At 38.2% G+C, this 144129-nt stretch overlaps 2 protein-coding genes across 2 annotated transcripts in view; both read right to left on the bottom strand.

Moving 5' to 3' along the window:
* Positions 1–4844, bottom strand: part of LOC132425544 (rho guanine nucleotide exchange factor 38) — a 35162-nt gene extending 30318 nt beyond the window's left edge. The window contains exons 1-2 of the mRNA XM_069540715.1: positions 4667–4844; positions 1685–1818 (exon numbers count right to left, since the gene is read on the bottom strand). Coding sequence (XP_069396816.1) covers positions 1685–1818; positions 4667–4844 — 312 coding nt within the window. The remainder of the gene's footprint in view (positions 1–1684; positions 1819–4666) is intronic.
* A 17672-nt stretch (positions 4845–22516) lies between these two features.
* On the bottom strand, positions 22517–122837 carry LOC138414076 (rho guanine nucleotide exchange factor 38-like). The gene is made up of 4 exons (XM_069540661.1): positions 122642–122837; positions 83156–83337; positions 44560–44683; positions 22517–22668 (listed from the first exon to the last, which is right to left on the bottom strand). Exons 1-4 carry the CDS (start codon positions 122835–122837, stop codon positions 22517–22519), a joined length of 654 nt encoding a protein of 217 aa, XP_069396762.1.
* Between the last annotated feature and the right edge of the window lie 21292 nt (positions 122838–144129).

The raw sequence follows: 144129 nt of genomic DNA, 5'->3' as shown, positions 1-144129 counted from the left end.
TGGTTTGCAAATGAAAGAAGTGATTCCAGCTGAGTCCTTTGCCCTCTATAAGAGTGGGCTAGCCCACTCAAAGAAAGCGGCGTCTTTCTTTGGCCAGCAAGCTTTTTTAAGATGTCAAAACATCATAAAATACAGAAAGTAGAAGATACGATTAACACACCATGCATAAAGAAGTTTTTATCCATGTGGGAAGTAAGAAGTCCGCACATTAAAAGGTAAATAACAATATTTTATATACAATATAAAATAATGATGATGATGATAGCCAGTATACTGAATGCTTACACTGTGTTAAGTCCTTTCTTTATAAGCATCATTTCATTGAATCCTCACAACCACTTCATGTGTTAGGTCCTACTATATATCCCAATTTACAGATGATTACATTGAATTTAAGTTATGTGCCCAAAGACAAATATTTGTTAAGTGGCAGAAGTGAGATTCAAACCCAGATCTGAATGAATTCAGAAACTTTGCTCTTAATTTCTGTGATGACTCCTGCAAATATTAACAGTGCCAAGACTGAGATACACTAAGTGTGTTAGGCATTCAGAGGAGGAAGAGGCCACTTCCTCTTCCACTAGATTAGTGGTCCGAAAGCAGCAAAGACTTAATGAAAAGCAAAAAGACCACAGCAGCCAAAGGGTAAGGTAGATAGGAAGAGCTATCTAAAAGCAGAGCTGAACCAGTTGCCTCTAGTTCAAAGTAAAAACCTTTGTTAGAGATGCTAACATAACAAAGGATGAAATCACACACGAGAAGGGGGGCAAAAGTACTATAAGGTATCTTAAGAATTGTTCTGCTTACTTTTGGTTAGAAGCCCACTGTATTACCACCTCTGGGCCATGAATTACTGATTAATTAATTACTAATTACTCAATTAATTTGAGAATTACTATCTTGTGATTCTCAAAGTGTGTTCCATTGATCACTTATTTCCAGATCAATTAGCTTAAAAATACCTGTAGTCTTTGTAAAAATACAGACGTCTAGGTTGCACCTTTGAACCAGGTAGAACCCTGGAATCTGTCATTTAGCAAGCTCCTCAGGTGATTCTTATACACATTAAAGTTGGAGAGCCTTTGTTAATCCATTCACTGTTTATTAGGGGTGAGATGAAAATGGTTCAAGCTAGACTAAACAGCTGACACCAAAGAGTTACCCAGTAATATAATGTGCACCTGGGGGTAGGGGAAGAGGAAAGTGGTAACAGGTAGGAAAAGTCATGCTAAGGTATGCACCTAAACATTATTTTCATAGGTGAAATAAATATAAGATGACCATCAAGGGAACTAAAAGAAATGAGGTTTTTTACAAAGCAGAAATAAGACAGGGATGAAAGGAGGGCATTGCCTTGGGCGAGAGTATGTGCTAATTGATGGTGTCAGAACTCCTGGGGCATCCCTTGTTGATCCCTGTCCTTATGTCTTTACCTCTCCTTTGTCCTCTTCCTGAATGGAAGCACCACAGCTAAGACAGTGTCAGAACAACCCCCACTCAATATCCTGCAAAACGGAGGGGGAGAGAGAGAGGAGAGAGGGAGAAAGGAACAGCATCGAGGGCAATTACTTCGATTCTCAGTGTGTTCTAGAAACAGCTCTGATAACGATAAAACAAAATCTCACAAAAATGTCAGCATTCGTGTTCCCCAGGAAAATGTATGTGGCCCAAGAAGAAAAATTACCTGTGATTCTCCTCTGGTCAGAATCTTTAGATGATTTGTCACTCTTTTTGATTTCTTGCTAATTGAATGAATATTTAGTTTAGACAATTTATCTTTAAGTGATTCATCCTCATCGTTCTTCTTGTATTTTAGAACTGAAACGGAAGAGTGCAATAACATATCTGAACATGTGAGGCACAGAAAGTGTGTGTTCCATCCAAAGTATTCAAGATTAATATTAATATTTAAGATAACACTCTGTATGATTTTCGGACCTCTGGTACCGATGCAATGTGCTCCAGCCCCTCTGCCCAGTCACAGTTCCAGACGCCCACCCCACTGTTCTGACCTTCAGAAACTGTTCTAGGACTTGAGCTCCTCAAAGCCCAAGGTTCATTTACCTCGCACATTAAAGAAATTCCTGATACTGGAAAAAACTCTCTCTTCTCAGACAATACACTTGTTACCTGGGGTCTCTAGAATGAAGCATCGAGACCTAACTAATGGAAAGACAACTGCAGCCAACATAAGAAGACCTCAGATCCATCCCAGGGTGGTCTCTCCACTAGCTGAGAGATTTGGGGTAAGCTGAGTGACCTCTCTGAGGTGTACTTTTTTATCTTTAACATGATTTTCACCTCTCATATTGTTCAAAATGTTAAATATTCTGAACATTCTGTTTTGGTAATGGTGTGGAGACAGGAGCATTCTTATACGCTGTGGACATGGATTAAATCAATATAGTTTTTGTAGAGAACAATTTGGCAGAGTCTTGTAAAAGTGAAAATATTTATAGTCTATGACCAGGAAGTCTGTGTAGAAAATCTGCTTTCCATAATGAGGCATACAAACTTTTGTTTGCTATAGCATTTTTTTCTAAGAACAGAATGTTGGAAACAATCTAAAAGTTTACTCATAGAGGTATGGTTTAATCAATTATGATATACTCATGAATGGGATACTGTGGAACCATGAAAAAGAAGACCATATTAACCTGAAGAATGTTCATGATATAAAATTAAGTTTTTAAAAAGCCCCAGCAAACTGTAGTACCATTTGCAAAAGGAAGGAAAGAAGGAAAAAGAAGAAAAAAATAGAAAAAAAAACATAGAAATTCTGAAGAGAACTTACTAAAATGTTAGCTATGCAAACTGGAATCATGAGAGTAGAAAAATTTTCCTCTTTAAAACTTTGAGTTTAAGCAAACAGAAAAGTTAAAACATTATTACAGCTATTGTCCATCTCCCAGCTTTGTCAAATCTTAACATTTTGCCTTGTTTCCAATCTTTTTATTTAAAAAAATCATATAACAATTGAAACTTCTCTGAGCCCCATCTTTGATCCCTAAAGGGATCTGTGATCCAAAGTTATGGGGTTTATTATATCCGTATCTATCTTCACGCCTTTACTTTGTAGGTATGTAGTCATACGGTGTATAGTATTATTTTCAATCCTTATTAAAATGGTACCATATTGCATTCATTCTTCTGTCACTTGCTAATTTACTTTTTAAAAAACTCAACATTGTGTTTTTGAGATCTGTCTAATTGATACATGTACTTTAATTAATTTTATGTTTTCTTGGTATCATAGTATATAAAACACAGTGTATCCATTATCTGGATTAATATGCAAACCACTGTCTATTTCTTTGTTTCTTTTCTTGTTTTCCTTTTTTATCTTTTGCTATTACGAACAATGCTAGTTACTAGTATACCTCTCCACGAGCATATGAGCCAGTTTCTCAAATATCTAGAATCTGATTTTCTGTATCTTGGGTACGTGTACCTTCAATTTAATAGGTATTTTCAAATTGTTCTCCGAAGTGGTGATTCTAATTTACATTCTCACCTGCAAACTGAGATTCAGCACTTAACATTATCCACTAAAAATCTTATTGCCAATCTAGTAGGCTGGGAACACTCTGTCATTGTGATTTTAATTTGCATTTCCCTGATTATTAGTGAATCTTAGCATTTAAAAACTTACTGGTCTTTCTGTGAATCGCACATTTTTATTATTAAGTTTTTTGTATTAGAATGTTTTTACTGATTTAATATCAATAATTATATATTCTAGATAGTAATCCTTTGTCTACGGGCTATCTTTTCATTTTGTTTACGGTGTCTTTCACTCTACAACTTTCACTTTTCTTTATAGTTACACTTTATTAATGCAAATATATACAATTTTTAAAATAAAACATTAGAAAATACAAACAATAAAAATAAATGAAGTGGTTGGTTCAATTAGCTCCACAGTCCTACCATTGCTTTTACTGTTTAATTGAGATTTAATGTTAGAAGTACAAAGCCAATCAAGAACTTATGGACACAAATCACACTGAGAGAGGACCCATGGTCTATCCCAATGCACTACTACATCTGAGATGATAGGAACCATGTAATTGTGCCTCCTATTTTGAAACCTACATTCTACTTTAGAGGTGAACTTTACACCTTAGTTAACAAAAAGTTAACAATAATTTGTTAATTTGCGAAAGAAATATACTTTCTCCCTTCAGTGGAGCAATTAATTGCCAAAAAATACCCATTCTTTGTGTTCCAGAACCAAATAAGCCTGATGTGTTAGCTGGGCCATCTTACCTGTATCTGCCCTTCTCACCACCCCTTTTCAGCTCTAGCTTTTCACTGCTCCCAGCTACCAGGCCATGCCTCCTTCCTACCATGCATAACGCCAAGAACAGAAGGATCATATGCTATGGGTGTCTTCAGCCCACAGTATGTCATCGGGCATGCAGTGGTCAAAAGAGGTTGAGTATAGGGCTGTTCAATAAAAAGTTGTCAATCTTTTGCCTCATGATCTTATCCTGAAGCTAGCTGGCAAAGCAAAACCATCCTCTCCTCCCTAGCCTCTAACTTTAAATATCAAATGATCATTATCACTGCAACTGCTGTAACTACTGAGACATTCTGATTCTCCAAAACATGAACAGAATATTCCAACACTGGAAAACCCCCAATTGATCATATCTCCTCTTACCTAAATCCTTCCGTCTTTTAAGTTCATTGATGTTTACATTAATATCTTTCACTGCAGCAAAGGCATCCTCCAGTGCTCTAAAGTCTGGGTGAGAGGGAGGGGTGGAATTCCGGAGTTCACAGAGTAATAGGGGGTACTTCATCACTCTCTGAATTGGTTTGATCATCAAAGAGCCCATATCCAGTAAGTTTGGTTTGCCTCTGCAATAGAGATAAATTAATACCTGTTTCACAAACATTTGTCTTATTATCTCCTTTTTATTTTTGTGATTTTAATTTTTTTTTATTATTAATCCTGAAACTGTTTTTCACCCTTTTCCCCTTCCATTTGGCTATGTTCAGTTTCTAAATGAAAGCAAGGACAATGGATGGCAAAAAGAAGCAAGGCTGAAAAATCCTACTACTAAACAAAATTTAAAAGAAAATAAGTATATTTGTTCACCTGAAAGAACTCAAAGCATGATTTCCAACCATGTTCCACTTACAGTTTTTTTAATAACAGGTTTTATAATAATAGTGGGAAACAATTCTAGACTGCATTTCCCATGACAACGAATTAAAAATGCATTTTCCTGATGGTATTTTTGTGATTATTAAGTGAGGAGAATAAGTTCATCGTTTAAAAATCTAAACATAATTTGTCCTCTTTCTTCTACCAAATTAAGAAGTTGAAGTTATAGTGTTTCAGAGGTTCTATCACACTCCCCCAAAGAGATTTATAATAAATGCAACATTCTCTAGATATTGTTAATATCATCACTATCACTAATCATTGCTATTACGCAATGACTTTCCATGACTTTCCATGTGGAATTCTTCTTAGCCCACTGATCTTCAAATGGCTACACAAAAGTGAGCAGTCACCCCTGACTCTTCCTTTCGGAGCTTCTGAGATGAGACTAGAGCCATTCCAACTGGCCAAGTAGTTCACAGGAAATGAAAAAGCTACCAGCTTGGTCATGCTGTTGTCCAACCCACTGTATTCAATTCATTCAGCCAGAAAGCAGTGATGTCTAATAGCCTCTTTATGCAAGAGGCAAATAAAGAGATACTGTAAATGGAACATGGATGAAAATTGTGTTTTGAGTCCCTTCTGATACACGGATACACTCATTTGTTTTCCTTTAGGTTTTTATCTAGAAGAGAGAGAATATAGACACTGTTTTCAAATCCTGATGGGTGGATTTTTCATTCTTCAATTACTAAGTTTCAAGTACTGTATGGGCGGACAACAGACCACATAATTGAAATGGTGAAACGGATCTAAAAAGCATTGAACAACATTAGAAAAGTTGCCTCATTAGAAAAGATCTGAAGGCACCCTAGAGAGAATCTGTTTGAACTTTTCATTTGATAAGTGAGAAACTAAGGAACTTTGATTATCACATGTAAGTGCACACATGCAGACACACACACACACACCCCAGTCACTCTGTCACATGTCCCCATTTTATTTTCATTATAGCACTTAATCACTATCTGGAATCATCCTTTTCCTTTATTTACCAGTTTATGTTCAATTTCTCTGTCACCACTGTATCTCCAGCATGACAAATAGTATTCCCTTAATGAATATTTGTAAACTGAAGTGACAGATTTCTCATATTTTCTGTAATTTTACATTCCACATTTTTTTTTAAAATTGCACAATGGGCTTCCCTGTTGGCGCAGTGGTTGAGAGTCCGCCTGCCAATGCAGGGGACACAGGTTCGTGCCCCGGTCCGGGAAGATCCCACATGCCGCGGAGCGGCTGGGCCCGTGAGCCATGGCCGCTGAGCCTGCGCATCTGGAGCCTGTGATCCGCAACGGGAGAGGCCACAACGGTGAGAGGCCCACGCATACAGCAAAAAAAAAAAAATTGCACAATAGTCCTGAATTTTATTCATATGTTGAGAAAATGATTATACTGTAATAGAGACAAAGACTGAATCAAACCAAAAGGCAACATTTTTCAAAGGAAAATCAAAATAAATGATAAAGGCTTGTGAGGGAGTAAAGAGTTACTTTTTTTTTTTTAAGTTAAAAAAATTTATTGAAGAATAGTTGATTTACAGTGTTGTGCTAATTTCTGCTGTACAGCAAAGTGACTCAGTTATACATATTCTTTTCCATTATGGTTTATCACAGGACATTGAATATAGTTCCCTGTGCTAAACAGTAGGACCTTGTTATTTATCCATCCTATATGTAATAGTTTGCCTCTGCTAATCTCAAACTCCCAATCCTTCCCTTTCCCTACTCTCCTCCCCCTTGATAACCACAAGTCTGTTCTCTATGTCTGTGAGTCTGTTTCTCTTTCATAGATATGTTCATTTGTGCCGTATTTTAGATTCCACATATAAGTGATATCATATGGTAATTGTCTTTGAATTTCTGACTTACTTCACTTAGTATGATAATCTGTAATTGCATCCATGTTGCTGCAAATGGCATTATTTCATTCTTTTTTATGGCTGAGTAATATTCCATTATATTCCATATATACCATTTATACCATATATATTCCATGTATACCATATCTTCTTTATTCGTATATTGATGGACATTTATGTCCATTTTGAGTTTATTTTTGTGTATGGCATGAGGGTGTGTCCTAACTTCATTGATTTACATGCAGCTGTCCAACTTTCCCAACACCACTTGCTGAAGAGACTCTCTTTTCTCCATTGTATATTCTTGCCTCCTTTGTCAAAAAAGAGTTGCTTTGATAGACTTTATCTTGTACTTCCTACCCATTTGCACCAAATCTACTAAGGAGACAGGGTGACAAAGAGGAAATGAGGGAGAGAGAGAGACAGATATTACTGGTTTCCAAGAAGACTGGGTGAAGTGATTGGGAAAAAATGTAAATCTATTATGAATACTGAAAAAATAATGACTAAAAACAGATTTTCTCACCAATGGTATATCAGTAGCCAAACCTTTGAATACGACAGACAACATCTTTCTATATCTTAAACATAAATTCTTCAACAATTTAGACACTTAAGTAGAAATAATTCCTTAAATAAGAACAAGTCAGGAATATGGAAGGTATTAACTTGATTAGAAGAAATCATTATCCTTATGAATAAGATCAGATTCCTTCTGAGTTTTCCTTTTTACTATCACCAAATATCAGTTTATTTAGTCTTATAAAAATCACTGAAAATACCATCAAAATATAAATGTAATCACACAATTCAATCAAACAAAACTCAATTTTAATAAGATAGCTTATCCGTGTGGCCTATTGTTACATACATATTGAAAAACTTCTAATTACAAAAAAAAATGCCCAGATATATTAAAGAATATACTTGTATCTTTGAGCTGCTCTCCTTTCTTGCTTATCAGGATCCGTCAAAAAACCAACCTAGAAAACATAGGCAGAACACTCTATGACGTAAATCACAGCAAGATCCTTTTTGACCCACCTCCTAGAGAAATGGAAATAAAAACAAAAATAAACAAATGGGACCTAATGAAACTTAAAAGCTTTTGCACAACAAAGGAAACCATAAACAAGACCAAAAGACAACCCTCAGAATGGGAGAAAATATTTGCAAATGAAGCAACTGACAAAGGATTAATCTTCAAAATATACAAGTAGCTCATGCAGCTCAATATCAAAAAAACAACCCAATCCAAAAATGGGCAGAAGACCTAAACAGACATTTCTTCAAAGAAGATATACAGATTGCCAACAAACACATGAAAGGATACTCAACATCACTCATTATTAGAGAAATGCAAATCAAAACTACAATGAGGTATCAGCTCACACCGGTCAGAATGGCCATCATCAAAAAATCTACAAAAAAAAAAAAAAATCTACAAACAATAAATGCTAGAGAGGGTGTGGAGAAAAGGGAACCCTCTTGCACTGTTGGTTGGAATGTAAATTGATACAACCACTATGGAGAACAATATGGAGGTTCCTTAAAAAACTAAAAATAGAACTACCATACGACCCAGCAATCCCACTACTGGGCATATACCTTGAGAAAACCATAATTCAAAAGAGTCAGGTACCACAATGTTCATTGCATCACAATTTACAATAGCCAGGACAGGGAAGCAACCTAAGTGTCCATCGACAGATGAATGGATAAAGAAGATGTGGCATGTATATACAATGGAATAGTACTCAGCCATAAAAAGAAATGAAATTGAGTTATTTGTAGTGAGGTGGATGGACCTAGAGTCTGTCATACAGAGTGAAGTAAGTCTGAAACAGAAAAACAAATACCGTATGCTAACACATATAAATGGAATCTAAAAAAAAAGAAAGTTCTGATGAACCTAGGGACAGGACAGGAATAAAGACACAGACGTAGAGAATGGACTTGAGGATACGGGGAGGGGGAAGGGTAAGCTGGGACAAAGTGAGAGAGTGACATGGACATATATACACTACCAAATGTGAAATAGATAGCTAGTGGGAAGCACCTGCATGGTACAGGGAGATCAGCTCGGTGCTTTGCGACCACCTAGAGGGGTGGGATAGGGAGGGTGGGAGGGAGATGCAAGAGGCAGGGGATATGGGGCTATACATATGTATATAGCTGATTCACTTTGTCATACAGCAGAAACTATCACAACACTGTAAAGCAATTATACTCCAATAAAGATATTAAAAAAAACAACAACAACAACCTAGGCCTTTTAGTTCTGTCCAGATCTTATAATTACTTCTTTTTCTATCACTCTTTGACATCAAAGTTCTATTCTCTCCCTTTTATGTTTCAAATGACAATAATAACAATAATAAATGATGACTGTTTCTCTTAAAAGCATCACAGATGCGAATATTAAAAAAGCTTTTCTCAAAAATGAGAAATCTCCCAGATACCTTTGTCTTCAGATAAGCACGGTGGACAGTTGCCCAAGTGATGAGCAATGATGTTCTGACATCTACATCACACAGACAAGCAATATGGTAGAAAAGATAGAGGATGTGTTCCTAGATAATGACACTCCAGGCATTCAGTGCCACAACGCTCACCCCATCCAATCCCTCCCAGTAAGAATGAGTTCTGACCACTGTGCCAGGCAGATGAATCTTATGTGATATAACCCAGTCCATCCAAGCAGCCAACTATCACATGCCTCCCCCGCAAAAAGTAACCAAATGCATAACAATTCCTCATACATATTGTGCTGAAAACTAAGGTAGTTATTAATTTGTAATTCTGTTTCATATTCCTCTATCTTATCATGAATACTTTGGCAAATATTTAGTACCGAAAGTAGCTACACTAATCTCATTACAAATTATTATTGGAACATTACAAAGTTAAGTAAACACAGCTGGCTTTGTTTTAGCAGGATCCAGTTTTGCTATAAAGAGCTTTGCATCGAGTACAAGAAAACAGTTGCACAATGAAAATTAAAATGGTATTTAAGCAATGTAAAAACTGATGAAAACAAAAAAAATCAGATATACTTCAACATTGAGGTATATCTATATTTCTTAATTTGAGGGAGAAAATGAAGGAAAACTAATCATGTAACTATTGATCATATTACTTTGAATTTCCTCTATTTTATGGCCACAATATCTTAAATTTAATATTTAGTTTATAGAAGCCACAAACCATCTATACTGGTATTGATTTTTTTTTCAATTTACTCTCCTTTTAAAACATCACAAGTCAACTTTAGAGGAAACTGCATATTGCTATGCAAATAATAAGCAAATAACACTTGTCATAATTTTAAAATTGCTTTGAAAACAAATATAGAACTACTAACAAATTTTAGAAACTGTAAAGGAGATGAGCAAATGGTAATTGATATAGCAGACCGGAAAGAACCAGTAATATGGAGAAGCAATTATTTAATCACTCCTCCAAAGGTTCATTAACTAGAGTCCTTGAGACCTATGGAAGTGAAGGGAGAGGGGCATGGGAATTAGAATAAGAAGGACTAGTTAAAAACCTGGTTAAGAAACAGCATAATTCTTAAGGTGCTACACAAATGGCACCTTGAGATCATTTGGAAGACTAAGGAAGAGCTCTTGGAAATTAAAAGGATAATAGCAGAAATAAAAACTCACAAGTATTAGAGAAAATGTTCAGGAACTTTCCAGAGAGAAGAGCAAAAATACAAAAATGAAAGAAAGTATAAGAAAATTAGAAGACCAGTCTAGGAGTTCCAATATCAAAATAATAAGAGTCCCAGAAAGAGAGAACAGAACACATGGGAAGGAAATCATCTATGAAATAATTCAAGGAACATGAGTTAGCAGGTTGAAAGAACTCACTGAGTACACAGCACAATGGATGAAACGGACTCACCTTGGAATCCATAAAATTGCAAATTATCGGGGACAGAGTAAAGCCTACAATCCTTCAGGGAAACATACAAACTAAACAGTTAAAAACAAACAATTAGGAATCATTTTCATTTCTTGTAGCAATACTGAAAGAAACAATGGCGAATTACCTTTATAGTCTGAAGATGAATGATTTTCAATTTAGGATTCTATACGAAATCAAACTATATAAATCAAGTGTGAGGGTAAAATAAAGACATTTTTGATATAAAAGTTCTTAAAATTTTCCTTCCCATGCATTCTTTGATGAATAGGGGAAACTATTGCAGGATGTCCTCTACTAAAAACAGGAAAGAGGCAAAGAGAAAGTCTAGATGATGGGACGGGAGTTCCTAAAAGACAGTAATGCCCAGTGTCATCAGTCCAAACTCAAAAAGTCAGAAGGCTCTGGGAGAGGCTTTTACAGGGAGATGAAATTGATAGCATACAAAATTCACCTGGCTGTCTTCAAGATGACTGGCTGTGAGTTCAGCATTAATGATTAGTACAAAGAAAATTAAGGGGGGAAAAAAGGCAATAATTAACTCCCAGAAAAACAAGTAATCCATTTATTCCAAGGTTTAGCTCTGAAATTTATTCACGTATAATAATTCAAGCACTGATTATTGTTCTAATTCAAATTACAATGTAACTCCATAGGGAGAATGGTTAGATGGGATGTGTGTGTGTGTGTGTGTGTGTGTGTGTGTGTGTGTGTGTGTGTGTGTGTGTAGTAGAGATCAGGTAGGGAAGAGAGAGAGATTCTTGTCTTCCATAGCGGGAAGTCAATACACAATACCTAAAAAGGAAAAGCCAAATTTTTTCGGAGTCATGAAGATAAATACCAAAATAGTCAACTAAAATGTGTGAAAATATTGTGTTCGGTGAGGAGCATTTAGGGGCAGGTAGAAGAGGAGACTACTATTTTTCTTTTCTTTCTAATTAAAAGAAAATTTTTATTGGAGTATAGTTGATTTACAGTGTTGTGTTAATTTCTGCTGTACAGCCAAGTGACTCAGTTATACACATGTATACATTCTTTGTTATATTATTTTCCATTATGCTTTATCCCAGAATATTGAATATAGTTCCCTGTGCTATACAGTAGACTACTGTTTTTCTTAAATCCTGTGGAACTATTTGGCTTTTTAAACAATGGGTAGATATAATTTTAACAAAAGAGAAAGTTTTTAAAGAAGGAAACATTCAAGAATATTCAAGAAAATTCTGAAAAGGAATAATACTGAGCTGAGATTAGTTATACCTGATATTAAAATATAAAGCTGCAAAAATGAAAGCAGTTTGATATGGGTACATATATGGGCAAATGGAAATCAAGCACAAAATAGAAAATAAGGAAATAAATACAAATATGTATGGAAATTATGTGGTAAATATGACATTCCTACTCAGTGGAAAAAAGGAACCATTCAATATCAGGTATTGTGATAATTAGCTTGTCATATAAAAAATAATAAAAATGGATTCTTTACACCAAAATAATTTCTAGATAGATCAAAGATTTAAATGTTAAAAATGAAATTATACAAGATCTTGGTGAAAACATGGGATTACGGTTTAAAAACAAACTCAGGGTTTCTAAGTGAGATACAAAATCCAAAAGCTACAATAGAAAAAAGTGATAAATCTATTTTAAAATTTAGCTCTGTAAAACTGAATGGATAAAAATGAAAACAGAAGCAACTATACACTATGTTAAAAGTCAAATGATAATCTGGAAAAATTATTCATAGTACATAAGATAGAAAAAAGATAATACACTTGCTAATTAAAGAGCCATCATCAATCTTTTAGAAAAAGATAAACATCTTGGTAAAAGTGAACAATCAATAAAAAAGATAATTCATTAGAGGTGAAATACAAATGGTTAAACACAAGATTATTTTTAGTGATAATGAAAACAATACAACGCTACTTTTGGCCTATTACATTGCCATAAGTTGTAAGGATGCAAACATTAATTTTATCTAGTGCTAGCAAGTAGTAGATAAATGGACAACTCATATATGGTAGTGGGACTATAAATTAGTTCAACTTTTCTTAAATTATCTGGCAATAAGTATCAAAAGCCCTTTGATCTAGCAATTCCACTTTTAGAAATCCATCCAAAGAAAATAATTAAACTATTATTCAAAGATCATGTATAAGAATGAACACGTAAAGTCAATCTTTGCAAGACAGACACACTTCAAGTATCTGTAAGGGTTTGGTAAACTAAATTATGGTATATACATCAGATAGAATAGTATGCAGTCATAAAGCAATGTGGATTTATGTTTACTGACATAGAGAGATATTCATGATGTATTGATAAAGAGGTAGCAAGTTGACATACAGGAAATATATAGCCGTCCTATTTTAGTCAACATGTGTCTGTGTAGAGAAAACAATTGCAGGGAAGTAAGGGACTCATGTGATGTTAAAATACTTCACTCTGGAATGTGACTACCAATTGTCTTCTGTGTCCTCATTTTGATTTTCTATGTTTTCAGTGTTTCTTCAATAATTTTAAAAATACAAAACTTAAGAAAAAATAACATAACATTTTGAGATTGATTGAAACCCTGAGATCCAAAGGTGGAAATGAAACCCTGAGATCCAAAGGTGGAAATAACTGGTCAGGCAGAGAAGCATATAGAGAAGTATAAATACTGAAGATAAAACAGTGTATTTCTGGAGGTACATTTAGAATAGGTATATTTTTCTTGCTTTAGAACATGGGACTTGTATCCCATGCTTTGGGGGAGACCCTTTGGTGGAAGATTCTATGACTCTTGTCACTTAGATACTGTTTTGATGTTTTCATAAGATTATAATTCAAAGTAAACATTTTAGAAATTTTAAATGTCTTTGCCTTTCTCTGTACTTTTTAAAATGCAGATTGTGAAAAAAAGACAGTTTTCAGCTTCCATAAGTAAGACATTTTTTTGAAGCCATTTTAAAACCCACATCTCATAAATGCACTACTCTGGTTGCGACATTCTTGGCCTTAGCTACTGAAGAGCCCAACAATTACATAACATTTGACATTGCCTTTTGCTCTTTTAGGTAGCAGCGTCTGTGCCTCCTTTCCTGAATGAGAGAAACAGGAAGGAAAATAACTCATGGCAAACGTGGCTTTGATGTTCATGCAGCCACACGCCATGACTCTTCTTCCTATTTTTGAGTTCTTGATGTATAGAATGGGTTAGGGGGGGCATAAGCAGCCTGCTAACACCCACACAACAGGACTGCCGCAGAAGCCAGTGCAATTTTTTAAGCAAGCATTTCAATACAAGGTGCTGTTTGTTTCAAGTATTCTGTATGTAGGACCCTGTGCATGCTAATGTATTAAAATTTGCTCACTTTCCTTCTCTGAATCTCTCTTTCTGTCTGTCTCTGTCTCTCAATCTTTGGTTATAAAGACCTAAGCTCTAGGAAAAGAAATCTAAGTATTGGGTTGGCCACAACGTTGGTTTGGGTTTCTCCGTAGCATCGTTATGTGTAGCATACATCATATGTGTAGCATACATCGTATGTGTAGAATAGACGTGTAGCATATGAAGTTCTTCTCTCATCCCCCAGCTCTGTGAATCTCCAGTCCTAGGCACAATGCCAGGGCCACAGGTTTTATAATGAGACAGCAATCCCCCACCCCTCCAATACCATCAACTGTCATTGAAGAGAAGCCAGGAAAGCTCTGGTGTGTGAAAGGACCAAAAGGCCCTATTCTATTATACTCCTCTTCAAATTCAAATGGTCTTGAACAAATCTAATCATATCTGTTTATACTATAGGATATTTTTTTCCTTTTGAAAGAAAAGGCTTATAAAGTGAGAGAACTGGGTGCTTGTTTGGTATGCCAAAAACTAACTTCTCAGCTTGGCTGGGGTATAAAACCTTAGTCTACAGGTCTCCTGTATGATGCCTGATTCTTCTACCTCACCCTGGAATTCTGTCTTTCCTCAAGGTTGCTCTGCACCAAAGCATGAATGGCAGATATGTACAGCTTAAATTACTATAATTTTTATTTTGTAAATTTTGTATTTCTTGTAAAGTTTCAGGAGTTTAGAAGGTGCACACACACACACACGCACACACACACACACACACACACACACACACACGCACAAGCAGACTAGGAACTCAGGACTTTAGATAGCTCCTGACCATGCTAAGGCAAACACGTGCTTTTTTAAGTCCTGGTAGATTTGACTTCATATTCAAATCAATATCATCTTTTCAATATTAGTCAGACCAGACATGCTGTTCTTCTATAAAAATGGACATCTTGCAAAGTATGTGTATGTGTGTGTTGCTTTTATAAGATAATTTCTATATTGTCCTAGTAACCAATTATTTCATCTTAATAGTTCATTTTCATGCTATGTATGTGTGTGTATGATTTTTTTCTCTGTAAATCAGAGTCCAAATCAGAAGAAACAGAATATTTTACTGTAATGCATAAGGAAGCTTTTCTTTTACACATTAATCTATGTAACCTTCAAAAACATTATGGTATCAATCTGAGAATTTTTAGACTAATGTCCTTAGGAAGAAATATTTTTGGACACATTAAAGTGATTCCTAAACATATGTGTGATAAGCAGTTCCCAAAGAGTTCCTGGCACCAACAAACTTGTGACTTAAGTAAATTATATCCCAAGATTCTTCTAAAAAGTTTAATAAGGTACACATAATAATAATTTAATATGTAAGATCATCTCAGACAAATTGGAAATAAATGCACCAATAATATCTAGGGTAAATGTCTTTGCAATCTTGACTTATTAAAAGCGATGAATATCATTGTAAAAACTAAAAATTCTGATTTGCACAGAAATATCCATCAGCTTTTCCCCATGATTTTAACATTTGATATCTATTGTTTAAACAAAAGTACTTACTCTTGCATGTATATTTTCCTGTAAGAAAAGGAAAAAAAAAAGTAAATTCATGTAAATCGAGATATTTGAGGTAATAAGCAAACATTATATAAGTTTTAAAATTTTATTATGTAAAATAATGTAATAAGTCATTTTCATGAAGGTTTTATAGAATTAGTTTTATAATATCCCTAAAACTTTATTTTAGTATGTATCCACCATATTTGTTTCACACTTTGTATAAGGTTTAAAAACTGTTGATTCAGATTATAGTTAGTAAATTTTAGTCATTTGAAAATGGATTTAAATGTTAATCTTTATATTATGAAATAAAAATCTATTAAACATAGTAATTAGGAGAAATTGAGATAAGATTACAAAGGAAAGTGTTACTGACTTGCAGAAAACTACTATCAGGTGCTTTATAATATCTGTCTATAGTGTTTTTTATATATATAGATAGCTAGATAGATTATAAACAATTCACCTATTCAATTAGATAATTCCCGTAAAAACTTTCACTTGGCATTGCTAGCTTTTGTGGCTTCCATTTTGCTTAAGCAAAACTAAAGTCCTTCCAAGGCAACGCGATCTGCCTCTACTTCCATATCTTCTCTACCTCATTTCCCATAGTTCAGCTACTCTCCCCATCTGTGGCAACTACGCGCCTCCTTGCTCTTTTCAAAGCGCAGGCTCCTGCCTTGAGGTCCTTGCACTTGCCTGACTGCCCTTCCTCCAGATATCTATATGGCTCCTTCCTTATCTCCCTCAGGTCTTTTTTCAAATGCCCCTGCCCAGTGATGCTTTCCCTGACCAGCCTCTTAAACATTGTACCTGCCTCCCACTGTACTCTTGATTCTCATTCCCTGCTTTATTTCTCCCCATAACGCTTTGTCACTTTCTAACATACTATATGTTTACTTGGTTTCTTGTCTATCTCTCCGCTCCCCGATGCCAAGGAGGGCAAGGATTTATCCTTGCTTTGTTCTCCGTTGTAGCCCCAGTACCTGAAAAACGGCCTGGCACACAGTAGCACAAAATGTATTTGTCAAATTAATTAATTTAACAATAAAAAAGTGGGAATCTTTCAAGTTAAATTTCAAGAATAAAGGAGATAGGAACTTCTCTCTGAAAGCCTCATGTGGCTATAGAGAAATAAAGTAATAACCTGTATTAATAAACTGATCACCTTGACCTCTGGTTTCCAGTTTTCTGGAACACAATGAATGTTTTCAATACAAAAAAAAATGTCGTGATCCCATCACATCATAGTAGATGGTCTTTTCATATTCAATGATTGAGAAAAAATTCAATAACTACCTATGCTGAATTTCATAAATTTTCATGGGCTTAATTAAAAAAAATTAATCCCAGTACTTTATATATGTGGAAAACAATGGTATACATATATGTATAGCAAGTATCCCTTCGCTCTCCAGACAGTGTATGAATGGATCCCTAGACATCTTGAAATAACTAGGTTTTGCTGAATCCAAGACCTCCCAGTTGGAAATCCAACGGAGGATTATAAATTTTTAAAAATCAGCAGGTGCTTCAATTTCAAACAATTATTAACTGTTGTTTGAAGAACTCTTCTATCTCAATGAAAGAAAGTACACCACCACCACCCTCCTGCCCAGTATTTCTTTCCATTCATTTTCTTTAAGCTCACATTCTTTCCCCAATTTCTATCCCCTTCTATTAAGGAATTTCCTTTTCTTATTTTGCTCTGCAAGTCATAGATCAGAAAATTTGGGATGGAAGTTGAATAAAAATAAGAATGCAGTTTTCTATGAAAACAAACAAGTGAAAGATGCAATCACTTTGGAACCAAAACACATACTTTGAAGTTGAAAGAAAAGATTGTTCTTCTAACCCCTAGAGAAGACATGGAAAATTTTTTCTTTCTATTCCATTTACTTCAACCAAATAAAACCTCCATATTATAACATATATTAAACACTGTGTTTAACGTAAATATAACATTTTATGAAAAGGAACCTGAGGTTTTCCAACAGTGGAATAGTAGCATTATGTTATAACATCTCCTTTTTATTTGCTTATCATTTAAAAAAATTTCCCTTTTAGGCTAAAACTTTCCAGAAGTTAACCCCAGCCAAGGACATTTCAGGAAGGAGAAAGTTAACTTGGGTCCATTTACCCCTTTGGGGGGTAAAGTAATAATATATCCACCACCCCACCTTACACCCTCGTGGGGTCATTATAATTTGACTCAAAGTTAACAATAGTTTTTTCGTGACTATTCCGTTAAGGATTATCGTCTTTGTTCAAACATGATGTCATGTAATAAAGAACTGAAAGAGTTTCCAAAAGTGATTTTAATTTTTACTTGGAACACCCCACTAGAATAATATTAAGAAATATAAACTGTGGTGGACAAATTGAAATCTATTCCTTTGATGTCATGTTGCATGAGCTTTTAGCTTCCCTGCATGGAAAAGCTATAGCAGTAATATAAGCAGCCAAAGCACCCAGATGACTAGAAGTTAGAAGTTTTCCTCCTGAGGATGGTGGCCTCAGTTAGGAAGAAGAAAAATGTAGATAGATTTATAACAGCTAGACATGAAGTTAGAAATGCATCTTCCGGTTACCTACCAAAAAACTTGGAAAAGCCTCTTCATTCTTTTTCTATTACAAATAAACAAATCTTTAGGGCCTCTGAAAGGCATCAGGGATTTGGTGGTATTTATAACTAGGAAAACAGATAAAGGAGGCTGCAGACAGACTATTCTAATTATAGCTACACTTGCATTCACAGCTATTCTATTTTTCACTTTCCTCATGCAGAGCTGAAACCTTAAATAACCCCAAAGAGGCTAAGTAACTAGGCATTTAGCAAATAATTTCCATAAGTTTAGAAACTGTATTAAATCAGTATTCCATGTAATCTTACAGGTCACTAATGTGACGCCGTAAATACTCCTTGTTGAATAAATAAAAAACTTGCAGACTTCCAATTTATAAGCTGTAGATGCAGATGTGGGATTGTGCTTCTAGATTGTTTTAGTCTTTTCTTTCTTAAGGTTTCTAAACCTTGAAATTACTGCTTAGATTGTATCTATAGTCATGAAAACAGCCTGTGTGCTTCAGGGAAAGCAGTGAGTGGGTACCATGGGCATGATTTCTCCTTCTAAAGTAGATCTTCACTGGAGTGTGTGTCCATGATCACCCAAGGGTGTTTGTTAAAGCGCAGATTCATGGAGTGGACCCCCAGCAATCCTAATTTTTTTTGGTCTGGAGCAGAGCATAGGCAGTTGCACTTTTATTACACATCCCTGGTGGGTCCAAAGTAGGGAAACTCGCACACAATGAAACATTGCCCAAACGTTTCAAAGGGATTCAAAATTACTTTCTGGATACCAATATTATTTGCTCTTTTGAAAGATAATGGGCTTCAAAGAATAGCCAAATGTTATGAAATCAATCTCTTGGTTACAGAACCAGGAAATCTCTCTACTCTCCTTTTGGAAGTTAGTCTTGAACCTCACCGTGACAGCTTCTGGTGTGTTATTTAAATTAACTCTTGTATTATTATTAAGCTTTCCAGATGGTTTTGTTTATCTACCAACTAGAAGGTATGTTCCCAGGAGGCAAGAACTATGTTTATATATTTGAAAAAAAAAAGATATTTTCAACATTATCTAGTACCTATAATAAATATTTATTAGGCCCTCAATAAACATTTTAATTTTGGATAAAATGCAACTTCTGTTGCTTTAAAATCTGCTTTAACGTCTGAGGCACGGAGCCACCTTCTTCATGGGTACTGCTTCAAATCCAGTTGTTCCAATACCCCTCAGCAGGGTAGAAAATGGAGGCCACACCTAATATTCATTAGAAATTGGCAACTGTGCTTGGGCTCTGTTATTTAGCCACAAGGAAAAGGCAGAGCCCCAGTAATAGCTTTGACTGATTACTTGGCAAGGGAAACCAAGCCCTTGGGGTGTTCCAGACGCTCTTTGGCCTATAAACCTGTTTGAAAACCTGTTTCTCAGAATTTAAAGCTTAACTCAATTGAGGTCAGTATCATAGTAATGTCAATAATTCTCCTGCTTTCAGTTATCAGGCAGACCAGTACAATTCATCATTAACTTTATTTTCATGGAAAGGCAACTTTGGGAAAAATAGCTCTAATTTAAACTATTTTATTTTGACTTTCTTTCCCTTAAGAAATAGTCCTGTCAATATTACTTCCTTTGGATTTTGTGTTTTCCTAAACCTTAGCACCTTCCAATGCCTGAAATGATTCCCTAATAGCAGAACAGGGCAGGATATACAATATTGGGGACACCACCAGGACAAGAATTTAAGGCTTTCAGAAAAAGATCAAATAAGCCTTTGGGTCTGAAAGTAATTTTCAGTAATTGGGATTTTATGAAGTTTCCAAATTACTTCTGCTTTAGCTGTTGTAGCGGGGTATGGTACTGAGCTACACTGCCTGATGGAATATTCTGGCACGGTTAATTTCTTTCTCTTAGGAGTCAACAGCTTAATGAATAATAAACTATTGTTCATCTCCCTCTGAACAGACAGCTCCACTTCTGGGCAGCTGTCAGAAGCATTTGCCCAAATAAATTAACTACATCCTCTCCCTGTGTGGACCTCTAGACCTGGGGCTGGGGTTAGAGTGATGATTCAAGGTTCTACTTGTTCACTTGCTATAAGATTTCTCTCTTTTATTTCTGGAAACTGAAGAAAGAAAATGGCTCAAGATAGACATTAATTAGATTAGATCTTGCCACTAGTTTAAGGTAGGAAAGGTGTTCATTCACACCCAGGATAACACTATTATTTCTTCCTTGGATAAAGCACCTGTAAATTTAGAAGATGTTGCTTCTAATATATGAAACTTTATGGTTTATCTAAATTGATTTGTTAACATTGAACTAAACAGCAATAATGGAGAAATAGTGAACTGGAACTACTCATCACATATTATCTTTAAGAATCACCTGATCATATTGAGCTGCTTGTGCGCACAGTTTAAGTATGATTTATTTTTGTATTTTCAGGACCCAGATCTATGCTCATTACAGCACAGGTGCTAAATAAATGCTTGCGATTTAGTGACTTGAAATTGTTACTTTTCCGCAGCATGAAAATGGTTAAAGAACTGCAATAACTTAATGGCCAGTAGAGGGCGATAAAGTTAATTTAAAGAAATTTGTAGGGTCCAGTTTAAACCCATCTTCAGTCCCAGTTCTAGCCTGGAAAGGCTTTTCTCCAGAGTAGTCTCATTTAGCCTCCTGTTTCACTTTAATTCAGTTGTACCACATTAGACCCCCCTTTCTGCCCCCCCCCCCCCCGCAATAGAGTATATAAAAGGGAAGGATCAGACTGGTTGGTGTGTGTTGATTTATACACCATAGCTCTCTCTGCTTGGTTAATTCTTAGCTTAATCAAGACCATTTGACAATGGATAACCTTTAGAGGTGAAAAACCACAATAGAACCACTGGGTAAGATGTGGAGTAGGGAGGACATTTTGGCTTTCAGCTTCATTCGGTAGAAAACTGGAGATACAGTAAGATACTAATTCCATTTAAAAGAACTGAAATACATGTTCATATTTATGTGTATAAATAAGATCAGAAAAAAATGCAAACTATGGTTTTTAATTCATGGTTAGCAAGGAATTAATACATGGAATAGTAAGGGTTTTTATATTATTCATGCTTTCTTATATTTTTTTTCAGATTTTTTTTTTTTTTTTGGCCGTACACACAGCTTGCGGGATCTCAGTTCTCCGACCAGGGATTGAACCCGGGCCACAGGGCTGAAAGCCCGGAACCCTAACCAGTAGGCCACCAGGGAACTCCCTTTTTCAGATTTTTATAGTGAATAGATATTTCTCCCAGATTAAAAACAATTACATTAGGTAGCACTTCCCACCAACAATTTAGAGATGAGGAAGGAAGACATGACTAACTTTCCTGAAACTAACTTTAACAGGGCCTGACTTGGCTTTGCCAATCTCTCCTCCTTCCCCACAGCGAGTTTGGGGGATGGCAAGGGCCATTCAGAGGGTCATGGGACATCCCACTAACTTCATTATTCCACGTGCTCCTGTGACCATGGTGACACAGGCTGTTTCACATATTACTTGACCTAGGTGGGAGCAGGCAAGTAACAACAGCTTTAAGAGGGGCTTTTCTTCTACATTTCATTTTTTGATATTGCATTTTTCTATCTCTACAGAGCCCCGTATCTTTCCCATGTTATTTTTAGTCATCCTTGCAGGGAAAAAAACCAAGTCAATCAGGGTTTCTGGCATGTCAGCTTTTCATGAAGAGAACACAAAGTAGAGCTCCCAGCAAGCCTCATAAAACATAGGATTTATGGGAGACCTTTCATCTACATCCAGTTAAAATGTTCCCTGCTAGGTGACTGAGAGTGCATGGAAATCATTTGAAAGGCCTTACTTTTTTTTTTTTTTTTTTTTTTTTGCGGTACGCGGGCCTCTCACTGTTGTGGCCTCTCCCGTTGCGGAGCACAGGCTCCGGATGCGCAGGCTCAGCGGCCATGGCTCACGGGCCCAGCCGCTCCGCGGCATGTGGGATCTTCCCGGACCGGGACACGAACCCGTGTCCCCTGCATGGGCAGGCGGACTCTCAACCACTGCGCCCCCAGGGAAGCCCGAAAAGGCCTTACTTTAAGGACTGAATACAGAGGCTCAAATGTTGCTTCGGTTCCTCTTCCTTTTCATAGGACTCCAGTACACTGTGCGCTTCATCGTGGTGATAGCAGTAGATTTTATAAATATCTTCCAGTGGCCCTTTTATCTGCAAGAATACTTTTCCTGATAAATGCAAAACAAAGGCAAGATGACATCAAGTCAGACCAAACTGGCACTTCACATATTTATTTTGTGACAACATTGATTAGTGTTAAAAAGTTGGATGAGCCCCATTTTATACCTAGATTGTTGAGGGGGGACAACAACCTAGTGGATGACGCTGAGGGACCTTCTTTCCTCCCTTTTCTTCCTTTTTTTCTTTCCACCCTCCTCCTTCCCTTCTCCCTTTTTCATTCCTTCCCTCCTGTCTTTTATAAAACAAAGGATAATGAGCTTAATGGAGGTGGGCAAGAAAAGAAAGCTGGTTTTCTTAGATTATGCCCTTGGTTAGTGTGCAGGGTTCTGGAGTAAACAAAGATAAACAAAGAAAAACAAAGGGCATTGCTCACTACCTGGTTCTATGCGGGTAAGTCATCACCCACTGCAATTGCCCACCCTGAGAGGAATTCAGGATGAAAAACAGGATGAGGCACTCGTCGCTTTGGATAAACAGACACTCAGATGGTTGGGTGTATATCTCAGGAAGCCTTTCAATCACCCCAGATTCTTACATCTTCCCATACAGAGAAAAGCACTAAAATCATTAACTTGGGATATCTGTTCTTTGTGACTAGCAGTAATCTTTCAGCAAGATGTATGTTTGATTGCATGTATTTCCTAGTCCAAAAAGTCATATATAAACTGGCTTCTCCTCCACCTCTTTGGAGTCGTTTCCTCAGAGCCACTGACAGGTCGTCTCCTTATAGCCCTCACTAAGTCCCTGAATAAAACTTAAACTCACAAATCTTACACTGTGGGTTTTTCTTTGACACCAGTTAAAGGCTATACTTTAGAATCAGTCTGTCTGGGTTCAGGTCAGGCTGTGCTACAGACTTGGACAGATTATGACTTGGACAAGTTAGTTTTTGCTCTCTGAACCTGTTTCCTCATCTATAAAATGTGGACAGTAATAGATCCAATTGCACAGCGTCATTATAATATTAAAGAGGTAGGGTATGTAAAGTTCAGATTATAGTACATACGTAGTAAATGCTCAAAATGGAGCAGTTATTGTCAATTTGTTAGAGGCATGAAGAATGAAATTTTGGGTTCTAGGTAAATTATTTTTCGCTATTTATTTTACTAACATTTCCTGAGTTAGTCTGAAAGGCAAGCAGTGGATTTGAGGGAAATAAAATATTTTCTTTTATGTGATAATAGAAAGAACTGGTCATTATTCCTTTTAAAAATCAATTGCATAATACTATGAACCAGTGTTATGACCGTTCATAAAGCAACCTGGGCTAATTATGTCCAGGTATTTAAGGAATCCTTTTTGATATATGATAAAATTGGGTCTATAACTGATGACTCAAGTACATATTGGAGAATAGTTTGATTTAATCACCACTTCATCACATAAAAATGCATCCACTCTTCAACCCAGAACGTGTTAAGATGATTTGGGAGACACAGAAGAAATATGTGGTAGATCTGCTCCTAAAAACATTGCCAGTTTGGGGTTGATAATGATTTGGGACTGAACTGATTGGAAGTGATAATGGACCTGCTAATCTGGGTCTATTATAGTAACAAGTCATTCTTCCTACAGATATAGAAGTGTACTTTATATTTTCAACAAGTTTTGCATATATTAACTGCCTAACTCCTGATACATATGAGGAGATAAGAGGTTATTTATCCATATTAAATAAGGATGGACAAATCTGACTTTAAAACAAAGAAATTATTTTTCCAAAGTCCTGTCAGGAGATGGAGAGCCAGGATTAGAGGCCATATTCTCCTCATTTTTCCCTTAGATTTTAGCCCTTCCCACATCAGAGTTCTGCTGGACCCTGGACACAGTGATGCAGTTGCCTGGAACACTGGACTCAGAATCAGAAATCACTGTCATTTAGGATTTGTGAAGCAACTTCGGGAATGACTGTTTTTTTTTTTTTTTAGGAGTTGTAATAAATTTGGAGATCTTTAAAGGTAGAAATTATATTTTAATTTGGCTTTCAATGAGTGATCTTTTTGCGGTACGTGGGCCTCTCACTGTTGTGGCCTCTCCCGCCGCGGAGCACAGGCTCCGGACGCGCAGGCTCAGCGGCCTCACGGGCCCAGTCGCTCCGCAGCATGTGGGATCCTCCCGGACTGGGGCACGAACCTGGGCCCCCTGCCTCGGCAGTCGGACTCCCAACCTCTGCGCCACCAGGGAAGCCCCGGGAATGACTTTAAAAAAAAATTCTTTGAGCCTCAAATCTCTCATTTGTAAAATGGAAGTAATAGTTACATTTGAGATGAATTTGAGAATTAAATGAAATGTGGACGTTAAATCTCCTGGCACTGACAAGTTCCTCTATAAATGTCACTTACTTTCTAATGCTGCTCTACTATCTCCAGATTTGTAACACTAGTACTTTTATTTTTTCTTTTCTTTTGCTGTACGTGGGCCTCTCACTGTTGTGGCCTCTCCCGTTGCGGAGCACAGGCTCCGGGTGCACAGGCTCAGCGGCCATGGCTCACGGGCACAGCCGCTCCGTGGCATGTGGGATCCTCCCGGACCGGGGAACGAACCCGCGTCCCCTGCACAGGCAGGCGGACTCCCAACCACTGCGCCACCAGGGAAGCCCCTATTTTTTCATTTTTTAAAATTTATTTTTAAAGATTTTTTTTTTATGTGGACCATTTTTAAAGTTTTTATTGAATTTGTTACAATATTGCTTCTGTTTGGCTTTTCAGCCACAAGGCATGTGGGATCCTAGCTTCCCGACAAGGGATTGAACCCACAACCCCACGTTGGAAGGCCAAGTCTTAACCACTGGACTGCCAGGGAAGCCCCATTAAATTTTTATTGGAGTATAGTTGATTTACAGTGTTGTCTAATTTTCAGGTGTACAGCTAAGTGAATCAGTTATATATATATATATATATATATATATATATATATATATATATATATATATATATCTCCATCCATTATTTTTCAGATTCTTTTCCCGTATAGGTTTTTACAGAATATTGAGTATAGTTCCCTGTGTTATACAGTAGGTCCTTGTTAGTCATCTATTTTATATATAGCAGTGTGTATGTGTTAATCCCAATCTCCTAATTTATCACTTCCCCCCACGTTTCCCTTTGGTAACCATAAATTTCATTTCGCCATCTGTGAGTCTGTTTCTGTTTTGTAAGTAAGTTCATTAGTATCATTTTTTATTAGATTCCACATGTAAGTGATATCATATGATATTTGTCTTTCTCTGTCTGACTTACTTCATTTAGTATGATAATCTCTAGGTCTATCCATGTTGCTGCAAATGGCATTATTTCATTCTTTTTTAAGGCTGAATAATATTCCTTTGTATATATGTACCACATCTTCTTTATCCATTCATACATTGATGGACATTTGGGTTGTTTCCATGTCTTGGCTATTGTAAGTAGTGCCACAGTGAACATTGGGGTGCATGTATCTTTTCTAATTATAGTTTTCTCTGGATATATCCCCAGGAGTGGGATTGCTAGAGCATATGGTAGTTCTATATTTAGTTTTTTAAGAAATCGTCATACTGTTCTCCATAGTGGCTGCACCAATTTACATTTCCACCAGTAGTGTACGAGAGTCCCCTTTTCTCCACACCCTCTCCAGCATTTACTGTTTGTAGATTTTTTGATGATGGGCATCCTGACCAGTGTGAGGTGATACCTCACTGTAGTTTTGATTTGCATTTCTCTAATAATTAGTGAAGTTGAGCATCTTTCATGTGCTTTTTGGCCATCTGTCTTCTTTGGAGAAATGTCTACTCACATCTGCCCATTTTTTGATTAGGTTGTTTGTTTTTATGATATTGAACTGCCTGAGCTGTTTGTATATTTTGGAGATTAATCCCTTGTCAGTTGCTTCATTTGCAAATATTTTATCCCATTCTGTGGGTTGTCTTTTTGTTTTGTTTATGGTTTCCTTTGCTGTGCAAAATCTTTTCAGTTAAATTAGGTTCCATTTGTTTATTTTTATTTTCATTAAAACACTGGTATTGGGCTTCCCTGGTGGCGCAGTGGTTGAGAGTCCGCCTGCCAATTCAGGGGACGTGGGTTCGTGCCCCGATCCGGGAGGATCCCACGTGCTGCGGAGCGGCTGGTCCCCGTGAGCCATGGCCGCTGGGCCTGTGTGTCCGGAGCCTGTGCTCCACAACGGGAGAGGCCATGGCAGTGAGAGGCCCGCGTACTGCAAAAAAACCAACCAAACAAAAAAAAACTAGTATTTTTAAAGTATTACATTATTTTCTAATTTCCATCCAGCCAATAAAAGATGTTTCTTTCCTTTCATTTATGGGATTTCTCTGTGATTAAAGTTAGACTCTGTGTGTGTGTGTGTGTGTGTGTGTGTGTGTGTGTGTGTGTGTTTTGCTTGGTTGGTTTTTGTTTTAGTGCTTTTTTGGACTTGTAAGGAAACGCAGTGACTGTGAAAATTTTTGGAACTGAAGGGATAAGGGATTCTTGTTAGGTTCCTGGAATTTTACTGAATTGATCCTTCTGCCAGTGGAGGTCTTACAGATTCACTCTTCACGACAGTTAGCAACACAAATAGTAAGAAAGAGAGTAGTTACAAGAGGAGAAAATAAAATAGGACAGTGGCTAAATTTAGGGTTGGGCGTAAGAGGAGGTGAGCCTCCCAGTCACAGAGACAGGTAGCAAACAGGAGCGAGGGCTTTGGCTGGGCAAGGGAGTCAAGGCTCAGATGAGCTCAGCAGCATGTCAGGAAGAGAGGATCTGAATACCCGCAGCCCAACATGGGATGAAATTATAAATATGTGTGTTCACTACAAAGCAGCTCAGAGTAGAGACAAAGGATGAAAGAGGTCTGGACAACCTCATAAATCCACAGTAGGATCAAGTCAGATAGTCAAAACACAAAGGACAAAGGCATTTATTTTGCATATAATGAAAACATTAATTGTAAATTCCCTTATATTTTCTTTAACAGAAGTGGTCTAGTTTGAAAGAATTTATAGCTCTCTCCTGAACCACAGAGTTGAATTTTTTTACTCTTTTCCAAGTAAAATTCTGTTGGGCCTCTAATAACAATGATTAAAGTTAAAAGATATTTAAGCACTCTAATTGAAAGTCATTTATTCACCCAGAGGCCAAGTATAATACTGGGGGGCAGAATATTTGATTCCCCTCCCAGCCCTACCAATGTATGCTGCTTCATAATAGTGCAGATGAAGCGATATGTCTTGCAGCAAAAAAAAAAAAAAAAAAAAAAAATTATTCTGTTTCCACGGTAACGTAACTCTCGGCTGCATTTCTTCAGTGGTGAAGGACAACTGTTCTGTCTACTGTATGTGGGTTTGAAAGAATGATTAGGATTGGAGAAGGGACTGAGCCAAGACCAGCTAAGGTAATTTCCCTTCTGGCTGCCTGTCACAAAATCACCAGAATCCTCTGAAATAAATCTAACTATCATGTGCTTCTTTTTCAAAATTCTACAACCCAAGACTTTCTGCATTGGCTTCTCCCCAGGATAACTGCCATACAAAAGGAGGGGAAAAAAAGTGCACCTTTTCAAATGCCCTCAGTTACGTCCTTTAAAAACAGCTTCCAGGGATATTGAACACCTTTTATGTCCTGGCATCTAATGTAAACTGTCACTAATATAAACATATATGTGTTCCTCTTCTTGGCCCACCTCTACTTTACTTGCAGACCCTCATGTCCATCCCCAAGGTGTACCATACCAAGTGATAGGCTTCTATATTATTCTGACCCAACTACAAGATGAACTTCCCCTACAGGTAAGTAAGCCAGAGTGAAACCAACAATATCCAAGAGATCTCCCTGCAGTAGGCCTTGTTTAGGAAAATGGCATAAAAGGGAGTGAAGAAATTATAGTCTTTATTTAGTTCAGCCTTATTTGATAACTATTTAATGAGTGACTATTATGCACTGAGTACTTTGGTAAGTACTGCAGACACAAAGAACCAACACTTCCCTCAGGTGACTTATGGAGGCCAGTAAGGGAGAGAGAAGAGTAAATTCTCATTTCCCATGCTATGTGAAAAGTATGACAGTAGCTATAAAACACAGAGGGTGATCCATTCTGCTCTTGAGAAACTTTGAGCTCTTTCCATAACAGTCTGCCCTTGAAATAGGAGTTATGAGTGAGTGCAAAAGTACAGAGATGCATGGAGGGAGCAGGTTCTGCTCAAAAACTGCAAGTGGTCTCCGATGGCTGGCTGGTGCCACACCTGGGGGGAGGTTTCAGAAGAGGCCATATAGGTGAGTAGGGGCCAGATCATGAAAGACCTTGTGTATAATTAAGAAGCCGGAACTTTAGCCTGAAGGTGATGGAGAAGCGCTGATGGATTTTAGGCAGCAGATTAATATGATTAGATTGTATTTTAGAAAGTTTACTCTGGGGTTAATCATATGAATGATGGAATTTGGGGGAGGAGTTAGGGAGACTGGAAAAGAGAAACCAGTTGAAAGGCTTCTATAATAATGTAAGAAATAAATAATGAGGACTAAAACAGAAAGTTACGGCAGTCAAGAGAGAGTACTCTAAAATCAACTGCCTGGTTTCAGATTCTGGTTTTACCGTTTGCTGTTGTGACATTTGGGAAAATTACCTGATTTCTCTTTTCCTTAATTTCTTCATCCAAAATATGGAATAATCATAATGGTAGGGTTGTTTGCAGATTAAATGAGTTAAAATATGTAATGTAGTTATATCAGAAGGTGGCATGTGCAAATTCTCATTAGATGTTAGTTTTAACCACTAAAGCAAAAGCAGGGAGGAAGGAGAAGAGAGAGAGAAAAAAAATAAGGACATTGAACATGTGAAAGATGAAGAGGATAACTCCAGGTATATCTCAGGAATTCAGTTTCAGTAAACATGTGGATAGACAATGAGGACAAAATAGAGTGTTTTAGTGGGAAGACAAAGAGTTTAATTTTAGATGTACTGAGTTTGTCACCCATAGTATATTCGAGTGGAGGGCCCTTCATGAAATTGGATATATGAGTCTGGGATTCAGGAAAAAAAAAAAGATCTGGAAGAGAGATGTAGGTATGTAAAACCTGAGTAGTAGAAACCATGAATTTGATATGGTCATGCAAGAAAGTCCATGGAGTGAGAAGAGAAGAGGGCATGAGGACCAAACGCTGGGAATACTAACACTCAGGGGAGCCTAGCAGAAAAAGAGTCTGCAGAAAAGTTTGAGAAGTTACAACCAGAGAGAAAGGAGAAAAAACTAGGGTGGGTGTCAGCAAAGCCAAGGATAAAATAGTGAGAAATACTGCAGAGAGAGTGAACAAGTTTGTGAGTGACAGAGCCTGTTATTGTCCCCCAGTATCAGTACTCCCCCTTTTCTATAACGATGAATTTTGGGCTGCCCCAAATAAAAACTACATTTCCCAGCCTCCCTTGTAATAGTAGTGGCCATGCAATTAAAGTCCACCAATGTGATATATGGAGAAGTGTCCTATGACGATATCCAGGAAATTTCTTTATGACGTAGCTAGCTCATCCTTTACCCCTTCTTCTCCATACTTTCATTTGTTCTGCTACCTGGAACTTGAATACTACCTTGTCCATGAAGGTAAGGCTGAGTGGAGCTGTGAGCCAGAAGAAGCTTATATCCCAGAGAACTTTGTGGAGCAGAGTTGCCATTCAGGCCTAAAATACATGCCTTTATTTACTTTTTTATTTTTTAAATGCCAAATCTATTTATTGAAAACCACAACAATAGAACAGAATAATTTCTAGCTAAAGGAAAGGGAAAAAAGCAAAGATGCCTGTTCTTAAGTATTAAATCTTATCTTCATGAGTTATTTATGTTGGTTTGCTTGTTTTTTAAAAATTTTATTGAAGTATAGTTGATTTACAATTTTGTTTAATTTCTGTTGTACAGAAAAGTGACTCAGTTATACATATATATTCTTTTTCATATTTTTTTCATTATGGTTTATCACAGGATATTGAATATAGTTCCCTGTGCTATACAGTAGGACTTTGTTTTTTACCCATCCTGTATATAATAGTTTGCATTTGCTAATCCCAAAGCCTTTAGACTTTTACCTAATAGAGAAATAAATATCTATATTATTTAAGGTAGTAAAGTTTTGTTTTGTTTCCTGTTTATCCCAGCTGAACTTTATTCTAATCAATAGTTTTTCTCTTCTCCTGTAAAAAAAAAATATATATATATATATATTTTTTTTGAGAGATACCAGTTGAAGGCCCTCCTCTTTACCATAAAATTTTATTCAAAAATTCTATGAAAATATTAAATGAACTGTTGCATATGAAGAGTATTATGAACTGAATGTTTGTTTCCCCCATAAAATTCATATGTTGAAGCTTTAACCCCAAATGTGATGGTATTTGGAGGTGGAGACTTTGGGAGGTAATTAGATATATATGGGGTCATGGGAGGGGGACCCTATGATGGAATTAGTGCCGTTTTAAGAAGAGGGAGCTTTCTGTATCTGCCATATGAGGATACAGTGAGAAGGCAACTAGCAAGAGAGCTCTCATCAGGAAACACATCTGCTGCCATCTTGATCTTGGACTTCCAGACTCCAGAACTGTAAGAAATAAATGTCTGTTGTCTATAAGCTACTCAGTCTTTGGTAATTTTTAATGGCAGTCCAAACTGACTAAGACAAAGGGTTTAAAGTAAGAAGTTACTTGTTTTAGCAAGAAAAAATATGTAATAAATTCAACTCTAAAAACCAACTACAACGATGGTAAAAGAGAATTTTAGTTAAAATCTTAAGCAGTCAAAGGGTACAAACTTCCAGTTATAAATAAGCACTAGGGATGTAATGTACAACATGATAAATATGATTAACACTGTTGTATGTTATATATAAAAGTTGTTAAGAAAGTCCTGTCAGGAATAAAGACGCAGACATAGAGAACGGACTTGAGGACACGAGGAAGGGGGAAGGGTAAGCTGGGATGAAGTGAGAGAGTGGCATGGTCATGTATACACTATCAAATGTAAAACAGATAGCTAGTGGGAAGCAGCCACATAGCACGGGGAGATCAACTCTGTGCTTTGTGACCACCTAGAGGTGTTGGATAGGGAGGGTGGGAGGGAGACGCAAGAGGGAGGAAATATGGGGATATATGTATATGTATAGCTGATTCACTTTGTTATACAGCAGAAACTAACACACCATTGTAAAGTAATTATACGCCAATAAAGATGTTAAAAAAAAAAGTCCTGAGTTCTCATCACAAGGAAAAATTTTTTCTATTTCTTTAATTTTACATTTATATAAGATGATGGATGTTCTCTAAACCTATTGTGATACTTCACGATGTAAGTAAATCAAATCAGTATGCAGTACACCTTAAACTTATACTGTGCTATATGCCAATTATGTCTCAATAAAACTGGAAGAAAATATTCTCAAGCATCAATTATGATCTAAGATCTATCCCAAAGAAACTTCTGTAGTTCTAAGTAAAACTTGATTGTCAAGACAGAGCATTCAGAACACAGAGAAGGGGGTGGGATGACTCTGAGGACAGAGGGTAGGTATGACCCACTCCGGGGAAAGAGGGTCTGAGATCTGGGCAGTGAGCCTCTGGCTGTCGCCTCCCTGAGTGAGGGAATATGCCATCCCTAAGTGAAAGAGCTTTCCTGGCAGCTTTCACCCAGACTGACTAGGAGAGCTCCCCATGGTCTGCCTCTCCTCCTTGGATGGGAGCCCAGCCTTCTTGGATGGGACTAAACAAGGCAGCAGCTCAGCCAGCCAAAATGCCAGATCATGTACATGTTTTCTTCCTTTCATTCTTAGCCTCCTTCTGTTCTCCAGGGGAGGGCAACATGAGGAGGGATGTGAGAAGAAAGAGGTTGGAAGAGTAAATGCTGCTTACAGAAGCCACTATCCTTTGCCTTTAGTCTCATTTAGTTCCTGCCTCACTTGGGGATAACACTGGCTACTAAGGGGTACTCAAGGGACCCTGGTTAGGGTTATGAAATTCAAACCAAACCCAGGTGCCAAGTGGAACATGCTGCCATGGGATTAAAACAAGCATGTCTCCTGAGTATCAATTTTATGAAGATATTTGAAGCAAAATTATTTTCATGTGAAAAAATAGAATGGAAAATTTATGTGAATTCTTAAGACAAAACAAGACTCCAAATTATTTCATGCCTGTGGCTGGGGCTTTGGGTCACAACTCCACGTTCCCTGAGGCTCATGATATTTCTCTTTTGGCTTCAGGAATCTTTCGGTAAAAAATTTTCAGACGTACTGCAGTAAGATAAATTCAGAAAAATGTGTTCATTGGATTTGACATTTCTGAGGTCTCTGATGACATGCTAACAGCAATTTCAGAGAAGTGGTTTTAGGAGGGAATGGTATGAGACCAATAAGGGTAGCTCGACCATAAAAAAAAAAAAGAGAGAGAGAGAAAGGAAGGGAGCCAAAGTGAACTGTGGGGTCCTGTCCCATGACCACTGCTGTGTCTAGTGCCAGGGAGGAAAAAGTCATAATTGTGGTGGGGTCTCTCAAAGGAGAGGCCATTCCATCACTGAGGCACTACCCACCCAGCACATTGGGAGTAGCGGGTGGCCTGGCACCTGGGCAGGACAACCTGGGGAGCATTAGTGGGTGGTAGAGATGGACAATGTATAATACGTAATAAGACCTGTATTAGGAAGAGCTGGGGTCCCCTTCTGTGTCCAGAATTAGTGATGCTATTTGGAGAAAATCAGGCTCTTACCTTTTTCATCTGAACAATGAGGTGGTTGGATTGGTTGCTCTTTAAATACTAGTCCGGTGCTAACATTCAAGAGTAAAGCTGTTTATCTTGATGGTAACTCGTGGTCTCTTCAGGAATGTTTTTGAGTTCCTGGATACTTTAACTTCAGGTGGGAATCTTTATAACAACCAGCACATTAAGAAAGCATTCGGGGCTTCCCTGGTGGCACAGTGGCTGGGAACCTGCCTGCCAATGCAGGAGACACGGGTTCGAGCCCTGGTCCGGGAAGATCCCACATGCCGTGGAGCGGCTAGGTCCGTGCGCCACAACTACTGAGCCTGCGCTCTGGAGCCCGCGAGCCGCAACTACTGAAGCCCACGCACCGTAACAAGAGAAGCCACCACAATGAGAAGCCCGCTCACCACAAAGAAGAGTGGCTCCTGCTCGCCGCAACTAGAGAAAGCCCGCGCACAGCAACCGACCCAATGCAACCAAAAATAAATAATAAATTAATAATTAAAAAAAAAGAAAGCATTGGTTCTCTGAGAGTTGAAAGTTAAAAGGTTTCCGCTGGCTAGATTGGAAAAAGGTACAATAACTTTTCACTCCCCAAGATTTACAATGCTGAGGACCCCGTTCTTAGACCAACTCATGACACCCCATTTATCCACCTTAGTAAGAACATCTCTTAAGAATGCTTGCCTCTACCAGTTGCTCTACACTACCTACCAGCCTCTGGAAATGGCATGGGAAAAACCACAGGCAGACCCGGTAACAACAAGAACAACGACAATTTCTGCGATCCCTCGGCATGCCAGCCAGTGTCCTGGATACATATCACTGTCTCTGTCATTCATTTCATTCATTCAGGAAGTAATTATTGAGGACACTATTCTAGATGCTGGTGATACAACAGTAACAAAACAGACAAGAATACCCCCCGGCCATTGGAGCTTGTGTCTTAGAGGTGTACACCCTCTGTCTCACCCTTCTGTCATGGAGGGCTGACCATCCCCACTGGAAAAATGAACAAATGAATCTGCCTTCTGTTGCCAGTTGCTTATCCATTCTTCCATCTTCCAAACTAATACAATTTGGACCAGCAATGCACCCAGTTAAAACTACTGACCTTTCCCCCCGTCTCTGGCAGTTAGAGGTGGTCGAGTGTGTGTGTGTGTGTGTGTGTGTGTGTGTGTGTGAGAGAGAGAGAGAGAGAGAGAGAGAGAGCGAGAGCGAGAGCGAGAAATGGAATAATGTGTGTGTAAAATGAAATCATGAGATATAGGTAGAAGCCACTGGGAAAGATTTCTATTCCCCCAAAATGAAAAAAGCCTCAGGAGGAGGTGGTTTTGCTCTCATTACCAGCAGGAAGCACGCTTGGCAGTGGACTAACCGTCTTGAGGCCATGAAGCCAAACACCACAAGTTAAGTACTAGGAAGGAAGAAGCTGGAAGAAACCAGTAAGCAGCTGTCTCAGTCCTGGACTATTGAGTGATGGATTTCTTGTTATGTGAGAGAAAAAGTCCTCTTTTGGTTAAGTCCTTTTGGTGAAGTTCCTATTCGAGGCAGGCAAGGGCAATCCTCACGGATCCAAGTGACCTGCCCCAGCCACGGAGGTAGCGGTGGCAGAGCCAGCGTTAGGGTGCAGATCGGTCAGCCTCCAAAGGCCGAGCTCTTGCTGGGCTCTTGTGCACCCTGAAGTTCTGCATTCCTGCTAACGACTTCTCCTTCTGGCTTCCTAGCAATTGGGAAAAATGTTCAGGGAGTCGCAGAACTCTCACACTCACAAGGATTCTTTCTTTCTTTTTATTTCTGGTCTTTTCGTGTATTCTGTGCAGTGTCTGACTTTTCCCAGCTCCATTCAAATCTGACTGCACAGCTCAGCCACTGACCCCGAGGAGCCAGCTCCACATCCTAGAACTTCACTTCCTCCTCAGGGAACAGCACTGTAGAACTTGTTACTAAGCCGCCCTGGTTTTCTTTTTATCACAAGAAATCTGTCCTAGGAGTGCTGGGACCCAACTTGACCTCCCTCAGGAGACTGGAGGTCCAACCTTCAAATTGTATCCTGGTGACTTCCTTCTGCTGAATTTTCCTTTCCTGTGTGGATTTGTGTATACTTGACCTTGAACCCCTCACCTTTCTTTCTATCATGTTTTCTAAAGCTGACAGCTTTCCTGTTACTGCCAATATTTGGAATAAAATGCCCTGACCTTTCACTGCTGTGTCTGAGTCTCCCTGCTGCTGGCCTCATCCATTCCAGTGAGCAGGTGTGAAGCTTCCACCCCGCCCTCGCTGGTCAGGATGAAGGAGGCCAAGCCAATTGGTGTCCTGTGTAAAACACACACACACACACACACACACACACACACACACACACACACGTGTGTACAATATAACAATACTAGAACAGTGATTCAGGTGAGCTACTTTGTGGCATCTCCCACATGGCATAATTGTCAGTGACTAATCTCTTTTCACAATCTCTTTTCACAAAATCACCACTAAAGGCACAGATTCCTGCTTCAGGGACATACAAGAGACACTGCTTTAGGAGAACAAAGGACTGCCACGGAACAACAGTGCATCACCCACTCCACCTTCAAGGAACAGAAAGCTCTAAATTGTCTTTGTCTCCAAGGATAAACTCACCCTGAGGAAAAAGCATGTGAGAAACTAATTTCTGTACCTTAAGCTTCTTCCTGTTCTGGTTCTCTTCACAGTGTGTGTGAGGTAAGCAGGTAAAGTAGACTTAAACATATTCATAACTCAGTCTTTTTAAAATACTTTGAAACATTGTAACATTGTTGCAAATGCCTAGAGGAGGACACAAGCCCCATTTTAGTTCTCTATCACTATGTAACAAACCACCCTAAAATTTAGTGCGTTATAACAACAACCATTTTTATTTTCTCTCATGATTCGGTGGGTTGGTTGGTATCACCTCAGTGGTTCTGCTGTGCTTGATGTTTGCTGGGGCTGCAGTCATTCAGGGCTTAACTGGCTGAACGGTCTGAGATGGCTCATTCCCTAGTCTGGTGCCTTGGAAGGGACAGCTAGAAGGCTGGCTCAGCTCGTAGGCTGGGACAGAGGGACCACTTTCTCACTAGGTGGTCTCAGGTCTAATCTCTTTCCATGTGATATTCCAGCAGAGTAGCTGGATTTCTTAAATGGCAGGCTCCCCAAATCAAAAAAAGTAAAAATGTCCGGCTTTCTTAAGGCTTAGGCCCAGTCACTGGCACAGTGTTTCTTCCACTACGTTGTATTATTTGGTGAGTGTCAGGGCCAGTCCAGAGTCATTATGGGACTAGACTACGTGGCAGCATGAATGCCAGGAGGCAGGGTCCATTGAGGGCCGTCTACTGCAATTGCTGTTCACTTTGTCAAATGTGGAGATGATACTTGATATCTCAAATCACCTTCCATAAGAGAAAACATGTCACCATATTAGATAGATGAATCATCAAGATGCACACACATCGGGAACACCTAGAAACCACACACGTCCGTGAACCTGATTTGTTTGAAAAACATGATCAGGACCTCTAAAAAAATTCACATGTTATTCAATTATTACATACATAAGAAATCCAAGTTTGATAATGGATGGGTACATTTAATATTATCAGGATAATAAGTTAGTAATACCATGTGTTGGATACTAGGGATGGGCACTGGCTATCATCATTTATACATGATTTTATTTAATCTTCATAAATGCTCTGTGGGGTACGTATTATTGCCTCAGATTTCAAGATGAGGAACTGAAGTTCAGTGAGGCTTTGTAACTTGCCTAAGATCACACGTTTAACAGCCGATGAACCAGGATGTACACTAAATCAACCTGAGACTGAAGCCTGTGTGCTCTTAAACTCTACAGTGTCATCTTACTTGTTTTGTTCTTTCTCACTATTCTATTGTTACAAAATGATCTTCAGTTTAAGTGGAAACAAGAGCCACTTCTCACACTCCCATCTCTAATGTCTTAAAACCCATTTCCTATCTAGGCAGCCTGCCTAAATCAAGATTTTAAAATCCAGTTTCTATCTTGGCATGATAGTCTAGACAATTCCCCAGAGCTCTCAGACATATGCCTCTGTGCTTAAACTTGAGCCTCGACCAAACCCCAAGGTTTTTATTGAGTAAAATTCTCCTCCTGGCTGATCTAGGTATCAGGAAAGTTTCCCCATTGGCACTAGAACTGTGAATCACAAACTCATTCGTGCCATCTAAGGACGAAAAAATGGAACACCTGTGCTTTTCATTTTGTGGCAACATGATTTTGGCAATCTTACCCCAAATCAGTTTACCTTATGAAATGTAAGATGAACGATTTAGTGATGGAAAATTGCCAGTGAACTCCATTGATACGGCTACCCTGTATGGGTCATGGATATACCCCCTTGTCACTATGCTCCAGCCACATTGAATTGCTTTCCTTTATAAGAGCTTCCCACACTCTCCTGTCTTGAGGCCTCTGTGCCATTTGTCATTTGGGAAGTCTTTTGCTCAAATCTCCACCTTTTAAAATCTTTCAAGTCCAAGTTCAAAAGTCACCTTCCAAATCAAGTTTTTCTTCATCATCTGAGTTGAAGTAATTAATCTCTTCTCTGTGAATCTGTATTAGTTAGCTATTGCTACAGAAAAAAACAAAACAAAACATCCCCCCTCCAAAAAAACCTTAAAGGCTTAAAACAACACTGTTTATTTGCTCACGATTCTCCAGGTTGATAATTTGAGTAGAGCACAGCTGGGATACTTTGTCTCCATGTGGTGTTAAAGGGGTTTTATTGATACGTTTGTAGTCTGTAGCATGAGGCCAGCTGGCTGAGGAGGGCCTTACTCGCGTGTCCAAGGCCTTGACTGTGTTGTTTGGGATGACTGGGTAGTTTGAGCTTTCTCTCTCCCTGAGCAGAGAGTGTCTGTCACAAGGCTGTTGTAGAACAACATTTTGCTACATTTTATTGCTCAAAGCAAGTCATGAGGCTAGGCCAGATATAAAGGGTAGGGAAATTAAAATATGCCTCCAACTTTTTCAAATATGGCCTTGCTGGCTTAATTTTTTCCATAAATTTTCTACAGTCTTCCTCAATATTGCAATTTATAATTAGAAACTTGAAATTGTGAGCACCTTCAATTGCGTTTTCTCTGCAAGCCGTAATAATTTAAATGTTTTAGATTAATTTTTGCTTATAAGAAAGTTGCAAAAATAGCACCGATAGTTTCCAAATATCCTTCACTCGTCTTCCCCAGTGTTAACATCTTACATCACCATAGGACAATTGTCAGCAAAAGGAAATGAACTTGCTGTAATACTACTAACTAAACTGAACACCTTGCTTGCATTTTGACACTAATGTTCTTTTACTGTTCTAGAATCTACTCAGGCTCCCACTTGCATTTATTTGTTACTCCTCCTTAGTCTTCTGCAGTCGTTAAGAGTTCCTCAGTCTTGCCTTGTCTTTAATGACCTTGGCATTTTACAACAGTGTTGGTCAGTTATTTTGTTGAGTGTCCCTCACTTGAGTTTGCTGCTGTCTAAGGTTTTCTCATGACTGGACACAAGAGCACATATTTTGGACAAAAGTACCACAGGTAAGATGTGTCCCCCTCAGTGCATTGTATCACAAGGTTCATGATGTTAATGTGTGTTATTTCCTGATACTACTGATCTTTATCACTCACTTGGTTAAGGTAGTCTTTGCCTGGTTTCTCACTGAAAAGTTACCATCTTTCCCTTTGAGGTTAAAGCTTACTTAGGAGACACTTTGAAACTATGAAAATAAATTTCTCATCAAACTTTCATCCACTAAATCTAGCATCAATCAGTGGATTCTTCTGTAACAATTATGACTATATTGTTCACCTAATGGTAATTTTCTATTTTCTTCTATATTTATTCATTGAAATTTACTGTAAGGAAGAGCTTTCCTTTCTCCTCATTTATTTATATCTGTATGGACTCTATCTTATTCTATGGGCTAAAATCCAATACTAGCATTATTTATTTGGCTGCTCAAATATATAAACCATAATACTTTTAATTGTGAAAATACTCTCCTCCTAGGACAGAGACACCTAATAAGCTCAGAGAAAATTCTACCAAATGGAAGATATTAAAATTCTGATTATATATCTCTCTATATTAAAATGTATAAATATTTGAGCTTAAATATTTTCAAAGCTATTGTCTTCTTGCCTCCATTTTGATTTTTCCTTTCTTTCTTTTTACAAAATAAAGCTCATCAAATAAGTTGTTTCTATTTATGATTTTTGAATATTTTTCCAAATATTGTAAAATCTGGTACAGGGTATAACTTTATCCTATTAAACAGGAGCTCTGTCTAAAGCGTCCTTACATAAGTCAAGTCTTCCAAAATACAATTTAAAAATTTCAAAATTAAATCTTTTACACAATATGAACTCTCATTGTTTAATTATTTTTTAGCAAATTCCTTGTTTTCATAGGGATAAATTTCAGTGTCTTCCCATCTGCAGTTTTGTTTTCAATAATTGCAATTATAAAGACTAAAAAGCTGAAGTTACTTTTCTGTCTGTTTGTTGAATATCTTAACTAAAGACTTCTAGCTGATTTTGAGCAAAATGCAATTTCTAAAAGCTGATTAGTGACCAACACCAAAAAAAGTGTGCATATCCTCTAAATATGATATACAGTTCACTCTAAGTTTTGTATATGTAAAACTATGTGTGGATTTTGAGTACATTTGAATTAATAGAATATCACGGTGTTATTACATATGTACCACAGTCAATCCCAAGCACATTTCTGCTCCATAGATTTGTCACTTTAGTAAAAGCATTCTTTTACTGTGATGCTCCACGAAAATATGTATTCATATTATAATTTGCATTCATAAATTTAATTTTTAAAGTTATAGTAGCATTTACAATACAGTCAGAAAATTCACCTTTGACACAATAAACTTCCAAAAGCTTTTCTTTGATTCTGTGAATTGGATTAAACATTTTGACTCAGAATTGGAATTAATTGATTTTCTGTTTAATTCATCTGCTCACACTATTATAAAACTGTCATAATTTAACTGTTTGCAAAATCTTCTGCTAATGGTGTCAACTCATTAATAGCCATTGCTCACAGGCCCAAGGAAACTTGGAATTAAAAATGAGAGAAATTAACTTAGGTTAACTGTCATTTGACGCAAGTGAAGCCATGCTGCATGGAATGATATGTACTTGGGCTTAAAGATATAGGTCAGATTTCAACAAGTAGGTTCATGTTGGGAAGAAGGTTCCAAGTGGAAGTAGCAGCATGAACAAAAGCATGGACAGCAAATGCCAAATGCCAAGTACAATCGGTCCTCCATATCCACAGGTTTCCAATCCATGGATTCAACCAACCTCAGATAGAAAATATTCAGAAAAAAAAATCCAGAAAGTTCCAAAAGGCAAAACTTGAATTTTCAGGCACCAGCAACTATTTATATAGCGTTTACATTGTGTTAGGTATTATAAGTAATCTATAGATGATTTAAAGTATACGGGAGGTTTGCATAGATTATATGCAAATACCTCACCATTTTATATAAGGGACTTGAGTATCCGAGGATTTTGGTACCCAAGAAGGTCCTAGAACCGATCCCTGTGGATACAGAGGGACTACTGTATGTTTTAAAATAATGAGCATGGTTTTTTAAGAATAATGACTAACTTTTGAGGTAGATGTTGCTACTTCTTCCGCAGATTTCTGTCTTCTGATTGTCTTATGGGTCAATGACAGCATTAATGACCCCCTGTGAATGGTATTTTGTGTGTTATATGTTGACCAACTTTCTTGAGAAATAAAAAATCAATACTTAATTTTTATTAAATGTGCATACATTAAACCCTTACTTTTGAAAGGGTTTATTGCAAAATAAGATAAGCATAACCAGACAATAAAAAGGTGATAGAGTTATATCATACAATAAATAACCAAACTGCTGTAGCAACAGCATCCACATACTCTGTAGCAGGACAGTTCAGCCTCCACTTCCCACATGTATTTCACTTGCACTTAATCTTTAATTCCCTACATGTCCCACTAAACCCATTGACTGTCACCCTTGTGGCTTCCTGCCTCCCACTGGTCATGGCATGGGCCACCCAGCATGGGTCATAACATAACTAGCTGCTGTACTGTGGACAGCAGGATTTGTAGCATCAAATACATCTCCCACCACCATCAAAACAGGAAGCAACTAGCTGTTGCTACCTGCTCAAGCCCAAAGTCATCATTTTATCAGCCAGTACCCTGTATGCCGTACTTCTAAGGAAGATGCAAGTACTGTTGAGACTGGAAAGGTTGGGAAAGGAGAGATGGGCTCTCTTTCAGAGGTTACCATGTGAGAACTCTGGCCATTGAACCTGCCTCTTACTCTCTGCTAAGAGAGGGCATGTCAGAAATTGAAGTACGATATAGAGGTCTTACCAAATCTCTTGTGATGCAACTATTAATAATGATCCTCCTCTAAAAAGGAGAAAATCCAGGACAAATGCTAAACTGGACTGAATGCGTGAATAGGCTAAAACCAGAATGTTCTAGGCAAATCAGGATACGTGACTCCTTAAACCTGGAATTGCTTTTGACTCCAGCAAATACAACCAACCCCTACATTTTGTTTGTGCTTTTTTCTACGTTTCTCTTGAGTCTGACCCCATTTTTTATTCTCATTTTATCCACCTCAGCCTAGATGCTTGTTACCACATGGCTAAATTATCTATAATAACATATTTACTCATTTTCTCCTTCCACTCATTCTCTTCATACCTTCCATAGTTTCCTTTCTCCAAAAACTTTTGTGTCTCATTACCTCCTTGCTGAAAAATTTTTTAATGGCTTCTCATTACCTGCAGAGTAATTTCCAAACTTGGATTCCAGGTATGGTCTGTCCCTATTCTATACTTACAGATTCATTTCTCACTCCTCCCTTACATGAGTCCTTCACTCCAGCTTGACTTGGTCACTCACCATTTCCTAAACGCTTGGCACTTCCTGTCCATGGTTTTGTTCATGCTGTTACTTCTACTTAGTCTTCCCAATCTGAACCTCACTTGCTGAAATCTGACCTACACTTTAAGCCCAAGTAACACCTTTAAGAATTCTTCTCTGATTCCCCATCTAGAAGTAGTCTCTTTATCCCCTGAAGTTCTGCAGTAGTGTAGAAAATACTCTGATGATGTATTAAACAAGTGTCTTCAATTCAAGAGGCTATTTGCAGGACTTCCCTCGTGGTCCAGTGGTTAAGACTCCATGCTCCCAACGCAGGGGACATGGGTTTGATCCCTGGTCGGGGAACTAGATCCCACATGCTGCAACTAAAGATCCTGCATCCCGCAACTAAGACCCGAGCAGCCAAATAAATAAATTAAAAAAAAAAAAAAAAAAAGAGGCTATTTGCAAACTTTTGGAGGAAACGTGATCTCTTTCATCTTTTAATCCCTAGTAATGTCACACAACATCTTAATTATTGCACACGCTGCTGCTTGATAACTATTCACTGAGTGAATAAATAAATGAATGGCCAATGAATCCACACTAGAGTGATAATGAAGAGTCCTTCCTTTAGAAATTATTTTTGCAATTTTTTGGAAACTATATAAGTCAGCTTGAGCTATCATAACAAAATAACATAGATTGAGTGGCTTAAGCAACAGACATTTATTTATCACAGTTCTGGAGACTGGGAAGTCCAAGATCAAGGTGCCAGCAGATTCAGTTCCTGGTGAGGACTTCCTTCCCGGCTTGCAGACAGCTGCCTTCCTGAGTCCTTACATGGTGGAGAGGGAACTCTGGTATCTCTTTCTCTCTTTATAAGGACACTAATTCCATCATGGATCAACCCCCTCATGACTTCATCTAAATAAAAAGTACCTCCCTAAGGTCTCACCTCCTAATACCATCATGTCAGGTGTTAGAGCTTTAACATATGAATTTAAGGGGAACACAAACATTTAGTACATAATCATAAGAAATGACTGAACTTAAACCTGTCAGTGGGAGAATCTCTTTGAGTGGGCTGGCCTTTGGGCATGTAAAATACTACAAATAGCCAGGTTGTTTCACCTTTGTATAAGATCAGCTTTGCTTATTAAACTTTGGGTCTTCCTTCAATATGAAACAAAATCAATTTCATGCCATTTTTATACTCTGATTCCCATTAACAAACAAATACGTAATGAGGATGAATAAAGATATAAGGTGTAAATGTGTGTTTGTGTCTCTGTGCGTCTCAAAGAAAGGATCCACATCAAACCGATAACAGTGGTTACTTAAGGGGATGTTAGTCGCATCGGAGGGGTGAATTAGATGCTGTGTACTCCAGAACTGTTTTAATACTTTGTAATGAGCATATATTGCGTATTATGTGTGAAATAGAAAAATGATGACAACACATTTTAAAGAATTCTTAGCCTCCATGGCACTGTGTCTGTGATATCTTGGTTGAGGCAGCTGCCTTCAAATTCAGAACACAGTATTCCTTTTGAAGCTCCCAAGAATCATTGCACATACCCAGCTATTCACTGGGTGAATAAATAAATAAATGGCCAATGAATGGAGAAAATGGAGAGAACAAAAGTTTGACCCAACACTTTTCCAGTAATTTCTTTATATTTTTTTCAAAATCTTTTCAGAGTGAGAAAATAATCTATGACTGTCTAGAAACATATTTGGAAAGCAAATAATACAGAGAAAAAAGGAAAAGCATGGAAAAAGTAGTTGTTAAGTGTTTGAACGATCGTATAAACTTTCCATGCAAAACAAATTACAATCCAAAAATCAATGGATTCCTAATCATAAGATGAATAAGAGACATTGTGACTAAAATCAGTAAAGCTATTAAAGTATTTAAATGTTTAATTCTTTAAGAATCAAGTGTTAGCCATAAAAGCAAATGAGAGAACATCTGGAAGGCCAAGAGCTTGAAAGATTGAAAATTAAAAAGCAAATGGTGTGCTTAGTGCTACTGAGGGACTTCAGCAAATGGGTATAAACTCATCTGAAAATAAATACAGAGTTTGTATAATTACAATGAGCCTGAAGATGGGTTTAGCATTTATATATCTCCTGGGAAGTTTGGTGAGTCAGAAACATAAAACCAAAGCAACGGGAGGCCATTAAAATATTATTTCCTGTCGTATTGGAGAACTCAAGAAGAGAATAAACATACCGATTACTTGCATGGCCGGTTCCACGTCTGTCGTGGCCTCTTCCAACAATGACAGCAGCTTGGCTGATATCCGATGCACCGATTCAATGTTGCTAAACAAGCTATCCACGTCCAGCTGATCAATCTGAAGAAACACAAACACTGAGCACCAGCTGATGGAGAGAGATGCACAGTATTTAGGATGTTTTCTCCTGCTAAACCGTAAGCGTTTTATATGCCAGCCCATGCTGTTTCCATCAACCGTTTCTGTAAACATTCTTATTTGGGATTTCCAGAGGAAATGTGCACTTTTTCATGCAAGAAGTTGGATGGTGCATCTGTTGTTACCTCCCTCTTTTTCTTTATTTTGACTAAGTTTTAATGAGTTGAGTGTACATCTACATATTCCTGTAAGAACCACAGTGTGAAGAAGATTTGGGCTCCCTAATTGGTATTTTATTAACCGCCCTCTATGAGGGTATGTACTAGTGCATGTGCATTTAGAACGCCTTACTGCTTATACAGCAGAAGTCAGAACTTACTCTATGTAAGTGACTATTTTCAAAGCTGTTTTAAAACCACAGATGTTCTCAAAGTGATGACAAGTAGATTTGCTGAGTTGTTTCCTGCTTTGTTTTTTTCTGAAAGAAATGTGAATGGAAATCTTCACCAAACGTATTCTACTAATTAAAGATACATCATATTTGATAACTTGATGCATACCCTCAAAAACCAGTGTAATCATTCCTAGATCTTATAGCTGGTGTTTATAATAACTTATTCATTCACCCATCTTCACTAAATAATTCCTGAAGTCCTTCTAGGTACCAGGAATTGTAGTAGAGACCAAACCTGTCACAGGCATTGGATGATTTGTAGAGGGTTGGCCAATGATCCGAAGCCATCCAAGAAGAGTATGATGAGCTATGTGCCCAGATTTTGCTGGATCTCACTCAAACTCTTTCTCCTGAGTATAAGTCAGATCTCCTTTCATAATCAAACAGTGTCTAGTGGGTCATGAACAGCTTGGTCCAGGCTCCACTGGGTTGCCACAGGGGATATGAGCAGGTGCCTTTTATTCATGACTTATTGTGCATGAGGTCGTAGGTGGGTAACCACGTCATCAATAATCGTCATGGAGAAGCTTCAGAGATGAAAAGCAGAGTTACTGGTCCAAAACGAGGTTGGCAAAATTAGGGGTGAGAGAGAGACAGGGAGTTCAGCTAAAGATCAGAAAAAAGGAACCAAGAAATTAAGGGAAGTTGGGCACAAGGTATATAGGATAAGAGACAGACCTGGAAGAATTCTAGAGCTGAAGGCCAACAACTGCAGCTTCTTTTTTTTAGGCTCTCAGCTCGGTCTATTTAGGAGTGGGGGAGTGTTGTGGTCCGAATGCTTGGAAAAGAATTTCCACACATAAGGCAAAATGTAAAGAAGATAGAATTTATTAGAGGGAAGGGTCGCTGCTGGAACAGCGGGCCGACTTCCTAGTAGTCTGGGAGAGTCCAGCCCGAACATGTGCTATTGATCACTTTTTATAGCCAGAAAACAGAAGAATGGTCCGAGGTGAAAATTTCGACTGATTGGTCGAGGCACATATACCTTCCTTCTATAGGGTTGGAGTGGGACAGGACATATGCCTTTCCTTATTTGGGACAGGTCCCGTTGCCCAGGTGGGCGTCGCCCAGGCGGGCACAGGGATTTCGTAACCGTTGTCCTTTGTCCTTGAAGCACCATTGTCCTTGGAGCACCACAGGGCGGAGGCAGGCTGCTCGTTATTTTTTTATCCCGTCCTTTTTTGACATTGACCCCATTCTTGAGGTCGTTCCCAATACTGGACATGGCTATCATTTTGATCGGGGTGTTCTGTTATTCAACATGGAAGCAATATGTCACATTGTACCTTGTTTAAAATTTTGTGACTGTGTCAGTTGTTTCCTATGCAATATAGTCTGGCTGGATATATGTCCTTCAACCATCTTGGGAAATTCCTCACCTTCCTGTCATCCGTCTGGTTCTCAAGAAAACTCCGAACTTTATTTGTAATCAAATTCTGTGTGATTGTATGTAGTGGGTTTATTTATAGGACTACACAACTTTTTTGTTCAGTTTTTTAAATGTATTCTGAAATTATCTATATATTCATATTTCATTAGTAATAATGAAATCATTATTAGCTCTTAGGGTCTTTAACCCAGTATCTCACAAAATGTTTCTTTGTTAAGCACTCATTCGAACAGGATAGGGCACACATGGCTCTTCTGCCTAAAGTCTATGGATTTTCAAGACTTCTAATTTCTGTATGAGTAAGTATGTTTAGTATTATAGATACAAAATATCTAAAAGGCAGATAACAGTTATATGGCTCTTTTTGTTTATCATAATTTTAAATGGCTCAAATGCCACATATCTCTGAGCACCACTGATTTAACACATTATTTTCTTTATGTATTGGGTATTAATTAAATCACAAAGGCATAACTTTGCATAGTGCAAAATATGTTTTACAAAAGTTTTGTATGAGTCAAATTTTTCTAGATTGATTTATTTTAGATGTGCTAGTTTGATATTTTTTTAAAATCATATTTTGAAATGAATCCTTCTAAAGTATAAAATTTCATCCCTAATTTACTGGCTTTGTAAGCGAGTAGTTCATATAGTATACCCTATTATTATTTCATTTTGTTGTGGAATCTTCATTCTGAGGAACTTACAGTGCTTCATATTTATTATATCATATACAATTCCATCTTCTGTGTAAAATATGAACCCGTTTGAAGATAGGGAAACTCATGCAGAGTGAAGAGAGGTACCATGCCCCAAATTATGAAGGTCAAGACAGAGCTGGAGCTGGAAACTGACCGTTTAGTCCTATGTCATAGTCCATTACCAGCAATAACTAATAATAGAATACTTTGCCATCTTTGTTTGGATTTTTTAGTGTGTTCCTGAGTTTTTCGCTAGGTTGTCAGTTCTACGATTTATTTCTCAAGGTCAGAATACTGTATAGTTGTCTAATTTATATTTTAAATTCATTTAGCAAGGATCTAATTCTGTATTCTATCTATAATCTTAGCGCAATGCAACAAATACTAAATAACAAAAACATAGGTTTTGATTTCTTTTCTTTCTGAAGGACAGAAAGGATTAAAACATCAGTTGGCCTGGTTTCAATCACCCGTATCACCACAGGCCCATGGGGATTCTGTGAATCATGAACTGAATTCACATTTAGTCACTGATATGCCAAGGAACAAATGTCTCATCCAAATAGGATTTTAAAACTGGTAGATGATTTTCTAACTATTGATGTAAATTCAAGGAAGCCTTTACATACATTTATTAATTATTTACTAGAAATGGGCAATACTCAGCTTAGGTTGAGTTATATTTTAAATGAAAATAAATTCATTTTTTTGTAAAAAGATTTCTTTTAAGTATAGATTATTCTAAGCAAAGTCAATATATAATAATTTGAAAGTACAAAACAGAAAAATTAAAGGTCAGTATTTTGGGTGACAATTTAATTCTTTGCTTCACAAAAGTATTCACAGGATATACTTCAAATCGCAAGTTTCCATTGCATTTAAATAATTGCTGATCGTACAGTTGTATGTATACAAAACTCCCAAGGCATAAATGTCTAAGTAAAAGAAAACACACCTATAAAATTTTATCAATTCAGAGACTGTAATCATTGGTATCGAATTATTCTGTTACCACCAGCGCCTTATACTCACTGTTTTCAAAAGCTTTTGTTGCATTTTCCTGCATTCACATCCCAGCCCAAGCTCTTCCCTTTGCTTACAAATGCTTTGCCCCCAAATAACTTAAAACATTCTACCTATCTGAAATGGAAAATGGTAATTGTAGTATCTGTCCAGTAGTTTTGCCCATCTTTCTGTCCTTTCTGTTGCTTTTTTGGGAGAAGCCACAGCTCCCCAGCTCTACCTGATCTGGGGGAATTGTCACTCATGGTGCCTGACCCCTCCCTACTCCCTCCAGTGTTGGGCATGTGACCTGCTGGCCACAGCAATTGGTCTAGGATGACAGGTGCCAAAGCATAGCAAATGAGAAGCTTCACTGATTTTTAAAAATGGTTGTTGGCAAACAAAAGGGCCTGGATTGTCAGCCCTAAATATGTAAATTTCTGTCTTCAACAGTCATCTTTGTAGAGAGCTTGACTGTAGTTAGGTCAACACAGAGAGGAAAGCTAAGTCTGACATCGTCATGTGAGCTCCTGGGTCTACCTTGCCTAAAGCAAGACATCCTTATTACAGAAGGTAATAAATGGCTTTTCTTTTTCTTTTTTACCGTAATGTATTTTATTTTATTTTATAGATCTTTATTGGAGTATAACTGCTTCACAATACTGTGCTAACCTCTGTCTCACAACAAAGGGAATCAGCCACATGCACACATAAATCCCCATATCCCCTCCCCCTTGAGCCTCCCTCCCACCCTCCCTAACCCACTCCTCTAGGTCCTCGCAAAGCACCGCGCTGATCTCCCTGTGATATGCAACTGCTTACCACTAGCTATGTATTTTACATTTGGTAGTGTATATATGTCAATGCTACTCTCACTTTGCCCCAGCTTCCCCCTCCCCTCCGTGTCATCAAGTTCATTCTCTATGTCTACGTCTTTATTCCTGCCCTGCCACTAGGCTCATCAGTACCTTTTTTTTTTTTTTTTAGATTCCATATATATGTGTTAACATACGGTATTCATTTTTCTCCTTCTGACTTACTTCACTCTGTATGACAGACTCTAGGTCCATCCACCTCATTACAAATAACTCAGTTTCGTTTCTTTTTATGGCTGAGTAATATTCTATTGTATATATGTGCCACATCTTCTTTATCCATTCATCTGTTGATGGACATTTAGGTTGCTTCCATGACCTGGCTATTGTAAATAGTGCTGCAATGAACATTGTGGTACATGTCACTTTTTGAATTATGGTTTTCTCAGGGTATATGCCCAGTAGTGGGATTGCTGGGTCATATGCTAGTTCTATTTTTAGTTTTTTAAGGAACCTCCATACTGTTCTCCATAGTGGTTGTATCAATTTACATTCCCACCAACAGTGCAGGAGGGTTCCCTTTTCACCACACCCTTTCTAGCATTTATTGTTTCTAGATTTTTTGATAATGGCCATTCTGACCAGTGTGAGGTGATACCTCACTGTAGTTTTGATTTGCATTTCTCTAATAATTAGTGATGTTGAGCATCTCTTCATGTGCCTCTTGGCCCTCTGTATGTCTTTTTTTTTTTAACATCTTTATTGGAGTATAACTGTTTTACAATGCTGTGTTAGTTTCTGCTTCATAACAAAGTGAATCAGCTCTACATATACATATATCTCCATATGTCCTCCTTCTTGCATCTCCCTCCCATCTTCCCTATCCCACACCTCTAGGTGGACACAAAGCACTGAGCTGATCTCACTGTGCTGTGTGGCTGCTTCCCACTACCTATCTATTTTACATTTGGTAGTGTATATATGTCCATGCTACTCTCTCACTTTGTCCCAGCTTATCCTTTCCCCTCCCTGTGTCCTCAAGTCCATTCTCTACGTCTGCATCTTTATTCCTGTCCTGCCCCTAGGTTCTACAGAACCATTTTTTTTTTTTAGATTCCATATATGGAATTCCATATATGTTAGCATATGGTATTTGTCTTTCTCTCTCTGACTTACTTCACTCTGTATGACTGTCTCTAGGTCCATCCACTGCACTACAAATAACTCAATTCCATTTATTTTTATGGCTGGGTAGTATTCCATTGTATATATGTGCCACATCTTCTTTATCCATTCATCTGTCAGTGGACACTTAGGTTGCTTCCATGTCCTGGCTATTGTAAATAGAACTGCAGTGAACATTGTGGTACATGACTCTTCTTGAATTATGGTTTTCTCAGGGTATATGCCCAGTAGTGGGATTGCTGGTTCGTATGGTAATTCTATTTGTAGATTTTTAAGGAACCTCCATGCTGTTCTCCATATCGACTGTATCAATTTACATTCCCACTAAAAGTGCAGGAGGGTTCCCTTTTCTCCACATCCTCTCCAGCATTTATTGTGTGTAGATTTTTTGATGATAGCCATTCTGGGGCTTCCCTGGTGGTGCAGTTGTTGAGAGTCCACCTGCCGATGCAGGGGACACGGGTTTGTGCCCCAGTCTGGGAAGATCCCACATGCCATGGAGTGGCTGGGCCCGTGAGCCATGGCTGCTGAGCCTCCGCGTCCAGAGCCTGTGCTGTGCAATGGGAGAGTCCCGCAGTGAGAGCAGTGAGAGTCCCGCGTACCGCAAAAAAAAAAAAAAAAAAAAGCCATTCTGACTGGTGTGAGGGGATACCTCATTGTGGTTTTGATTTGCATTTCTCAAATGATTAATGATGTTGAGCATCCTCTCATGTGTTTGTTGGCAATCTGTATATCTTCTTTGGAGAAATGTCTGTTTAGGTCTTCTGCCCATTTTTGGATTGGGTTGTTTGTTATTTTCCTATTGAGCTGCATGAGCTGCTTATAAATTTTTGAGATTAATCCTTTGTCAGTTGCTTCATTTGCAAATATTTTCTCCCATTCTGAGGGTTGTCTTTTTGTCTGCTTTACGGTTTCCTTTGCTGTGCAAAAGCTTTGAAGTTTCACTAGGTCCCATTTGTTTATTTTTGTTTTTATTTCCATTTCTCTAGGAGGTGGGTCAAAAAGGATCTGGCTGTGATTTATGTCATAGAGTGTTCTGCCTATATTTTCCTCCAAGAGTTTTATAGTGTCTGGCCTTACATTTAGGTCTTTAGTCCATTTTGAGTTTATTTTTGTGTATGGTAGGGAGTGTTCTAATTTCATTCTTTTACATGTAGCTGTCCAGTTTTCCCAGCACCACTTATTGAAGAGGCTCTCTTTTCTTCAATGTATATTCTTGCCTCCTTTATCAAAAATAAGGTGACCATATGTGTGTGGGTTTATCTCTGGGATTCCTGTGCTGTTCCATTGATCTATGTTTCTGTTTTTGTGCCAGTACCATACTGTCTTGATTACTGTAACTTTGTAGTATAGTCTGAAGTCAGGGAGCCTGATTCCTCCAGCTTTGTTTTTCTTTCTCAAGATGTCCTTGGCTATTTGGGGTCTTTTGTGCTTCCATACAAATTGTGAAATTTTTTGTTCTAGTTCTGTGAAGAATGACATTGGTAATTTGATTGGGATTGCATTGAATCTGTAGATTGCTTTGGGTAAAATTCAAGCTACTTGGAATTTTACTTGTTACCTCTAACCAACAGGGGACTAATACACTTCTCTTTATTTCTAGCCAAAATCTCATTTCCTCTAAGAAAACTTTCTTGCTCCCTTGGTTGGAATGAACCTCTCCCTCTGCTATGCTTCCACGACTCTTTCTGTGATTACCCAATGCTTACATTGAAGCCTATTTTGTACATATGAGTTATGTATTAATTTACCTCTCTTTATGTAAAAACTGTGAGTCCCTCCAGGACATTGTCTTTGTGAGTTATTTGAATACCCCCCTGTGTCTAATACAGTGCAAGGCTCACACGTAGCACTCAATAAAAGTTTGACAGTTTGAATTGAATTGAATCATTATAATTCAAATGATCTATTTTGTCTGTGGGAGCATCAATAAACGTTCTTGTTCTTTACTGGGCTCTGAATAACAAGTATGAGAGATCAAAAGTGGTTTAAAGAAAAAAATCAAAATCACCTAATTTCGTTGTTCAGAATATCACATTAAGTGGATATTTGATAATTTTCTGCTTAATTTTATCCACAGAAACAAACTGTTGTTCTCAGTTTGGCTGTTAGTATACCAAAGATCTGCTGACAAAGTCTCCACTTCCCCTTTCGTTTACACTTGGGAAACCCCTGTTTACTGTGTTCTGCTTAATGAGCCTTGGGACACTCATCCTAAACCTAGTCACAGACAGGAATCACCAAACATTCTTAGGTATTGTGCAGACCCCAACCACAAACACCTTTAAAAGTGGACATTGAAAAGAAATTGAGAAACAAACTGTTAAAAAAAAATAAGCTATTGGGCTTCCCTGGTGGCGCAGTGGTTGAGAGTCTGCCTGCAAATGCAGGGGACACAGGTTCATGCCCTGGTCCGGGAAGATCCCACATGCCGCGGAGCGGCTGGGTCCGTGAGCCATGGCCGCTGAGCTTGCATGTCCGGAACCTGTGCTCCGCAGCAGGAGAGTCTACAACAGTGAGAGGCCCACGTACCGCAAAAAAAAAAAAAAGCTATTTTCATAAAAGTAGTTCATGTTTATTGTACAAAATTAAAGATAGCTAGCTAAGTAAGAGAAAGAAAATACAATTGCATATTATTCTACCACACAGAAATAACCATTGATATTGTGAGGTATGTCCTCCTTAATTGTTGGTCTCTGTGTGTGTGTGTGCATCTGTACAACAGATTTATATACTTCAAATAATGTTTTAAAATTTTCGTTTTTTTAACTTAGCATGACATGAACATCTTCTCATGTAATTAATTTTCCACAGTTGCAACATTTTAAATGTCAATATTATGTGGAAATACTGTAGTCTAATTAACCAGTCATTCAATATTTGAAATCTAGATAAATTGCCATTTTCACTATTAAAAGCAGCTCTCCTGGTTAAAACCTGTTCACACCTATGATTATTTACTTATGAAATTAGGAAATAATTGTAATAGTTGAGCTAAAGTTATTAATGTTTCTTAAGGCTTTTAACAAGTCTTGGTAAATTATAGCAGCAATTGCAAAGATTTTCTTCGAATAGCCAATAGATTAAAAACCCTCAGCTGGATATTACTACCCTGACCTCAATTTGGAAATATATTTTTAAGCTTCTAATTTGATGATCAAAATCACAGAACTTTAATGTTCCAGACATATATACAACAACTGTAGAAGAAGGAAGAAAATAAATAGCATTGCTTTTGAGGACCATGGTGATTCCCACCAACCAAACTCTTCTCTGGAAATTGTTTCTAGAAAAGACTTCAGTATTTCTATTTGGTGTGTTTTGGCAGTAAGTCTAGACTCAATTTTGGACCCTTTATTAGAATTCATATAGAGGAAATCCACCTTGGACATCATCTGACTCATTCTAACAAAACCTGGGTCCCATCTATCCTTTCTATATGGCACTTCCATGCACAGCATTGTGGTGAGACCTGGATGTATTCACTAAATTAGTTTGCTCCATTATTAATGTTGAAACCTAAAAGAGCAATGATATTAAGATTTTAACTGTAACAAGTAAGGTGAGAGTGGAGGAAAGGTGAAAATGTATTAAAAAGAAAAACAAAAAAAACCCAACCCCGGACTTCCCTGGTGGCGCAGTGGTTGAGAGTCCGCCTGCCGATGCAGGGGATGCGCGTTTATGCCCCGGTCCGGGAAGATCCCACATGCCGCGGAGCAGCTAGGCCCGTGAGCCATGGCCGCTGAGCCTGCGCGTCCGGAGCCTGTGCTCCACAACGGGAGAGGCTACAACAGTGAGAGGCCCGTGTACCACAAAAACAACAACAACAAAAACAACCCTAAGAAGTGGGGACCCAATGGGTATGTTATGAGAGCGAAGAACCAGTTCTAGTTTTATTTTTTAGTGAGGCAACTGAGGAGAGGATGGCTTGTGAGACAGAAATTGCAGCAAGTGGGAAAAGAGGATGTTGGCAGAAGGCCCTGGCACCCACAGGGCTAGGATAATTATCTAATTACGATGGCATTCACTCAGACAGTTGGCTTCTAGATTACAAAGCTTTTCAGGGTAAACTAGCCATTATTTCATCAGTTTTCTCTAAACTACTGATTTGTCTGTGTGAAATTTCCTGCTGTAAAACTAGATTCTAAACTGGCTAATTGAGTCAAACTGCAAGTTGTATCAATATCACAGCTAGACAGCAAGTCTTTTAACCAATCATGCAGCTAAATGCCCAAGTAGGGGGAACCGTCAAGATGGCAGAGGAGTAAGACGTGGAGATCACCTTCCTCCCCACAAATACATCAAAAATACATCTACGTGTGGAACAACTCCTACAGAACACCTACTGAATGCTGGCAGAAGACTTCAGACTTCCCAAAAGGCAAGAAACTCCCCATGTACCTGGGTAGGGCAAAAGAAAAAAGAAAAAACAGAGACAAAAGAATAGGGATGGGACCTGCACCTCTGGGAGCGAGCTGTGAAGGAGGAAAAGTTTCCACACACTAGGAAGCCCCTTCACTGGCAGAGACGGGCAGTGGGCGGCAGGGGGGAGCTTCGGAGCCACAGAGGAGAGCACAATAACAGGGGTGTAGGGGTCAAAGCAGAGAGATTCCCGCAAAGAGGATCGGTGCCGACCAGCGCTCACCAGCCTGAGGCTTGTCTGCTCGCCCACCGGGGAGGGTGGAGGCTGGGAGCTGAGGCTTGGTCTTCAGAGATCAGATCCCAGGGAGCGGACTGGGGTTGGCGGCGTGAACACAGCCTGAAGGGGGCTAGTGCGCCACAGCTAGCTGGGAGGGAGTCCGGGAAAAAGACTGGACCTGCCTAAGAGGTAAGAGGCCATTGTTTCAGTGTGTGCAAAGAAAGGGGATTCCTTCCCCATCTGCCCATAGAAGTCAGAGCACTGCCTACATGAGCTCCAGAGACAGGTGTGAGCCATGGCTATCAGCTCAGACCCCAGAGACGGGCATGATACACTAACGCTGCTGCTGCAGCCACCAAGAATCCTGTGTGCAAGGACAGGTCACTATCCACACCATCCTTCCCGGGAGCCTGTGCAGCCTGCCAGTGCCACGGTCCCATTATCCAGGGACAAGTTGCCCGGGGGAACACACGGTGCACCTCAGGCTGTTGCAATGTCACATCGGCCTCTGCTGCCACGGGCTCGCCCCGCATTCCAATTATAGCTACATTACCCCTCCCTCCCCCCAGCATGAGTGATCCAGAGCCCCCTAATCAGCCACTGCTTTAACCCCGTCCTGTCTGGGTGGGAACAGATGCCTGAGGGCGACCTACACGCAGAGGTGTGGTCATAGCCAAATATGAAACCCAAGAGCTGTGCGAATAAAGAAGAGAAAGGGAAATTTCTCCATGCACCCTCAGGAGCAGCGGATTAAATCCTCACAATCAACTTGGTGTACCCTGCATCTGTGGAATACCTGGATAGAAAACAAATCATCCCAAAATTAAAGTGGTGGATTTTGGGAGCAACTGTAGACTTGGGGTTTTCTGTCTGCAACTGATTGGTTTTTGAGTTTTATGTTTATTTTAGTATAGTTTTAAGCACTTGTTATCATTGGTGGATTTGTTTATTGGTTTGGTTGCTCTCTTCTTATTTTTTATTATACATTAAAAAATTTTAATTAATTAATTTATTTATTTTTTCTTTCTTTTTTCTTCCTTTTCTTCTGAGCCGTGTGGCTCACAGGGTCTTGGTGTTCTGGCCTGCTGTCAGGCCTGAGCCTCTGGGACAGGAGAGCCGACTTCAGGACACTGGTCCACCAGAGAACTATGGCTCAACATAATATCAATCAGTAAGACCTCTCCCAGAGATCTCCGTCTCAACGCTAAGACCCAGCTCCACCCAACAGCCAGCAACCTACAGTGATGGACACCCTATGCCAAACAACTAGCAAGACAGGAACACAACCACACCCATTAGCAGAGAGGCTGCCTAAAATCATAATAATGTCACAGACACCCTAAAACACACCACAGGATGCAGTCTTGACCACCAGAAATACAAGATCCAACCTCATCCACCAGAACACAGGCACCAGTCCCCTCCACCAGGAAGCCTACACAACCCACTGAACCAACCTTATCCCCTGGGGGCAGACACAGAGAACAGCCGGAACTACAAACCTGCAGCCTGCGAAAAGGAGACTCCAAACAGTAAGTTAAGCAAAATGAGAAGACAGAGAAACACGCAGCAAATGAAGGAGCAAGGTAAAACCCCACCAGACCAAACAAATAAAGAGGAAATAGGCAGTCTACCTGAAAAAGAATTCAGAGTAATGATAATAAAGATGACCCAAAATCTTAGAAGAAGAATGGAGAAGATACAAGAAACGTTTAACAAGGACCTAGAAGAACTAAAGAGCAAACAAACAATGATGAACAACACAATAAATGAAATGAAAAATTCCTTAGAAGGAATCAATAGCAGAATAACTGAGGCAAAAGAACAGGTAAGTGACATGGAAGATAAAATAGTGGAAATAACTGTTGCAGAGCAGAATAAAGAAAAAAGAATGAAAAGAACTGAGGACAGCCGCAGAGATGTCTGGGGCAACATTAAATGCAGCAACATTCGAATTATAGGGGTCCCAGAAGAAGAAGAGAAAAAGAAAGGGACTAAGAAAATATTTGAAGAGATTATACTTGAAAACTTCCCTAACATGGGAAATGAAATAGTCAATCAAGTCCAGGAAGCACAGAGAGTCCCATACAGGACAAATCCAAGGAGAAACATGCAAGACACATATTAATTAAACTATCAAAAGTTAAATACAAGGAAAAAATATTAAAAGCAGCAAGGGAAAAGCAATAAATAACATGCAAGGGAATCACCATAAGGTTAACAGCTGATTTTTCAGCAGAAACTCTGCAGGCCAGAAGGGAGTGGCAGGACATATTTAAAGTGATGAAAGGGAAAAACCTACAACCAATATTACTCTACCCAGCAAGGATCTCATTCAGATTCGACAGAGAAATTGAAACCTTTACAGACAAGCAAAAGCTAAGAGAATTCAGCACCACCAAACCAGCTTTACAGCAATTGCTAAAGGACCTTCTCTATGTAGGAAACACAAGAGAAGGAAAAGACCTACAAAAACAAACCCAAAACAATTAAGAAAATGGAAATAGGAACATACATATCGATAATTACCTTAAATGTACATGGATTAAATGTTCCAACCAAAAGACATAGACTGGCTGAATGGATACAAAAACAAGACCCGTGGCTTCCCTGGTGGCACAGTGGTTGAGAGTCCACCTGCTGATGCAGGGGACACGGGTTCGTGCCCCAGTCTGGGAAGATCCCACATGCTGTGGAGCGACTAGGTCCGTGAGCCATGGCCGCTGAGCCTGCACGTCTGGAGCCTGTGCTCTGCAATGGGAGAGGCTCATGTACCACACACACACAAAAAAAGACCCGTATATATGCTGTCTACAAGAGAGCCACTTTGACGTAGGGACACACACAGACTGAGAGTGAGGGCATGGAAAAAGATATTCCATGCAAAAGGTAATAAGATAAAGCTGGAGTAGCAATTCTCATATCAGACAAAATAGATTTAAAATAAACACTATTACAAGAGGCAAAAATGGACACTACATAATGATCAAGGGACCAGTCCAGGAAGAAGATGTAAGAATTGTAAATATTTATACACCCAACATAGGAGCACCTGAATACATAAGGCAAATGCTAACAGCCATAAAACGGGAAATCCACAATAACACAATCATAGTAGGGGACTTTAACACCCCACTTTCACCAATGGACAGATCATCCAAAATGAAAATAAATAAGGAAACACAAGCTTTAAATGATATATTAAACAAGATGGACTTAATTGATATTTATAGGACATTCCATCCAAAAGCAACAGAATACACTTTCTTCTCAAGTGTTCATGGAACATTCTCCAGGATAGATGATGTCTTGGGTCACAAATCAAGCCCTGGTAAATTTGAGAAAATTGAAATCGTATCAAGTATGTTTTCCGGCCACAATGCTGTGAGACTATATATCAATTACAGGAAAAACTCTGTAAAAAATACAAACACATGGAGGCTAAACAATACACTACTAAATAACCAAGAGATCACTGAAGAAATCAAAGAGGAAATCAAAAAATATCTAGAAACAAATGACAATGAAAACACAATGACCCAAAGCCTATGGGATGCAGCAAAAACAGTTCTAAGAGAGAAGTTTATAGCAATACAATCCTACATCATGAAACAAGAAAAATCTGAAATAAACAATCTAACATTACACCTAAAACAATTAGAGAAAGAAGAACAAAATACCCAAAGTTAGCAGAAGGAAAGAAATCAAAAAGGTCAATCAGAAATAAATGAGAAAGAAATGAAGAAAACAATAGCAAAGATCAGTAAAACTAAAAGCTGGTCTATGAGAAGATAAATAAAATTGCTAAACCACTAGCCAGACTAGTGGTTTAGCAAGGTGAAGTAACAACTGACACTGCAGAAATACAAAGGATCATAAGAGATTACTACAAGCAACTATATTCCAACAAAATGGACAACCTGGAAGAAATGGACAAATTCTTACACAAGTACAACCTTCTGAGTCTGAACCAGGAAGAAACAGAAAATAAAAACAGACCAATCACAAGCACTGAAATTGAAACTATGATTAAAAATCTTCCAACAAACAAAAGCCCAGGACCAGATGGCTTCACAGGCTAATTCTATCAAACATTTAGAGAAGAGTGAACACCCATCCTTCTCAAACTCTTCCAAAATATAGCAGAGGGAGGAGCACTCCCAAACTCATTCTACAAGGCTACCATCACCCTGATACCAAAACCACACAAAGATGTCACAAAAAAAGAATACTACAGGCCAATATCACTGATGAACATAGATGCAAAATTCCTCAACAAAATACCAGCAAACAGAATCCAACAGCACATTAAATGGATCATACACCATGATCAAGTGGGGTTTATCCCAGGAATACAAGGATTCTTCAATATACACAAATCAATCAATGTGATACACCATATTAACAAGGATAGGATAAAAACCTAAACCTATCCTGAATGATAGAAACCACATGATAATCTCAATAGATGCAGAAAAATCTTTCGACAAAATTCAGTACACATTTATGATAAAATCTCTCCAGAAACTTACTTATGATAAACTTACGATAAAAACTTATGATAAACTTATGATAAAAACTTATGATAAACATGATAAAAACTCTGAGGGAACTTATCTCAACATAATAAAGGCCATATATGACACACCTACAGCCAACATCATTCTCAATGGTGAAAAACTGAAACCATTTCCTGTAAAATCAGGAACAAGACAAGGTTGCCCCACTCTCACCACTGTTATTCAACACAGTTTTGGAAGTTTTAGCCACAGCAGTTAGAGAAGAAAAAGAAATAAAAGAAATCCAAATCAGAAAAGAAGAAGTAAAACTGTCACTGTTTGCAGATGACATGATACTATACATAGAGAATCCTAAAGATTCTACCAGCATACTACTAGAGCTAATCAATGTATTTGGTAAAGTAGCAGGATACAAAATTAATGCACAGAAATCTCTTCCATTCCTATACACTAATGATGAAAAAGCTGAAAGAGAAATTAAGGAAACTCTATTTACCATTGCAACAAATAGAATAAAATATCTAGGAATAAACCTACCTAAGGACACAAAAGACCTGTATGCAGAAAATTATAAGACACTGATGAAAGAAATTAAAGATGATCGAAACAGATGGAGAGATACACCATGTTCTTGGATTGGAAGAATTAACATTGTGAAAATGATACTACCCAAAGCAATCTACAGATACAATGCAATCCCTATCAAACTACCAATGGCATTTTTCACAGAACTAGAACAAGAAATTTCACAGTATTTATGGAAACACACAAGACCCTGAATAGCCTAAGCAATCTTGAGAAAGAAAAATGGAGCTGGAGGAATCAGGCTCCCTGACTTGAGACTATACTACAAAGTTACAGTAATTAAAACAGTACGGTACTGGCATAAAAACAGAAATATAGATCAATGGAACAGGATAGAAAGCCCAGAGATAAACCCATGCCCATTTGGTCACCTTATCTGTGATAAAGGAGGCAAGAATATACATTGGAGAAAAGTGGTGCTGGGGAAACTGGACAGCTACATGTAAAAGAATGAAATTAGAACAATCCCTAACACCATACACAAAAATAAGCTCAAAATGGATTAAAGATCTAAATGTAAGGCCAGAAACTATCAAACTCTTAGAGGAAAACATAGACAGGACACTCTATGACATAAATCACAGCAAGGTTCTTTTTGACCCACCTCCTAGAGAAATGGAAATAAAAACAAAAGTAAACAAATGGGACCTAATGAAACTTAAAAGCTTTTGCGCAGCAAAGGAAACCATAAAGAGGACCAAAAGACAACCCTCAGAATGGGAGAAAATATTTGCATATGAAACAACTGACAAAGGATTAATCTCAAAAATTTACAAGCAGCTCATGCAGCTCACTAAGAAAAAAATGAAAAACCCAATCCAAAAATGGGCAGAAGACCTAAATAGAAATTTCTCCAAAGAAGATATACAGATTTCCAACAAACACATGAAAGGATACTCAACATCACTAATCATTAGAGAAATGCAAATCAAAACTACAATGAGGTATCACCTCACACCAGTCAGAATGGCCATCATCAAAAAATCTATAAACAATAAATGCTGGAGAAGGTTTGGAGAAAAGTGAACCCCCTTGCACTCTTGGTGGGAATTTAAATTGATACAGCCACTATGGAGAACAGTATGGAGGTTCCTTTAAAAACTAAAAATAGAACTACCATATGACCCAGCAATCCCACTACTGGGCATATTCCCTGAGAAAACCATAATTCAAAAAGAGACATGTACCACAATGTTTATTGCAGCACTGTTTACTATAGCCAGGACATGGAAGCAACCTAAATGTCCATTGACAGATGAATGGATAAAGAAGATATGGCACATTTATACAATGGAACATTACTCAGCCATAAAAGGAAATGAAATTGATTGATTTGTATTTTGGTGGATGGACCTAGAGTCTGTCATACAGAGTAAAGTAAGTCAGACAGAGAGAATCAAATACTGTATGCTAACACATATATATGGAATCTCAAAGAAAATGGTATGTGATGAATCTAGGAGCAGGACAGGAATAAAGATGCACACATAGAGAATGGACTTGAGGACATGGGGTGGGGGAAGGGTAAGCTGGGACGAAGTGAGAGAGTGGCATGGATATATATACACTACCAATTGTAAAATAGCTAGTGGGAAGCAGCTGCATAGCACAGGGAGATTAGCTCAGTGCTTTGTGACCACCTAGAAGGGGTGGGATAGGGAGGATGGGAGGGAGACAAAAAAGTGAGGGGATATGGGGATATATGTGTATATATAGGTGATTCACTTTGTTATACAGCAGAAACTAACACAACATTGTAAAGCAATTATATTAACATTTTTTAGTAAAGATGTTAAAAAAAAAAAAAGGAAGGCAAGCTAACAACAACAAACAATTCCCAAGTTACCTGATACCTGCCTGGAAACGTTCCAGGCCAGAAGACATTGATGTAGACAGGCCTGTATCAGTGCAGGGATGTCCATCCCTTTACAGAAAGTAAGGCTGGGACACTGGGACAGACTTCTCAGCATGAGAAAGAGGAGGAACAGAGCCAAGAGAGGTGAGTGAAGGCCAGACCAGAGACTGTGGTCAAATGTGATAACTTCCGGAGGCCTCTGAGAAAGGAAGAAGATTGAGAAGTTCATCCCAAACTTTCTTTTGACTAATAATAGAAAAGGAAGGTGCTTATATTGATATCCTCGGATAAAAGGTAGAGAGTAGACCAAGGGTCCCTGCTTTGTTTTTCTTATCTGCCTTAACTTGCGGACAGGCAGGAAAGAGTTCCTTGGTGGTGGTTGGAGGTGGTCTTCGGGCTCCCTGTCCTTTCCTACTTAGAATTTTATATGAAATTCTCAGCAGACAAATAGTACTGATAAGAATAGCCCATCTGAATTGAAGATTCAGTAGGTTTTGTGACCCTTTAGAAATTCTTTTAGAATAAACCCTGAGTTACATTGTGGAAACACAGGAAAAAATAATTTGGAAACTGTTTGAAACAACCAATGAGATTATAAGTAAAATATGTAAATTTTTTATGCACCCAAGTCAGCCACAATATTATATTTAAGGGCTCTGGCTGAGCACAATAACTGGGGTAAACATTTTTGTGCTTTGATCACTTGAGTATTTATTGTGTGTGTGTATTACTCATGTGTGCTTATCCTTTTTCTCCCTGCATCCTCAGACTCAGAGCTTATGAGGTATAAGAACAAACCAGCCCAAACCAACCAACAAACCAAACAAAACTGTTATCGTTTTCAACAGAACATCTATTTCCTTCACATATAATATCTGAAAAAAAATAGTGATATTGGAAAGAACTGGCTCAATATTTACCAATTCTTTTCTTTTAAAATTTTATTTATTTATTTTATTTTTGGCTGCATTGGTTCTTCGTTGCTGCTCATGGGCTTTCTCTAGTTACAGTGATCAGGGGCTACTGTTTGTTGCGGTGTGCGGGCCTCTCATTGTGGTGGTTTCTATTGTTGTGGAGCCCGGGCTCTAGGCACATGGGCTTCAGTAATTGTAGCATGTGGGCTCAGTAGTTGCAGCTCACGGGCTCCAGAGCGCAGGCTCAGCAGCTGTGGCACACGGGCACAGCTGTTCTGCAGCATGTGGTATCTTTCCGGACCAGGGCTCGAACCCACGTCCCCTGCATTGGCAGGTGGGCTCTCAACCACTGTATCACCAGGGAAGCCCTGGACTGAATTAAAAAAAAAATTTGTTTTCCTCATTTACTAGTTTGGAAAATGTGTATTCTCTTTCTTTTCCTTTCTTTTTCTTTTAGTAGTAGTTTTTTATTTTAATTTTAATTTTTGAGTTTTATATATTTTTTAAATACAGCAGGTTCTTATTAGTCATCAATTTTATACACATCAGTGTATACATGTCAATCCCAATCACCCAATTCATCACACCACCATCCCCGCCCCCCTTCAGCTTCCCCCCCTTGGTGTCCATACGTTTGTTCTCTACATCTGTGTCTCAACTTCTGCCCTGCACACTGGTTCATCTGTACCATTTTTCTAGGTTCCACAAACATGCATTAATATACGATATTTGTTTTTCTCTTTCTGACTTACTTCACTCTGTATGACAGTCTCTAGAGCCATCCATGTCTCAACAAATGACCCATTTTCGTTCCTTTTTATGGCTGAGTAATATTCCATTGTATATATGTACCACATCTTTATCCATTCGTCTGTTGATGGGCATTTAGGTTGCTTGCATGACCTGGCTATTGTAAGTAGTGCTGCAATGAACATTGGGGTGCATGTGTATTTTTGAATTGTGGTTTTCTCTGGGTATATGCCCAGTAGTGGGATTGCTGGATCATATGGTAATTCTATTTTTAGTTTTTTAAGGAACCTCCATACTGTTCTCCATAGTGTCTGGCTGTATCAATTTACATTCCCACCAACAGTGCAAGAGGGTTCCCTTTTCTCCACACCCTCTCCAGCATTTGTTGTTTGTAGGTTTTCTGATGATGCCCATTCTAACTGGTGTGAGGTGATACCTCATTGTAGTTTTGATCTGCATTTCTCTAATAATTAGTGATGTTGAGCAGCTTTTCATGTACTTCTTGGCCATCTGTGTGTCTTCTTTGGAGAAATATCTATTTAGGTCTTCTGCCCATCTTTGGATTGGGTTGTTCATTTTTTTAATATTGAGCTGCATGAGCTGTTTATATATTTTGGAGATTAATCCTTTGTCCATTGATTCATTTGCAAATATATTCTACCATTCTGAGGGTTGTCTATTTGTCTTGTTTATGGTTTCCTTTGCTGTGCAAAAGCTTTGAAGTTTCATTAGGTCCCATTTGTTTATTTTTGTTTTTATTTCCATTACTCTAGGAGGTGGATCAAAAAAGATCTTGTTGTGATTTATGTCAAGGAGTGTTCTTCCTATGTTTTCTCTAAGAGTTTTATAGTGTTCGGTCTTAAATTTAAGTCTTGAATCCATTTTGAGTTTATTTTTGTGTATGGTGTTAGGGAGTGTTCTAATTTCATTCTTTTACATGTAGCTGTCCAGTTTCTCCAGCACCACTTATGGAAGAGACTGTCTTTTCTCCACTGTATATCCTTGCCTCCTTTGTCATAGATTAGTTGCCCATAGGTGCATGGGTTTATCTCTGGTTGACCATAGGTGCATGGGTTTATCTCTGGGATTTCTATCTTGTTCCATTGATCTATGTTTCTGTTTTTGTGCCAGTACCATATTATCTTAATTAGTGTAGCTTTGTACTATAGTCTGAAGCCAGGGGGTCTGATTTCTCCAGCTCCATTTTTTTCCCTCAAGACTGCTTTGGCTATTCGGGGTCTTTTGTGTCTCCATACAAATTTTAAGATTTTTTGTTCTAGTTCTGTAAAAAATGCCATTGGTAATTTGATAGGGATTGCACTGAATCTATAGATTGCTTTGTGTAGTATAGACATTTTCACAATATTGATTTTTCCAATCCAAGAACATGGTATATCTCTCCATCTGTTGGTATCATCTTTAATTTCTTTCATCAGTGTCTTATAGTTTTCTCCATACAGGTCTTTTGTCTCCCTAGGTAGGTTTATTCCTAGGCATTTTATTGTTTTTGTTGCAGTGGTAAATGGGAGTGTTTCCTTAAATCTCTTTCAGATTCTTCATCATTAGTGTATAGGAATGCAAGAGATTTCTGTGCATTAATTTTGTATCCTGCAACTTTACCAAATTCATTGATTAGCTCTAGTAGTATTCTGGTGGCATTTTTAGGATTCTGTATTTATAGTATCATGTCATCTGCAAACAGTGATAGTTTTACTTCTTCTTCTTTTCCAATTTTTATTCATTTTATTTCTTTCTCTTCTGTGATTGTCGTGGATAGGACTTCCAAAATTATTTGAAAAATAGTGGTGAGAGTGGACCTCCTTGTGTTTTTCCTGATCTTAGAGGAAATGCTTTCAGTTTTTCACCATTGAGAATGATGTTTGCTGTGGGTTTGCCGTATATGGCCTTTATTATGTTGAGGTTGGTTCCCTCTATGCCCACTTTCTGGAGAGTTTTTATCATAAATGGGTGTTGAATTTTGTTGAAAGCTATTTCTGCATCTATTGAGATGATCATATGGTTTTTATTCTTCAAGTTGTTAATATGGTGTACAACATTGATTGATTTGCATATATTGGAGAATACTTGCATCCCTGGAATAAATCTCACTTGATCGTGGTGTATGATCCTTTTAATGTATTGTTGGATTCTGTTTGCTAGTATTTTCTTGAGGATTGTTGCATCTATATTCATCAGTGATATTGGTCTGTAATTTAATTTTTTTTATTATCTTTGTCTGGTTTTGGTAGCAGGGTTATGGTGGCCTCATAGATTGAGTTTGGCCGTGTTCCTTCCTGTACAATTTTTGGAAGAGTTTGAGAAGGATGGCTGTTAGCTCTTCTCTAAATATTTGATAGAATTCACCTCTGAAGCCATCTGGTCCTGGACTTTTGTTTGTTGGAATATTTTTTTTTTTTTTTTTTTGCCGTATGTGGGCCTCTCACTGTTGTGGCCTCTCCCTTTGTGGAGCACAGGCTCCAAACATGCTGGCTCAGTGGCCATGGCTCATGGGCCCAACCGCTTCGCGGCATGTGGGATCCTCCCATCCAGGGGCACAAACCCGTGTCCCCTGCATCGGCAGGCGGACTCTCAACAACTGCGTCACCAGGGAAGCCCTGTTGGAAGATTTTTAATCACGGTTTCAATTTCATTACTTGTGATTGGTCTGTTCATGTTTTCTGTTTCTTCCTGGTTCAGTTTGGGAAGGTTATACCTTTCTAAGAATTTGTCCATTTCTTCCAGGTTGTCCATTTTATTAGTGTAGAGTTTCTTGTAGTAGTCTCTTAGGATACTTTGTATTTCTGTGGTGTCTGTTGTAACTTCTCCTTTTTCATTTCTAATTTTATTGATTTGAGTCCTCTCCCTCTTTTTCTTGATGAGTCTGGCTAAAGGTTTATCAATTTTGTTTATCTTCTGAAAGAACCAGCTTTTAGTTTTATTGATCTTGGCTATTTTTTTCTTTGTTTCTATTTCATTTATTTCTGCTCTGATCTTTATGATTTCTTTCCTTCTACTAACTTTGGCTTTTGTTTGTTCTTCTTTCTCTAGTTTCTTTAGGCATAAGGTTAGATTGTTTATTTGAGATCTTTCTTGTTTCTTGAGGTAAGATTTTATTGTTACAAACTTCCTTCTTAGAACTGCTTTTGCTGCATCCCATAGGTTTTGGATCATCATGTTTTTGTTGTCATTTGTCTCTAGGTATTTTTTGATTTCCTCCTTGATTTCTTAAGATCTCTTGGTTATTTAGTAATGTATTATTTAGCCTCCATGTGTTTGTGGTTTTTATCCCTGTAATTGATTTTTAATCTCATAGCATTGTGGTCAGAAAAGATGCTTGATATAATTTCAGTTTTCTTAAATTTACCAACGTTTGATTTGTTACCCAAGATGTGATCTATCCTGGAGAATGTTCTGTGCGCACTTGAGAAGAAAGCGTAATCTGTTGTTTTTGGATGGAATATCCTATAAATATCAATTAAATCTATCTGGTCTATTGTGTCATTTAAAGCTTTTGTTTCCTTATTTATTTTCATTTTGGATCATCTATCCATTGGTGTAAGTGAGGTGTTAACGTTCCCCACTATTATTGTGTTACTGTCTATTTCCTCTTTCACAGCTGTTAGCAGTTGCCTTATGTATTGTGGTGCTTCTATGTTGGGTGCATATATATTTATAATTGTTATTTCTTCTTGTTGGATTGATCCCTTGATCATTATGTAGTGTCCTTCCTTGTCTCTTGTAACATTCTTTATTTTAAAGTCTATTTTATCTGATATGAGTATTGCTACTCCAGCTTTCTTTTGATTTCCATTTGCATGGAATATCTTTTTCCATCCCCTCACTTTCAGTCTATATGTGTCCCTAGGTCTGAAGTGGGTCTCTTTTAGACAGCATATATATGGGTCTTGTTTTTTTATCCATTCAGCAAGCCTGTGTCTTTTGGTTGGAGCATTTAATCCATTCACGTTTAAGGTAATTATCAATATGTATGTTCCTATGACCATTTTCTTAATTGTTTTAGGTTTGTTTTTGTAGGTCCTTTTCTTCTCTTGTATTTCCCACTTAGAGAAGTTCCTTTAGCATTTGTTGTAGAGCTGGTTTGGTGGTGCTGAATTCTTTTAGCTTTTGCTTGTCTGTAAAGCTTTTGATTTCTCCATCGAATCTGAATGAGATCCTTGCCGGGTAGAGTAATCTTGGTTGTACATTCTTCCCTTTCATCACTTTAAGTATATCATGCCACTCCCTTGTGGCTTGTAGAGTTTCTGCTGAGAAATCAGCTGTTAACCTTATAGGAGTTCCCTTGTATGTGATTTGTCATTTTTTCCTTGCTGCTTTCGATAATTTTTCTTTGTCTTTAATTTTTGCCAATTTGATTACTATGTGTCTCAGCGTGTTTCTCCTTGGGTTTATCCTGTATGGGACTCGCTGCACTTCCTAGATTTGGGTGGCTATTTCCTTTCCCATGTTAGGGAAGTTTTCGACTGTAATCTCTTCACATATTTTCTCTGGCCCTTTCTCTGTCTCTCCTCCTTCTGGGACCCCTATAATGTGATTGTTGTTGCGTTTAATGTTGTCCCAGAGGTCTCTTAGTCTGTCTTCATTTCTTTTCATTCTTTTTTATTTATTCTATTCCACAGCAGTGAATTCCTCCATTCTGTCTTCCAGGTCACTTATTCGTTCTTCTGCCTCAGTTATTCTGCTATTGATTCCTTCTAGTGTAGTTTTCATTTCAGTTATTGTATTGCTCATCTCTGTTCATTTGTTCTTTAATTCTTCTAGGTCTTTGTTAAACATTTTTTGCATCTTCTCGATCTTTGCCTCCATCCTTTTGCCGAGGTCCTGGATCATCTTCACTAGCATTATTCTGAATTCTTTTTCTGGCAGGTTGCTTATCTCCACTTCATTTAGTTGTTTTTCTGGGGTTTTATCTTGTTCCTTTGTCTGGTACATAGCCCTCTTCCTTTACATCTTGTCTATCTTTCTGTGAATGTGGTTTTTGTTACACAGGCTGCAGGATTGTAGTTCTTCTTGCTTCTGCTGTCTGCCCTCCTGTGGATGAGGCTATCTAAGGGGATTGTGTAAGTTTTTCAACATTTACCAATTATTTTTCCACTTAATAACACAGTTGCAAAGTTCTAATTTTCAATAGCACAACCAAAGACTAGGAGTGCCCCCTCAAGCAGTGTCTAACAGGAATTGGTAGATGAATACCCTGCACATGGGACAACCCTCAGGTGTGTTCTGTATAGCATCCTCAACCTCCCAGTGGGTTATGAGCCCCAGGTGGCCACAAAGGTAATCTGCTCACAAATATACCCTATCTTGTCTTCCTTTCCTTCTCTGTCCCATTTCCCCATTCCTTTAATGCTGTTCCAGGGGTCATCTCCCCAATAAATGACTTGCTCTAAAATCCTTCTATCTGGATCTTTTTCTGAGGGAACCCAATGTAAGACAGAGTGAGGTAGCCAAGGAATATTTTCCTGAGTAAAGGCTTGAAGGAGGTGAAGGAGCAAGCCATGACATAACCTTGGGGAAGAATACTCAAGTCAAAAAAAAAAAAAGAAAAAAAACCCAGCAAGAGCACAGGCTTGAAACAGTTGGTGCTCCTGGTTTGTTTAAGGTACACTGAGAAGGCCAGAATGTGGAAAAGGGTGAGGTCAGAGAGAATGAGGGACCAGCTCATGTAGGACCACACAGGTCACATAAAAATGTTAGGTTTTGATCAGAGTGAGATGAGAAGCAATTTTGGTTGATTTTGAGTAAAAGAGGGACGTTATCTGACTGACATTTTAAAAAGAATCACTCTGGAGGCTTGGTTGTGACAAGGATGGAGAAGAGAGATGGGTCAGGAGGCAAGTATAATAATCTAGGCGGTTATTGATGGGTTTTTGAATCAGAATGGGAGTAAAGGAAGAGGTGAGAAGTGTCCTGATTCTGGATAAATTTTGAAGGCAGAGCTAATAGAATATGCTGACAGATTCGATAGAGGGTTTGAGAGAAAAAGTCAAGAATGACTCCAGAGTTTTTCCCAAGCAACTGTAAGAATGGAGCTGAAACATAAGTGTCCATGACAGATGAATGGATAAAGAAGATGTGACACATATATACAATGGAATATTACTCAGTCATAAAAAGAAATGAAATTGAGTTATTTGTAGTGAGGTGGATGGACCTAGTGAAGGTAGGTGTAGGAAGTCAAAAAGAGAAAAACAAATACTGTATGCTAACACATATATATGGAATCTAAAAAAAAAAAATGGTCATGAAGAACCTAGGGGCAAGATGGGAATAAAGTCACAGACCTACTAGAGAATGGACTTGAGGACATGGGGAGTGGGAGGGGTAAGCTGGGATGAAGTGAGAGAGTGGCATGGACATATATACACTACCAAATGTGGAATGGATGGCTGGTGGGAAGAAGCTGCATAGCACAGGGAGATCAGCTCAGTGCTTTGTGACCACCTGGAGGGGTGGGATAGGGAGAGTGGTAGAGAGGGAGATGCCAGAAGGAGGAAATATGGGGATATATGTATATGTATAACTGATTCACTTTGTTATAAAACAGAGACTAACACACCATTGTAAAGCAATTATACTCCAATAAAGATGTTAGAAAAAAATAGAGCTGAGGTGAGAAAGCCTGCAAGGGGAGCAAATTTTAAAGGGAAAAGTAGGAACTCTGCTTTAACATGTTAAATTTGAGATGCCTTGTAGACAATTACATAGCGGTTTGAGTGGGGAGCTGGATACAAGCAAAGAAAGCCTTCAGGGAAAATGTCCAGGCTGGAGGTACAAATTTGTCAACCATCAGCATGTAGATGGGATTTAAAGACATGAAACCAGATCAGATCTTCAACAGAGTGAAGGGAGACAAAGGAAAGAAGAGGACCACAGACTGAGCCCTGAGCTATTTCAGTGTTTACAGGTTAGGATCAACGAGCAAAGGAGATGGAGGAGGAGCCATTCGAATACTAGGGGCCAAACTGGGTTTATGTGCAGTTCCAGGACACAGAAAGAGAAAGCTTTTCTGTCAAATGTTGGTAACAGGTCTGAGAAAGGAGAGCCTCCTTCTGCTAATGTCTAAAGCAATTATTTGCTGCATAAGTAATTAGCATAACTAATCACAAACTCCCTTCTGTCGTGATCATTTCTAGCAATACCTTGAAATGTATCTTTGATTGTAACTCGGCTTTTTATGTGTTTATGAGTCATTTTCTTGACCATATTATAAACTCTTTTAGGGCAGGACCATGATATAAATTTCTATGATTTCCATGCAGAATTTAATAAAGGGCCTTGCACTTGACAAACATTTAATCTTTTAATTTGCATGTTCAACTAAAATATTACATTCTCCATGAAATATTGCATACTTAATCTATCTGGAAGTGATCTGTCCCTTCTGTGAACTCCAACCGCATTTATTGTCTGCACTTAATCAATTGTTGCTTTGCGTTACAAGTTATCTTTTCATAGCTATGGGTCTTGTCACCTCTAACTAGGGATTTTTAGTCTTTTAAGGGCAAAGGATGAGTCTCACATGTCTTTGGGTACACCAAATGGCATATAATTAATTATTAATTAACTCATGTAATCAATGACTTCTCTGTATCTAAAGAGCCCTAAATAAGTGCTTATTAATAAATATGTGTTTCCCCAATATATGCTTCCTTTCTTACCTAGTATTTATTCTTTGGAGTCCAGGATTCATGGCCCTGTACTGAAATGCACAGCAATATTCATCTATGCTTAGTTCATCTATGTGTAAAGTTGCCCCACATCTCTGGAATTTCATTAGAGAGGTTTATAGCACCATTATAATAATCACAGCTACTGAAATTTTGTGGCTTATTTTTACAGATAAAAGCAGATTAAAATAGTGGTTTATGCATCTCAGTTCTGAGAAGTGAGATGATGAGCACCATCTTGTTACCCAGGCTAAAGGGATGACTTTCCTAGATATTAAAACAGATTTGTGTATCACATCTCTCTTTTTCAATTTTGAGCTTCCAACCCCTGCACTGAAGTGGAAAATGCATTCATTTTTCTCCTAACTTGGCCCAGCATTTTTTGACCTGGACTATAGATTATAAAAATTAAAGAAAAATAGAGTCGTCCTGAAATGGAGATTATAAGGTGCTTACAAATGTAACAACACGGGGGAGAGTTTCCATCATAAAATTGTAATTCAAGGATTTTTTAAAATCCCTTATTTTTTGAGCTGAGGCCTTCTGAACAATCAAAGATAAGAGATTTTCTTACCTATAAAAAGAAGCTTCACATATTAGAATATTGATGTATCACTTCCATACCCAACTTAATCTGAATCCAATCTGACAGCAAACTGTCTTCCAAGATGACAAAGCAGAAAGGTCCCTCCCAGGGAAAATCAGAACATGAACAGTGATGACTCAATGTCAGTTACATCTTGTATATTAACACAGTGACATTGTGCTTGGCAGCACCATTTACTGATGTGATTTTTATTTTTAAACTTAATGTTCTACAACTATAGACTTTTCCAACCTGATTGACAAACTTTTTAAAAAGTAAGGAAAATTTCATTGAGTTTGCTTTTTTTTTTTACTTTTCTAATGTAACATCAATTATTTGACCTTATAATGGAGGAACAATGGCTCAGACTATGTAATAAATGTAGAGATTCCACGAAGAAAGTGAAAATGAAGTCTTTGATCTTAAAAAACATGGAGTTCTAACCTGGCCATATAGATCATGGGATTCTTCATTGTGATATGATCATAGTAACCATGAAATTCAGTATTTTTAGAGGATTGAAGAATATATGTATCAATGTTTCAAGAAGATTTCCAGCAAGAGTATAGTATTTTAAAGTCAGCACATTAGCTTAGAAAAGTCAGTACCAAGCAGAATCAGAAATTCAAGTGCATTTCTGAGTCATTACTCCCAGCATCTCAATTATAGTTAGCAGGAATTGCTTTGATGTTTTCCAGACTTTTATTTAATATAGCAACTAAAATAAAGTGCTGTACTTTCTGACTTTCTGGGCAGCATTTGTTTTCATATTATCAGCCCGGCTTTTATCTCTGCACTCACTCTGTGAAGTCCTGTTACTGAGAAGTTTGACCACAGGAACTACTGGACTCTGCAGGGGAAAGGACTAGATTGAGAAGGAGGTGGAAGTGGAGAGAGGGACTTAGTTGGTTTTTTCCTCCATTTGTTTTACAATCCAGAAAGATTTCTGGTATTCTAAGCATAGCACAAGAAAGAGCCAAGATACTTGGGAGATTATTTTATACTACAAAGTTTCTTCTAAACAACTTAATGTGTATCCTTATACTAAAAATGTAGTCTCTTCCTCCCTGAAATCACAATAAAAAGATAATTAATTGGAAAGTTTGGCAGAAAAAACAAGGTAGAGTCATAGGAAATGTTTTCATTCTTGCATATAAAATTTTACATGTATATTTAAAAGTTAAATATAGTTAAGGAGAGAAAGGAAGAGAGAAAGAAAAAATAAGGGCATTATAATTTTAAATTAAACTTTTTATTTTGAAATAATTGTAAATTCACATGCAGTTGTAAAAAATAAAAATTAAAGGGATCCTGTGTTCCCTTTACACGTTCCTCCAACTGTAATATCTTGTAAGACTATGTGTGCATTGAATTTTGATATGATATTATAGAACATATTATGAATGGAGTATGGTGATTGCTTGCATAAATAAGACATGTCTGTGAGAAATCAACATCTTGATTCCACTTAGTTCACAGCAATTTCATGGAGGAGACAGAGTTGATTTTAAGAAGTTATGCTTAGTGAACTAAGGTGGAATATATTTGAGGCCTAGAATACAATCTGAAAATTTTGGAAGTTAACAGAGACAGAAAGAGTAGCTGGGTGAGTCTATGAGACCAGAACTATCCTAATACCAAAACCAGGCAATGACATTACAAGAAAAGAAAACTATGGACCAGTATCTCTAATGAATAGAGATGTAAAAATCATCAACAAAATATTAGCATATTAAATTTAAAAATGTATAAAAAGAATTATACACTATGACCAAGTGGGATTTATCCCAGGTATGCAGTGACAGGTCAACATTCAGAAAACAATTAATGTAATCCATCACATCAGATTAAAAAAAGAAAAAAATCACATGATCTTATGATAGATACAGAAAAAGCATTTGACAAAATCCAATGCCTATTCATGATAAAAAATACTCTCAATAAACTAGGAATAGAGAGGTATTTCCTCAACTTGACAAAGAATATCTACAAAAAACCTACAGCTAACTTAAGGGTGAGAAACCTGAAGCATATTTGCTAAGGTCAGGTACAGGGCAAGGATGTTCCCTCTCATCACTCATTTTCAACATTGTACTGGAAGTTCTAGCTAATGCAATAAGACAAAGGAAATAAAAGGTATACAGATTAGGAAGAAAGACATAAAACTCTCTTTACTCATAGATGACACTATTTTCTATGTAGAAAATACAAAACAATCAACAAAAAAAACTCCTGGAACTACTAAGTGATTATTGCAAGGTTGCAGTTTACAGGGTTAATAGACAAAAGTTAATTGCTTTCCATACCAGCAATGAACAAGTGGAATTTGAAATTACTAACACAACACCATTTACATTAGCATCCCCCAGAATGAAATATTTAGATATAAATCTAGCAAAATATGTACAAGACCTATCTAAGGAAAGCTCAAAACTCTAATGAGCAAAATCAAAGAAGAACTAAATAAATGGAAAGATATTCCATGTTCATGGATAGCAAGACTTGATATTGTCAAGATGTCAGTTCCTCCCAACTTGATCTACAGATTCAATGCAATCCTAATCAAAATCCCAGCAGTTCTTTTGTGGATATTGATAAACTGATTCTAAAGTTTATATAGTTTATATGAAGAGACAAAAGACCCAGAATAGCCAACACAATATTGAAAGAGAAGAACAAAGTTGGAATACTGATAATACCTGACTTCAAGCCTTACCATTAAGCTACAGTAATCAAGACAGTATGGTATTGGGAAAGGGACAAATAGATTAATAGAAGAGCTCAGAAGTAGATCCACACAAGTATAGTTAACTTACCTTTAACAGTGGAATAAAGGAAGTACAATGGAGCAAAGATAGTTTTCTCAACAAATGGTGCTGGGACAACTGGACATCCATGTGTAAAAAAATGAATCTAGATACAGACTTTACACCCTTCACAAAATTAACTCAAAACGGATCACAGAACTAAATGTAAAATTATTAAGAAAAAAACCTAGAAGATAACATAGGAAAAAACCTAGATGACCTTGAGTATGGCAATGACTTTTTAGGTACATCAACAAAAGCGTGATCCATGAAAGAAATAATTGATAAGTTGGACTTCATTAAAATGAAAACTTCTGCTCCATGCAAGACAATATCAAGAGAAAGAGAAGACAAGCCACAGAATGGGAAAAATATTCTCAAAGACACATCTGGCAAAAGATTGTTAAATATACAAAGAACTCTTAAAACTCAATAATAGAAAAACAAACGACCCAATTAAAAAATAGGCCAAAGATATTAATGGACACCTCACCAGAGAAGATATACGGATGACAAATAAACATATGAAAAGATGCTCCACATCATATGTCACTGGGGAAATGCAAATTAAATCAATGAGACACCATTACACACCTATTAGAATGGCCAAAATCCAGAACACTGACAACACCAAATGCTGGTGAGGATGTGATGCAACAGAAACTCTCATTCATTGCTGGCAGGAATGCAAAATATTACAGCCACTTTGGAAGACAATTTGGTGGTTTCTTACAAAGCTAAACATATTACCATATGATCCAGCAATCATGCTTCTTGGTTTTCACCCAAGTGGAATGAAAACTTATGTCCACACAAAACCTGCACATTGTTGTTTGTAGCAGCTTTATTCATAATTGTGAAAGCTTGGGAGCAACCATGATGCCCTTCAGTAGGTGAATGGATAAATAAACTGTGGTCCATCCAGACAATGGAATACTGTTCAGCCCTAAAAGGAAATGAGCTATCAAGCCATAAAAAGACAAGAAAGAACCATAAATACACATTACTAAGTGAAAGAAGTCAATCTGAAAAGACTACATACTGTGTGATTCCAACTATATGACATTCTGGGAATAAGAGAGGATTTTTAGGGCAGTAAAAATACCCTCCATGATACCATAATGACGTGTCATTATACATTTGTCAAAACCTATAGACAACACAAAAATGAACCATCATGTGAACTCTGGACTTTGGGTGATAACAATGTGTCAGTGTAGGTTCATCAGTTGTAACGAAACTAACACTCTGGTGGGGGATGTTGATAATGGGGGAGGTTATACCTGTGTGAGGCCAAGGAGTATATGGAACATCTCCCCTCAACTTTGCTGTGAATCTAAAAGTGCTCTAAGTCTTAAAAAAAAAAGAGTAGCTGGGTACAGTAATAGAAAAAACAGGAGGGCAAAAATTGCATGGTTGCCTATTAAGCAAAAGTGAATGACTATTATTTCTGACAACAGTAAAAGTCTTTTAGTGAAGGTGACAGCTAGAGAAGACAATTTTGACAGGAGTCCTATGATACTTAAAGATTTATGACAATAGATATTTGCTCACCTAGGATTTCCTCTATTTGTTATGCAGGCAAAGTTTTAGTAAATAGCTTTGAGAAACCTAATTTATCTACCTATCTATCTATAAATGAAAGCTGGGTATATTTTAATAATTACTAGATAAAATACTTCTGCCTTGGTTCTTTTATCTTGTATTTCAGTGAATTATCATGACTGTAATTCTGTTCTTTGTTCAGTGAGATTGGCAAAGTTTCATTTCACTTCATTATCTGAATTCCTCTTTTGGAGAAGTGGGTGTCTGAGAGCTGGGCTGGGGAGGGGATTAAGGTAGCGATTCAGACAGCACTAAGAGTAATCTCAGAGAGTGCATCCAAGGAGCAAAACTAAAATTGTGAGACAAGCAGGCTGTCCAAAGGGTCTGCTGCCCAGCCTCTGTGCTTTGTATAACTCCTGGGAGCAGTTTTCAGGTAGAAAGGCAGCCAGGCCCTGGATATTGAGGTAGAACCCAGATTTGAGGGGTCAAGACAGACACCAGGAATGTCCAACCAGGAACCTCAGATGAAAAGGCAGAAAATGGAAGCCTGAGAAATTCCCAGAACATGTGCTGAAGCTAGAGTCCCCTTTATATAAGATAGCAATGGACTCATTCTGGTGAGTAGGGAGCCATTTAAAATACAGCAAACTCCTAAGGAAAATAAAAATCATTCACTAAACTAAAATGTAGTAACTATAGCTTAAAATTCATAGGACATCAATTGGGCCATGGCCATCTTTCTGTTATATATAGATTTTCATGACATTATTTGAACAGTATTTTTATTATCATTATGTACTTACACCCTCCTTCTCCCTTGTCCCCCTTCAGAGATACTTTGATCTGCTCCGTGTTCTCTCCTCACACATAAGCTTCTCTATCAGGGTTGATATCATAGTTTAAGCTATAGCAACTTCACTCAAGTAGGGGACAGGAGCAGGAAACTGATTCCCTGGGCCCTGTGGTCCCTTCCCTCCCTTGCCCCTTTGAAAAAAAAAAAAAACAGAACAAGTTAAAGTTTTGTCCTCTCTAATTCCCTGTCTTTCATGTTCTCCTATTCCAGGCCTCCCCTCACCCACTTTGGACACTGAGGGAGAGGGTTTTGGTAGGATGTCAATACGGTGTACTATAGGTCACATATATCACACAGAACAGTTGCCATCATGACACATAGACTTGCATGATAATACTTGTGGGCACCATTTTCCATCAAGGGGCTCTGCATACAGAGAGAGCTTGATATTGTTCTCCTCAAATTTATGGGCCCTCAATAAAGAAAATAAAGTATTTTCCATTTAAATTACTTTTTGTTATTTATGGCTTAAAATAAAACATGTAAATATATTTCTCAGGGGGAAGAGGTTCCATAAGGGTATTTATGGTATGATTACAATTTCACAAAATATTTGGGTATATCTGTATATACCTAGACAATAAACCAAAATATTTATAGTGCTTATTTCTAAGTGGTAAAGCTATAGGTGATTATTTTCTTCTATATATTTTTTCTAATGAAAATTACTTACAAAATTGCTGCCGTAAAGGGTGTCCAATTTTTTTTTTTTTTTTTTTTTTTTGCGGTACGCGGGACTCTCACTGTTGTGGTGTCTCCCGTTGTGGAGCACAGGCTCCGGACGCGCAGGCTCAGCGGCCATGGCTCGCCTAGCCGCTCCGCGGCATGTGGGATCTTCCCGGACCGGGGCACAAACCCGTGTTCCCTGCATCGGCAGGCGGACTCTCAACCACTGCACCACCAGGGAAGCCCAAGGGTATCCAAATTTTAACAGAAAATTCCAATTGAGCTCTTGTCAGTACAAAATTATTTGCCCTTTTTTCAGAAAACGCAAAATGTCAAGTATAATTCACACAATTAGATCAAATATGAGTGAATCCAAAATAAATACATATAACTTTCTTATTACATAGATGAAAATTGACTAATTCAAATATATATATATACATAAATAGAATACCCTTAGAGGGGTAAAAAGAAGCTGGTAATGGTGTTTGCCTCTAGAAAAGGAAACTAAATAGCTATAAGATGTTATCGTGTCCTTGAGATCTTTGGTATTTTTGTATTATGTGAATTTTACAAATAAAACAATAATTAAAAACTAAGAAAAGTAAAAACATGTATTTAAATTTCTCTAACTATTATTTTCAATCACTTTTTGGTCCTTTCCTTACACATAAAATCATTTTCCATGGTTAGGTTAATTTACTCTGGTTTTGATTTAGTTTGACTTACTGCCAAAAATGTAGAGTCTCTTCTATAGCCCTATTTGGATAATAAATAATAGGACCAGTTTCCCACCAAATGTCTCAACACTGAATGTTGTGGATAATTTTTGCCTTCTTTGCAAAACCTCTCACAATGCTGTCACTAAAGAAGATGTAACTGCTGGATTTGACCTTGCTTTCAGTTAGGTGAAGTTTTGTTTATAGAAAAGCCTTGAAATTAAGATCAAGTTTTATAACTACAATGATCACAAAACAGGTGTTGGTCAAGCGCTGGGTCCAGACATTCATTTGTACCCTGATTCATTCATGCAAGTTCACTCAGAGCAGTGCTTTTCTCAGTTTTCAACTTCCTTCTTCCTGTATTCACTTTTATAACCTGACTTGTTTCTTCTGGGACTGAAAAGACATGGATCAGTTGCGTAGAAAGAAGACATGGAGGAAATACAACGCAGAAAAGACAGTCTTCTCAACAAGAGAAAAGACATCCATCAGATGACATCCCAAAGTCCCTTCCAGCCTAGCCTGTACATGTAAAATATTTAATTATGTTGCCTCTGGTTTAGCTAAGCACGGTTTGCAGACCATTTCCATGGTAACATGAAAACTGTATGTGTTAATTTCTAAATTTTGACACTAACTGATGACAGGTGGCTTGTGTGCAAAGCCCATGGTACTGAAATGCTTAGGAGGGAAGGAGGACATGAAAAACCTAATGAACAATGAAAAGGTGGTAAAGTTAACGAACTGGTGGCATAAATTAACTACCTCAGCACGCATATAAATGTTTATAAGAATCATCTGAATTCCTGAGCATTTATTTACTTAACCAAAGCTTCAAAGCATTAAGAAGTGGGGAAAAGGTTGATCAGACATGAGACCTTAGAAACCTCCCACTGATTGCTATTACATTAGTGGAGAGGACATACAGATTACTGAACTGAAGTTAAATTCCACGAGGAAGGCAGAGAGCACTGAAAGATAACTAAACAAAGGGAAGTGCCAGATGTGAAAAATCAAGAAGCTATAAGCAATCTCAATAGCATAATAAAGGAAATCTGAGTTAGAGTTACGAGAACGGTAATTCAAAGTATTGAGAGCCAAAGTTAAACATGCCCAATAAGTAAACGACATGTCACCATAATGGAAACATTTTATTTTACACGGTCTGAAACACCAATTCTTAGAATTGCTCCTAAGAGTTACATAGGAAGCAAAAATTAAGAAAGACAACAAAAGTGAAAACACAAAAAAATTAGAGAGCATACACAAGAGTATAGCTCAGCAATGACATGTATATTGGTGACACCAGTTTAACGTACCAGTGTAGTAGATGGTGTAAAATTGAGAACCTTTTCATTCTGAATAAACATCTTATTCCATTTGATACAAAAATGGATTATGAATTCAAAGGGAGGTATTTTCTTATATATGTAGTCTTTTTTATATTGATCATTAACTCATCACAGGGACAGAATTTTGGTAAATTGTGCTTATTTTGAAACATGTCTTAATCACCTTTGCTTTTATACATATTAAATACTTCATATTCAACTTAAAAAGAGAAAGAAATAAAGATAGAGAATGTAGATGACTCTTAGGATCAAGAGAGAGTTTGTGTTTTTGTTTTTTAAGATAGACAATGATGAGAAAGATCCAATAGGGAGAGTAAAATCAATTATGCAGGACAGAAAAAGGACACTGTCAGGACTAAAATTCTGGAGTAAGCTTGAGGGGATAGAATCCTGCATTAGTAGAGAAGTTTTCTGGCCAGGTTATATGGGTAGAGATGCAGGTAGTTTGGTAGACTTGGTGATGGAAGTGTGTGAACCTTCTTACTGCGTCTATTTTCTCAATGAAATGATGGAAAAGTGTGTTAGCTGAGAGTTCAAAGAAAAGAGGGAGTGTTTGAGATGCGAGGAGCAAGAAAAAGATGTGAAAGAATACTTTCAGAGACATTACTGGGAGGCCCACTTGAAGGAAATGGTCATGAATTTTAAGAGATTGGTTTAGCTGCATGGATAAAGGTAGAAAGTAGGCAGAAAATGGAACTTCATGGAGGGCAGGTGTTTTCAGGCAAGTAAATGGAAAGAGAGCGAAAAGGGAATTGAGTTCATCTGCAAGGAGTGATTTTTAAAATGAAGGACCCATGGGAACTAAACCAGGTGTGGGCTTGATGAACATGTGAAAAGGCAGTGATGAGCTCAGTAGGGTGGAAGTCCTGGCGGCATCAGGAAATTGTCGGCTATAGCAGCGGGAGTGAGCTGAAAGAGAGGACATGAGGGTTAGAGAAAGGTAAGCCTGGAATTCTGATTCTGAGGGTGTGAAGTTATTGATAATGATGGTTGTAGGATGTGGCCCTGGAACAAGTGGCTGAGATGGGGTTGAGGAAAGATCGCTGGATATAAACCAGTCAAATAACTGAGTGAGAGGCTGGGAGGCTGCGTCGATCATTTGCCTGAATGTTGAAATTACCAAAAATGGATGGCAAAATTAGGTAGAGAGAGAGAGAAGTTATGGAGACATGGAGCTAGGTTTAAATTTTTTCAAAGATAGGAGTGACTGGTTAGGACTGTACCGTAAGGGAGGGTAGATAATGGTAGAGTCTAAAGCCACGTGCATTTAAAATCAATATTTGAATAATTATGAATAATAATTATTCAAATAATTATAGATCTCTATTCTGGATATCTGCCAGAATAGAGGTTGCATCAGTGCAGCTAGTTTATATTAAATGAAAAACACACCAAAAATATTTTTATATATTTAGCAATGAAACTTGAGAGCAAATTGTTATCATGACCATGAATGTTATTCCTGCTTTTACAGAATTACTAAGAAATTTCCAGATTCAGAAAGTTGCCTTCTAACTTGAGAACTGCAAGAGGATTAAATCAGAATACTAATGAAGTGTTTGGAACAGGACCCAACAAATAGTAAGTACCTAATAAAAAGTCATGAGGGAAGAAAACTAAAGATGACTCCCTAGGAGGAAATATGCCAAGCCTGCTTTGTCACTTTTCTTTATACATTGTCCTAAACCAAACAAAGAAAAAAAAACCTTTTATATCAAAGGTCACCTTGATCTACACTGGTTTTCCCTGATTTGTAGACCAGACACTTTTTCTATTATTTCTGAGAAGAGTCTTGTGCTAAGAAATATAAACTTTGCTTCTGGATGTTGTAAGTACTGGGGAAAGATTGAATAATTGATGCTGGAACTATTGACTCACCATATTTTTATAATCATGGGGTACATGTTACGATGCCAAACCCAGAATCCACAAAGTTGGATATATCCGACCACTTAAACTTGGCAAAAACAAACGAATAAACCATAAAGAAGGTTTTGACTTTTTAACCTTAATCAAGGTTAGAAGGCAAAGGACAAACTGAGAAAATTAGCTTCAACATGCGGGGTTGAAAAAGAATATCCCTAATGTAAAAAGAGGTTTTATAAAACAGTAAGAAAAAGACAAGCCATAACTTTTTTAAAGGGCAGACATGGATATGAATAGGGATTAAACGAATAGAAATGGCTGATGAATATATAAGAAGGTATTTGTCAGAAGAAATCGAAGGCACCTGGTCTTCATTGTTGTTTGTAAAACCAATAATGCTCAGCTTTAAAGAGGCTGCAGAGAAGCACCCTCTCAAGCAATATTAATGGGAATGAAAATTAGAACAGTATCAAGTTTTTGGTTGTCAGTTGGCAATCTTTATCAAAATCCTAAATATGCATATCCTTTGACCTAGCAATTCCACTTCTAAGAATTTATTCTATGTAGATAAGGTGACGGTACCCAAAATATGTGTGTCTCTGCATCAGTAACAGTAGAAAACCATTGCAAAGTGTTAGAGGCCATGAAAAGATACACCCAACAGACTGCTGAATGAAACAAGTATGTTACAAAGTAGCATGTGTGGTTCTGATTACATTTATGTAAAAATATATATGTGTGTGTTGATATGTAAGTATCCAAACTGATGTCTGAAAGGATGTTCCCAACCATGTGAATAGCGATTATCTTTGAGTAGTGGAATTTCTGATCATTTTTACTTTATGTTTTTGTTTATGGTTTATGGTTTTTGTATATTGTTTGAATTGTGTATGAGGACCACTTACCGCTCTAGTGACCATATATATATACACACACAAACATCCTTGTATCTTTACTCTAATTGCCTGAAAGAAATTCCCTGAAAAGGCCTTGATTAAAAAGGAGGAGAATGATTAACTTACAAACACCTCAAGTTTTGTCTGAGGACAGTCCTATCAAAGAGAAATTTTTTATCTTACATTCAGGTTAATTTCTGTGTTGAATTTTACTTAGTTAATAGTCATAAGTTTAATTGAGCTCTCAATGTAGGGGAGAAAAAAACCCCCACATTTTTCTCTTCTGAAACCTTGACTTCTCTGGATCAAATTAAGTGCGTTGTTCCTAAACTGCTAAAAACTCATTGCTCACATTTTGTTAGCAGTTCCACAGGAATCCAAGAAAGAACACATTGAAATTTCAAAATGGCAAAAACTGAGTTTCCTTTCCCCCATAGTTTAGAATACAGTTTCCTTGACTCTGGGTGTCCCTGTGTTGACAGAAGTCTGAGTCTGAGGATGCCTCTGCTAGCTCACACCCAGGGCCTCAGGGGAGGAGGCCCATCACTCCACCGTCGCTGTGGCAGAGAGTACCCTGATGCACTTGAGTGCCGATTTCATGGTGCTGGTGATCCTGTTTAGGATATGGGTGGCGGCAGGGGGGACCCTCAAAGTTGCATTTACCTGTTTGTTTCTCAAGGGCTGAACCACTTCTCGAATGCACAGGTCTAGATCATTGAGATAGTCTTTTTCTGTCTGTAACAGCTCCTTGATGATTTTCGAACGCTTTGCCATCATTCTCTGATGTTCCTTCTCCTGAGTTAGGGTCTCAGCCGTGGAACACCCAGCCTGTGAGGTCATCTTTTCTGTTAAATGAAAACATGTATGTGTGAGGCATTCTGTTGAGATTTCTGGTTCCTTCATTACAAACAACGCCACTGCAGGATTATTGTTAGCAAGGGAAAAGGCTTAGAGTGTCTTCACGTGTGTTCTTGGGAAGTGATGTGTGGAAGTTTCCCTTAAGGTTGGAATCCTATGAAACTATGAGAAGGAAGAGGTGTGAGAATGAATACTTCTAGCAGGTCAGTTAAAAAATATTTGACATAGGGCTTTCCTGGTGGCGCAGTGGTTGAGAGTCCACCTGCTGATGCAGGGGACGCGGTTTTGTGCCCCGGTCTGGGAAGATCCCACATGCCGCGGAGCTGCTGGGCCCGTGAGCCATGGCCGCTGAGCCTGCGCGTCCGGAGCCTGTGCTCCACAACGGGAGAGGCCACAACAGTGAGAGGCCCGCGTACCGCAAAAAAAAAAAAAAAAATTGACATGTCTAGTCTTTAAAATATCCCATTGCTACTATATTAGGTTATAAACCTGGTCTTCAGCTAGAGATAAAATGCATAAAATCATAGTTCAGAATTTCTTTTGGACACATTTAAGTCAAGGGAAGATTTTTAATTAGTAAGTGGAACACCTTCCAATTTTGTCTCTATTATTAAAAATAATTGCCCCTCATTCTCAGTGGGTGGTACACAAATCTCCATGAAAACAACTGTACCTGATTGAGATTTGTCTTTCAGTTCACAGTTAGAATCTCTGATGAGTGAGGCAGTGGTAGGTTAAACAAATTTCAACTAAGATTTTTCACAGCTCATCTTCAATGGGATGCATATCTTGTTATTTCAGAATACTTGAGCTGCCAAACGGAAATTTCTAATTAAAAAAATCACAGTGCTGAGGAGATGTTGAGATAAATGGGAAGCCTCACATGTAGCCAAGGTTTTATATAAAGTAAAATGTAAGAAAGCTAAATATCTTCAAGGATGAGCTTCCCCATGGTGATGTAAAATTTTGGAAGCCACAACTAGGTCACAGATGAAATCAGAGCAGTGACAGATAGTGGGGCAGTGTGTATGTGTGTGTGTAAATGGATTTGCTTCAAGCCTGATGTCATCACAAACTTAATTTTCATTGTAGCCTCTAGTTGCAGAAGTAATTTTATTTCCTTTGAAACTAATATGATTCTAGTAACTGATGTGTAAGACATCTCTAATGCTGACACTACTTCCTAAGGATGTAGAGCTTTACAAAAGGGCTTAGAAAGACTCTGTATGGGGGAAAAAGTGCACAGATCACACTTATGGAAGTGGAAATAAAGAGAGGATGTTCTCTTGGCTGACCCCAGAGCTAAGACAACTGGAGAAATACTATCATAGCAGAGTTAATGGTTCATGTAAAGAGACTGCCCCTAGAATGTGAAGAGACACTAAGAATAGTGAGCATTCCTCTGTCCCTGGCCCAGTCATTTCAGGAGTCCCGACAGAGGCTTCATAATCAAACCTCGGGAAGCATACTGTGGTGGTAATTCCAGCATTAGTTTGGAAGGTGCACTAGATTGGCCTTTGGAAAATCCTGACTTGCAGGTGAATATGCTTCTGGGTCATTTGCCTGGAAACTATTCTTCCTTCATCAGGAAAGAAGAAGGATTTGACCAATAGCACTTAACAGCACATGGTTTTACAAGGCTTAGGTCATTCAGTGCCAGAGAAATAATCTACATAAGTTATTGAAGAAGAGAATCATGTAAGGAGCCTTCATATCCTGATCTGTGTTATGAGAATTTGGGGGTTCTTCCTAATTTATGATACTTTTATTGGAAGGTATAAGAAGCCTGTCTCTCAGCACCCCAAATTCGACAGGAAGAGTTACAATTAGGCGTCACTATTATGAACTCTTCTGGATATAAAAGAGAAAGGCAGGTCACTGGCGAGGAGAGATGCAGTGAACAGGTTGTATTCACAAGTGGACCTTGTGACCTTTGGGAGCCTACCTTTGGCTGCTCCTTCTAAAAGGTTGGGGGCTGGAAGTCAGAGGGCAGAGAGGGGAATGACGGGGCTTCTCTTATCCTGGGATATATAAAACAGCTCACAGACAGAAACTTCAAACCAGTATGGAGAGTATTCAATTATTATTTAATATTACCTCAAAAATAAAAGGGGCACTGCTGAAAAAATGTTCTAACCGATGTCTGCTTTTCCAAGTTCTAAACATTTTGTGCCTTACAAATAAGGGGGGCCTAGCAAGGAGAAGGAAGTCTTTCCTGATCTTTGGCCAAGAAATATTCCAAAAATACATTCTCAGGTTCTTTTTAGTTCTCAATTCCAGGACTCAATTACTACATCAATTTAACTTATTTTACATATTTCTCCAGTTGCTGCACTTTAAATGTACAATATCAGATTTTATTAATTAAAAATTAGATTTTCCAATCCTGCTCAATATCTTGTTAGAAATCAAGTTAGGGGGTCACAGGGGTGGAAATAAAATGTCAGTCAAGATATTCAACTTCAGAAACTTCTCCCTTCAGGGATAAAAACCTGCTTAGAGAATTCAGAGTGGAGCAATCTTGAGAGCTACCTTTGTTTCTTCTTTTGACTCAAATTTATTGTGGGAACAAAGACTTCCGGTCATTTTCCGATTGTTTCCGGAAAACAATCATTTTCCCATCCGGTCTCTAAACACGGGTTCTGTTCGCATTTCTTAAACCAACAAACTCTCTGCAATGCATTGTGGGCACAAGCTTTGTTTTTATAAGATCCTTCTCAACCTTTAAAACGTTTACATTTCAGTTATACTACGTTTTTACACGTAAAACTACTTGTAACACACGAATATGACCAATATAGATCACCCAAATCAGCAGTCAGCCATAATAATCTTTTATTTCTAGATAAAGCAACAGAGGAGCTAAGTATTTAGGAAAAAAGGAAAAATAAATCTTTAGGAATGACTATTTTCCAGTAGTTAGCATAAACTAAAAGACTGTGTCAAAACTAAAGGGAAATGGAGGCTAAAAGGACATTTAGATAGTTTTAACTGAAATATGCTACTGTGAATGAAAACGGTACCATGTAAGTGACCTCCCCTTGCCCAACCTCTTTCTTTTACCCTCGAGCTTTATTTTTCCAGCAGTGATGATAAATTTTCACTATTCTAGCTACAGATTTCATGAGTAACATATGTGGAAATTCCTGGCCAAGAAAGTTTATGTAAAAGGAGTTTGCTGCAGTTTGGGGAAAGGATAACCAGACTTAAGATCACCTCTGCCACTGTTCACAGAGAGAACTTGGTGGATTAAAAAAAAAAAAAGTACTTATTCTCACAGAGCCTCAGTTTCCTCATCTGTAAACTAGGAATGAAAACCATCACAGAGTTATCATAAAGACTGAATTAAATGAACGACGGTATGTGGAAGCTCCTTAAGGTCTTTAAAACCACATAAATGTTAGTTATTTCCACAGACATGGGAATGACAGGGTTCTTTCTCTCAGCTCTTGAACTTTTCCGCCCCTTAGGGCAAACAGTTATCTCATTATTTTATAGTTATCAACTTGTCAAGAAAAATGCATGACTCCAAAGTGGGTGGACAGCTATGTTCAGATAGAAGAGGAAGAGAAGGAAAAATAGGGGCATCGCCCATGGAGGAAATTCAGAATAGAGCTGGTGATTGGAATCCTGGGTAGCTCTCCTGGGCTGGGAGTATGTGTGGGGAGAACCCTGGTCTTCTAGAGAGATGAAAAAGCACCTGAAGGTAAGGGCATGGCTGGGGAGGACTGATGACAATCTTCACTGAGAGCCCATGTTTTGCTTAGAGTTGATGTGCACTCTTTCTGCTTTGCTGTTGTTGCTAGTGCTGCTGCTTTTTTGGGGTGGGTTTTAAGGAGAGGTAATTGATTTAATTCTATCAAGTTATAAAATTATATATATATTTCAAGGTTAAGTGCCTAGACTTTGCACCACACTTCCTGGATTCAAACTCCACCTCTAACATTAGGTATGTGACCTTGAACAAGGTATTTAACTCTTTGTGCATCCATTTCCTCATCTGTAAATTAAGGGTAATATTAGTAAAACCTTATAAAGTGATTGTGAAGATAAAATTAGTTAATGTTTGTTAAACACAACAGTGCTTGGAAGAATAGTAGATATTGTGTAAATGTTTGCTATTATTATTAGATGCAATTCCTGTTTATTAGCTGTAATATAATTTTCACTGTAGTTTTAGCTGCATTCCAGTTTAGTGTATAACCTTCCCAAAATATTTTCATGCACATATATATATACATATAGCAGTTAATTGTTTTTCTTTTTAACAACATATACCATATACACGTTCCTCTACAACTTGCTTTTTCAACTTTAGCATTATATGGTGGTAATTTTGTTTGGTAAGCATGTATATATATACAGATATCTTTATTCTTTACAATAGCAATATAGTTGTCAGACACTGCTATTTGCCTGTCCAATATCTATTCTCCCATTTGTCTTTTATAAATTGAACCCTGAATAGATAAAAATGCTTACTTCTTAGATTCTTTTTAAAACTATGTCTCATTTATGGCAAAAGAGAGATGTAAGCAAAAATCTGAGAGGGGTTTCAGGAGTCTGTAAAAAGGCAAACTTGGTTGGGATGCCCCTCCTTCCATCCTTCACCCCTTATGTTTCTTGCCTCTTTTTTATTGCCCGGAATGTGGATGTGAATCCTGAAGGTGCAGCAGCCATGCTGGAACCATGAAGTACTAACCACAAAGATTAAGACCTATACACAATGGATGGCAGTGTATGGAAAGATGTAAAGAGCCTCCTTACTCCTAGACTTCTTGAATGAGACACATAAATTTCCATGTGTTAAGCCACATTTTTCTGTTGTTTTTAGGAAAGTTTATTAGTATATGACAGAGATTTTGGTATCTAGAAATTTAAGTGCTGCAAATAATGCAACCTGTAATGTGAAAGTGGCCTAGTGGGAGAGGAAGGATACCAGGAAGACATTTGTAGTCTGGAGAGTTGGTGATCATTACCATCCAGTGGCAAAATATTTGGTAAATCTATATTACCGCATACTAAGGCATATAATTAGAGGAAATGGTAGAAAAAATCAAAATGTTGGCATGCTCTGATTCTTCCTTGCCACGTTCAGCAAAAGCATACAAATGAGATATGAACTCAGACCATGGCTAGGCAATCTATAAGGAGAGATAAAAGAAAACACCTAAAAAAGATATTCTGCTGGTGGCCTGTAATTTAAACAGGCTGAAAGCCCCAAAATTGGATTGAAAATGCCAACCTCAAAGGGAAGCCCAAGAGATAGCTTTAGCAGGAGATAAGACTGGTGCCTCAGGGCTTCCTCTTCCTTGAAGAATTTTCTGTCATTCCAGAGAGGGAAAGCACACCAGCCTGGATAAATTTGAGTGGTGTCTGAAAGACTACCAGTGGCCATCAGGCTAAGGGCTTTCTATTAACATCAAATCCCACCTTGCATGAGCCTCAGCTGTGAGTCTGATTCGTTGATATCTGCTAATGTCCTGTTGCATGTCTTCATGGAGAAACTTCTGGGCTTCAGAAAATATCTCTGGATATCAGTGGCCTTCATACCTAGACGTTAGTGGTCCTGACTTCCCTTTCCACTATTGATACACTTTCTCCTGGTTTCTGTAATCTGGATTCTTGCTCACTGTAGTAGGCAGAAAATGGACCCCCAAGGATGTCTACACCTTAATCCTTGCAACCTGTGAATATGTGGCCTCACACGGCAAAGGAGACTTTGCTGATGTGATTAAGGTCACAGACTTTGGGATGGGGAGATTATCCTGATGGACCCAATCTAATCACATTAGCCCTTAAAAGCAGAAGAGAACACAAGGAGAGGTGAAGACTGAGAGGGACCTGACCCACCAGTGCTGGTTTTGAAGATGGAGGAAGAGGGACTAAGGGCTAAGGAATGCGGGTGGCCCTTAGAAGCTGAGAACATCCTTTGGTTGATAGCCAGCAAGGAAATAGGTACCAACAACCTAAAGAGTGAGGAAAGGCTTCCCCCCTCAAACCTCCAGAAAGGAGCACAGCTCTACTGACCCCTTACTTTCAGCTGTGAGACTCTAAGCAGAAACTCGGCCGCTCTGGACTTCTGACCGACAGAAACTGAGATAATACATATGTGTTAGTTTAAACCACTAAATTTGTGGTGATTTGTTACAGAGGCAATAGGAAACCAATATCCCCACATAATCTAATCCCTAAAAGATCATGGTCATTGTTCAGACTGGTCGTCTTAAGAACTTGAACTACATGTAAGTTTCCTCCCACCTTTCAGTGTTCCTTAAGGAATCTTCCCAAGCTACTAGTCCAAGATTGCCTGTGCCACAATAGTTTGAGTTTCAGTAGTGAAATAAACATGAGATTGTCAGTTAGACTTTTTCTTTCAATATAGTTTTTTTCATCTTTGTCTAACATCTTGGTTTCCAGTACAGGCCAGAAGAATCACACTTGGAGGATAGGTACAAGATTGTACAAAAGTTTTCAGTTAGAGAGACATCAATAATAAACCAGATAGTCCTTGTGTTCTAATGCATTATTGTCTTGAATTCAGTTTAATAGTTTCCCTAAGCAGCCACACAATAGCTCAAGTGGTAGTTCCAGCTGTGGCAGTGGCTCTGAAGGTCATGGAAGTGACAACAGCAAAGAGAAGAAATAAATGACTATAGAAGAAAGGCACAGGTATAGTTCACCAGTCAAGCTGGGATTCATTTTTCAATATTTGTGTATATTTCACAAATCATGAAAAATGAATCCCAGCTTGACTGGTAGAGATTCAGAGACATTTAAAAACACCAGATAAAACATTTAAAAATATTTTAAATGAATGAATAAGGCTTCAAAAATGTGTAAAAAATTCTCTGAGGGCTGGAGTAAACTTTAAGTGCAGTCCAAGGAATTAAGTGAAGTTAAAACCACCAAATACCCTGGAGACATCTACAGACACTGGTGTCCTAAGAGGATGAGAACTTCGTGTGTCCACAACGAGGAGACAGGACACGGTGGAGATGAGATCTGGGCTAGGTTTCTGAGCAGTGGGGAACCTGATTAGAGAAATAGCATAAAGCCAGGAACAGAAAGGAAACACACTCAGGAAAAGGTGAACTAGTTCAGTACAAATAATGCTCCAAAGGGAGAGACATCGGTAAAAATTGTCTCAGCCATACCTCTGGGTGATGATAAAAAAAAAAAAGGGAGGCAGGAGCGAAGGTTCCCTAATAGTTCAGGGACAATAATTGGCTCTCATATGGGTTTGGGGCCTGGATTCACTGAACATTTCACAAATGATTATTAAGGGCCTACTATGAGCCTGAAAGTGTTCTAGGAGCTGAGGATACAGCAGTTTAAAAAATATTGAAAAAAAAATCCCTTTTCTCATGGAGATTAAATTTTAGTGGGGAAAGAAGAATATAAATAAGTTATTTAGTATACTAAAAGGTAATAATTGGTATGGTAAAAAAAACACAGCAATGAGGGCCTCTAGGAAATGCCCAAAAGGTATGCAATTTTAAATTAGATGGTGGGGAAATTTTCTAATTAAGCAAACACTTGAAAGGAGACAGAGAGTCATGCAGGTGTCTGGGGTACATAGTTTTCCTCAGAGGAACCAGCCAGTGGAAAGCTTTAAGGTGAGAGTGTGCATGCCCTGTTCAAGGATCAGGAAGGAGGCTGGTGTGACTGAGGTGGGTAGATAGCTGGGAGGGAGTAGGAGAGATTAGAGGAGAGGGCAGCTTTGCAAGTATTTTAAACATTTAAACATCTTTGTAGTGATGCAAAAAAAGTAAAGGCATTGGAGTAATTTAGATGTTTTTCAATTAAGACTGCATGTTAACATTTCAAGAACAATCATCACAATAATAGAAATAGTATGTAAATTTTCAAAACCAGTAGAGGCAAAAATGTAATGAGGAAAAAAGTAATTCAAAAGAAGAAAAGAGAAAGACAAATATAAGGTACATCCATATATATGAGCAATTATAATAAATCAAATAGCCAGATTATCAAGTTGGATTTAAAATAAAGAAAACCAGCTACAGCTATGTGCTGTTTACAAGACAGAAAACATAAGCACATAGAAAGTTTGAACGTAAAGAGTAAAAAATAATACTGAGCAAATACTAATGAAGAGAAAGATGGTAAAGCTATCTTTATACCAGACAAAATAAACTTGAAGACAAAATAAACTTGGAGGCACTCCATAATGATTAAATGTTCATCAGAATGATATGAAAATTTTAATTTTGTGTGTACTGAATAATATGGTTTCAAAACATATGATATAAAAAGAGAGTTGTAAGCAGAATTTGACAAACTTTCCATAATAATGGTATTATAAACATAGCTCAATGACAGGCCAGTTAGGATGGAAAAATGTGTGCTCAAGAATTGGAGATTTCACATTCTTTTTAAGGACAAACATAACCTTTATGAAAATACACCATATTGTAGACCATAAAATTTCAAAGAATCAGTACATAAGAATCACAACTACAACGCAATTAAGTTACAAGTAAACAACAAAAATAAAACTTAAGCTCATTTGTTTAGGAATGTTAAAAAAAAACCCTGCTAAATAACTAGTGGAAAATAGAAGAAATCACAAAAGCAAGTAGAAGATATTTATTCTGAAAGATAAGAAAAATATTACATGTGGAATGTCACTTAAGCATTGCTTATGGAAAATGTATAGCTTTAAGTTTATATATAAGAAAGGAAACAAGACTGAAAATTAATGATTTAAGTTAAGAAGTAAAACAAGGGAAAATATATACGCCAAAAGAGAACAAAAGAAAGGAAATTAAGAACAAACTTTTAATGAAATTGAATAGTTCTTCAACTCAGGCTTCAAATAATTCCCACAGATATATTGCAAGGAACATGAGATCACAAAAAAAAATTCCTAAAATATACAAGGAAACGAGGTATCATGAGTCAGATACAGGAAAAAAGACACAATTTTACCCAGAAAGCCTTAAAATATTGGAATTATTAGACATACTTAAAAAGTGTATTTAGTAGGTCTATAAAAACAGTGGTTTGAACTCATAATCAAGAAACAAGAGAAAAACTATGGAGAACAGTATGGAGGTTCCTTAAAAAACTAAAAATAGAACTACCATATGACTCAGCAATCCCACTACTGGGCCTAAACCCTGAGAAAACCATAATTCAAAAAGAGTCATGTACCACAATGTTCATTGCAGCTCTATTTACAATAGCCAGGACATGGAACCAACCTAAGTGTCCATCGACAGATGAATGGATAAAGAAGATGTGGCACATACATACAATAGAATATTACTCAGCCATAAAAAGAAACAAAATTGAGATATTTGTAGTGAGGTGGATGGACCTAGAGTCTGTCATACGGAGTGAAGTAAGTCAGAAAGAGAAAAATAAATACCATATGCTAACTCATTGTGTGGAATCTGAAAAGAAAAAAAAACTGTTCCTGAAGAACCTAGGGACAGGACAGGAATAAAGACGCAGATGTAGAGAATGGATTTGAGGACACCGGGAGGGGGAAGGGTAAGCTGGGACGAAGTGAGAGAGTGGCATGGACTTATATACACTACCAAATGTGAAATAGCTAGCTAGTGGGAAGCAGCTGCATAGCACAGGGAGATCAGCTCGGTGCTTTGTGACCACCTAGAGGGGTGGGATAGGGAGGGTGGGAGGGAGACGCAAGAGGGAGGGGATATGGGGATATATGTATACATATAGCTGATTCACTTTGTTATACAGCAGAAACTAACACAACATTGTAAAGCAATTATACTCCAATAAAGGTGTTAAAAAAAAACAAAAAAAGGCTATAAAAATGATGAAGTAGATTTTAAAAGAATGAAATAAAACTTTGAAAAGTAAAACTCATAATAATTAAAATTTAAAAGCTTAGTGGACTACAAAACCCAGTGAAAGGATAAGACAGTAAATTAGACAAAGCTGAAGAAATTAATGGAACCAAGCCAAAGAGATTATACACAATGCAACAGAGTGAAGTGAAGAGATATAAAATATGCAGCATAGGTTGGGAGACAATGAGAACTGGATGAGGTCTAACAAATGCTTAACTGGAGATCCACAGGGTATGACAGAGAATGTAAGGAAGAGGAAATATTCGACGTGCCAATTACCAAAGACTTCAGAAATTGTGGAAGACAGTAAGCCACAGAATCAGAAATTTTAATGGATTCCAAACATGATAGATAAAATTAGAAAACCACACCTAGACACAGCATTTTGAAACTTTGAAACAGTAAGAATAACTAGATCTTAAGAGCATGCAGTAAGAAAAGACAAATTACCTACAAAGGGTTAACAATCAGACTAATAGCTGCCCTTACAACGACACTGACACAAGCCAGAACACAGTAAAATATGCCTTTAGAGACCTAAGAGAAAATAGCTGTCGCCTTAGCCTAGCAAAACTTTCTCAAAAATAATGGTAAAATAAACACATTTTAGAAAAACAAGATCTTACCACCAAAAGAGCCTCATAAAAAGTAACTCTAAAAGATGTACCTTACTCAGAGGGCAAATGGTCCCAAATGGAAGATTGAAATGCTAAAAGGAATAAGATGGAAACGAAGAGGGAAAGATAAATCATGTGGAATATTAATCCAGGACGAAGGACACCTGAACAGGTAGAGAAAAATAAGCATGTGTTAGAACAATAACCAATAAAATTAACAAAATTTTCTAGTCTTTCTAGTTCTGAAATATTTAATTGCCTTTTACACGTCGTAAAAAGGAGCACACCTAAACATATTATAGAGAAATTTCTAAATTCCAAGGATAAAGAGAAACTCTTACAAGCTTCCTGAAAGAAAAATTTCAGGTGAGACTAGGACTTGAATTAAATTTCTTATGTGCAACACTGGATGCTAGATGACATTGGAATCATGTATAAAGAATTCCGAGAGAAAAAGATTTTGATCTTGGCTCCCTTGTTATTTATAATTTAGGTTAAAAGACCACTGCTTTCAAGTACAGGAGAATTTGGCAAATAGCCACCCTTGTAATCTCTCTGAAAACATTACTTTATTAAGAGTGCCAGTTAAATGGAAATAGGACCCAAACATCTCAGTATAGCAGAAGACAAAATATATAAGAAAAGAGGTTTCTTGTAGAGACTCACTCTCTCCAAACTCGCAATGAAAACATTCAACAAGTAACAGGATCCTGCTAGAAAGTTTAGAAATATTCGTGCTTTGAGGCTAAGAGCTCTCTGGAGAGAGCAGAGATGGATAAATACTCACTATTGCGTCTAGAGAAAAAACAAAGGTTTAGAGGAGCTTAGAGCAGAGACCAGAGATGAACAGCTCCTTCTGCTGCCCAAGAGGGTCCTATGTAAGTCAAGGAAGGGAAACTAAGGTGAGCAATTAGAGCTGGTATTTTATCAAGGCAGAACTAATGCAAGAGATAAAAGAGAACATCAGTAAGTATGAATGTAATGAGACTGAAACAGATGCAAATAGAACAGACACACACACAAGACTGTCTGGGTCTATTAAATGTTTTTTCTCAAAATTTAAAATTTATTATAGTAAATTTAAAAAGAAAAAGAGTTTCAATGTCAGAAGCAAGTCATCTTTCAAAATTCAAAATGGTTTGGATTTGGAGTGCAAGACAATTTAAACAAAATGGACCTCTTAAAAAAAAAAAGCCTTATGGGAGTTAAAAAAAACTCATAAAAAGGAAAGCTTATAAAAATGAGGAGCTGCAGTATAAATAGCATAACTGAATACATATTTGTTCCAAATATTATACTGGTGATGGAATGACCTTCATAGTCAATTATAACCTTGTATCTCACTGGCGCTTGGCCTATACATCATGTGCAGCGCACATAACTAATGCACTTTAGCTTGGCTTCTTTCTATCATGTCCCACATGTGCACTGCATTAAATTTCCTGGCAAAAATGTTATTTCAAGGTCATGTATATAATAAAATGTTCTCTTGGTGTCACAACAATATTATTTCTCCACTGACAGTATCATTAGAATGATTTCTACACTGATTAATACTCACCTGCCAATTCAAATAGAAACATATGTTGTGGATAAAAATAAGTCACGCACACCTTCTCCCTCATAAAATATAAAGACTAAAGTGACTACTTGGTGGAACTCAATATAAAACATCAAAATATTTCTGAAGAACCAGGAGCTAATCTGAAGACTGTGATTCTCATTTCAATCATTTTAATAATGTTTTCCTCTTACACAAAAATGTTCTTTTTTCTCTTATTTTTTTTATTGTGGTAAATATATGAAACATAAAATTGACCATGTTAACTATTTGTAAGTGTGTAGTTCAGCAGCGTTAAGTACATTCAGATTGTTGTGTAACCATCACCACCATCCATCTCCAGAAATTTGTCATCTTCTCTAATGGAAACTCCATATGCATTAAACAATAACCCCCCATCTCCTCCTTCCCCCGGCCTCTGGCAACCACCATTCTACTTTTTGTCTCTATGAATTTGGCTACTCTAGGTACCTCATATAAGCAGAATCAGAATATTTGTTTTTTGATGAATGGCTTTTTTCACTTAGCATCATGTCTTCAAGTTCATCCATGTTATAGTAGATGTCAGAATTTCCTTCCTTTTTAAGGACGAATAATGTTCCATTGTATGTATAGACCACACTTTATTTATAGAAGTATATATTCTTAAAAAATAATTTTGATATTAAAGCATTATACACTATGACTGCAGTTATACTAATTATATTGTGATAGCCCACGAGAGCAAGTTATCAAGCATCTATGATGTAACAACTTAAAAATATATACATTATCTACAGTCTTCCTCGTAACACTAGAAGTGGGATACCACACTAATTTTACAGATGAGGAAACTGAACAGAGTGAATGTGAGTAAAAGTTATCCAGTGGCTCACAGAGTATGGAGAAGTGATGGGATTCAAACCAGACATGCTTAGCTCTGAAGCCTGGGCTCTCTTCCCTCCTCAGCCTGCCTACTTATGCTATGATCAGGGTACATTGTGTTGTATGTAGTGGAATTGTGCTAGACAGGCAAACATACAGTTCAATTCTGACCCTGCCATCCACTAGCTGTGTGACCTTGGCCAAGTCATTTGGACTCACTAAATTGCCTCATCTGTAGAGGGGGAATAAGAACAACCGTGATAGTAATGATAATAAAACCTAACATTTTGAGTACGGTCAGCCCTCTGTACCTGCAGGTCCTGCGCCCAAGGATTCAACCAATTAAGGATTGAAAGTGTTTTTCTTAAAAACATTCCAGAAAGTTTCAAAAAGCAAAACTTGAACTTGCTGCATGCCCCGCAACTATTTACATGGCATTAACAATGTATGAGTAATCTAGAGATGATTTAACGTATACAGGAGGTTCTGTAAATACTATGCCATTTTGTATAAGGGACCTGAGCATCTGTGGAATTTGGTATCCACATGGGTCCTGGAACCAAATCCCCATGGATACCAAGGGATGACTGTTCTCACTTTGCACTAAATACTGAGCCTGTCTATATTAGCTCTTCAATCCTCACAAAAAACACTACATAGATTTTTTTATTCCCTTCCTTTTATTTCCATGTGAAGAAGTGAAACACGGGTTAAGGTTAAGGCCTAAGGTCACACCACAGTAAGTGGATTCAAACCAGAAACTGAGTCAGTCTGGCTCCTAAACCTGCATTTTAACTATTACTCGCTGCTAGGAGGTCGTAAGAATCCAGATAAAGCAGGCCAATTGCTGAACTCAGTGTCTGACTCACAGAAACCTCTAAAAAAATGTTAAGTCGGGCTTCCCTGGTGGCGCAGTGGTTGAGAGTCTGCTTGCCAATGCGGGAGACACGGGTTCGAGCCCTGGTCTGGGAGGATCCCACATGCCGCGGAGCAACTAAGCCTGTGCGCCACAGCTACTGAGCCTGCACGTCTGGAGCCTGCGCGTCTGGAGCCTGTGCTCCGCAACAAGAGAGGCCGTGACAGCGAGAGGCCCGCGCACCGCGATGAAGAGTGACCCCCGCTCTCCGCGACTAGAGAAAGCCCTCGCACAGAAACGAAGACCCAACACAGCCAAAAATAAATAAATAAATTTATTAAAAAAAAATGTAAGTCATTATTTTCATGACCATGATTTACTTGCCATTTTTCTATGTCTGGTTCTGAATGGCAGCATCTGCTTTTCCTCCTTTTTTTTTCCCTCTTGGAAATGTTCCAAGGGTGGGAGGAGAGATTGAGCATCCTTCAGGAAACTCTTCTTCTGGGCTCTGGACCTGCTCTAGAAAAAAAAAGCACAAAACAGCAAGGGCTTCTACAAAGTGGGTTCAGTACCAGGCCTAATGTTCATTCTCCTTATTCAGGCTGAATTCAAATTCAAATCTGAATACAAATTCCTTGTATGTTGTTTGACATAATAAAAACCCTTGAATTTTTAAAAAAAATCTGATTCTTTCTCATTTACCCTGAAGCTAAGTCACCAGCACAAATAAGTTTCTGAGAAATTCACTGAAAATGTTGTGCTTCTCAAGAAAGTTGAAAAAGCAAGGTAACTAAAATAAGATACATGTCCTGCTAACATACACAGTTTATTATTACTTTTAACATTCTAGGTCTTTATTTATTTGGATTAAAGTCCCTAGCTGATATTATTCATCAATAGCTACCAATAAGTAATCATGGATTTTGATTTCCATTATGACATTGAAATCTCACTTATCTCTTAATAAAGGAGATTTGGAACTAATATTTTCGTATACTGAGCTTAAGGTTTTACTTAATGCCTGGATTACCAACACCTGCCCTCATACCCACTCCTCACCCCTATGACCAGATTATGCAAGCACACATACACCATTCAACATTCATTTATTGAGGAGCTCGCTCACAGTCATTTAACTGTGGAGAATACAAGGATAATACCGTGCAAGAACCTGACCCTAATTCATAATTTTGTCACAACCATACATATGTTCATTATTAAATAAGAGTAAGAAAAATCAGAATTTGAAGGTGAGCAATTTTATGAATTCCATAGTTTTTAAAGAAATCTTGTATCTAATTTAATATCAATTTCTTAAATTATACATTGGTTTTGAGTTGGGACTATTCTTTATGTTGGATATATAATAGTGAATAAAATAACAGTCCTTTCTGTCAAGAAGTGTACAATCTAGATGTAAAGATAGGGTATTAAAGTAGCAGGATAAATCCTTCCCTAAGACGTACCAACTGATGCCTGTGCACTTATTCACTTAATGATCAAATTGCATCTTCTCCAAGAAGTAGCTGTGTTCAACAGCAAACCTCATTATGTCAGTTGTACTTCTTATTGTAATTACATTAATTTAATTTAAACTTACATAAACTGATGACCTGTGAGTGTAAAAGAGTATGTGTGTTTCCATGAAAACTGCTTTAATGCTTTGAAATGATTTGATAAAAAGTTGCCAGAACACTGCTGCTCTATTAGGAGTTGAATGAGACAACTGCAAAAGAGGAGAAAAGTATTTAGAAAGATTCTGCAAACAAATCGCTTTGCAATTTAAAATATCAGTCAATATTTAAAAACTGATGTACAAATATAATTACAATAAACCATGACCTATATGCTACGCAGAGTGCAGCCTAGCGGTCAGGTCTACTGGAGAAGACCCACCTGAATGGAATCTGAAAGGGAGTAGCACTGGTGAAGAGAGAAGCCCAGGGATTCTGAGCAGAGGCAGCAGCATGTCCAAAGGCTTGGTGGCAAAGAAAGATTTGCAAAAAGCTTAGCATGATGAAAATACAAATGTTAAAGAATGCAGTAAGGAGATGAGTCTAGAGAAATGATCAGGAGACAGATCTTGAAGCCCTTGTTAAGGAATCTGGAATTTTTAAGAAGAATGGGAAATCAGGGAGCCATTTTTTTGTTTGTTTTTTTAACATTTTATTGGAGTATAATTGCTTTACAATGGTGTGTTAGTTTCTGCTTTATAACAAAGGGAATCAGCTATACATATACATATATCCCCATATCTCCACGTGAGTGACATGATCAAATTCTCTTCACAAGATCACTTTGGCCTCAGTAGAACCAGGTTTCGAGGAAGAGGGTAGAGAGTAAGGATTAAGGCAAGGAGACAGGAAAGTGGCCATGAACCCAGAGGGTCTAGTTGCTAGGGGAGAGATAGAGGCAATTAAGCTTTGTCTAGTTGCCAATAGGACAGAGAGAACTGAACAGATCAAGAGAAATCTAGGAGATGAAACTAACATGAACTGGTGAGCAATCAGTGTAGGGGTAAAGGAGAAGAAAAGTCAAAGTTGACTCTCAGATTTCTCACTATTAATGGGACAGTGGTGTCATTTAAAGAAATAGGGAACAATGGAGAAAGAACACACAAGGGAGATAAGGTGATAAAGTCTATCCAATTCTATCTCATTATATAGAGAAGGAAGCTAATTTCTAGAGAAGGTAAGTATTTTACCTTAAATAACAGAGTCAGAAATTGAGTTCAGATTTTCTGACCGTCACCCCTGCCGTCCAATCCCCTTTGAACCCATATAGTGCAAACACACACCTATAATTCTACCTAGGGTTTTATTTCAAATAGATCATTACCAAACCCCCAATATGGTTAAACATGTTCTTTTGTCCCCCTCCATGCTGTATGTCACATCTGCCCCCATAAACCTCAAAACCCTTGGCTTCGCATTGCATTGAACCCTACAGATTTAGTTTCACACAGTAAAATCTTTTATCAGTTTCAGTGGAAATCTGATCCACAGAAAGATGAATGAAACTGGCCTTCTGTGAAATAGGTTAAAAATAATTGCATGTCAGGCAGGTTTTGGAGAGGAGCCAATATTAAGTATGAAGTGAAAATATGGAGGAGTAGACTCTCCCCTGCTCTGAATTTGAAAGCTCAAACATTGGGGCAGGGAAATACTGTATCCTCATTCGAAGGGCATGTGATTTATTTCCTCTGACTGCTAATTGCTATGGACAGTAGAGAAGTGGATTTCAAAAGGGAACTCAACAAAACTTACCTGTCTTGGAAAATGCTTAAGTGGCATTGGTTTGAATTTATAGGCTCCTTTGGTGATCCGCATAGGGCAGCCAAAACAATTAGAAGCTAAATAAATGGGCACTTTCTGGAAATGTCTTTATTTAAAGTCTTTAGCAGGAGAACACAAGTAAAAGGACAAATTTTAAGCCCTGAATAGAAACGGAACTTTACTTGGGAAAGTCCTCTCTGTATTTAATTTTTCTGTTGTAATTGTTCTATTGCCGAGAAGGAAAACTTTTGACTGGATGAGATATACTGATTTTATCCATTTGTTTGTTCATTCAACAAATATTTATTTAGTGCCCACTGTGCCAGGCACTGTTTTAGATCAGTGGTTTTCAATCCCAAATTTTGCCTCCCCCCTGCCGCCTGCCTGGGATGTTTGATAATGTTTGGAGTCATTTATGGTTGTCACAATTAGGGGATGAGGGTGCTATTGGCATCTAGTGGGTAGAGGTGAGGGATGCTGCTCATATTCTACAATGCAAAGGACAACACCCTGCCACAAAGAATTATCTAGCCCAAAATGTAAGTAGTGCAAATGTTGAGAAATCGTTTTGTAGGTAATGTCAATACAGCAATGAAAAAACTGAGAGAAACATCATCTCTTATGGAACATTTTAGCGATGGAAGAGAAACAAAAAAACAATTAATGAAGAAATATATAGCATGCCAGAACGTGGTAAGGCACTATGAAAGAAAATAAACCAGCTGGTGGGTAGTGGTTATTCCGGCATAGAGGGAAGTCAGAGAAAGCCTCACTAATAAGGGGACTTTTGAGCAGAACCCTGGAAAGAAGGAAATAAGGTCTGGGAGTGGGGACTAATCCCATCTTGCCTTTTTAAAAAACTATATGTGTGCTAAGCATGCATGAATTGGGGATAAAGATAATTTTAAGGTAATTTGTGGACAAATCATGGGTGTCATTGCTTTTTTCCTCTCTTTTTATTGCTAAAATCTTTATGCTGGTTTAGATATAGAGTACGCCATTCTCCAATTTGTAAATATTTTAGACAAATGAGAAGGTTGCCTTTCTTCACAACCAATTGAAACAGACTCTTTTAATTCAACTTAATTATTGCAGGCCACAGGTTCCAAGCAGAATATACAAAGCAGTGATCAGTGCAACATTATATATGTATACAGGCATACCTCAGTGACATTGCAGGTTCAGTTCCAGACCACTGCAGTAAAGGTAGTCATGAATTTTTTCATTTCCCAGTGCATATAAAAGTTATGTTTATGTTATGCTATAGTTTCTTATGTGTGCAATAGCATTATGTCTAAAAAAGGTACATATCATAATTTTAAAATACTTTATTGCTAAAAAATGCTGATCATCATCTGAGCCTTCAGTGGGTCATAATCTTTTTGCTGTGGATGGTCTTGCCTTGATGTTGGTAGCTGCTGACAGATCAGGGTGGTGGTTGCTGAAGACTGGAATTTTAAAACATTCCTTTTTTAAAATTTATTTTTTATTGGACTATAGTTGATTTACAATGTCGTGCTAGTTTCAGGCGTACAGCAAACTCATTCAGTTATACATACACATATATATATCTCTACTTTTTCAGATTCTTTTCCCTTATAGGTTATTACAAAATATTGAGTATGCTGTGCTATACAGCAGGTCCTTGTTGGGTATCTATTTTAAGTATAGTAGTGTGGATACGTCGATCCCAAACTCCCAATTTATTCCCCCACCCCCTTTCCCCTTTGGTAACCATAAGTTTGTTTTCTAAGTCTGTGAGTCTATTTCTGTTTTGTAAATAAGTTCTTTTGTATCACTTTTTTATGTTCCACATATAAGCATATCATATGATATTTATCTTTCTCTGTCTGACTTACTTCACTTAGTATAATATAATAATCTCTAGGTCCATCCACGTTGTTGCAAATGGCATTATTTCATTCTTTTTATGGCTGAGTAATATTCCATTATATATGTATGTACCACATCTTTATCCATTCATCTGTCAATGGACATTTAGGTTGCTTCCATGTAACTATTGTAACTAGTGCTGCTATGAATATAGGGGTGCCTGTATCTTTTCAAACTAGAGTTTTGTCCAGATATATGCCCAGGAGTGGGATTGTTGGATCATATGGTAGCTATATATTTACTTGTTTTAAGGAACCTCCATACTGTTCTCCATAGTGGCTGTATCAATTTACATTCCCACCAAGAGTGCAAGAGGGTTCTCTTTTCTCCACACCCTCTCCAGCATTTATTTTTGTGTGTGTGTGTCTTTTTTTTTTTTTTTCCAGCATTTATTGCTTGTAGACTTTTTGATTATGGCCATTCTGGCTGGTGAGAGGTGATACCTCATTGTAGTTTTGATTTGGATTTCTATAATAATTAGTGATTTTGAACATCTTTTCATGTGCTTTTTAGCTTTCTGTTTGTCTTCTTAGGAGAAATGTCTATATAGATCTTTTGCCCTTTTTTGATTGGGTTGTTTGGTTTTTTTGCTATTGAGACGCATGAGCTGTTTGTATATTTTGGAGATTAATCCCTTGTTGGTTGCTTCATTTGCAAATGTTTTCTCCCATTCTGAGGGTTGTCTTTTCATTTTGTTTATGATTTCCTTTGCTGTGAAAAAGCTTTTCAGTTTCATTAGGTCCCATTTGTTTATTTTTATTTTCATTACTCTAGGAGGTGGATCCAAAAAGATCTTCCTGCAATTACATCAAGGAGTGTTCTGCCTATGCTTTCCTCTAAGAGTTTTATAGTATCCTGTCTTACATTTAGGTCTTTAATCCATTTTGAGTTTATTTTTGTTTGTGGTATTAGGGTGTGTTCTAATTTCATTCTTTTACATGTAGCTGTCCAGTTCTCCCAGCACCACTTACTGAAGAGACTATCTTTTCTCCATTGTATGGTCTTGCCTCCTTTGTCATAGATAAATTGACCATGGATGCATGGGTTTATTTCTGGGCTTTCTATCCTCTTCCATTGGTCTATATTTCTGTTTTGTGCCAGGACCATACTGTTTTGATGACTAGTAGCTTTGTAAAATAGTCTGAAGTCAGGGATCATGATTCCTCCAGCTCTGTTTTTCTTTCTCAGGATTGCTTTTGCTATTCAGGGTCTTTTGTGTTTCCATACAAATTGAAAAATTTTTTGTTCTAGTTCTGTGAAAAATGCCATTGGTTATTTGATAGAGATTGCATTGAATCTGTAGATTGCCTTGGGTAGTGTAGTTATTTTGACAATATTGGTTCTTCCTATCCAAGAACATGGTATATCTTTCCATTTGTATTTGTCATCTTCGATTTCTTTCATCAGCATCTTATAGTTTTCAGAGTACAGGTCTTTTGGCTCCTTGGGTAGGTTTATTCCTAGGTATTTTATTCTTCTTAATGAGATGGTAAATGGGATTGTTTCCTTAATTTCTATTTCTCATCTTATGTTGTTGATGTATAGAAATGTAAGAGATTTCCATGTATTACTTTTGTAACCTGCAACTTGATGAGTTCTAGTAGCTGATGAGTTCTAGTAGCTGATGAGTTCTAGTAGCTTTCTGGTAGCATCTTCAGGCTTTTCTGTGTATAGTATCATGTCATCTGCAAGCAGTGACAGTTTAACTTCTTCTTTTCCAATTTGGATTCCTTTCATTTCTTTTTCTTCTCTGATTGCCACTGTCAGGACTCCCAAAACTATGTTGAATAAAAGTGTTGAGAGTAGGCATCCTTGTCTTGTTTCTGATCTTAGAGGAAGTGCTTTCAGCTTTTCACCATTGAGTATGATGTTAGCTGTGGGTTTGTCATATATGGCCTTTATTATGTTGAAGTAGGTTTCCTTTATGCCCACTTTCTCAAGAGTTTTTGTCATAAATTGATGTTGAATTTTGTCAAAAGCTTTTTCTGCATCTATTGAGGTGATCATATGGTTTCTATTCTTCAATTTGTTGATGTGGTGTATCACACTGATTGATTTGCGTATATTGAAAAATCCTTGCACTCTGGGATAAATCCCACTTGGTCATGGTCTGTGATCCTTTCAATGTATTGTTGAATTCAGTTTGCTAGTATTTTGCTGAGGATTTTTGTGTCTATGTTCATCAGTGATATCGGCCTGTAATTTTCCTTTTTTGTAGTATCTTTGTCTGGTTTTGGTATCAGGGTGATGGTGGCCTCATAGAATGAGTTTGGGGGTATTCCTTCCTCTGCAATTTTTTGGAATAGTTTCAGAGGATAAGTGTCAACTTGTCTCTAAATGTTTGATAGAGTTCGCCTGTGAAGCCATCTGGTCCTGGACTTCTGTTTGTTGGGAGTTTTTTAATCACAGTCTCAATTTCAGTACTTGTGATAGGTCTGTTCATATTTTCTATTTCTTCCTGGTTCAGTCTGGGAGATAGTACCTTTCTAAGATTTTGTCCATTTCTTCTAGGTTGTCCTTTTTATTGGCATATAGTCACTTGTAGTAGTCTCGTATGATCCTTTGCATCTCTGCGGTGTCAGTTGTAACTTCTCCTTTTTCATTTCTAATTTTATTGATTTGAGTCCACTTCCTTTTTTCTTGATGAGTCTTGTTAAAGGTTTATCAATTTTACTTATCTTTTCAGAGAACCAGCTTTTAGTTTCATTGACCTTTTCTATTGTTTCCTTCATTTCTTTTTCATTTATTTCTGATCTGATCTTTATGATTTCTTTCCTTCTACTAACTTTGGGTTTTGCTTGCTCTTCTTTCTCTAGTTGCTTTAGGGATAAAGTTAGGTTGTTTATTTGAGATTTTTCTTGTTTCCTGAGGTAAGATTGTATTGCTATAAACTTCCCTCTTAGAATTGCTTTTGCTATGTCCCATAGGTTTTGGATTGTTGTGTTTTCATTTTCATTTGTCTCTAGGTATTTTTTAAAATTTCCTCTTTGACTTTTTCAGTGATCCATTGGTTGTTTAGTAACATATTATTTAGCCTCCACATATTTGTTTTTTTTGCAGGGTTTTTCCTTGTAGTTGATTTCTAATATCATGGCATTGTGATCAGAAAAGTTGCTTGATGTGATTTTGGTTTCCTTAAATTTATCAAGGGTTGCTTTATAAACCAACATGTGATCCATCCTGGAGAATGTTCTGTGTGCACTTAAGAAGAATATGTATTCTGCTGCTTTTGGATGGAATGCTCTATAAATATCAATAAGACTATCTGGTCTAATGTGTAATTTCAGGCCTGTGTTTCCTTATTCATTTTCTGTCTGGATCAGCTGTCCATTGATGTAAGTGGGGTGTTAAAGTCCCTCACTATTATAGTGTTACTATCAGTTTCTCCTTTTATGGCTGTTAACATTTGCCTTATATATTGAGGTGCTCCTATCTTAGGTGCATATATATTTACAATTGTTACATCTTTTTCTTGGGTTGGTTCCCTTGATCATTATGTAGTGTCCTTCTTTGTCTCTTGTAATAGTCCTTATTTTAGAGTCTATTTTGTCTGATATGAGTATTGCTACTCCAGCTTTCTTTTGATTTCCACTGCGTGGAATACTTTTTCAATCCCCTCACTTTCAGTCTCTGTTTGTCCCTAGATCTGAAGTGGGTCTCTTGTAGACAGCATATATACAGATCTTGTTTTTGTATCCATTCAGCCAATCTATGTCTTGGTTGGAACATTTAATCCTTTTACGTTTAAGGTAATTATCAATATGTATGTTCTTATTGCCATTTTGTTAATTGTTTTGGATTTGGTTTTATAGGTCTTTTTTTCTTCCCTTCCTCTTTTGTTCTCTTCTCTTGTGATTTGATGACTATTTTTAGTGTTGTGTTTGGATTGTTTTTCTTTTTTGTGTGTGTATCTATTGTAAATTTTGGTTTGTGGTTACCACGAGGTTTTGATATAGCAGTCTATATTTATATACAAGATTGTTTAGTTTGCTGGTCTCTTAATTTCAAATGCATTTCCAATATCCTGCATTTGTACTCTCCTTTTCTCACAATTGCTGGTTTTGATGTCATACTTGTGTGTGGATGATTTCCTGCCTTTACTGTATGACTGCCTTTACTGGTGAGCTTTCTCATTTGTAATTTTTTTGCTTCTAGTTGTGGCCATTTCTTTTCCATCTAGAGAAATTCCTTTAGCATTTGGTATGAAGCTGGTTTGGTGCTGCTGAATTCTCTTAGCCTTTGCTTGTGTAAATTTTGATTTCTCTGTCGAATCTGAATGAGAGCCTTGCTGGTAGAGTATTTTTGGTTGTAGGTTATTCCCTTTCATCACTTGAAATATATCATGCCACTCCCTTCTGGCCTGAAGAGTTTCTGCTAAAAAATCAGCTGATAACATTATGGGGATTCCCTTGTATGTTATTTGTTGCTTTTCCTTTGCTGCTTTTAAAGTTTTCTCTTTGTCTTTAATTTTTGCCAGTTTGATTAACATGTGTCTTGGTATATTCCTTCTTGGGTTTATCCTATATGGGACTCTCTGCACTCACTGGACTTGAGAGAGTGTTTCCTTTCCCATGTTAGGGAAGTTTCTGGCTATTACCTCTTCAAATATTTTCTCAGGCCCTTTCCCTCTCTCTTCTTCTTCTTGGACCTCTATAATGTGAATGTTGGTGTGTTTAATGTTGTCCCAGAGGTCTCAGACTGTCCTCATCTCTTTTCATTATTCTGTTCCATAGTAGTGATTTCCACCAATCTGTCTTCCAGCTCACTTATTCGTTCTTCTGCCTCATTTATTCTGCTATTGATTCTTTCTAGTGCATTTTTCATTTCAGGTATTGTATTGTTCATCTCTGTTTGTTTGTTCTTTAAATCTTCTACCTCTTTATAAAACATTTCTTATATCCTCTTGGTTTGTGCTTCCATTCTTTTTGCAAGATTTTGGATCATCATTACTCTGAACTCTTTTTCAGGCGGATTGCCTGTCTCTACTTCACTTAGTTGTTCTTCTGGGATTTTATCTTGTTCCTTCATCTGGAGCATATTTCTCTGCTGTCTCACTTTGTCTATCTTTCTGTGTTTGTGGTCTCCATTCTTCAGGCTGCAGGATTGTAATTCTTCTTGGTTCTGGTGTCTGCCCCCTGGTGGGTGAGGTTGGTGTGGGGATTTGTGCAGGCTCCTGGTGGGAGGGACTGGTACCTGCTCACTGGTGGGTGGTGCTGAATCTTGTCCCTCTGGTGGGCAGAGCTGTGTCAAGGAGTGTGTTTATTGGCAGCTGTTAATTCAGGAAGACTTTAGGTAACCTGTCTGCTGATGGGTGGGGCTGTGTTCCCACCCTGTTAGTTGTTTGACCTGAAGCATCCCAGCACTGGAGCCTGCAGGCTGTTGGGTGGGGCCAGGTCTTGGTGCCAAAATGGCAACCTCCAGGACAGCTCATGTCAATGAGTATTCCCTGGGGTATCTGCCACCAGTCCTTGCCCTCACAGTGAGCCACAGTTGACCCCCTGTCTCCCCAGGAGACCCTCCAAGACCCACAGGTAGGTCTGGCCCAGGATCCTATGGAGTCACTGCTTTGCCCTTGGTCCCAGTGCACGTGAAAGCTTGTGTGCGCCCTCCAAGGATAGAGTCTCTGCTTCCCCCAGTTCTGTGGAACTCCTACACTTAAGCCCTGTTGGCCTTGAAAGCCAAATGTTCTGGGGGTTCCTCTTCCCAGTGCCAGACCCCCAGGCTGAGGAGCCTGATGTGGTGCTCAGAACTCTCACTCCTGTGGGGGACCCTCTGTGATGTAATTATTTTCCAGTTTGTGGGTCACCCACTCAGCATTTATGGGATTTGATTAAATTGTGAAAGTGCCCCTGCTACCATCTCACTGTGGCTTCCTCTTTGTCTCTGTGTGTAGAATATCATTTTTGGTAGGTTCAAGTCTCTTCTGTTGATGGTTGTTCAGCAGTTAGTTATGATTTTGGTGTTTTCATGAGAGGAGGTGAGCTCATATCCTTCTACTCTGCCATCTTACTGCTCCAGAAGCCTGAGGGTCAGTGTGATATAATGGCAAGCGTACTCTATTTGAAGCTTGGGGCCAAGTCTAGGCTTCCTTTTTACTTTCCCTCTGGCCCCGGGTAAGTCATTTAATTTCTCTGGGTCTTCCTCCAGTCTTAAAATATCACCGACTCTAAACAAAGAACTTTGGGTTGTGCATGCCCAAGCATGGCCACACAGCCTGGGCCTCTTCTTTGCTCCCCAAGGAACAGTCACTACCTGCTCTGAAGGAAACTGCTACCAGGCCTGGCAATTTCTTAAAATAAGACAATGATGAAGGTTGCCACATTGTTTGACACTTCCTTTTATGAAAGATTTCGCTTTAGCATGCAAGGCTGTTTGATAGCATTTTACCCACTGTAGAATTTCTTTCAAAATTGGAGTTAATCTCTGCAACCCTGCCACTGATTTATCAACTAAGCATTTGTAATGTTCTAAATCCTTTATGCTAATTTCAACAATCTTCACAGCATCTTCATCAAGAGTAGTTTCTATGTCAATAAACCACTCTCTTTGCTCAGCCATAAGAAGCATCTCTTCATCTGTTGAAGTTTTATTATGAGATTGAAGCGATTTAGTCGCATCTTCAACCTCAACTTCTAATTCTAGTTATCTTGCTATTTCTACCACCTCTGTAGTTCCTTCCTCTGCTAACGTCTTAAACCCCTCAAAGTCATCCATGAGGGTTGGAACTAACTCCTTCCAAAATCCTGTTAGTGTTGATATTTTGACTTCCTCCCATGAATCACAAATGTTCTTACTGGCATCTAGAATGGTGAATCGTTTCCAGAAGGTTTTCCATTTACTTTGCCCAAATCCATCAGAGGAATTGCTATTGATGGCAGCTATAGCCTTATGAAATGTATTTCTTAAATAATAAGACTTGAAAGTCAAAATTATACCTTGATCCATGTGCTGCAGAATGAAAGTCATGTTAGCAGGCATGAAAACAACATCAATCTCATTGTACACCTCCATCTGACCTCTTGGGTGACCAGGTGCCTTGTCAATGTGCAGTCATATTTTGAAAGAAATGTTTTTTCTGAGCAATAGTTCTCAACAGTGGGATTAAAATATTCAGTAAACCATGTTGTAAACAAATGTGCTGTCATCCAGGTTTTGCTTTTCCATTTATAGAACATAGGAAGAGTAAACTGAGCATCATTCTTAGAGACCCTAGGATTTTTGGAACGGTAAATGAACATTGGTTTCAACTTAAAGCTACCAGGTACATTAGCCCCTAACAAGAAAGTCAGCCTGTCCTTTGAAGCTTTGAAGCCAGGCATTGACTTCTCCTCTCTAGCTATGAAAGTCCTAGATAGCATCTTCTTCCAATAGAAGGCTGTTTCATCTGCATTGAAAATCTGTTGTTTAGTGTAGCCACCTTCATTAATTATCTTAACTAGATCTTCTAGATAACTTGCTTCAGCTTCTACATCAGCACGTGCTGCTTCACCTTGCACTTTTCCTTAAACCTCATTAACCAAGCGCTGCTAGTTTCCAACTTTTCTTCTTCAGCTTCCTCACCTCTCTCAGCATTCACAGAATTGAAGAGAGTTAGGGCCTTGCTCTTTCTTTCTTTTTATTTTTTTTGCGGTACGTGGGCCTCTCACTGTTGTGGCCTCTCCCGTTGCAGAGCACAGGCTCCGGACGCGCAGGCTCAGCGGCTGTGGCTCACGGGCCTAGCCGCTCTGCGGCATGTGGGATCTTCCCGGACCCGGGCACGAACCCATGTCCCCTGCATCGGCAGGCGGACTCTCAACCACTGCGCCACCAGGGAAGCCCTGCCCTGCTCTTGATTAGGCTTTGGCTTAAGGGAATGTTGTGGCTGTTTTGATCTTCTATCCAAACCACTACAACTTTCTCCATCTCAGCATTAAGGTTGTTTCACTTGCTTGTCATTCATGTGTTTACTAGTGTAGCACTTTTAATTTCCTTCAAAAACTTTTCCTTTGCATTCAAAACTTGGCTAACTGCTTGGTGTAAGAGGCCTAGTTTGTTTTGATATACCTTCTTCACCAAGCGTAATCATTTCTAGTTTTTGATTTAACATGAGAGATGTGTGACTCTTCCTTTCACTTGAACATTTAGAGGCCATTGTAGGTTATTAACTGGCCTAAATTCAACATCCTTGTGTCTCAGGGATTAGGGAAGCCTGAGGAGAGGGAAAGAGACAGGGGAACAGGCTGTCGATGGAGCAGTGAGAAAATACACAACATTTATAGATTGCTTGCCACCTTATATAGGTGCAGTTCCTGGCACTCTAAACAATTACAATAGTAACATCACAGCTCACCATAACAAATGAATAATGAAAAAGTATTATAATTTACTTTGTGAGAATTGCCAAAATGTGATACAGAGACACGAAGTCAGCAAATGCTATTGAAAAAAATGCATTTTTTTCCCAATAGACTAGCTTCCAATAGACTAGCCAATAGACTAGCTTGACACAAGGTTGCCACAAAACTTCAATTTGTAGGGGCTTCCCTGGTGGTGCAGTGCTTAAGAGTGTGCCTGCCAATGCAGGGGACATGGGTTCATGCCCCGGTCTGGGAAGATCCCACATGCCACGGAGTGGCTAGGCCCGTGAGCCATGGCCGCTGAGCCTGCGCGTCCGGAGCCTGTGCTCCCCAACGGGAGAGGCCACAACAGTAAGAGGCCCGCGTATCGCAGAAAAAAAAAAAAAAAAAAAAAAGGAGGAAATCACTCAGAATCTTCACTTAGCCCAGAATGAAAATAATTTAATTTCTTTACCTAAATCTGGTTATAAAAATGTAACATTACATTTCAAGAGATAACATATACATCCTCCAGCATGAGGTAAGTCTGATTTTTGTATGCCCTTGCTAATGAGAACAGAATTGTAAAGGGTGACCAAGAAAACACAATATGAAGAAGATAAATATGCGGTATGATAAAAATTAATAAATAATTCCATCATCTGAGCTAGATCCATAACCAGGACCTGTGACCCTGAAGTCAGTGATGTGATTTGGACCTGGCTTCCAGGGAGCCCACCATGGAGAAGGGCCTCCTGTATCCATTCTGGATGTTCACTGGACAACTGCCACACCATCCATTTATTGTTCATTCATTCATTCATTTACCCACTCATTTACATAACAAACAGGATTATTAAGTACAGGCCATCCTTTCCCTAGCTGCTGACGTTACCAATGCTCCTGTCCTCAAGAAGTTCAACCAAATGTAAGAGACGTTGGCATGTGAATAACGAATATGAGAAATGTATACAGGATGGGACATTCAAATATATTTTGGGTGTAACGACAGAACGATAGAATTGAAAAGGTAAATAGGGGGTTATAAAACAACCAAGATGAGGGAGAACACTCCAGGCTGAGGAAACAGCAGGTGTCAAGGCAAGACAATCTGAAGTAAAACTGTCCCTCAGGCCAGACATGGAAAGATAGAGACATGGTGTGAGAGGCCTTATACCCATTTTAATGTTATAACATGGGGTCTCCAACTTTATTAATTTTTTTATCATGGTAAAATGTGCAGAACATAAAATTTACCATGTTAACTATCTTTAAGTGCACAATTCAGCTTTAAGTACATTCACATTGTTGTGCAACCATCACCACCATCCATCTCCAGAACTTTTTCATCTTCCCAAACTGAAACTCTGGACCCGTTAAACACTAACTCCCTACTCTCCTTTCCCCCAAGCCTCTGGCAACCACCATTCTACTTTTTGTCTCTATGTATTTGACTATCCCAGGTACCTCTTTTAAGTGGAATCATATAATACTTGTACTTTTGTGTCTGGCTTATTTCACTTAGCATCATGTCTTCAAGATTCATCCTGTTGTAGCATGTGTCAAAATTTCATCCCAAACTGTTTTGTTCATGGGTCAGTTAAACTGTTTTGAGGACGCACCTCCAATGCATGGGTAGTATTAATGTATCACATACATGATAAAGAATACACAAAATAGATATTGTCAAAGGATAAGACTAAAAGATTAACTTATTTTTTTCTTTCATAATGAGTTTTCTTGAAACCCCTCTCTGGGCTGCCTGTACCTCTGTTTGGACACTACTGCTAGAGAACATGGAAAAGCATTGCGGAATATTAAGCAGAGGAGCAATATAGTTTGACACTGTGACCCAGCTTTCCATCAGACATTCTCCTCCTGCTGTGTGCTCTGTAGTTAGTGAGGAGGGGCAGGTTTCAAAGACTAGATAATTCAAATCATTAGGTTTGTATTTTTAGAGTGGAATATTCTAGTGAATCTAAGTGTACCTCTCATTCATTGTAATTGCATATCATTCTAACTTCATTCCACATAAAACATTTTGTTGAAAACCATAAAATAACACAGCTACTGGAAAGCACTTACCAGTCACTGTTGATTTTAAGATTGCAGGTGAATGTGCTGGTAGAATTTAAGGGTATCTTGATGTTTTGGAGTATTGTTCAAAATTGTATCAAAGTCAGCCTATTCCTTAAAAACAAACCACAAAAGAGGTACTACTAAAATCTGGGGTTAGAACAACAGAGATTGCATAGTGGTTGAAAAAGCATGGACCTTGGAGTCAAGTAGACCTCGGTATAACTCTGACGTTACCGCTTACTAGTTGCGTAACGCTGGGCAAGTGTCTACACCTCTTGTAACCTTAATTTTATTATCTATAAATATTTGACAATAACTTCTAAGCAAAGTTGTTAAGAAATGATGTAATGTACCCACATGCCTAGTACAGATGCTAGTTGTATTGGTGTCATCTTTTTCAGCTATGAACCCCAGACAGGAAAACCAATTTTATTACCTTGTTCCATGCACTAGGACATGTTTAATCCCTCTTTCTGGAATGCCCTCTTCCTCCCAGAAAAAATACAAACTGGATTTCAAGATTCAGATTTCAGTGTCTCTTATTTTGACATTTTAGAGGTCCAATTAAGCTCTTTCTCATCACAATCCCTATATTGATTTACTTGTGTCTCTAATATATTAATAACCACTAATTTCGGGTCAGTGCTGTGATGAGCTGACCAGTTCCCCTTCAGGAAAAAAAGGACTTCTTGACCCACTGCTGGGAATGTCACCAGCAGACAGCTCCTTTTCAGGAATTATCTCAGATGAGAGCACCTCTCAGGTCATTCTCCCTTTCCAAGATGGCCCCATCCAGTAACCTGAAGGGTGATGATATAAGGGCCCAGGTTCTTCACAGCACTGTGACAAGTCCAAAGGATCATCTCATCTTCAGAACTTGCCTTAGAGTTGGCTAAGGCTTTCACTGAGACCAGATCACAGCTCAAGCTCTCTCTCTTTCTCCCTAATCTTCTGCCTGTCCCTTCTCTTGCCCAGGTGGTGATCATAAGAACATTCCCTAATAAACCTCCTGCACCCAAATTTCCACCTCAGAATCTACAACCCAGGAACACAACTGCAGCCTTACCTCAGGCACTTATTGCTACAATCATTGGTTCACTGCCTGTCTCACTCCATAGGCTGGGTTCACTTCTGGTTACTTTTATATTCTCAGGATCTAGTTGGTATTAACCACGTATTAACTTGTTGGATAAATGCTTGTTGGATAAATTCCTTAAAACTGAGATTTCATTTTCTTTGGTCAAGGAACTCTATTTTCTTCTTTAGTTAAGTTTATTTATTTATATTCTCTATTTTTACAGAAAAAGAAGTTAGAGGAGTTAACTCAAAAATTGACTCCAATTAAATAGTGGGGAAATGGGAATGGCAGAATTGTAAAAGTCAATATACCAATGATACGGATCAATATAATTATAATGAGTCATGGAATCGTTTTAAATCATTGAGTAAGTAGTCTTTGAGCTGAGCATCTACCATATACCAGGCACTGCTTAAGTGTTAAAATAAGACTAACTCTCTACTCCCAAGGAAAATTATGCTCAAGTGGAAGAGAGGGGCAAAATAGAACAGAAAAGCATAATTCCAGAGAGCAACAAGTAGTATGAAGGTCACTGAAAGGCATTAGAAAATACCATCCCAAAATATACCTCTCTGGCATGTTGATTACTTTGAACTGAAGGCAATTGAGAAGCAGCGGGTTCAGGAAGAGCTCTCTGCCCTCCCTGTGTCAGGAAGAGGAGAGAATTCTTATCACTGGAGATGGGGAGTTGACATTAAGATGAGTCTGTACAAACAGATCTTACTGAAATAACACTTATATTCCATTAGTTTCCACCATATGTTTCCTGTTCACTTCCCCACAGTTTAATACCCTTAGCTCAAACCCCCTTTTCCTTTGTCTTGCCACATTTCCACAAGTTATCACTCTTTGTTAAAATGATATATAAGCCCCTGGGTCTAACTGCTTTGGGATTCTTGCTTCTTTCTATGAAACCCTCTGTGCCATGTACAAATAGTAACATCAAATAAAATGTGCATGCTTTTTCTCCTGTTATTCTGTCTTTTGTAGGTTCTACTCACATGTGCCAGCCACAGAACCTAAGAGGAGAAAGAGAAAGTCTTTCCTCTTCTACACTGCTGTAGGTAGAATGGTCAGGAAGGACTCTCCCAGAAGGTGAGCAGAGATCTCAGTGATGAGAATGCATACTTGCAGATATTTGGAGGAAAAAATTTGGGGGTGGGAGGGAAGTAGCTAATAAAAGGCGAGGCATTAGGTACAAAACTGACTCTAAGTTTCAGGCAGCTAAATATATACACTAAATTGCTTGTTTTTATCTGGAAAGGGGGCATATTCTAATTCTTAAGAAGAGCCAAAGTTTTTCCTTGAATAAAACTGGATGGCACTGAGAGAAGTAAACAATGTCTTCATCAACTATTTCACAACAAAGACAGAAGCAGAAATCTGTGCCAACTTTTATAGTGACACTGGAGACCTAACATTGAAAAGCATTCAGGAAAGACAAGTTCTGTGAGGGGTACAATGGCTCAGCGTGCTTAGAGCAGCAGCTAGGTGACGTGACCTTTAGGTTTTCTTCTTTACGTAAGAGCTGGATGTCAGACAGTCAAGATTATATTGGCTCTCAAGGGCCTCAGTCCAGGTATCACAGAGTATTCATTTCTTCTCTGACTCATTAATCAAGAAAAAAATTGTTCAGAACAACCTGGGACAAAGGCTTTAATCATAACACTCTATTTTCCTGCTGCATTTAAGACTCACAATTTAGGCTGACTTCATAGAATTCTATTGAAATATCTCCTACCTAGGTAAAGAACTACTTGTTTCCAGTATATAATTCCATTCTTTTCATTTGCAAATGTATACACCACCATCACCACCACCGATTGCTATAAAATAGGGTTTTCAGTTTTGTGGATGCATGTTAAGTTTTATTGAGATGCCAATAAATGAAACAGGCATAAAATTAAGGAAATAGTGTCAAGATATCCAAGGAAGTGGGAAATGGAGATGATTAAGCTATTACAATAGGGCAGGTTTGCTTAACCTAACTTTGTAATTTTGTTTCCTGACAATTAAATCAAAAGATAGCATTTATCAAACAGCAACAACACACCAGCAGAGTGTCACAATAATGCCAGAGAAAGAACATGAATTCCAAAGTAAAAAATTTAGCAGGTCGAGTTTTATCATAGTAGCAGAGGAATGTCATCACATCACAAAACATGTACTGCAACCCTCAAAGTGCTTTGACTTCTCATTACTAATATACCCTACAGATAAAATACCTACTAAGTCAATGAAAGAGTTGCATTTAATTTTGCAGATATTTAAAGCACCTGTGATCAAATCCAAGCTCTACCACCTGAAGGAGTTTAGGACATGCCACCCCCAAATTTGTTACTTTGGTACATTGATCATTTTGAGCTAAAAGCACTTGAAAAGCAGCAAATGCAGGGAGAGGCTTTCTCTGCACTCCCTTATCTGCCTAGAGACAGATCCTCCGAAAGGAGCTCAACTGTCAACCAGGGGATGCTGACTCCTCTCACAGGACAGGAGACTAGAAGTGACATCACAGCCAGACAGACTTTGTCGCCAACTATTTCGTATCCCTGTGGTTCTTCTAAGGGCCCATTCATCTTTCCTAAAATTATTTACTCTCCCCTAAGTGGCCTACATTTCTCCTCTCCTTCCCCTATTAAGATAGTATATAAGCTCTCTAATCCTAACCTTTTTTGAGTTATTCACTTCTGTTTTCCTGTGATGCTCACAGGCATGAAACATTCAAAATGAATACCCTCGTATACCTTTTCTCCTGTTAAGCTGCCTATTGTTTGTTTAGTTCATAGGCCCAGCTATTGAATGTAGGAGAGTAGAGGGAAAGTCATTTCTCCTTTATATACCTACTTTTTCAACTATAAAACCCCAACCGAAAAGGTGTTGGGATCAAATAACAATGTGTGAAAGCCCCTGGCTGACACAGCTTCTGGCGGATGACAGTCACGATGTCTTTCCTTCCCTCCGCTTCCCTTCCTTTCCTCTTTCCACAACCTAGTATAATAAGAAAGCTATATCCTGAATGTAGATAACAGTCATAAGTAGCCTCCTTTTTGGGCCTGGAGCAAGTGTACAAACGGAGGCTGCAAACCTTATCTACATATTTAAAAGTTGTAAGTCAAGCTGGCAAACTGTTAAATAAAATATGTTATATCCTTCCATCTTGAATAAATATACCTTCATAACAATCTGGAAGGCCAAGTTCAAGATTAGATCTCTCAGGTCCCTCGGAGTTTCATGCCAAAATTTAGCAGGAGGCCCTGGGCACAATCCCTCTCCCCAGTCATGAGGCCTGTATCCCTACCCTTCCCTCTACCAGCTCCTCCACCCACAAAGGGCCTGGTAAGCATGGAGTGAACACTCCAGCATGATCGAGTTCCAGACAGACCTCCAAAACCGACTGGCCCTGGAGCCAAAGGGTGTGGCGACCACAGTCTGTCCTAAGGAGAAAGGGATTGGGAAGAGGTCCCATCAGGCCTTGGTGGCAGTGATTAGGACCAGTTGAACAGAAAATTCCATGGTCCCAGATGCCCTGAACTTAGTCTAGAAATGAGGTTAAGGATCCCAGGCAGCCAGGAACCTTGGCCCCAAGGACTCCTCACCTGCTTGGTGGAGAGGGGGCCACAGGGGGGCGCTCTAAAGCTCCACCTGAAGCCAAGTCTTGCCTGGTGCTCAGGGTGATACTGCTGACACGTTTAGCAATTCTTGCAATAATCCACCATCACCAGGAAATCAGTACCCACAAAAACACTGAAGTTAATATGATTAGGGTATCAAGAAAAAGTCATTCTATAAAAAGACCGTTTTCCCTTTTCCTGTATCAACAGAAGCAAAGATGAATGTAGCTTGAGTACTTTTCTCTCACTCATCTTTTCCCCAACTATATCACTATTTTAAGTTTCGTTTCTATCTGTGCTTAGCACATCTGAATTTTCTCTCTCCCTCTTCCTCTCCTTCCTTTCTTCCATTAGCTCATCCCTCCCTCTTGATGTCTCATCTTGTGTTTTGATAAACCCATCATTTTTGTGGACAAAAAATAGAATTAGAAGCTGTGTTTGCTACTTTAAAAAAGTTATATCTAGAGGTACATCAGTTAAATATGGAAGGAATAAATTTTCCCATCACAATGTGGTAGTAGTGGAATAGCTCAAACTTTCTTGATTTCTGGGACTCACTTTATTTGATCCAATGTGTCCTCTAAAAACTGCAAAATACCTTTACTGGAAAAGAAAGAAAGTAAAATATCATGCTTCTTTTGGGTTTCTATGCATGCAACGATCGAGAAGTTACTTAGCTTTAACAGTGCGTTACACTGTTAACAGTCACATTACTGATCCAAATACTTCCCATTTCACTAAAGGCAGGTAAAGGGGAAGGAGTTACTTTTACAGTACTCAAAGAACAGGCAGGAACAAAAAGGACTCATAGCACCAGGAGAGAACCATGCACGAACAGCTGGACAATTACTTTTATTCCACCCTTCATTACCCCTTGAACAAAAATCACCAAATCTTCCAGTGTTAACAGCTCATCCTCCTCACTTACAGGTTAGTTTGTATTCTTAAAAATCATTACAAATTGGGCTTCCCTGGAGGCGCAATGGTTGAGAGTCTGCCTGCCGATGCAGGGGACAGGGGTTCGTGCCCCGGTCCGGGAAGATCCCACATGCTGCGGAGCGGCTGGGCCCGTGAGCCATGGCTGCTGAGCCTGCGCGTCTGGAGCCTGTGCTCCGCAACGCGAGAGGCAACAACAGTGACAGGCCCGTGTACCAAAAAAAAAAAAATCATTACAAATTAACTGTTCCCATAATCTGACCAAGTCTAACTTAGTCTTTGAGCCATTTGTCCTCATACTGCAAAATATCTTATTCCGTATAAAGTCCATGCAGGAGAGTGGCTCATTTATTGTCACCATAGTGAGAACATTTCAGGATTTCATAAAAACAACCAATCAATCCTTTTATAATGAAAATGATATGATAGCCTTTGTGAAAAAGAAAACATCGCAGACCTAACATGAATTGGAGATGTGATTTTTTTGTTGTTGTGTTATCTGCAGCTGTGAGGACATTTAACCCACCCACTCTCACTCTTTCACCTGATACTAGCAAAACTAGGCACTGGCCAAAAAATTAACCAGAAGCTTAGCGTGGCCACAGAGGATAAAAGTAACTGACCAACTATCTTAGTTGATTTGGGCTGCTGTTACAAAAATACCATAAATGGGGTGGCTTAAACAACAAACATTTGTTTTTCACAGTTTTTGCAGTTGAGAAGTCCAAGATCAAAGTTCAAGGTGCTGGTAAGGACCCCTTCCTGGTGGACAGATGTCGGACTTTTCAAATCCTCACATGGCAGGGAGCAGAGAGGGAGGGAACAAGATCTCTCGTGTTTTATGAGGGCACTAATCCTATTCATGTGTGCTGGCCACGATTCCAAGGGCAAAGATGGAACAGTTAACGAGAAAGATAGGGTGCCTTTCATGGACTGGCGGGGGGGGGGGGGGGTGGGGGGGTTGGGCGTGAGAGATGGGAGGGGAAATGGGTCGATAATAGACAATAAATAAGGAAACAAACAACATAATTTCAGACAGAGATAAGCCCAGTGAAGATGTTAAAATACCCTTCTCTCCCCATTCTGCACCTCCACCCCATCCCCACTTATCTTCTCTGAATGACAATGTTTTCTGACAACCTCTCCGCCCAATCCTGAATAGACCATTTCCTCCTTCTGCGGATGCCCTGATCCCATGTCTACCTCTCGCCTGCACCTTTATTGTATTTATTTACCTGTCTTATCTTTCCCTACGAGACTTCAAGCCCCTTTGGAGTAAAGGTCAGACACTTTTTCTTAATGATTTTGTAGTTGTTATTCCTGGCACATATTCTGTTTTTTGCACACCGTATAACATATTCAATAAACGCCAATTAACTGAACAAACCTGTTGAAGGAATAAGGATGCCACTAACTGTAGCTAGCATTGAACTATCATTGTGCAACTTGAGGCTTAGTAGGAATGACTACATGGATGTGATCACAATCTTTTACAAAGATTTTATGATAATCTCATTAGAATCATGTTCTATTGTTTAATTTAGTAGCTCTCACCCCCTGTACCATTTAAAAAATATTACAGCTTAGGATTCACACTACTAAAGCGACATCAGTCAGAAATTGAATGAAACGGATAAACTGTATAGTTAAGAGGTGAGCCCAGGGACACCGAAGAACGATGTAACATTTCCCAGAATCCTAGAGAACTTGCTTCCAGAGACAGAACAGTAAATTGTATTACTCAGATAGCAACACAGCACTGAAGGACAACCAACTAAATAATTTGAGGCTGCATTCCAGTATTGGAAAGCACACTGTGACCTCACGATGGCTTTGCTTCGGGGCCATCTGTCTGAGGGCTCTAACTAGCTCAGGTCTTTATTCAGTCCCTCCCAGGGAACTGCCAGTTCCAAGGTAGGCAGAGGAAAAACTCTTGGCATTGCAATAATAAAGAACCTCTTAAGGTGATTTAGGACTCATCTGCATGATAAAGGGTAGAGTACAGATGAGAGAGTGCAAACCACAGAACTGATTGCTTCCAACATTAATGAAAAAATGCCTTCTATTGTTGCCACACCAGTTACAGAAGAATCATACTAAAAGCTCTATTAGGCATTAGGTATCAGCCTTGGACTTTATTAAGAGTTACATCTTTAAAATGTTACTTATCAGGAGGTCAGCCTATCTTTACAGCTCTGATGTGCTCCTCTACGCTCCCTGATGATTTTTCTCCAGCACAGTCAGGTCTAGGACCATAGATTAACTCCTACGTCTTTCCTTCCACCTTCAGAGACAGGATCCAACAGAGCACAGGAAAACCACAAATCCAGTGGAGTACATAAGAAGGCTGAAGTCTTCTGCAAAGTAACCAACAAATATCTACTGTATTCTGTGGTCACAGACTTATTTTTTTTTTAAGCTAAGTTTAGGAAGAGAATAGCAAAAAGTATTCCCATTTTTATTTTACTAATGGAAAATCTGGATCAAAAAGATGCTGAATTAGTGAACCTCGGAAAGAAGAAACATGTTATTAGGGAAAAAGCAGTAGGCTTTTCCTGAATTCTTTATTTGTGGTCTCTTCATCAAAAGACAGAAAAGAGTTGAAACAGATTAGTAGATTAGTAAATTTGGGCTAACACAAGGCAAGTCCTGTTCTAACATTATGGTACCCATCATTCCTAAAATTAAAAATAGCTACTATTTATGGAGCACATGCCATGTGTCAGCCAATATTCTAGGTGTTTCATGTACTTATCTAATTTCATTCTCCCAATAACACTGTGTGGTAAGTATCATTATCCTATTTTCACAGATAGAGAAACAGAAGCTCAGAAATTTTAAGTGATTTGCTCAGTCTTATAGGTAGTAAACTGAAGAGCCAGGATTGGAAACCAAATATACGTGACTTTAAAATTTGCATTTTTTCCAGTTCATACATGGTCTTGAGAAAATTAATTTCAAAGCTCAAATAGTACCCCTTCCCCATTAAAAAAAAAAAAAAACATCTTTAAGGACAAGACTTGACTTTGCATTTTAATCCTGAGCTATCAGGATTTTTTAAAAGCATTAACTCATAGTAGAAGCTTTAAAGATTTAATTTAAATGCATTTAACTTACTTAATTTAATTAATTTGCATCACTAAGTCCACGCACATTTTTTGAGGAAAGAGACCTTCTAATTACAAGCTTGTCTCATTGGTCGCTCTAGCCTCATTGTAGTTTTTCAATCCAGAATGACAGCTCATGGTAGGATTATGAGAGCTTAAACACAGTGTGCCTCAAAGTGGGAGAGACAGGTTCTGGGGGATCACATAACAGGTACTGCAGTGGCTACTTAAAACGTCGCACAGCATCCACATCAAAATGATGTTTACTAGACCAAATGACCTTTGAGAGAAAGGGAGAAGTAAAAGAGAGGGTGGATGGGAAGGGAGAGCAATTCAGGGCCTGAGACAGGACATGTTATACTAACTGTGCCAATTATCTTAAGATCATCACAAAATAACTGAAGTTATTTCCTCAGCGGTCATTCAATCTAAGCGTGCTAAACGTCTCTTACCATATTTGCATGTTATTCGATTCACCCTAAAGGAATGAACACCTATGTGATTTTCAAGAAATCCTATTATACTATCCGATGACTATAACATCCCTTATTTTCCCAGACATAATTGTAGTTTCAGGCCCCTATTTAATATAACCACAATCACAGTTCAGTACAATTACCTAGATAGATCTCCTGGTGTGACATCTTACACCTGTCTATTGAGATAAACTATCTTTTGTAGGTTTCTAAATCATTTGCTTTCTAGTGCTTCCCACGTCTTAAATTGGGTGCAGGAGGGAGAAGAAAAGAGGGATGTAGCAGGAAAAAAAAGACATGACAATATTAAGAATAATTCAGAATTGGCTTTTTTGGTTGTTTTTTTTTTTTGTTATTATTATTTTTTTTTCCGGTACACGGGCCTCTCACTGTTGTGGTCTCTCCCGTTGTGGAGCACAGGCTCCGGACGCGCAGGCTCAGCGGCCATGGCTCACGGGCCCAGCCGCTCCGCGGCATGTGGGATCCTCGTGGACCGGGGCACGAACCCGTGTCCCCTGCATCAGCAGGTGGACTCCCAAACACTGCGCCACCAGGGAAGCCCCAGAACTGGCTTTTTAACTATGGAAGGACATAATAAATTTCTCCTACAACTTGTGAATTACTTTCATTTTCTTATTTTCTTACTTTCCTCCTTATAGAGGAAGGTAATGTTTGATTTTCTCCTCTGCCTTAATTGCTTCCTTTGCAAGTGCAAGAGTAAGAGGAAAAGAGCTGGGAGTGCAGGAACCAAGGCCATGGGTTTCTTGTAGGTTACCTTGTAATTTCTGGTTGTACTCGGTCCTGTGAGACTGGCTCCTCGTCAAGGTACCAGAGAAGTCCCCAGGAACACTGCTCTCAACCACAGGGTCAGTCTTCCTTCTCTCCAGCATATAGAACCTGGGCCTCGGGAAGGGCAGACTCTTTTTCCTGGTGCCCATAGTTTCTTTCCCGGGGGCTTCTTTGGGCTCCATGGGAGGCAGAGACCAGCTCTAGGGGCCAGCGGGTAATGGCTGGCTGCTAAGGGGCCTCAGGGTAAATGTTAAAGCCGCCAGCCTGAGGAGCTTAACTGCCCCCTTCTAACCAACCGGCTTCACTCCAGGGTTACCTAGCTGTGACTGCCCTCCACGGAGTCCCAGGGCTCCACCCCTATGAGGTCATTCTTTTTAATAACTAGAATCCAACAGGGGAAGCTGCCACCTGTTACCTGAGAGACCTGCCGAACCGAGCTAGGCAAAGCAGGAACTGCGCTGAAACATGCTGCTGAAGCAAACAAACATCCCATTGTGTGGGCCGAGGGCTGGGAGTCCGGGGAAAGGAAAGCGAACAAGGTGAGGCGGGAGGAGGGGAAGAGCGCGTGTGTGTACCCAGCAGCTTATGCGTTCAGTGTGGGCCGCTGGGTGTGTACAGGTGCGCTGGGACACTGCGTTGCGGTTCTGCTGCCCCGAGCCAGACGGGGCTCGGGGGTGACTCTCAGCTAGAGTCACCCACACGTGACCGCGGAGCTAGTGTGGAGCCATGAGAATTTGCATTTGCATCACAACAGTGGGGACAGGATGGTTTTTTAAGGATTACTGTGCGCCCTCAAAGTCGTGCTTCCGCCTTTAAACACCGAACATTCAGAGATTATTTGCTAAAAACGTACTTGCCAAACCCTGATCCGCATTCCTGAGGAAACAAGCGTTTGCACTGGAGAGGGGTTCGGCTGCAGGAGCCAGAGGAGGGAAAGGTCTAGAGCCTTTCCGATTTCTTGCTCTCCACGTGCTGCCCTAGCCTGAAATTAGTCTTTTCAGTCCCAACCTCATCCTTCTGGGTCCTGATCCTTGGGAAAATAAGCACTGGGCCAGGGTGTGATTTCTGTAAGATCTTTTCCCGACCCTTTCGCAGATGGAGTGCCCGAGAAAGGCAGCTCACCTTAGGAAAATAAGAGGAGGGAAAATGTTTGAAACAGAGAAGTGACACTAGACGGTGGAAAGGCCTGGGGGGCGGGGAGGAGGGTAGAAAGGCAAATAGTGACAGGCCTTTCATTAGATTTTTTGAAGTTGTTTTTCCTCGTATTTACTGAGATTTCTCAAGGGGAAAATTCTCAGAAGCTCTGGGAATATGCCAAGTGTTTTGTATGCCCTCGTTAAAGAAAAGAGAGACCCTGAGGAGGAAAATAGATTCTTTTTTATTGCAGTGGGACTGCCAAAATCTAGCTTTGTGCTGTCCACTCTGAATCATGGTTAACTCTTGTTAGACAAGGTTTATAAATGAGGGAAAAGAGGGAAAAACCATTTTTCCAACTCAGGATGTGTGGGCTGAATACAATTTGCATAATTATCTTAGAAGATAAATGACAAATCTTCACCCACTATAGAGACATCTATATATAGCTTGGCATATTGAATGGCTTGTATTTAATATAATTGATAGTCTCTTTTTTTTAACAAGCCCTCCCAAATACATTTAATAAATGCTTTTCAAGGCACATTCTCTGCGAAGATGTAAAATCAGCTTTTTTGATTCACATTAAAAATGTCTCAATTGTATTCTAATATTATATATACATATATGTATATGATATGTTTTTGTGTATTTGCCTGGTTAATAACAGACATATACTCTTAAATATAGTACTACTGCAAAATTGTGCAATTAAAAATACAGGACTTATGGGAAATATGGGGTTACGGTTAGAGCACTCAAAAACTTTGTCAGTGATCCATTTTTTAAAAAAAGATAAAAAACTAAAAAAAATGGTAGCACAGTTTTACATGTGATAAATGGTTAAGAAATACAGAAATATTACAATAAATGTGGCATTTTGTGTTGAAGAAGCACTGACCTTTGCTTGTGGAAGTGGGTATTAGAAGGGTTACAGCTTCTGAGTCATAATAAAATGATGGAAGCAGTGATATTTGAAATCAGATGGAAGTGTACATCACCAGATGTGGATGGGTGTGGCTAGTCCCACAGGCCATGAACTGAAGTCGCTGGTAATCTTGAGGGGTGTTCACGTGTGAGTTTTATGTCCTCCCCTGTAGCTCAGGGCACCTGGGTACAGTTTTCTGCATTCAGCTAGTGTTTCAAGTAGATGAAATCACACATAAGCAAATGTGAAATTGTGTTATGCTCAAACAGTTCCCTAATATAACAGTTTTGTTGGAACAAACTTATGTTTTCAAAACAAGCATTATAGCAGAACTGACTGTAGTAGCTTTATTATATTTTAGAAACTTCATCAATTGAGAAGATACATAATATAGCTACCATGAATTCAGTAGTAAATATATTTTTCAATTTATTCACAATAGTTTCTATGTTAACTTTAAAAATAATAAGTAAATTCTTTCAAAACCACCTTTTAATCAATCAGTGAATGGCGCAGACCTCGTTAGTTGTTTTCTCAGTATTCATTCCTACCACCTCCCACTCCATGCCATTCGTGGCCAACAGACCCTTATTTTGTTCAGGGTAACATTAGGCTTGGCCAATCATAATGATAATTTTGTGTCCATTTTCTAGTCTCTGTTGTCACTAGAGGTGGCCATGTAATCCTAGTCCTGGCAAGTGAGACCTCAGTGGTGGTCTGCTAGAATGAGGGTAGGAGTTGGTTCTGGGAAAGCATTTGCTTCTCTAATAAAAGGTGTAGAAACAGCTGGCTTCAACCTTCCCCCTTTGTCCAAACTTGATCACAGGTGTAATGCATGGAGCAGTTGCAGCCACCTGTGTCCATAAGAAAAGACGGGAGAACCATGGGCTCTGATAACATTGAGCTACTGAACAAATATTAGTGGCCATCCACCTTTAGAGTTTCTGTTAAGAGGATAAAAAAGGACCTTCCGTCCTAAAGCCATTGTTAGTTGGAGTTCTTGTCAGTACGTTTCTAAGGAATTCAACAGAGAGTGCTTGATATAAAATGAATTCATAGTTCTTTTGCTTATGTATTTGACACTGTTCAAGCCAATGTGTTTAGAATCACCAGCATAAAACATGGTTTACCTTTGCTGCCAATAAAAACAGCTGGGTTAAAAAGATTTTGGGTGTCTTGTCACTGAGGCATTTTCTAGAATATGAATGAGACTGGAGGAAAAAAGGCTTCTAATTTGTCTGTTTTATATTTTATGACAGAGGTACAAAAGTATTTCCATACAAGGATTTTATATTACTTAATAAAATATTGATATTAAGACTCTTAAATTAATTTTACTGGGAGTAAAGAGCAAGCAGTTCATGGCTCATTATTTAAAAAAATACTAGGTAGTGAATCCAAGACTCAGTTTTAATTTTGGCTAAATCAACTTCATGACACTACAAGTGACCTAGTTTCTCTCAGTCCCAACTTCTTCATCTGCAAAAGCTAATAATGAGTTAGCCGTTAGTGCTATTCACTGAATATATTCACAGAGTGCTGCACTGCCCTGCACCCTTTCAACTTAGGTGTGGCTGTGTAACTTGCTTTAGCCAAAGAAACTGATTAAAAGTGATGTGTGACCTAAATGAGGAGGAAATCCAAAAAAGAGGGAATATATGTATACGTATAGCTGATTCATTTTGCTGTGCAGTAGAAACTAACACAACATTATAAAGCAACTGTACTCCAATAAAAAATTTTTTTATTGTGTTACTTCTGGAAAAGTGTTAAGAACAGGTGTGTGATTTGCTACAGCTTTCTTTCCCTTGTCCATGGTGGCTGGCAAGATTCCAGGCAGCGGATGAGTCCTGGAAGAAGGATGATTTGGAGCAGAGCCCCAGTCACCCCATAATGGTTGTGTAGTTTGAGCATGAAGGAATTCTTTGCTCCTTTAAGCTACTGAGACTTGGGGCTATATTTTTCTTTTTTTACTACTTCAACATAAACCTAGACTATCCTTATTGATGTAGGGTGTAGAGTAAATGATACATAAATCTTCTCCTGGTCTGGCATTATACGATTTCCAGATTCTAAGATCCAGTGCTATTAGGTTGTAAAACTCCTAATTCCAAAACAGAAATCACATCTCTTGAATATAGTCATAAATAAATTGGACTGGAGGAAGGAAAAGAACTTACTAGTTTAAGTTAGGAACTTATTATAGGAGTACAGGCAAGAAATGCTTGGACTAGGGTAGTGGTGGTAGAGATGGAGAAATGCTAATGGATTCAAATACATCTTAAAAGTTGAGCTGACAAAACTTGTATACAGTTGATTGAGGCTAATGAGTAAGAAGAGGAATGAAGGGTGAATTCCAGGTTTTCATAGTGACTAATTGAGAGGATATTACTGCTATATGCTAAAACAGGAAGAAAGAAGGACAAGGGGAAGAGGAAGTTTGGTGGGGTTGTCAAGAATTCCATTTAAGAATAGACTAAGTTTAAGATGGCTGTAAGATACTCAAGAGAAATATCAGGTAGACTTTGGATTTGTAAATTAGGTGTCACTATTTAGATCTTAGATTAAAAATTGGGAGTCATCATAATATATATAATATTTAAAACCATGCATTGATGAGACCATTTAGGAAGAAAATATATCCAGAAGAGAAGGACCAAAATCAAGCCGTGAAGAACTCTAAGTTTGAAGGTAGCGTTGGAGGAAACCCAGCAAAGTAGGCAGAATAGCCATTGAGGTGGGAAAAATAGCAGGAGAATGTTGCATCACAGAAGTCTGGAAGCAAGTTTTTCCAAAATGAAGGAGTAGTCAGTCTGCTGAAAGGCCAAATCAAATGAAAATAGAAAATGATTCTCTGAATTTGGCACAATGTTGGTCATTCACAAACTTTTCAAAAGCAGTTTCAGTAATGGGGTAGAGGTATAAGCCACAATGGAAGGGACTCCATGAAAGGAGGTAAGGAAGTTGAAACACGTGGGAATAACACTTCTGAAGAAGTTTGCAATAATTTGTTATTATTAGGTAACTACTATATATAAGGATTATACCTAGGTAAAATAGTGAGGAAGGAAGAATCATATCCATATTTACAAAATTGGAAACAGGTTCAGAGAAGTTGAATAATTTTCCCAAGATGACACAACTCATAAATAATGGAGTAAAGACTCAAATTCAGGCCTTTCTTTCTGTTGTTGTTGTTGTTTTTTTGCGGTACGCGGGCCTCTCACTGTTGTGGCTTCTCCCGTTGCGGAGCACAGGCTCTGGATGCGCAGGCTCAGCGGCCATGGCTCACGGGCCCAGCCGCTCGGCGGCATGTGGGATCCTCCCGGACCGGGGCACGAACCCGTGTCCCCATCGGCAGGCGGACTCCCAACCACTGCGCCACCAGGGAAGCCCCAGGCCTTTCTTTTATAGCAAAGCCTGAGGTCCTAGCCACTTTGCTACATGTAAAGCGCCAGCAAACTGCCTGACACACAGCAAGTACGCACATGCGCTTTTCAGCATTAGAAGCATCTAGGAACAATTCTCATTACCTATCCTTTACTCCTTGGGATGAATCTGAGGGATCTGAAATCTTATCTACATCTCAAGTGATTTTCACGCAGTTAAACTTGGACAATTCCTGCAAGCATTCTCCTTGTCTCCAGCGTCTCCACTCCAATTCATCTTGCCCAACACCTCTTGAATTTCCTTTCTAAACCATAAATCAGATCAAGTCGTTCTTCAGATTAAAAAGCTTGATGGATGGTTTCCCACCACATGTAGAAGGAAATCCAAACATTCTCTAGGCTGCAATCAGACTGTCTAGTTTCATTTCTGATTACTTACTATTCTAGTTATTGATTGCTGAATAACAAATCACCCCCAAAAGAGTTGCTTAAGGCAATGATTGTCATTGTGTTAGCACTCACAGTTTCTGTGGGTCAGGAATTAAGGGAAGGCTTAGCCAAGCAGTTCTGGCTCAGGTCTCTCATGTCCTTGTAGGTAGATGTTGGCAGGAGGCGAAATAGCAGGCCGTCAGAACAGCTGCGGGTTGACCAGGCAGACTTCTCTTCTCATATGGTTTCAGAGCCTCTTTGATCTCTCCACGTGGCTAGTTTGGGCTTCCTTTCCAGCATGGCAGCCTTAGGGAAGTCAGATTGCTTACCTTGTGGCTCAGGGCTGCAAAGGGGAGAGTGTCCACCCTTAAGATATATCCTATGAAGTCACATAGTGTCACTTCCGACCTAGTCTCAGAGCCTACCCAGGTTCAAGGAGAGGGAACACAGACCCTACCTTCTCAATGGGAGGAGTATCAAAGTCACGTTATGAGAAAAGCTTACAGAAGGGGAGAAAGTGCCGTGGCTGTCTTTGGAAAATGCAATCTGCCTCATATATACCCATCACATTCGCCATATTCTAGTCTCTTAGGATTGATTTTATTCAAGCTGTTTCTTTTACTTGGAATAGCTCTCCCCATCCTGTGAAGTCCTACTCATCCTTCAAGCCCCAGCTTAAATGTCCCCTCTTCTGTGACATTTCCCTTCTGTCCCCTGAGAAGAGTCACTCAACCCGCCTCTGGAATCACGTAGTGGCACACCTCTATCATAGCAGAGGGAGCTGTGTATATTCTGTGATTTGTTAGATTATGAGCTCTTCAGGCTATTTGCCTTTGAAATCTCATGACTAGCAATATGAGATCAATGGATGTTTGTTGCCGTGGGGGTCAGGAATAGCAGCTTAAGGTCTTGTGCAACCTGCTAATTCATGGGGACAGGCTTAGCTGTGAGTCACAGTATTTTTTTGTTCTCTGTCTGATTAGTACCTTCTTTCCCAGAAAAGGAGGGTATAGATCTGGCAACAAAGGAGAAGATCAGGGAATATTAATTCCTCAAAGATGAGGTCATTAATGCATTTGTGAGATGACCATAATGCCAGTTTTGAGCGCTCCCTATTCAACTATAAATTGTTCACAGTGACCCGGTTATCTTGTAGGTGTGTTTTTATACCCACCTCTATGCTTCCTGAAAGCAATAATTTCTGTCAATGCACTGACCAAGCAGCAGCATAATGATCCTGTCAACAAACAATGGATGGGAGCTGAGGTTTGGAAGGAGGTAAACCTTCTAATGTTTTTATCCTTTTGACTGAAGTAATTTTAGCAATGATATATGATCACAGTTGGGCCCTTGTCTCAGCTGTAATGAATCATCCATTACAAGATTTTCAAGGTTGTCAGGGGGGAAATCTATCTTGGGAAAGGGAAGAATCTTTGCAAGTGCCTGAGATAGCCTGGTTATGACCAAACCCAGCTGCATAAGCAAGAAAAAGTGTCAGTGGAACCTTTGAAAACCATCTATATAATGATGGCAGAATCTAAGTCAGAGCAGTGGGTTCAATTTCCAACAGTCTATGCTCTTCAGACTACATCTAACAGTTATTCCAGCAGAAGAGCAACTTGGGTCAAAACAATCGATACATGAGATGAGCTGTTCTCATTTTCCAGGGAGAATCCAGAAGACTTTTTTTTTTGCCCCCTCTCTCCAATTTCTCCCATCTTTATTCCCTAAACTCTGGGCTTAATTGGTGTTAACTAGCTTCTAAGTATGAGATGGTACTATAGAGACTTTTAATTTTAGTTGTAAGCAGCCAGCTTTCTGTTTCTTTATTGTAAATATGAATAATTCAGAAACCATTTATTGAAAAATAAAATCTTGATATTATAGTTGAATATTTAAATTTACTGTCATGGCACCATGTTTCCTATGCAGGACTATAGGCTGCAGAGTCATAATACATGGCCATTAAATGATCGTAGAGATTCAACTTAAAAGAAATGATCTTTTGTTCTTCTACCTCCAAGGCATTTTCTTTTTTATTTCACTTGTTTTTCATTTGTGCAGAAACCTGTTTGTTGTAAAAGCTCAGTATATTGACTCCAGGCAGCTGCTTGTGCTTTCTCAGTTTGGAGGTGAAAAGCAGTAGTGGTAGATAGCTAGGAGAAAGAGTGTATTTTTAATAAATGTAGCAAAGACTCACATAAATCAGTTAAGCTAAGAAGCATTTTTTATGGATTAAGTGACTTCTAAAAGTACATTGGCCACTGAACTATCCAGAAACATTAGCCTCATGAATTCTGAAATTTCTCCATGACTCTTCCAGTTTCTCTCTTGCCATGGGATAAACCATTCAGCCTCCCTGACTACGTTTCTTCAGCGTTCAAGGCTGAGATTCAGATCAGACTCTGCATTTTATGGATCTGTATTGCTATTCCTTCAGAGAATATTATTAAATTCAAAATTATAGTATCCATAGCAACCATAACTAGGTCAGTTTGCACTTGGAGTAACAAATAACAGCAGAGCTTCTATATCCTTTTCCAACCAGCCTCTGGGCTTGCAAAACTTTGTTAGACTGCTGAAAGTAAGTGACTTTGCAGGAAAAGGGCCTACTAACACCTGGGAGAGTTATTTTCTTATTTGTGATCCACACACTCAGAAAACTTCATGCCAATTAGACAATGTGTATATGATTTTACTTCACTCAACCAACATGATTCTTTGAAAAATGAGTTTTAGTTGTGAAGCTTTATTTCTTTTAGAATATTGTGATTAGTGTCTAATAAAAACAACACCTGCAGAATTCTTGTAAAAAGGATTGGAGTGACATGGGGGTATCTTCTTTCCACTTTGGTCACAGCTAATGTTTTACCCCAAAGATACTGTTTTCTTATTAAACAGAGAAATAGTCATTGTTCCTTCCCATTCACCATGCAAATATTTTGATCTAACAGTATATATAACGTGATATATTTTTATGAAAGAAAGCAATTATATTTATGTACATACAATTACACATTTGGAAAAACCTGGACAGATACATACACAGACAGTGGACCTGGAAGGGAGAAGAGGGGAATTTTCCCTTTTCACTTGAAACATTTAAGCATGTCTGTGTTGGACATATTTTTAAAATTTTATTGAAGTATAGTTGATTTACAATGTTGTGTTAATTTCTGCTGTACAGCAAAGTGATTCAGTTATATATACATTCTTTTTCATATTCTTTTCCATTATGGTTTGTCACAGGATATTGAATATAGTTCCCTGTGCTAGAAAATAGGACTTTGTTGTTTATCCATCCTATATATAATAGTTTGCATCTGCTAATCCCAACTCCCAGTCCTTCCCTCCCCCACACCCCTCCCCCTTGGCAACCACAAGTCTGTTCTCTATGTCTGTGAGTCTGTTTCTGTGTTTTAGATAGGTTCATTTGTGTCTTATTTTAGATTCCACATATAAGTGATATCATATGGTATTTGTCTTTCTGACTTACTTCTCTTAGTATGATAATTCCTAGGTCCATCCATGTTGCTACAAATGGCATTAGTTTGCTCTTTTTTATGGCTGTGTTGGACATTTTTAAACGACCTACTAGTTACTAAGTCCTTTATAGCACTGAATTCTTCAAGTCACCCTCACTATCAAAATACTATCTTCTTTCAAATCAATAAGCTGACAACAATACCAAGACTAGCTACTATTTATAGAACACCTATTATGTGCATGTTATTTGCATACTGTAACTCATGCACCCCTCAAAACAGTCCTCAAATATTGTCATTCTTGTTACACAGATGCAGACCTGAGACTGAAGGAAGTTACATAACTTCACTCTAGAACATCTGGTAGAGGGCAGAAATGAGATTCTAGCCCAGAAGCGTCAGGCTCTCAAACCTGTGCCTTTCCCATCAAAGTACATTTTTCTTCATAAAAAGAGAACTCTCCACCTTTTCTGTAGTCTCTGGGTGGGTGATTCCAAAAGAAAAATAATGCCTGATTGCCAGAACCAGTGAATATTGAATAGATTTTCAGCTTTAACCTACATATTTCATATCTTAGGAAACGGAGAACCAAAACCCTTAAGTGATTGTGAAAGTTCATCTAGTCAATTAGTCGCAAACCCAGAACTAGAATGGAGTCTCTTGATGCCAAAACCATTTTTCCCCCTTCCTACAACCTGTTGTTAATCCAGACACAATTTCTCCTCTAATTCACAGTTGCGAACTGTGGTTTATTTGGCTTGACTCTTGAAGACAAATGGCTCATTTTGTGGGCATTCTTTGCACAGATATTTCCCTCCTCCTTTCCTTGTCACAATATATATGTAGATTAGGAGTAACCCAGAGACAAACTTAAGAACAAATATGCCATTTGATTTTAAATGTGCTAAATGTTGCCCTAATATTAGTATGAAAAATGTATTAAAAAATGTGCAGACCACTTTGGGGTGGGATTATAAGGCTGGAAATCAGAATAGTAAAGAAACAAAAATTTTTTAACATGCAAGTGGCTTGAGAAAATAGAAGGCACTTTCAGAAGGCAATAATAAGAGAGTTTAGTGAGACCATAAAAGGCAAGAAGGGAGAAATGGCTCAGAAACTCTGAAATGGGACTGTGTACACCGCAAGAGGGAAATCTGTGCAGGGAAATTCAATAAGAAGACTATTCAACAGGATATTTAATCCAATCTTGGGCAGACCATGGGATAACTGCTTTAACCTATTACCAAGGAAAGAAGCTTCATGGAGACAGAAGGAATTTGAGTCCTCTGGCAGGTTGTAAGAGAAACATTGAGTATATAATTATGGCAAGATGTAGGACTGTGTGTGTATCGAGAGGAACAGGAGGAAGGTGAGGATGCTCAAGAGTAGATAGAAAGATGGATGTGACAATTCATGTGATGATTTAGAAAAAGTCACAAGAAGTAGTAATTGTAAACTTGCAGCAAGGTCAATTAACCAACAGGTATCTATGTACTTTATCTTATCAGTTTTACTGAGGCTCATTTTGATTTTAGTTTCAAGAAATTATTTATGTCATTTAAATAATTTATTCTGAAGGTAAATTAAGATGAAAGGTGAAGTCACAAAATCAGTGTCTCTGAATACTTACCAAGTGCCTCCTTCCTGTCTCCACCCGAAGTGGAGATAGGCGAGATACCCAATTTTATACAAGTTCTATTAACTGTTTTTTGCCTGCTTGCAAAAATAAATGTTGTTTAGTAAATGTGTGTGTGTGTGTGTGTGTGTGTGTGTGTGTGTGTGTGTGTGTGTATGTGTATGTCTGAGAGAGAGAGAGGGAGAAAGGGAGAGAATTTGGTGTAAGATCTGTTTTCATTATAAACCGTTCCACTTCTGGTTATTGGTAACTATAGAAACTGAGAAAGAGCCTAATAGTTTTAGATGATTAAATTTCCTTTAAGGTATTTATTTATCTATCTATTTATTTATTTATTTATTTATTTATTTATTTATTTATTTATTTATTTATGTTTTTGCGCTACGCGGGCCTCTCACTGTTGTGGCCTCTCCCGTTGCAGAGCACAGGCTCCGGATGCGCAGGCTCAGCGGCCATGGCTCACGGGCCCAGCCGCTCCGCGGTATGTGGGATCTTCCCAGACCGGGGCATGAACCCGTGTCCCCTGCATCGGCAGGCGGACTCTCAACCACTGCGCCACCAGGGAAGCCCTAAGGTATATTTTTAAAATTATTTGAACTGTTAAAGTAAACACACAAAACGGGGTACATCTAACTTTACCAGTGAATATGTGTATAACCCTCATATAAGACATTTCCAGAAGTGTATTGCTATATTAAATTCAAATCAGTACCTTTCTTTTAGTCAGTAAAAAGCTTGTCTTAAATATAAATGCTGAGTTACCAAGTTTCATTTCATATTAAAATATAGACTTTAATTTTAGGAATTCCCTTCTTTGGGATGATTTATTTCTCAGAGTACAGTCACCAAGGTCTCATTTCTTCCCTTTAATAATGTAGAAGAAGGCACTGTTTTAATTGTAAATGGAATAGAGAAGAAAATAGTTATCAAACTGGTAGCTTGTCTCTTCATCTTGTGACTTGAAGACAGGTACTCTACATATTTATCCACAAAAAGGACAATAAATAGACTTACATATAAACTCAAAGGAAAAATAAATATTTTCTGAAATACCATCTGATTTGAGTCCTGGACAAAAGCAACGATAGGTATTAGGACAATTATGAAAGCTTGAGATAGAGAGAATAGAAATGAAAGCTTTTCATTCCTGAAAGTTGGTATCTCAGTTATCTTACTACATGAAAGCATTGTAATCAAAAAAACAAAAACAAAAAACTATCAGTAAAGAACAGTTTTCAAAGCTCTCATCCTTTTTGTCAGTCTAAACATTCCAGATAAAAGAAAGAAGATGTCTTCACTATAGCTTCAGGACCCCCTAGAAAATAATGGCTTCAAGTTGGCACCTGAACTGCAGTTTCTTAGACCAGAGTATAGAATTTATTTATTATGGTGTGGAGTGGAGGTTAGGGTAAGTTTTTTTCCCAAATAAAAATTCCTGTGCACACAATATATAAAACAAATAGATGAGTAGAATGGATCTCTAGGGCAAGCTAAAGTTTTGTTTTGTTTTTTTTTAATTGGTGGAAAAGATTCCATTGTTGCAGAATCCAGGAGCACATTCTCAGAACCCGGTGTATCATATTCAGAACTGTCCCATATCGAGTAAGTTCAGTTTAGATGGTTTGACGATGTTAAATCTTTTAGCCCAGATCTAACTGCTTGAGAAAAATCACAAGAGCTTTTAAACTTGCCAGAGAATGTTAATGTCTTACCTTTTCTGTTTAGTACATTACATACCAAAGAGTGAGAAAAGATATTCTGTAAGCATGTAATGAAATAAAAGAATCAAAACATAAATGGAAGGCTTTATGCTTCTTTCTATATTAGATGGCAAACGTGCTATGGAAATGTATTGCTAGTTAAGATTTATTGAGCGTTTACTATGTGCAAGGTACTAAGTGCTTCTCAAGGATTGTGGCACTTAATTCTCACAAGGACCTCATGAGGTAGGTACAATGACTCTTGTTTTACAAAGAGGGATACTAAAGTTAAGGAGTTTAAGTAATTTCCCAACATTATAAACAGTAAGTAATGGAGTCAGATATCAAACTCAGGTATAAGTTTCTAACCATTATGCCACATACGCATAACATTATTGAAAAAGAACTTATCTTTTAAAGAAATTACATTCTAATTGTTTTGGCCTAATTAACTTCTCATAATTATACCTCCCTCAACACCTGTGTGACACTGACACATAATTAATGACAAAGAAATATAGTTAGTACTATGATTTTCAACAAATCAATACACCATATCTTCACTGATCACATATTTTCATCTGTGAAAGAAGAGAATAACTTTTAAAATGTTAGAACTTTACTTTTAAAATCAGAACAGGAGCTAACAAAGACAAATTTTGATAGCCCATTTCTAGGCAACATTACTCAGAGCAAAGGTCACCTTGATTTATAAGTGCTAATCTGTATCTGACTGCTAAACTGTAGTGCAAGAGTAGGATACAAAAAAATACTCCTTAAACCAATAATAACTTAATCTTAATTATCCACCACAGAATTCTTTTAAAGTTATGTCTTAAAGTTCATCTAAAGGTGAACATGTTTAATTCAAATTATGTGCTATGTTTTTAAAAGTTGTTTATTCAAAACTGAAGGCAGAAAAATATTTGAAATTTTGATTGCAAGCAGAAGTGCTTGAATCTGTATAAGAGTTTCCCTTAGTTTTTTCAAACGTTTATCCAATAGATTAAAATCCAACATCATGGCTCTCCTTTATGAGACAAGCAGGCATTCTTCGTATTTAGCTTTGACTTTTCATTTAGAAACCAAAAATTAGAGTTGAAATTCTGTAAGTCCATTAAACTATTAAGGGATATTTTTATTCTCCAACCCCTGCAGCTGAAATTTACTGTGGTTACAAAATGAGACATGGTTACAAAATGGTTACGAAATGAGACATGGTTTCTTATGGTTACAAAATGAGACATGTTCATTATAGACAGTATTGAAAATATGGGAAGAAATAATAAAAATTAACTGCAATTCTGGAACCTAGAAAAAATACTGTTTTTTCACGTATAGTATATGCTTCTGGTGATTTCTCTCTCTATATAATTCTATACAAATATGAAACCATACTTTGTAGATTTTTGTAACCATTTCAGTTAAGAATATATATCTCTCTACGTCACATATTAATATGTGTAATTTACATAACTAGGTGTCTCAAGCTAGAATTTAGGTATTCCCATTTTTCTTTATTATAAATGATATGACATTAAACATCCCTGCACATAAATCTTTGACTGCATGCTCTTCTTTCTTCTTTCCACAGATTAGAGATATTTTTCATAAAATTAAAATATGATTCCAGAAAAACTAATCCATTAATTCAGTGATATTTTATAAATTATTTATATTTATAGTTCCAGGGCATCCTTCTTCTGAGCATTTTGAGAAGTTTCATATACATTAAAACTTACTTCCTATTGTTTGATGGGTCAGTTTTTTTAAAATGACAGGATTGAAAGAAAGTGGCAAGAAAGTTTAGTGAATGAGAGGACAGAGAAAGAAAAAAAGGGGAAAAATTCTTCTGTGCTTCATTCTTTTACTTACTGTTTCCTTTTTCTAGAATACTTGTCCCTGCCTTGTCTATCTAAATAAACTTTATACAGCCTCCTAAATTTACTTGCAACTGTAACATCATCTCCCCTGTGTATGTAGCAGTTCTATGTGTGAGTTCTCTTAGCCACTTTTTACAAATCCTGGTTCTTTCCTTTATGTATATTATAATATGTTTGACATCACTGGCAATAATATTTTGTAGCTCAGACTTGTCCTCCAGAAGGGACTCAAAGGTGAGGCCTGTATTCTATTCATTTCTGTATTTCTGGTGACTAAAAGACAGCTAGTATATAAAAATTACTTTATAAATGTTTATAGAATGAATGAATAAGTGAATGGCAAAGTCTACCATTTCCACAAAGAAGTTATATTTACTGTTGTGGGAAAAGGGGAAAAGGTTAGGAGAATTTATTGCCTAGACTCCTGGACTTTGAGTCCCTGAAGGGAAGGAAGGAAGGAAGGAAGGAAGGAAGGAAGGAAGGAAGGAAGGAAGAAAGAAAGAAAGAAGAAGGGAGGGAGGGAGGAAGGAAGGAGGAGGGAGGGAAGGAGGGAAGGAAGGAGAGAGGGAGGGGAGGGAAGAGAGGGAGGGAGGGAGGAAGAAAAAGAGGGAGTTCTATACCTGCAGTCACAAAAGCAGACTACAATGGCTCTCATTGTGTGTGTCCAGGGACCTGATATACTATATTCTCAGTTAAGCAGACATAATACAAACCTCAACAATACTGACAAAATTCATCATACTAGCAGATGTATGGAGGTTTTAAACCTAGGTAAAAAATTGTTTATCTGGGTTGTTTGGACAAATTTGTTTCCCTTTCATCTTCTCACAAAGAAAACAAAGACCAGCAAATACTGGCAGCCAAAAGCTACGCTATATCTGCCTTTGTGTGCCTGCCAAGCTTTAGAGTGGTCCCTTGATTGCAGAAAACAATGCGTTGTATGATATTGTAGAGATTAGTATTAGAAGGCTCATTAATGCTTTCTTGTGGAAACAGCTGTTTGGTGGGTTTGTGTTTGCAGAGGAACTTGTATTAATAAAGCTATGTTAATATAGATTTCCATAATACTTTTCTTTTTAATTTATTTATTGGCTGCATTGGGTCTTTGTTGCTGCGTGTGGGCTTTCTCTAGCTGTGGCAAGCGGGGTTTACTCTTCGTTGCGGTGCACGGGCTTCTCATTGTGGTGGCTTCTCTTGTTGCGGAGCATGGGCTCTAGAGCGCAGGATCAGTAGCTGTGGCACACGGGCTTAGTTGCTTCGCAGCATGTGGGATCTTCCTGGACCAGGGATTGAACCCACATCCCCTGCATTGGCAGGCGGATTCTTAACCACTGCACCAACAGGAAAGCCCCTCCCTAATACTTTTTAATGAGTTTGCTATTTGTTTTTATAGACAACTAGACAAATCATGTCTGAAACAAAGGGTCGGTTCATATTGTCCCTTCAGTCACCAAAATACTTTGCCAAACTTTCCATGTAAGTTGTAGATCAGTGTGATTTCCTCTCAATTTTAGGCAGAGGGGCATGGGAATTCAACAGAGGTAACAAGCCTCCCTTTCTCTTCTCCTTCAAATCCAAAACACCACACCATCCTGAAGCAATGAAAATCTCTATTGAAAACACACAGATACACATACAATCTTAAACAATGCTATAAACAAACTGGGAAGGCATGAAAAGGGGGGGAAGTGTTGATTTAAATCCAGGATGATTTTTGCATACCATGTTATCCTGCTCTCTGCTTTGTGCTTCATGCATGTCTGTATTGTTTGAATCTGTTATAAGGAACATATATATTATATTTACAATAAAAACAAAGACTCAGAAATACAAAAATAAAATCATAAGACAAATGAGAAGCTGGGAGAAAATTAATCACAAAAATGAAAATGAGGAGGAGGAACCAAGATGGCAGAGTAGAAGGACGTGCTCTCACTCCCTCTTGCGAGAACACCAGAATCACAACTAGCTGCTGGACAGTCATTGACAGGAAGACACTGGAACTCACCAAAAAAGATACCCCACATCCAAAGACAAAGGAGAAGCCACAATGAGACGGTATGAGGGGAGCAATCACAATAAAATCAAATCCCATAACTGGTGGGTGGGTGACTCACAGACTGGCGAACACTTATACCACAGAAGTCCACCCACTGGAGTGAAGGTTCTGAGCCCCACGTCAGGCTTCCCAACCTGGGGGTCCGGCAAGGGGAGGAGGAATTCCTAGAGAATCAGACTTCGAAGCCTAGTGGGAATTGATTGCAGGATTTTGACAGGACTGGGGGAAACAGAGACTCTGCTCTTGGAGGGCACACACAAAGTAGCGTGCGCATTGGGACCAGAGGAGAGAGCAGTGACCCGAGGGGAGACTGAACCAGACCTACCTCCTGGTGTTGGAGGGTCTCCTACAGAGGCGGGCAGTGGCTGTGGCTCACTGTGGGGACAAGGACACTGGCAACAGAAGTTCTGGGAAGTACTCCTTGGCATGAGCCCTCCCAGAGTCCGCCACTAGCCCCACCAAAGAGCCCAGGTAGGCTCCAGAGTTGGGTTGCCTCAGGCCAAAAATTCAACAGGGAGGGAGCACAGCCCCACCCATGAACAGTCAAGTGGATTAAAGTTTTACTGAGCTCTGTCCACCAGAGCAACAGTCAGCTCTACCCACCACCAGTCCCTCCCATCAAGCCTCTTAGATAGCCTCATCCACCAGAGGGCAGACAGCGGAAGCAAGAAGAACTACAATCCTGCAGCCTTTGGAACAAAAACCACATTCACAGAAAGATAGATAAGATGACAAGGCAGAGGACTATGTACCAGATGAAGGAACAAGATAAAACCCCAGAAAAACAACTAAGTGAAGTGGAGATAGGCAACCTTCCAGAAAAAGATTTCAGAATAATGATAATGAAGATAATCCAGGACCTTAGATAAAGAATGGAAGCAAAGATCGAGAAGATGCAAGAAATGTTTAACAAAGATCTAGAAGAATTAAAAAACAAACAGAGATGAACAACACAATAAGTGAGATGAAAACTGCACTAGAAGGAATCAATAGCAGAATAACTGAGGCAGAACGGATAAGTGACCTGGAACACAGAATGGTGGAATTCACTGCTGCGGAACAGACTAAAGAAAAAAGAATGAAAAGAAATGAAGACAGCCTAAGAGACCTCTGGGACAACATTAAACACAACAACATTAACATTATAGGGGTCCCAGAAGGGGAAGAGAGAGAGAGAGAAAGGACCAGAGAAAATATTTGAAGAGATTATAGTCGAAAACTTCCCTAACATGGGAAAAGAAATATCCACCCAAGTCCAGGAAGTGCAGCAAGTCCCATACAAGATAAAACCAAGAAGAAACACACTGAGACACATAGTAATCAAATTGGCAAAAGTTAAAGACAAAGAAAAATTATTGAAAGTAGCAAGGGAAAAACGACAAATAACATAAAAGGGAACTCCCATAAGGTGAACATCTGATTTCTCAGCAGAGACTCTACAAGCCAGAAGTGAGTGGCATGATATACTTAAAGTGATGGAAAGGAAGAACCCACAACCAAGATTACTCTACCTGGCAAGGATCTCATTCAGAATCGATGGAGAAATCAAGGGCTTTACAGACAAGCAAAAGCTAAGAGAATTCAGCTCCACCAAACCAGCTCTACAACAAATGCTAAGGGAACTTCTCTAAGTGGAAAACACAAGAGAAGAAAAGGACCTACAAAAATAAACCCAAAATAATTAAGAAAATGGTCACAGGAACATACATATCAATAATTACCTTAAACGTGCATGGATTAAATGCTCCAACCAAAAGACACAGGCTCACTGAATGGATACAAAAACAAGACACATATATATGCTGTCTGCAAGAAACCCACTTCAGACCTAAGGACACATACAGACTGAAAGTGAGGGGATGGAAAAGGATATTCCATGCAAATGGAAATCAAAAGAAAGCTGCAGTAGCTATACTCATAACAGATAAAAATAGACTTTAAATAAAGAATGTTACAAGAGACAAGGAAGGACACTACATAATGATCAAGGGATCAATCCAAGAAGAAGATATAACAATCATAAATATATATGCACCCAACATAGGAGCACCTCAATAAATAAGGCAACTGCTAACAGCTATAAAAGAGGAAATCGACAGTAATACAATAATAGTGGGAAACTTTAACACCTCACTTACACCAATGGACAGATCATCCAAACAGAAAACTAATAAGGAGACACAAGCTTTAAATGACACAATAGACCAGATAGATTTAATTGATATTTATAGGACATTCCATCCAAACACAGCAGATTACACTTTCTTCTCAAGTGCACACGGAACATTCTGCAGGATAGATCATATCTTGGGTCACAAATCAAGCCTCAGTAAATTTAAGAAAATTGAAATCATATAAAGCATCTTTTCTGACCACAACACTCTGAGATTAGAAATGAATTACGTGGAGAAAAACGTAAAAAACACAAACATATGGAGGCTAAACAATATGTTACTAAATAACCAAGAGATCACTGAAAAAATCAAAGAGTAAATAAAAAAATACCTAGAGAAAAATGACAATGGAAACACAATGATCCAAAACATATGGGATACAGCAAAAGCAGTTCTAAGAGGGAAGTTTATAGCTATACAAGCCTACCTCAAGAAACAAGAAAAATCTTAAGTAAGCAATCTAACCTTACACCTAAAGGAACTAGGGAAAGAAGAACAAACAAAACCCAAAGTTAGCAGAGGAAAGAAATCATAAAGATCAGAGCAGAAATAAATGAAATAGAAACAAAGAAAACAATAGCAAAGATCAATAAAACTAAAAGCTGCTTCTTTGAGAAGATAAACAAAATTGATAAACCATTAGCCAGAGTCATCAAGAAAAAGAGGGAAAGGACTCAAATCAATAAAATTAGAAACGAAAAAGGAGAAGGTACAACAGACACCGCAGAAATAATCACATCCTAAGAGACTACTACAAGCAACTCTATGCCAATAAAATGGACAAGCTGGAAGAAATGGACAAATTCTTAGAAAGGTATAACCTTCCAAGACTGAACCAGGAAGAAATAGAAAATATGTACAGACCAATCACAAGTAATGAAATTGAAACTGTGATTAAAAATCTTCCAACAAACAAAAGCCCAGGACCAGATGGCTTCACAGGTGAATTCTATCAAACATTTAGAGAAGAGCTAACACCCATCCTTCTCAAACTCTTCCAAAAAATTGCAGAGGAAGGAACACTCCCAAACTCATTCTAGGAGGCCACCATCACCCTGATACCAAAACCAGACGAAGATACAAAGATACTACAAAAAAAGAAAATTACAGACGAATATCACTGATGAATACAGATTCAAGAATCCTCAATAAAATACTAGCAAACAGAATCCAACAACACATTAAAAGGGTCATACACCACAATCAAATGGGATTTATCCCAGGGATGCAAGGATTCTTTAATATACACAAATCAATTAGTGTGATACACCATATTAACAAATGGAAAAATAAAAAGCATATGATCATCTCAATAGATGCAGAAAAAGCTTTTGACAAAATTCAACACACATTTATGATAAAAACTCTGCAGAAAGTGGGGATAGTGTGAACCTACCTCAACATAATAAAGGCTGTATACGACAGACCCATAGCAAACATCATTCTCAATGGTGAAAAACTGAAAGCATTTCCTCTAAGATCAGGAACAAGACAAGGATGTCCACTCTCACCACTATTATTCAACATAGTTTTGGAAGTCCTAGCCATGGCAATCAGAGAAGAAAAAGAAATAAAAGGCATACAAATTGGAAAAGAAGAAGTAAAACTGTCACTCTTTGCAGATGACATGATACTATACATAGAAATCCTAAAAATGCCACCAGAAAACTACTAGAGCTAATCAATGAATTTGGTAAAGTTGCAGGATACAAAATTAATGCACAGAAATCCCTTGCATTCCTATACACTAATGATGAAAAATCTGAAAGAGAAATTATGGAAACACTCCCATTTACCATTGCAACAAAAAGAATATAATACCTAGGAATAAACCTACCTAAAGAGACAAAAGACCTTTATGCAGAAAACTATAAGACACTGATGAAAGAAATTAAAGATGATACCAATGGATGGAGAGATATACCATGTTTTTGTATTGGAAGAATCAATATTGTGAAAATGTCTATACCACCCAAAGCAATCTATAGATTCAGTGCAATCCCTATCAAATTACCAATGGCATTCTGTACAGAACTAGAACAAAAAATCTTAAAATTTGTATGGAGACACAAAAGACCCTGAATAGCCAAAGCGGTCTTGAGGGAAAAAAAGGGAGCTGGAGGAATCAGACTCCCTAGCTTCAGACTATAGTACAAAGCTACACTAATCAAGACAATATGGTACTGGCACAAAAACAGAAACATAGATCAATGGAACTGGATAGAAATCCCAGAGATAAACCCATGCACCTATGGTCAACTAATCTATGACAAAGGAGGCTAAGATATACAATGGAGAAAAGACAGTCTTTTCAATTAGTGGTGCTGGGAAAACTGGACAGCTACATGTAAAAGAATGAAATTAGAACACTCCCTAACACCATACACAAAAATAAACTCAAAATGGATTAGAGATCTAAATGTAAGAGCGGGCACTATAAAACTCTTAGAGGAAAACATAAGAAGAACACTCTTTGATGTAAATCACAGCAAGATCTTTTTTGATCCACCTCCTAGAGTAATGGAAATAAAAACAAAAGTAAAGAAATGGGACCTAATGAAACTTCAAAGCTTTTGCACAGCAAAGGAAACCATAAACAAGACGAATAGACAACCCTCAGAGTGAGAGAATATATTTTCAAATGAATCTACGGACAA

This window comes from Delphinus delphis, chromosome 5 (genome assembly GCF_949987515.2).
Source record: "Delphinus delphis chromosome 5, mDelDel1.2, whole genome shotgun sequence".
NCBI lineage: Eukaryota > Metazoa > Chordata > Mammalia > Artiodactyla > Delphinidae > Delphinus > Delphinus delphis.
The sequence above is the reverse complement of the archived record's forward strand: the minus strand, read 5'-3'. Positions and strand labels throughout refer to the sequence as shown.

Excerpts from the sequence above, each read along its gene's own strand:
- LOC138414076 (XM_069540661.1), bottom strand. The coding sequence starts at position 122,837 with ATGGAGCCCAAAGAAGCCCCCGGGAAAGAAACTATGGGCACCAGGAAA. Across the intron at positions 44,684-83,155 it reads AGCCCTTGAGAAACAAACAG|ATTGATCAGCTGGACGTGGA; the intron begins GTAAATGCAACT and ends GTGTTTCTTCAG. Across the intron at positions 22,669-44,559 it reads ACCGGCCATGCAAGTAATCG|GAAAAGTATTCTTGCAGATA; the intron begins GTATGTTTATTC and ends TGCATTTATCAG.